Source organism: Anolis sagrei, chromosome 5 (assembly GCF_037176765.1).
Source record: "Anolis sagrei isolate rAnoSag1 chromosome 5, rAnoSag1.mat, whole genome shotgun sequence".
NCBI classification, from domain to species: Eukaryota; Metazoa; Chordata; class Lepidosauria; order Squamata; family Dactyloidae; genus Anolis; species Anolis sagrei.
Genome location: NC_090025.1, coordinates 31238515 through 31382693, shown reverse-complemented (window position 1 = coordinate 31382693; position 144179 = coordinate 31238515). Strand labels below are relative to the sequence as shown.

The window sequence follows — 144179 nt, the reverse complement described above, 5'->3', positions numbered from 1 at the left end:
AGTTTCCAGATCCACATGGAAAATGAGATAATAAAATGAAAGCCAACCTGGAGAATTTAGGATTGGGACAATCTATAATCTTCCTCACTATTATTTCCATCATGGGAGTTGTAGTTTGGTGAAACTGAAAAGTCCCTCTCGTCCTGTGTTGGAGCCAATTGCCATCCCATAATGTTTTAATAATGTCCACAGAAAGCCCTCATAGGGTGGCCAGGTCGAAAAGAGGACAAGGGTTTTATAACAGAATTGTTGTTCAGAACATGAAATTTCAATGTAGTTTCAGGATAATTCAGTAAGAAAAGTGAATTACTTGTTGTATACGTAACATCAGCTGGAATTCCCTCTTTGACACAATTGCTGGAAATGCAGAATACCAGTGCTTTTTTCCTCACACCACCCTAATGCGTGATCATACAGTACTAGTTAGCCAAATAATGATAATTCCTGGCATTTGTAATAACAATTGGGTGAGTTTCCAAAGACATATACAAAGTGGGGATTGTGTGCTCCAGAAGTTACACTTGCCATATTGTTGTCACACATACAATCTTCTCTTGAGGGCACGCTAAAAGGAGAGCAAGTTTTGCAACAGAGCTTTTTCTTTATGGCACCATTTGAACGTATCTTATATTGCTTCACCACTGTGTGCTCAAAACATAATAAGGTTACCTTTTGGGACTATAATTCCCAAAATCTTCCAGCTAGTTACAGGGTAGATGGTTGAACCTGCATCCCTTAAATTGGAGTCTAGCCCAATTTTTTTTTCTAAATGAAGGAGGAATAAGGCCAAGAAAAAAGAACAGAAACTTCATGCCTTTCTGCTTGGAATTCAATAGAATTGCAGTCAGATTTTTCCCATGGGCAATTTCCTTGGGCCAGTAGACAAAATTATATCCCCAAGCAGGAAGATGGGTTTTAGCAATCCAGGTAGGTTCTTGGTTAATCTTTATTTACAGAAGGAGCCCTGTTAATCTCTTGCAGCATAAAATAGGAAGGGTGTGAGGAAAAAATGTAGTAACACTATTAAAACTAACTGCTTTTTATTTTTGATTGCACTTTTGTGGATATAAAGCTACTTTTTCAAATGCAATACAGAACAGACTTAAAGCCTGTATATTTATACAGTTGTTGGAGTGGGAGATAATTTAATAGGCTACAGAGGGAAGGATGCAAATCATGTCCCTTGCCCTAATTTGTTAACTGGCTGGGCAAGGTGATACTGGTCTTTCAGGTCTTTACAGTGGTAAGTTAGTGTTGGTGTATGAAGATGATATATACAACTGCTTATCAAAAGTCAGTCTCCCTGGGTCAAAACACAGAGAAGATTCCTTTTGTTATATGAGCAGTAGGAAAGTCTCTTATATATGTAGTATGGCATTGATTTTGTTCTTACTTCTAATGGACTAGACTTGGTAAATGTAATTCTATTCAGCTGTTGCTCTGGGCCCTTCCACACAGCTCTGTATCCCAGAATATCAAGGCAGAAAATCCCATAATATCTGCTTTGAACCAGGTTATCTGAGGGCCCTTCCACACAGCCCTATATCCCAGAATATCAAAGCAGGAAATCCCACACTATTGAGTGTGGACTCAGGACCTGTCCAGACAGTACCTTTATTATGAGAACTCCTGCAATAAAGGAGAGGCTGTCCAGACAAAGTTCTGTAGAGTCCCGAATTAATTAGTTGCAAACCAGGAAAATCCTGGTTTGTTGCAAATTAATTTGATAATGGATTTATTCCATGCTTTCTTGGAAGGCATGGGATAAATCCACTATTTCCGGATCTGGGCTGCAGAATACTGTAGTCCAGACAGTATTCCCACAATTTACTGGGCTAAAATAAGTAATTAAAAACTCAATTAGAAGCCTCGGCGGGCTCTCCTGGCACATAGAAAATAACTCCCCCCCCCCCTTGCTCTCCTGGCGCATCATTTCTACATACCGGGAGAGCTGGCTGAGGCTTCTAATGGAGGCCACCTAAGTTTTTATTGCTTTTCTAAGGGGTCTGAGCCTTCACATGCTCTCTTGGGCTAGTCCCAAGATAATGTCTGGACACCCACCCCAGAAAGCACACGCTTTCTGGGCTGGGTGTGGACAGGCCCCCAGAAACATCAGCTTTGTTTTAACGTGGATGTTTCTGAGATAAAGGCCTGTCTGGATCTGGCCTCAGATAACCCAGTTCAAAGCAGATATTGTGGGATTTTATGCCTTGATATTCTGGGATATAGGGCTGTGTGGAAGGGCCCTGAGTCCACACTCAGATAATGTGGGATTTTCTGCCTTGATATTCTGGGATATAGGGCTGTGAAGGCTCTTCCATCTGTTTATGACCTGGGCCTCTTCTTTGCTCCCTTCAAACCCAAGGAACTGGCAGTTGGGATTAAGAGGTGTCCTTTCATCTCCTTCTGGACCTAGATGAGATAGAGATATTTCCATATCAGTTACAGTGGGATCCATAGATGCAGAATCCGTGATATGGAGGGCCAGGAATACCACCAAGATCAGCAATCCCCTCCCCCAGTAAACCACTTTGAATCCTGGTTCTGAGAAAAAGAAATAATATAACATCTTTCTCCTGGGCAAGGATCTCTTAATTGATCACCTATTGATACAAAAATTTCTAATTTCCCAAAATTAGTGTTATCTTAATGTTTTCATGCCATTTCCATGGCAACTATCCCACAATGGAAATTGTGGCACAAAACAAGAAATCCTAAATTGCGTTCAATTAAGTTTTGAATCCCTTTAAATTAAATGGCATAATATCAATTGTATGGCGTGTTTAACTGTCTAATGACATTTACAACTGTGGGAGATTTCCTTTCTTTATCCCTACTTTGTTTTTAAGTTTGCTAACAAGATTCCCATTTTTGAGGGAAAGGTGAAACAAAACAAATGTCAAGGATCATTTTTTTAAAAAACAAAAACACAGTCAAAGTGGTTTATTGCAAGTTTGCTTCCTGGAAATCCTGTGGAATTTTAGTTGAAACAGGCATTTACAATGCACATTTTCCCCCTTGCCTGGTCATTAGTGTATCCAAGGTAGTAAAACTGACAGAGCAACAACTTGAAAAGTCTGCTCTTCTCCATGAGACTTGTTCAACAGGAATGGTGAGATCCACACCCGGTTAAGCCACACTGAATAAATGGGCTGAAAGCAAAGTGATCCAGTTTTTGGGGACAGCAACTGTAAGCCGGTGGAAGCTGCACACTTATAAATAAGAAAGTAAAATTGCCTCTTACTACTAAATATATAAGAGAAGAGCAATGTTAGTTGTAAACAAAGGGTACATCTATACAGTAGAATTAAAGCGGTTTGGCACCATTATAACTGCCTTGCTCAATGCTAGGGAATTGTAGGAGTTGTAATTTAGCATGATCTTTAGCGTTCTTTGCCAAAGAATGCTGGTAGCTCACCAAACTACCAATCCCAGAATTCCATAAAGCCATGACAGTTAAAGTGGCATCAAACTGCATTATTTCTATATTGAAAATGCAGTCTCTGCCAGAAACCATTACTGCCTGCTAACTGCAGCAGATCAATGTCATCTTGGAAAGAGACTGGTCCAGAACTCGGAGAAGTTACTTTTTGGGAAGACTACAGTTGCTATCATCATTACCCAGCATTGTAACAACTGCCAAAACAGTGTTTTTCCTCTCTCCCTGAAAAGACCTTTGGCAACCATATAAAAATGACTGTGGAAAGAACTTTCAGAGCTATTTGGCCAGCTGCACAGGAGGAATATTTGACTACAACACTAGTCGAGTTTATCTAGTAATTCATTTAGCAGGAATAAATGGGATTTGGCAGTGACTCCACGTGAAAGGCAGAGTGCAAGAAGAAGTTCAGTTGCACAGATGAGTGGCACATGGACATTATTACAACATGCAAAGGGATTTTGTAATACCTTTGAGACTAATTCATGGACAATGCAAGAAGTATAACATACTTTACGTCGTGTATGTGATGCAGCAGTAAATGGGTGCGTCAACACTGTCAGATTAATGCAATTTGACACCATTTCAACTGCCATGCCTCAATGCTATGGAATCACTGTGTTGCATGATTTCAGTAACCACTCAAACTGTGTTTGGAGCCCGGTGTGCCACACTGTACCAAAGGTAAAATCAGGATACAAACCAGGTAGAAGACACAAAGAACATAGGTTTATTCTTCCAGGCCTGAAAGTATGTCAGAATAAAGTCTGCACCCCAAAAGATCTAACATGCCTCACTGGGAAGTACAGAGCATATTTATTGATTTTGACAGCCATTTGGAATGCCTGTGCCACCCTCTGATTGGCTGAGAAATGGCACAGCTAGGATCTGGGCTTCCATTGGCTGAGGATTCCCTCTGACATCATTGCTGGTTGGTGTTCCCCCTTGAAGGGAAAAATAAACAGATGTAATTCATCAGTTTGAAGTCTTAGTCCATTCATTGTCCCACCGCCGAGAGGGGCACAAACCCCAGGAATGTGGTGAGGTAACATGTAAATGAATTCTTGATTGATTTAACAATTCAGCTTGGGGACATATAAAAGAATGAGTCTGGTAAAGATGATGAGAAATTATGAGTGATAAACAGCGGGTATCAATGAAAGCTGGAAAAACTTCTCAATGACAGCAGGAAATATATCAATGAAATTGGAATTTATCGATGGGAAAAGCTTCAGTCAAATAGCATTAGTAAAGATTTCATCTACAGGAGCACTTTTGAGTGTGCCAGGAGTGCTTCTTCCTCTCGCCCCTTGTCCCATTGTGATTGCACATATATACACATCCAGGTGCAGCTAGATTGACATCCCAGGCTACAACTCTCGAAAGGGCAACCCACTGGCATTGCAAGATTGCAAGATTGCAAAAGTATTAAATATAAATGTGAATTCCTAGAATTTATGAATAAAGTGTATTTTTGGAGGTTCATGAATGGAAAAAAAATCTTATGAATGAACTTGGCTTGCCCCAATTGTATCAGGGAGATTGGGATCCTTGGCCATTTCTTTGTTAGCTGAATTTTCCTGAAGCAGTATGTTTAGTAAAAAAAGATTATGCAAATTCCTTCCAGTGTATAGCCAGTCTGCTTCCCCACTGGACATCGCAAGGCTTTGGCCTTGCCAGTTCATGAAGTTTCATATAACTTTGTATAATTCTTTTCTTTTGGGGGTGGGGGGGGGTACAATTTTTCAAAAACTAATTTAATTGTAGTTGTAGTTGTAAAAGGTCTTTAGCCTTCACTGCACTAAGACTGCTGGTACGTCACCAAACCACAACTCCTGTGTTTCTATAGCATGGAGCCATAGCAGTTAAAGTGGTGTCAAACCACATTAATTTGATCTGAGAGCTTCTGGCTCTCACTCAGGCTGGATCTACACTGCCATACAATCCAGTTTCAGAGTGTAGATTTACTGCTTTGGACTGGATTATATGAGTCTAGATTGCCATATAATCCAATTCAGCAAAGTTAATCTGCATTCAGAAACTGGATTATATGGCAGTGTAGATGGGGCCCTAGTCTCATAAGTGCTACAAGATCCCTTTGCAGAGGAATATTCCAGACCAATGGGTGCATATACAGCAGTGGTTCCCAACCGGTGGGCCGCGACACCTAAAATAAGGTCCATAGCAGGGGTGCATGTCATCATTGGAGAAGAATGAGAGAGAGAAGAAGGAGAGAAGGAAAGAGGGCCATTGCCATCACCCTTTCACGGCTTCCTTGGCACTGTTGGAGGAGAGTGGGAGAGAGGAGAGCGAGAGAAGGAAGGAAGGAGGCCAGCGCAATTCTCACAGCTTCCCTGGCGCCATTGGAGGAGAGCACAAGAGTCCCCCGAAGTTATTATTTTTACCTCCCATTGCCACACAGTTGGAATGGGAAAGCAGCCCTTTTGTAAGACCCTGTTTAGTCCCCCAAAGTAATAATTATAATTATAATTATTAAAGTCATTTGGGACAGTTTCTTGGGTCTCGTGCTCCGCTTTTCTTTTTTTTCAACCTCAGCCACCTTCCTTGCTTTGTTTTTAACATGAGCATTAATAAAGACCATGGATAGTAACACAGCTCTTGGTGTCTTCATTTTTAGGTCTGTTCCTGGGGTTACTTGGGATACTGATTCAGGAAATGGCATTATATAGATCACATCAGCTCTAGATTATTAAATATGGTCTTCTGTGAATGAGCAGATGTTGACTAATGGATGGCATATGTTCTGTATCAGAAACTAGAGCTGATGTGGTCTATCCATTGTGATTTTCTGAATCAGCACTGCAAATAACCAAATTGAATCTAAAGTTGACCATAAGCTGATTCGTAACCCTTTTGGTATTAATGTTGGAGAGTGTTCCCTGATCAAAGTGGTCCCTGGTTAAAAAAAAAAGTTGAGAACCCCTGATATAGGCTGTGGAATTAACTCAGCATGATACCACTTTCATAGAATCACAGAATCAAAGAGTTGGAAGAGATCTCATGGGCCATCCAGTCCAACCCCCTGCCAAGAAGCAGGAATAGTGCATTCAAAGCACCCCTGACAGATGGCCATCCAGCCTCTGTTTAAAAGCTTCCAAAGAAGGAGCCTCCACCACACTCTTGGGCAGAGAGTTCCACTGCTGAACAGCTCTCACAGTCAGGAAGTTCTTCCTCATGTTCAAATGGAATCTCCTTTCTTGTAGTTTGAAGCCACTGTTCCGTGTCCTAGTCTCCAGGGAAGCAGAAAACAACTGCTAAGGCTCAATGAGGGCTCTTCCACACAGCTCTATATATCAAGGCAGAAAAATCCCACAGTTTCTGCTTTGAACTGAGACTCAGATAATATGCAATATCCTGCCCTGATATTCTGAGATACAGGGCTGTGTGGAAGGGCCCAAGGTCTTTCCCCTTCTCTGACAAAGAGTGCTGGTGCCTCACCAGATTAAACATTCAATGATTTCATAGTTTTGAGCCATGGCAATTAAAAGTGTGGGCCAAACAGTGTAGTTCAGCATTTCTCAATCTGGGGGTCAGCACTCCTGGGGGGTTGCGAGGGGGGTTTCAGAGGGTTCATCAAAGACCATCAGAAAACACATATTTCTGATAATCTTAGGAACCCTTCTGGCAGAGAAGGCTGAAGATCTCGCCATTTGTCCTACTCTTCCTTTTCAGTGTTGGTGAACTACAACTCCCAGAATTCAAAAACTATAAATCCCAACAACTACAGCTTCCAAACTCCACAAGTGTTCACATCTGGGTATACTGAGTATGTGTGCCAAGTTAGCTCCTGATCCATGATTGTTTGAGTCCACAGTGCTCTCTGGATGTAGGTGAACTACGAATCCAAAACTCAAAGTCGATGTCTACCAAATTGTTCCAGTATTTTCTGTTGGTCATGGGAGTTCTGTGTGCCAAGTTTGGTTCAATTCCATCGTTGGTGGAGTTCAGAATTCTCTTTAATTGAAGGTGAACTATAAATCCCAGCAACTACAACTCCCAAATGACAAAATCAACCCCATCACAACACCATCAATATTCAAATTTATTTATTTATTTATCTGCCATATTTATATACCGCCCCTCTCAACCTGGAGGTGACTTGAGGTGGTTTACAGTTGGCAGTCAATGCCCCAAACAACATAAATACAATGTATTGTCGAAGGCTTTCATGGCCGGAATCCATGGGTTGTTGTAGGTTTTTCCGGGCTATATGGCCATGTTCTGGAGGCAATTTTTCTCCTGACGTTTCGCCTGCATCTATGGCAAGCATCCTCAGAGGTAATGAGGTCTGTTAGAACTGGGAAAAATGGGTTTTAAAAACATTACATAAAACATTACACTGCGTCTGCAAATGCCTGCTCAAACAGCCAGGTTTTGACTCTCTTTCTAAATGTTAGGAGGGATGGGGCCAATCTTATATCCCTAGGAAGGGCGTTCCATAGCAGAGGGGCCACCGCTGAGAAGGCCCTGTCAAATTTGGGCATATTGGGTATTTGTGCCAAATTTGGTCCAGTGAATGAAAAGACATCCTGCATATTAGATATTTACATCACGATTCATAACAGTAGCAAAATTACAGTTGTGAAGTAGCAACCAAAATAATGTTATGGTTGGGGGTATTAAGGGATCGCGGTATGATGAAGGTTGAGAAACACTGGTGTAGTTGCACCTATGGGCCCTTCCACACAGCCCTATATCCCAGAATATCAAGGGAGAAAATCACACATTATCTGAGCACTGAGTGTGGACTCAGATAACCCAGTTCAAAGCAAATATTGTGGGATTTTCTGTCTTGATATTCTGGGATGTAGGGCTGTGTGGATGGGGGCCTCAGTCTTTGGATTCTACAGCCATTGTTGCAGATCGGGTGATTCTCAAAGGTGATTCACCAACCAGGATGAAGAGCTAAGCTCCCCTCCTTCCAGCAAGCCATTTCCACGCACAGGCTCCATGCTCTGCCCCCCTCCCCTCCTTCCTCCCCCCCCCCTCCGGCGTGTGACGTCACTTCATTCATACCTCCGTTTTGCAGAACACTCTAGACATTGATTGGCATCCTTGCAAGCCAGACCACAACAGGGAGGGAGCTGCCTCTCTTGACTGTCACAATCTGTTTACCAGAACTGATCTCTAAGAATGCCCTTTGCTCCAGTAGTATCGCATCTTATTTTTGAGAAATAAACATGAATCAAGTTGCAAACGTTTGAATCCAGCAATTTCCACAACGTTTAGGTAGTTCCCATTTAAAAGCCACTTTCCCCTCTTCCAAGCTCTCCCCTTTCCAGACCTCAGTGGTACAGCCCACTGGGGGCATTCAGCTGGGAAACCTGTCGGCTTCACTGACTGCAGACCACGAGGGCATGTTGGGGTCTGAAGGCTCGCCAGTTTCCAGCAAGACAGGTTTCTCTTCCTTCAGAAAGGAGGAAGAGGGGGAAACTCCCGCAGTTCTTGGGCAGCATAAATTCCACTGCGCTTTAAAAACAATAGTCAAAAGAAACACAAGCTTTGATCTTTGCTGAGATCCTGGGTGCGACCATACCAGGCATGGGCAAACTTGGGCCCTCCAGCTGTTACTGAGGGGGGAAAGAAAGGGCCTGAGGCTGCTAGGAATTGTGGGAGTTGAGTCCAAAATACCTGGAGGGCCCAAGTTTGCCCATGCCTGGTTTTTGTTTTTTCGGGTCAGGAGCGATTTGAGAAACAGCAAGTTGCTTCTGGTGTGAGAGAATTGGCTGTCTGTAAGGTCATTGCCCAGGGGGTGCCCAGATGAATTGATGTTTTTATCATCCTTGTGGGAGGCTTCTCTCATGTCCCCGCATGAGGAGCTGGAGCTGATAGAGGGAGCTCATCCGCCTCTTCCCGGATTCGAACCTGCGACCTGTCGGTCTTCAGTCCTGCCGGCACAGGGGTTTAACCCACGGCACCACCGGGGGCTCCTTCCTATGCCTGGCCTACACTGTAGAATCACTGCAGTTTGGTAACACTTGAGACGTCATGGCTCAGTGTTTTGGAATCATGGGATTTGTAGTTTGGTGAAGCTCAAGTACTCTGACAGACCTTGTAACTCCCATGATTCCATAGCATTGAGCCAAGGACATTAAAGTGGTGTCAAACTGCATTACTTTTATAGTATAGATCAGGCATAGGCAGGCCCGTAGCCAGGATTTTGATTTGGGGGGAGCTGAGTTTGATTCGGGGGGGGGGGGGGTGAGTCTGAGTGAAAGAGGGTCTACCCTAGCAAACCTTTTGTATCATTACCCCAATACCCCCATGCATATGGGATATATTGAGCATGGTGATCAGATTATGATATGAATAAGCATAACAGTTTAAATAATGTACCAGTAAGGCCTTCTCGTGGACCACTATGAGAATTTCGGGGGTGGGGGGCTGAAGCCCCTCAAGCTCCCCCCCCCCCCCCCCCGGCTACATGCCTGGGCTTGGGCAAACGTTAGCCCTCCAGATGTTTTGGACTAGATGCACCCCCTGTTAGCAGTGGCAGCATTTCTACAGAAATCTATAACTCTTATGAACATCCATTGATTTTAAGTTATTTCTGATCTATAGTGACTAAGGCCAACCTATCACAGGGTTTGCTTGGCATGTTTGCCATTACCTTCCTCTAAGGCAGAAGTCCTCAAACTAAGGCCCGAGGGCCGAATACCCGGCCCTCGCTCAGGGTCAACCTAAGTCTGAAATGACTTGAAAGCACACAACAACAACAACAACAACTCTAATTAGCCAAAAGCAGTCCTACACTTCCCATTGAAATACTAATAAGTTTATATTTATTAAAATTGTTCTTCATTTTAATTATTGTATTGTTTTAAAGTGTTATTTGCACTACAAATAAGATATGTGCAGTGTGCATAGGAATTCATTCATACTTTTTTCAAATTATAATCCGGCCCTCCAACAGTTTGAGGGACTGTGACCTGGCCCTCTGTTAAAAAAAAGTTTGAGGACCTCTGCTCTAAGGCCTAGACAGTGTGGCCTGCTCAAGGTCATCCAATGACTTCCATGGCTGAGTCAGGGATTCAAACCATGGTTTCCAGAGTGCATCCACACTGTTAAACTAATGCAGTTTGACACCACTTTAACTTGCGTGTTGCAGTGTTTTGGAATCCTGGGTGTTGTAGTTTTGAAAAATCTTTCGCCTCTTCTGAGAAGACTAAACTAAGCATCCCAGGATTTCATAGCATTGATCCCTGACAGTTAAAAAGCATCAAACTCTATCGTTTAACAGTGTAGTAGATGCATTCTTCAAATAAAAGCATGCTAGCCACCAACTATGTAGCAAAAATTCACTTATTAATCAACTTTACTACAACGAGTAATGTGGCCATATAAATCCCGATTCAGTACAAAACCAGTCCTGTTGTCTCAAATTTGTACTGCCATAAAATCGGTGCTTCTCCAAAACTGGTCTTTTAGCATTTTCCTGAGGTTGCCTGAGGGCCCTTCCGCACAGCCATATAATCCAGAATATCAAGGCAGAAAATCCCACAATATCTACTTTGAACTGAGTTATCTGAGTCCACAGTGCCATATATTCCAGTTCAAAGCAGAAAATCTGCGATATTATTCAGCTGTGTGGAAGGGGCCACACAATCCTATATCCCAGAATATCAAGGCAGAAAACCCCACATTATCTGAGTGTGGACTCAGATAACCCAGTTCAAAGCAGATATTGTGGGATTTTCAGCCTTGATATTCTGGGATATATGGCTGTGTAGAAGGGCCCTGAGTCCACACTGCCATAGGGCTCTTCCGCACAGCCATATAATCCAGAATATCAAGGCAGAAAATCCCACAATATCTGCTTTGAACTGGGTTATCTGAGTCCACACTCAGTGCTTATATAATGTGGGATTTTCTGTCTTGATATTCTGGGATATAGGGCTGTGTGGAAGGGCCCATATATTCCAGTTCAAGGCAGATAATGTGGGATTTTATTCAGTGTGTGGAAGGAGCCTGAGAAACACTCATTGGAATCCTTTTTGTTAGTTTCATCTGAGTAAATCCATTGAATTAACTATTCAATGGTGATTCAACATATGGTATATCCAATCAATTCAGTGGCTGTCCTTTAACCAACATCAACAAGCATTAAGTGTTCAATATTTCTTACCTGCCTCTCCTCAAGGCATGAATCAGAATACAAGAGTGATTAAAATACAATATATAACAATGACACATACAACCATTCAAAACATACAGATTAAAAAATATAATCATTAGACGAAAATGGAAATAATTACACATGAATATAATCCATACACAAACTGTAATATTTCAACTTACATTCATAGTTTACCATTGACTGGGTAGGTCTGCCGGAAGAGACAGGTCTTTAATGCTTCTTAAAATTCAGACAACCTCTTTAGCTATCAAATTTCTTCTGGTAGGTCATTCTGGTAGGCAGAAACCAGATTTAAAGTGGATTCATTTTTTAAGGTAGAAATCCCCACCCAGCCACAGAACCCCATTGGATGACCTTGAGCAAGTCACTCTCTCAGCTTCAGAGGAAGGGAATGGCAAAGCCCTTTCTGAACAAATCTTGCCAAGAAACCCCAATGATAGGTTCATCAAAGGACTTCCAGGAAAGAAGGAATCAGCTTCCCAAAATCTTGAGATCTATGTCAACTTTAATATTTCCCAATCAAGACACAATTTGCCAAGGAAGGATGTTAGGGGAATGTCAGACAGGAGAAATAATTACCATGTATGACCATGTTCCAGAAGCATTATCTCCTAATGTTTCACCTGCATCGATGGTAGACATCCTCAAAAGTTGTGAGGTCATCTATAGCAGGCATCCTCAGAGGTTGCGACCTCAAAAACAAGGCAACCTCTGAGGATGCCTGCCATAGATACAGGCAAAACGTCAGGAGAGAATGCTTCTAGAATTCTGGTTGGATCAATTCACAAGCTTTGAGGATACTGCGGGAACTTTGTCATGGTTCTCTGTATGTGTGTGGAGTTTCTAGAGTGGAAATTGATTTATTTAATCCACTTTCTAATCTGGATTAGAAAGTGGATTTAATCACTTTCTAATATGACTATGTAGAAGCAGCCCAAGTTTTTGTAGGACATAGGCAAGGCAGTTAAACTGGGATCAAAATGTTATGCCAAGTATTTCACATATGACTCCTACGCCCATCTGCTTAGAGCTCAGTGAGATATCTTTCCAGGTATGTAGACATGTACACTTAAATTATATTTAGAGTCATTAGGAAATATTTAAGTATTTTTACTAAGTTTTGCACATTAAAATCATTGTTTCAAAACCCTCAGGCTAACCTAGGATTCAGATTAAGGCTAACCTTTTCTGGAGAGGTTGATTGTCATTTCTAATCCCAAATCTCTAAAACAAACAAAACTGAAGTTATTTGGGAAATGAGCCAAATGATACTTTGTGAATGATGTGGTTTTATTTCATCACAGTAGAATAATCTGGGCATAAATCCTCTTGAGCTTTGTGGGACTTACTTCTGAATATTCAATTGTAGGGTTGCAATGTTAATCAATTAACTGATTGGATTAACCTATCTTTTGATCAAATAAGAAGGTACATCCTGCTGGGGAGGCAACATATCTGTAATGGCACAAGAGTGCTCCTACCCATTCAGATTGGGGTATCACATTATATACTATTTCACTGAGGACCTTTCCACACAGCCATATTACCCAGAATATCAAGGCAGACAATCCACACTATCTGCTTTGAACTGGTTTATCTGAGTCCACCCTGCCATATAATCTAGTTCAATGTGGATTTTATACAGCTGTGTGGAAGGGGTATGAGGCCCCTTCTACTCTGCCATATAAAATCCAGATCATCTTCTTTGAATTGGGTTATATGGCAGTGTAGACTCATATAATCTAGTTCAAAGCAGATAGGGTGGAATATCTGACTTGATAATAAGTGTAGAAGAGGCCTGAGTCTCCTCATATTTGTTTCTTTTCATTGGTTTTCAGTTGGTACGGCCAAAAGAAAACTGGGTTGCTGTGAGTTGTCTGGGCTGCATGGCCATATTCCAGAAGCATTCTCTCCTGATGTTTTGCCCACATCTATGGCAGACACCCTCAAAGATTGTGAATTATGTAGCATACAACACTTTGTTGGAAACTAGGCAAGTGAGGTTTATATATCTGTTGCAGAGTCTCCTAATTAAATAATTTTCCCACCTTCTCCACATGTTGCTTGGCCATGCATGTCCCAGTTTTCATCTGTGAAATGTTGGAGAGTAAGGATCTAATATGGTATCGTGGTGTGATTCTGGAGATGAGGTCTTGATCAGGAAATTTACTTGGGTAACCTTGGACAAGTCAAAATTACTCCTCCGCAAAGGCAATGGGGAAACCATCTCAGAAAAAATCTTGCTAAGAAATTCCTGTGATCAGTTTGCCTTAGGGTGGCCACAGGATGGAAACAAAACACACACACCAACAGTATGGTAACCAAAGGACCTTATCATATAGTCATATACCACATTCCTTATGCCCTTTGGCTACTTGTGCCTATAGGTATTATCATATGACTCACGGCCCATTTTGTTGGTAACCCATAGGCATTTCTAGGTGAAGAATCTGCAAACCAGGTAGGAATCAACTTCACACATCTTTAATTCCCCTGCATGTGTTTGTTTGTGTGTGTGTAATATATTCTTGTATGCAGCTCTTCTGCAGGTCACCATCTGTTTCAGTGACTTGTCATTCGGCATATTTTGGGGCAGTCTTTTCCTCCTAATAGATTATCCTTTGCTGGCAGTCAAAAGAAGACAATTAAGTAAAAGCACTTGATGAACCAACCTGGACACAGCATAGTATTTGAAAACACAGAAATATTGGATCACTCTAACAACTACTCTGTCAGACTACACAGAGAAGCCTTTGAGATCCACAGGCATGTGGACAATTTCAACAGAAAGGAGGAAACCATGAAAACGAACAAAATCTGGCTACCAGTATTTTAAAAAAATCTAAAATCAGGACAGTAAATAAATAGCAACACTCAAAAAGCAGGGGAATTCCAGACAAGAATCAATCAAGGCTAGTTAACACCTCCCAACAAAGGATTTCCCGAGGCAGCAAAAAGCCAGACTTTGAAGCTACAAGGCCATTCAATGCTAATCAAGGTGGCCAATTGCAACATTCAAGCAGACAAGAGTTCTTTCTCCCACCCTGGACATTCTACAGATATATAAGCCTAACTTGCCTAGTTTCCAAAATATTATTTAACCTCTGAAGATGCCTGTCATAGATGTGGGTGAAATGTCAGGAGAGAATGCTTCTAGAACATGGCCATACAGCCTGGAAAACTCATAGCAACCCAAACAAAATCCTTTTGGCATGAGACTGCATTCTTTATATTCAGTTTTGTCATATAGCTTGACAAATGAGATACACCAGTATTTTAAATAAATTATACTTGTATTAGAACAGTGTCAAAGATTGATAGGGAAAGAAAGAATTAGAGGGTTGACATAAATGGGCCGCATTTAACCCTCACTCACATAAAATTTACTTTGAATGACTTCTCTGCCTATTGTCATTCCACTGTATTTTATGGGCTAAAATGATCCATGTCTACAGAGTGTAGATTGAATTCTCAATCCACAAACACTAAGAGCCAGAAAATGCATATGTATGAGGTATAAAGTATATTTTGAGTAGTTTATAAGACACCCTATGTAATCCGCATAGACATATTCTCTATTTTAAAAATGTAGCCATCCACAGATGCGAGCACCATAAACAGGTAGTAATCGTACCTAGCTATAAACATGTCATTACATTCAGTACTTTAAAAGTCATTTTCAAAAACTCTTTGAAGAAAAGAAAAATATTATCTCCATACCAGCACATTATCCCTAAGTTGACCATTTCCCACTCTATAAAGGTAGCCTGGAGCCCCTGGTGGCGCAGTGGTTAAAGAGCTGAGGTGCTGACTCGCTGACTGAAAGGTCGTCGGTTCAAATGCGGGAAGTGGGGTGAGCTCCTGCTGTTAGCCCCAGCTTCTGCCAACCTAGCAGTTCGAGAACATGCAAATGTGAATAGATCAATAGGTACTGCTCCTGCGGGAAGGTTATGGCACTCCATGCAGTCATGCCGGCCACATGAACTTGGAGGTGTTTATGGACAACGCCACCTCTTTGGTTTAGAAATGGAGATGAGCAACAACCCCCAGAGTTGGACATGACTAGACTTAAAGTCAGGGGAAAACCTTTATTTTTTAAAGGTAGCCTTGAAAATGTGGTAGAGACCACACTTTTCCCCTAGCAAGAATTTTATATGATCATGCAGAAATGAACTGAACCAACATTCTCCAGCTCAGTCATGAAACTTTAGGGAAATGTACTGTAACATTATTGCAATTTTTAAAATGTATTTGCTAAAACATTTCCTCCCCACCCTTTGCCACAGAAGATCTCAGGACAGTGTGCAAGTACATCAACATCAAGAGGTTTAAGCAATTTGAAACCACATGAAAAGTATTTTGAAGTAAATCAATCCCAAAGGTTTTTAACAAACAACCTTGTTTCGTTTTTGTTTTTGTTTTTTTGGTTTTGGTGACTAGGTGAAACCAGAATTGACACCAACTAACCCTACAGGAGGCAAGCATCCACAATAGAGGTGCCATTAAGGAGAAGACCCTCTCTCATTTGCCCAGTGTATTGACCTCACCGGCGGGACACAGATGACTATGACTAAGAGGACAGGAGTTTGCACTCTGCCTACTGTTGACTTTACTTTCACCTCCATTGGCAACTCTTTCTTTCCACCAGTCCTGATGACATTAGCCATTACCTACCTTATCACCCCATCTTTAAAAAGACAGCGATTCTGTAGTATTTTTGAATTCTCTTTGCTGTCATGTGACTTGAAGTCAATTTTTAATTAGGTCTTCTTGGCAAGATTTATTCAGAGGAGGTTTGCCATTACCTTCCTATCTGAAGTCTTTTGTTACTTTTGACGAACAAGACAATAAATGGTTACAGTATGAACCGCATATCCATGGAGCTAGTAGCCACAGTTTCATTGATCCACATCTTGCCCAAGGTCACCTATAAGATTTTCATGCTGGAACAAGGATTTGAACCCTGGTCTGCTGGAATCCTAGTTCTGATATTTCTTGTGTCCGATCTAACCGGGGCTGACCCTGCTTAACTTCCAAGATCAGACAGGATGTGATACCTTTATCACGTTTTGGACTTTGGCATCCTGACTTCACCTCTAGGTCCCCTGGTGGCACAGCAGATTAAACCACTGAGCTGCTGAAGTTGCTGACCGAAAGATTGGCAGTTCGAATCCAGGGAGCAGAGTGAGCTCCCGCTGTTAGGCCCAGCTTCTGCCAATCTAGCAGTTTGAAAATATGCAATAGTGAGTATATCAATAGTCACTGCTTCTGTGGGAAGGTAATGTTGCTCCACGCAGTCATACTGGCCACATGACCTTGGAGGTGTCTATGGACAACACCAGCTCTTCAGCTTAGAGATGGAGATGTCCTCCAGAGTCGGACACAGCCAAACGTAATGTCAGGGGAAACCTTTACCTTACTTTACTTCACCTCTATCAACCTCTAGCTGTTAGCATCCTCTCCTTAATGCTTGTCAGTAAGCATGGTTTATAGCACAATTTATGGTACAGACTTCAAAAAGACTTACTTCTTACACAGATTCAAGTTACTTTTCAATGGAAGCCCCTTCCACACAGCTAAATAAAATCACACATTGAACTGGAAATATATGGCAGTGTGGACTCAGATAACCCAGTTCAAAGCAGATATTGTGGGATTTTCTGCCTCTGGGTTATATGGCTGTATAGAAGGGCCCTGAGGCCATGGTCTTGTAAAATGCTGATGGAATAATAGCACATGATGAAGGTCTTGCTTATGCTGCATTTTGTGTGTTTTAAAGTGATGGCGAGGGTGAGTTGTATGCAAGCCAACATTCACAACACTAATATATATACTTTTGAGAAGCAGTATAAATAATAACAGCAACCACAACAATAATAACAACAACACTTTATTTATATTCCGCCCTTCTCACCCCGAAGGGGACTCAGGCCAGATCACAGTACATATACATGACAAACATTCAGTGCCACTTTGTATAGACAATACACAGACAGACAGAAAAACACGCCCTGGCAGAATATGTCAAGGAAAGCCAAGAACCTGCTTTAATTGAAGTCAATAATCGGAAACTTCTTTAATTGAAGAACTAAATTAAATTGTTTTAAATTAAATTAAATTAAATTAAATTGAAGAATTAAATTACTGACTTCAATTAAATTGCTTTAACTGAAGTCAATAATCAGAAACTTCTCAAAGCACAGCAGACAAAGAACCAATACAAGAAAACTGCACTCCAAACCAGAGCTGACAGCTGACACAACAAAGCATTGCATGTGCAGTTCCGTGACAAAATTGAAGGAAAAGTTGATAAGGAGAAGACCTGGTTACGACTCATGAATGGAACCCTGAAGAAGAAGGCCCGATTCTTGCAGCCCAGGAGCAAGCCATCAGAACAAATGCAATTAAGGCCAGGATTGAAAAATCAGCTGATGACCCAAAACGTATCATTCAAAAATACATCACACAGTCCTAGACAATTGGGAAGTGTTCGACTTGTGATTTTATGATAAGAAATCCAGCATATAGATCTCGTTTGCTGTGACATACTGTGTATTTGTGTCAGTAAAATAATAATAATAATAATAATAATAATAATAACAACACTTTATTTATATTCCACCCTCCTCACCCCGAAAGGGACTCAGGGCGGATCACAGTACATATACACGACAAACATTCAATGCTGCTTTGTATAGACAATACACAGACAGACAGAACAGAAGGAGGTGGCTTGTTTCAGCTGTTTTTGGTGCTATGAAAGGTTGGCCTCTAGTCCAGGGGGTGCTGTTGCTCTATCCTCTATAATGAAGAGCCATCAGGACTTCTTCCTGTTGGTTGCCCAGCATTTTCTGATCTTCTTTCTTTATGGCATCATAAAAAACCTCCCCTGCTTTTAGCAGTACCTAATTTTTCTAATCACAGCTGATGTTGTTTTCGAATTGCTTAGGTAAACAATGAGCTTGGCTGACAATTGGCAGCTCATGCCAATCCGGGGCTTTGAACTTGCAAGCTTTTGGTTGATAGATCTTATAATTGCTGATGATTTACCAGCTGTCCTAAATCTCCAGCCCTCTGTATGACCTCTGTATCTACAGGGCTGGTAGTTGTGGTTTTGTTTATCCACATCCAACAAAACATACACTTTCTAGATCAGTGATGGGCAACCTTTTGAGCTTGGTGCGTCAAAATTTGCCAAAAACCTGACCATAACTTGGGTGGGGTGTCAACTTCAAGAAAAAATAAACGTAATTTTGCAATATTTATAGTTTAAATAAGAAAAATATATATTCCATGCTGAGTTATGGAGTGAACAATGCTCAAACATGCAGATGTTAAATTTGTAGAGCCTTTTACAAATTTAAGGATGGAATTAGATTGGCTCTTATAAGGTATACTTCTCTGTATGCGGCCGCATGTGGCTGCGTGTCATCAAAAATAGACGTGTGTCAGTGCTGACATGCATGTCATAGGTTCACCATCACGGTTCTAGATCCTCCAGCATGACCCTGTGCCCTTCCACACAGCCCTATGTCACAGAATATCAAGGTAGAAAATCCCACAATATCTGCTTTGAACTGGGTTATCTGAGTCCACACTCAGATACTGTGGGATTTTCTGCCTTAATATTCTGGGATATAGGGCTGCGTCGAAGGGCCCACTATGGTGTTATTGGGTCCAAAGTCTTTATTTGAATATTATTTACTATTATATACAGTTTTATATATTTACGCAAAGTCTTTGAAAGTATTTCCTCATGGATACAAGAGTTATACTGTACTTTAAACATATTAAGTTATAGTGGTAAATAATTACACGTTGTTTTGAAACTGTAAAAGTAACTGGTTTTTTAAATAACCAACGTCCAATACTATTGGTTGGTCTTATTTTGTTTATTTCATAAGCTATCAAAGACATAAGCAATTCTATTCACTCATCTTATGCATTTTAACATTTCTACAGCACTCATTCGGACTGAAGCAGAGAGGGCTCCTAGGATTCCGTAGCACTGAGCCATGTCAGTTCAAGTGGTGGCAAATTACATTAATTCTACAGTATAGATGCCCCCTAATTCCTGGGGCACTTGTCAGCATCGCTTTCAAGCCAGTGAGCTGAGAAGCCTTGTATGAGAGAGGGTTGATTTCCCGTGGAATGCTGAAAGTTCCAACTGTATGGATTCTATAGGGTGTACCAAAAGTGCCTATACAAATGAAAAATCAGCAAACCCGTTTATTATATTTTATTTATTTGCACAATCTACATCTGAAAGAAGGCTTTAAAGGGACACATTTCTTATTTTTGAACCATCAGTGCCGAGGGGTACATCTATACTTGTCTAACAGCGAGTGGAGAGGGGAGGCCTGGTCTCTGAGAGGTCCCCTCTATCTTGTGGGGTTCTTCAGGGGGCCATTCTCTCCCCTCTGTTGTTTAATATTTATATGCGACCACTTGCTCAGCTGGTTCGAGATTTTGGGCTTGAGTGTTACCAGTACGCTGATGACACTCAGCTGGTCATGAAGATGGAAGGCCGACCGGACTCTGTATCTGATTATTTCCATCAGTGCCTTGAGGCCATTATTGGATGGCTGTGGGCCAGCAGGTTGAGAGTGAATCCAGCAAAGACAGAGATCCTATGGCTGGGTCATCCAGCTGCCTACCCTGGATGGCGAGGCACTACGCCCGTCATCATTGGTAAAGAGTCTGGGAATCCTTTTAGACCCTCTGCTGACGATGGAGGCCCAGGTCGCCGCCGTCAACCGAACTACCTTTTTTCATCTGTGGCAGGCTAGACCCCCTACCTGTCCAGGGACAACCTAGCTACGGTGATCCAGGCTACGGTCATCTCAAGACTGGACTACTATAACGCCCTCTACATTGGCCTTCCTCTGTCGGTGATCCGGAAGCTCAAGTTGGTACAAAATGCAGCTGCTCTGCTTCTTGCGGGAATTTGCCACATAACACCAATCTTATGGCAGCTGCATTGGTTATGAATTGACCACCGGATCACTTTCAAAGTGATGGTACTTACCTTTAAGGCCTTGCATGGTCTGGGGCCGATGTACCTGAGGGACCACGTCACTCCCTACCTATCCCAGAGATCCCTCCGTTCTGAGGACCAAGATTTGTTGGAAATTCCCAATGTCAAGACCTTGTGTCTAACACCAACCAGACACAGAGCCTTCACAGCAGTGGCGCCATCACTCTGGAATACTCTGCCACCTGAAGTCTGTGCCTTGCGGGACCTATCAGCTTTCTGCAGGGCATGTAAGACATATCTGTTTTGACAGGCCTTTGACTCTTAATATTGCTGTTTTTAAATTGTTTTAAATGTTTTTAAATTGTGTTAGATTTTAGCCTGTTCTTGTAAGCCGCTCGGAGCCCCAGGGGAGTGGCAGCATATAAATTTGAATTATAAATAAATAAATATTGGAACATGTCCACCATGAGTGAGGGAGAAGAATATCAGAATATCAAGGCAGTAAATCTCACATCTGAGTGTGCACTCATATAACACAGTTCAAAGCAGATAATATCGGATTGTCTGCCTTGATATTCTGGGATATAGGGTTGTGTGGAAGGGCCCTCAGATAACCCAGTTCAAAGGAAATATTTTGGGATTTTCCGCCTTGATATTCTGGAATATAGGGTTGTGTGGAAGGGCCCTCAGATAACCCAGTTCAAAGCAGGTAATGTGGGATTTTCTGCCTTGTTATTCTGGGATATAGGGTTGTGTGGAAGGGCCCTCAGATAACTCAGTTCAAAGCAGATATTGTGGGATTTTCTGCCTTAATATTCTGGGATATAAGGTTGTATGGAAGGGCCCTCAGATAACCCAGTTCAAAGGAAATATTTTGGGATTTTCCGCCTTGATATTCTGGAATATAGGGTTGTGTGGAAGGGCCCTCAAATAACCTAGTTCAAAGCAAATATTATGGGATTTCCTGCTTTGATATTCTGGGATATAGGACTGTGTGGAAGGGCCCTCAGATGACCCAGTTCAAAGCAGATATTATGGGATTTTCTGCCTTGATATTCCGAGATATAGGGTTGTGTGGGAGGGCTCTCGGATAACCCAGTTCAAAGCAGATATTGGGGGAATTTCTGCCTTGAGAGCTGGCTGAGGCTTCTAATGGAGGCCACTTAAGTTATAATTACTTTTCTAGGGGGTCTGGGCCTCCACATGTTCTCTTGGGCTAGTCCCGAGAGAATGTCTGGACACTCACCCCAGAAAGTGCACGCTTTTTGGAGTGGGTGTGGACAGGCCCCCAGAAACATCAGCTTTTGTACAGTGGGTGCTTCTAAGATAAAGGCCTGTCTGGATCTGGCCTTGGATAACCCAGTTCAAAGCAGATATTATGGGAGTTCCTGTCTAGATATTCTGGGATATGGGGCTGTGTGGAAGGACCCTCAGATAACCCAGTTCAAAACAGATATTGTGGGATTTCCTGCCTTGATATTCCGGGATATAGTGTTGTTTAGGAGGGCCCTCGGATAACCCAGTTCAAAGCATATATTGTGGGATTTCCTGCCTTGATATTCTGGGATATAGGGCTGTGTGGGAGAACCCTCAGATAACCCAGTTCAAAGCAGGTAATGTGGGATTTTCTGCCTTGTTATTCTGGGATATAGGGTTGTGTGGAAGGGCCCTCAGATAACTCAGTTCAAAGCAGATATTGTGGGATTTTCTGCCTTAATATTCTGGGATATAAGGTTGTATGGAAGGGCCCTCAGATAACCCAGTTCAAAGGAAATATTTTGGGATTTTCCGCCTTGATATTCTGGAATATAGGGTTGTGTGGAAGGGCCCTCAGATAACCCAGTTCAAAGCAGGTAATGTGGGATTTTCTGCCTTGTTATTCTGGGATATAGGGTTGTGTGGAAGGGCCCTCAAATAACCTAGTTCAAAGCAAATATTATGGGATTTCCTGCTTTGATATTCTGGGATATAGTCTTGTGTAGAAGGGCCCTCGGATAACCCAAGTCAAAGCAGATATTGTGGGATTTTCTGTCTTGATATTCTGGGATATGGACCTGTGTGGAAGGTCCGTCAGATAACCCAGTTCAAAGCATATATAGTGGGATTTCCTGCCTTGATATTCCGGGATATAGGGTTGTGTGGGAGGGCTCTCGGATAACCCAGTTCAAAGCAGATATTGGGGGAATTTCTGCCTTGAGAGCTGGCTGAGGCTTCTAATGGAGGCCACTTAAGTTATAATTACTTTTCTAGGGGGTCTGGGCCTCCACATGTTCTCTTGGGCTAGTCCCGAGAGAATGTCTGGACACTCACCCCAGAAAGTGCACGCTTTTTGGAGTGGGTGTGGACAGGCCCCCAGAAACATCAGCTTTTGTACAGTGGGTGCTTCTAAGATAAAGGCCTGTCTGGATCTGGCCTTGGATAACCCAGTTCAAAGCAGATATTATGGGAGTTCCTGTCTAGATATTCTGGGATATGGGGCTGTGTGGAAGGACCCTCAGATAACCCAGTTCAAAACAGATATTGTGGGATTTCCTGCCTTGATATTCCGGGATATAGTGTTGTTTAGGAGGGCCCTCGGATAACCCAGTTCAAAGCATATATTGTGGGATTTCCTGCCTTGATATTCTGGGATATAGGGCTGTGTGGGAGAACCCTCAGATAACCCAGTTCAAAGCAGGTAATGTGGGATTTTCTGCCTTGTTATTCTGGGATATAGGGTTGTGTGGAAGGGCCCTCAGATAACTCAGTTCAAAGCAGATATTGTGGGATTTTCTGCCTTAATATTCTGGGATATAAGGTTGTATGGAAGGGCCCTCAGATAACCCAGTTCAAAGGAAATATTTTGGGATTTTCCGCCTTGATATTCTGGAATATAGGGTTGTGTGGAAGGGCCCTCAGATAACCCAGTTCAAAGCAGGTAATGTGGGATTTTCTGCCTTGTTATTCTGGGATATAGGGTTGTGTGGAAGGGCCCTCAAATAACCTAGTTCAAAGCAAATATTATGGGATTTCCTGCTTTGATATTCTGGGATATAGTCTTGTGTAGAAGGGCCCTCGGATAACCCAAGTCAAAGCAGATATTGTGGGATTTTCTGTCTTGATATTCTGGGATATGGACCTGTGTGGAAGGTCCGTCAGATAACCCAGTTCAAAGCATATATAGTGGGATTTCCTGCCTTGATATTCCGGGATATAGGGTTGTGTGGGAGGGCTCTCGGATAACCCAGTTCAAAGCAGATATTGGGGGAATTTCTGCCTTGAGAGCTGGCTGAGGCTTCTAATGGAGGCCACTTAAGTTATAATTACTTTTCTAGGGGGTCTGGGCCTCCACATGTTCTCTTGGGCTAGTCCCGAGAGAATGTCTGGACACTCACCCCAGAAAGTGCACGCTTTTTGGAGTGGGTGTGGACAGGCCCCCAGAAACATCAGCTTTTGTACAGTGGGTGCTTCTAAGATAAAGGCCTGTCTGGATCTGGCCTTGGATAACCCAGTTCAAAGCAGATATTATGGGAGTTCCTGTCTAGATATTCTGGGATATGGGGCTGTGTGGAAGGACCCTCAGATAACCCAGTTCAAAACAGATATTGTGGGATTTCCTGCCTTGATATTCCGGGATATAGTGTTGTTTAGGAGGGCCCTCGGATAACCCAGTTCAAAGCATATATTGTGGGATTTCCTGCCTTGATATTCTGGGATATAGGGCTGTGTGGGAGAACCCTCAGATAACCCAGTTCAAAGCAAATATTGTGGGATTTTCTGCCCTAATATTTAGGGATATAGGGCTGTGCGGAAGGGCCTTCAGATAACTCAGTTCAAAGCAGATATTGGGGGATTTTCTGCCTTGATATTCTGGGATATAGGCTTGTGTGGAAGGGCCCTCGGATAACCCAATTCAAAGCAGATATTGTGGGATTTCCTGCCTTGATATTCTGGGATATAGTCTTGTGTAGAAGGGCCCTCGGATAACCCAAGTCAAAGCAGATATTGTGGGATTTTCTGTCTTGATATTCTGGGATATGGACCTGTGTGGAAGGTCCGTCAGATAACCCAGTTCAAAGCATATATAGTGGGATTTCCTGCCTTGATATTCCGGGATATAGGGTTGTGTGGGAGGGCCCTCAGATAACCCAGTTCAAAGCAGATATTGTGGGATTTCCTGCCTTGATATTCTGGGATATAGGACTGTGTGGTAGGGCCCTCTGATAACCCAGTTCTGGGATATAGGACTATGTGGCTGGGCCCTGGGGCTTGTGAAGCTCAATATCCTTTGGAAGCCTAGTGGTGTAGGTGCACTCTAGGAGAGGCCAAGGTGATAGGAGGGGCACTAGGACCGCAGCGCCTCCCTTTCCCGCCCAGGGTGGATTGCAGAAGCCGAGAGGAGGAGAGATCTCCAGACACGAGAGGAGGTTATAGGAAGAGGAGAGGAAAAAGCAATGCCACAACGAGGAGAGAGCTGAGAGAGAGAGAGAAAGAGAGAGAGAGCGCGGGAGAGCGAAGCAGAGGAGGGGGGAAATCCACAGTGCAAGAAGCCGCTCTCCCCCAGAGCCTGATCTGTTCCACCCAGGCGCAGGCGAAGCATTCCCCTCCAAGATCGGTCCAATGAACATGTCAGTGTTGACTTTGCAAGAATACGAATTCGAGAAGCAGTTCAACGAGAATGAAGCCATTCAGTGGATGCAAGAGAACTGGTAAGATGGGGATGGGGCAGGTGGTGGTGGAGATGGTGATGATGATGATGGAGAAGGCTCGGTCCGGACTCCTTGGGCGTGTGCGCATGGGTGCCTTCTCCCTGTCTTTCCAGGGCATGGCTTCCGAAGATGGGGAGGGAGGGAGAAAGGGGAGGATGGAGAGGAGCAGCCCAGAGGATGCGAGGGGGAAAGAATACAATGATCTATAAGGTGTCGAAGGAGGAGGAGAGACGGGATCTTCTCCTTTCGCGCCCCAATGGTTGCGTATGTGCGCAGGTTTGCAGATCACGGGTAGGTAGGTGGTGTTCCCCCTCCTCCTTGATGTGAATGAGCCTAGTGTTAGAAGGCCGAACAAGCCCGCCACTGTTCGGGGGAGGAGAAGAGCAGGAGGAGGCACATCCAGGCGCCCGTTGTTTATTTCGGTCCAAAATTATATAAGAACCCGAGGAAAGCATACCCCAATTCAGGAGCCCTGGGATGCCTCCTGCTCTCCAGCCTTCTCGGCATCTTTGGGGGCATCTGTACTGTAGAATGGATGCGGTTTGGCACAGCTTAAACCGCCATACTATACGAGCATGGGAGTTGTAGCTTTGAAAGGTCTTTGGGTGTAGAATGAATGAATGGGTTTTGACACCTCTTGAACTGCCAAGGCTCAGTGTTGGGGGATCTACTACAATGACACCGCCAAAGCCACCATACTATGCGAGCATGGGAGTTGTAGTTTTGAAAGGTCTTTGGCCTTCTCTTTGGGTGAAGAATGAATGGGTTTTGACACCTCTTGAACTGCCAAGGCTCAGTGTTGTGGGATCCTGGCTGTTGTGGTTTGGTAAGACAGGGAAGGAGAAAGACTGTGTGAAACTACAACTCCCAGGGCTCCATAGCATTGAGACAGGGCAGTTTACAGTGTTGTCAAACTGCATTCCACCTATAGTGTAGATGTACCCTTTGAGGTCTTCTTGGGGGTATCTTTGAGCCCTCCTGGTTCACTAAAGTGGTGTCAAACTACATCCCTTCTACAGTATAGATGCACCTTTTGAGGTCTTCTTGGGAGTATCTTTAAGTCCTCCTGGGGCACTAAAGTGTTGTCAAACTGAATCCCTTTTACTGTGCAGATGTACCCTTTGAGGTCTTCTTGAGGGTATCTTTGAGTCCTCCTGGGGCACTAAAGTGTTGTCAAACTGAATCCCTTTTACAGTGTAGATGCACCTTTTGAGGTCTTCTTGGGAGCATATTTGAGCCCTCCTGGGGCACTAAGCATTGTTAAACTGCATTCCTTCTATAGTCTTCTTGGGGGTATCTTTGAGTCCTCCTGGGGCACTAAAGTGGTGTCAAACTGCATCCCTTCTACATTGTAGATGTGCCCTTTGAGGTCTTCTTGGGAGTATATTTGAGCCCTCCTGGGGCACTCCACGTAAGGTTCACTGTTAGGAGAGTAAGCATTTCTTTTTTTCATTTAAAAAAAATAATTCCAAAATTTTCATCTTGTTAGTTCTGCATACATTTCATAATAATAATAATAATAATAATAATAATAATCCAGAAAGTCATTGTAATATTTCATTACATTTGTAAGAGATGCAAAAATAATATTCCAGAAATATAAGATATTGGAATACTTCATCATATTCAGGGTGTGTGTGTGTATATATGGATATAGATAGATAGATAGACAGACAGACAGACAGACGGACGTCTAACAGGATGAAAGATCCCAATATCTTATAATTGTGGATTATGTTTATATCTGAAGTAGATCCCTGTCTATATATAGAGAGTGAGACAGGTGGGGATGCCCAGTATATCTATATATATCTATGGAGAGGGGAGATCCCTCTATCTATCTATCTATCTATCTATCTATCTATCTATCTATATTTATATCTATGGAGAAGGGGACTCCTGTATGTGTGTGCATATGATGTATTTGTGTGTGTGTGTATGTATATCTATATATATATATATAGAGAGAGAGAGAGAGCTGTGTGTATGAATATATATATCTAATCTATCTATAGTTATATCTATGGAGAGGAGGACTCCTGTATATGTGTGTGTTTGTGTTTATATATATTTTTATATATTTATATTCTATCTATCTACCTATCTATCTTTATATCTATGGGGAGGGGGACTCCTGTATATATGTGTGTGTGTATGTATATATATGTGTGTGTGTGTGTGTGTTTGTGTTATATTCTATCTATCTGTCTATCTATATATCTATGGAGGAACTCCTGTATGTCTGTGTCTGTGTCTCCATGTATATAGATATACAAGGTGTATGTGTGTGTGTATATATATATATCTCTGTGTGTTTATTCTATCTATCTATATCTACATCTAGTATCTATCTATCTATCTATCTATATTTATATCTATGGAGAGGGGGACTTCTGTATGTGTGTGTGTGTGTCCATGTATATAGATATACAGGGTGTATGTGTGTGTATATATATATCTCTGTGTGTTTATTCTATCTATCTATCTATCTATCTATCTATCTATCTATGTCTATCTATCTATATTTATATCTATGGAGAGGGGGACTTCTGTATGTGTGTGTGTGTCCATGTATATAGATATACAGGGTGTATGTGTGTGTATATATATCTCTCTGTGTGTTTATTCTATCTATCTATCTATGTCTATCTATCTATATTTATATCTATGGAGAGGGGGACTTCTGTTTGTATGTGTGTGTCTCCATGTATATAGATATACAGGGTATATGTGTGTGTATATGTGTGTATGTGTGTATTCTATCTATCTATCTATCTATCTATCTATCTATCTATCTATCTTTATATCTATGGAGACGGGACTCCAGTATGTGTGTGTGTGTATCTCCATATATAGATATACAGGGTGTGTGTGTGTGTGTGTCTATATAAATACACACATATACATGCCTATACATGTATACACACACCTGCATAAACATATAGACACAGGGCTCTCCTTCTCCACCCTGTATTTCTTTTCGCTTGCTAGCAACGGATGGCACAAGGTTGTTTGGCTCCGCCTTATATAGTCTAGAATCGTCAGGTGCCCTTCAACGTATGGCGGCTTCCTCCCTCCCCCCCCCCTTCCCTCCTTCCTTCCCCAGCCATTTCCTCCCCAGTTTGAATCATGGCATGGCCTTTGCTTTGCAATGCCACCCTCTTTGGTATCTATTGGGGTCAGTGGAGTTTAGCATCAGGTGAGCAGGACCACCGCCGGTGGCTTTTCCCACTTGATGGCGTGATCCAGAAAGAGGGGAGGGGAGGGGAGGGGAGGGGCGGGGGAGCGAGGCGGGGGCCTCTCTCTCTCTCTCTCTCTCTCTCTCTCCCCGCCATGAATGGAGCCGGGCGGCGAGACTTTTGTCTTCCCAGCCAGGGCCACCCCACGCCCTCCTGGGCGAATCAATGGCAGGCGGGGAGAGGCAACATGAGGTGACGCGCCGGCAGCTGCGTGTTGCAGGGCTTAAGGCGAGGAGGGGCGGGGGCTCGGCCCCGGAACCCAGGTTTGAATGGCCATGAAGAACAGCATGGCCATGAAGAACTCAAGAGCGGCCCATGCCTCTGCGCATGAGCAGAGAGCATCGCTGCCTCCCCTCTCGTCATCGCCTAGGATCCAGTATCCCAGGCACTGAACCCGGATTTTAAAAGGGGGATTAGTGGGAGGGGAGCTCTCCAAGGCACCCCCTCTCAAACCATCTTCTTGGCGGGTGCATCTACATCAGGCATGGGCAAACTCCAGCCCTCCAAGTGTTTTGGACTTCAACTCCCACCATTTCTAACAGCCAGTGGGCTGTCCAAGGCTTTCTGGGTTTCTGTGAGTTTTCCCGAACTGTTTTTCTATGTTCCAGAAGCATTCTCTCCTGACGTTTCACCCACATCTATGGCAGGCATCCTTAGAGGTTGAGGGGTCTGTTGGAAACTAGGCAAGTGAGGTTTATATATCTGTGGAATGTCCAAGGTAGTTTGAGGCAAGTGTGAATGTTGCAGTTGGCCACCTTGGTTAGCACTGAATGGCCCATCGGCATCAAAGCCTGGCTGGTTGCTGCCTTGGGGAATCCTTTGTTGAGAGGTGTTAGCTGGCCCTGATTGATTCTTGTCTGGAATTCCCATGCCTTGTGAATGTTACTCTTCATTTACTCTCCTGATTTTAGAGTTTTTAAATACATAGGGACCACCAAATGCAGCGATGCCCAAACACAAATCAAAGAACATAAAAGGCATTGCAGCCTACTTCAGTCAGAGAAGTTCTCTTCTCTCCCTCGTCCGAGAAGGATAGTCTTCCAGGATCAGTGCACTGGTGGTGGGTCTGTATGTGACTGTGGAGCCCTATTCTTGATCTGCATCTTCTCCTGCAGTGAGGGCATTGCTTTCCAGATGGAAGGCAGTCCTGGTCGGGGTTGGCTTGACGCGCCTTCCTCTTGGCACGTTTCTCTCTTTCACCCTCCATTTGTGCCTCTTCAAATTCTACAGCACTGCTGATCACAGCGGACCTCCAGCTGGAGTGCTCAAGGGCCAGGGCTTCCTAGTTCTCAGTGTCTGTGCCAGAGTTTTTAAGGTTGGCTTTAAGACCATCTTTAAATCTCTTTTCCTGCCCACCAACATTCAGAGAAGTTAGCCATAGCTGAACACCGCTTTGAGTCCCCCTCGGGGTGAGAAAAGCGGTATACAAATACTGTAAATGAACCAACCTGGACACAGCATATTATCTGAGAACACAGAAATTCTGGACCACTATGTCAGATTACATAGAGAAGGCACTGGAATCCACAAACATGTGGAAAATTTCATCAGAAAGGAGGAAACCATGAAAATGAACAAAATATGCCTACCAGTATTTTTTAAAAAAACCCTCCAAAATCAAGACAATAAAGAAAGAGCAAGACTCAAAAAGCAGGGGAACTCCAGGCAAGAATCAATCAGGCCCCTAACACCTTCCAACAAAGGATTCTCCCAGGCAGCAACCAACCAGGCTTTGAAGCTGCAAAGCCATTAAATGCTCGTCAAGGTGGCCAATTGCAAAATTCACACTTGCCTCAAATAGACAAGAGTTCTTTCTCCCACCTTGGACAATCTGCAGATATATAAACCTTCTTTGCCTAGTTTCCAACAGACCCCTCAACGTTTGAGGATGCCTGCCATAGATGTGGGCAAAATGTCAGAAGAGAATGCTTCTGGAACATGGACATAGAGCCCAGAAAACTTGTAGCAACCCAGCCAGAAAGCTGTTAGGAATTGTCGGAGTTGAAGTCTAACACTCACAGGGACGAAGTGTGCCCATGCCTGATCTAGATTATAGATATAAGGTAGGGAAGCTGTGTCAATGTTCTCTGCCGCCTTTCATTCCCAGCCTACGTCCAGCCAGTCAGGGTTCAATCTGCCACCTTGCCTTTCTCTAGTAGATTAGGTCTGCCCAGTGTGGCAACCTTGAGGTTGTCTGACTTCCCCTCCTGGGCCCACTTCATTTTCTGGTCCAAACTTTCAGGCCAGGGTGGTGGATATGTGTCTGTATGGATGGATCTGGGCCCTCCATCTGAGGATGGGGCCATGGGATATGGTCCCCCTGCTCTGAATGGGGCAGCTGCTTCTATGGGTGCTAGGCAGGTGGCCTGGTGGTCAGTGCTTGACCCCTTTAGACACTTGGCCTCATGGACTGAGACTGGCTGGCAGGCAGCCACTCTCTTAGAGCAGGTTGCCAACTGGGTAAAGAAGGAGGTGTGTAAGGCACAGCCTGCTTGGCTTCTCTCTCTCTCTCTCTTTCTCTCTCTCTCTCTCTCTCTCCCCTCCCCTTTTTTTCTCTCCCCACTCAGACACCTGACATGATCTCCAGTTCAGGTCAAATGGTTACCAAAGGACAAAAACACACACTTTTTAAAAATAGCTATTTCAGTCTGGGAGATTAAAAATTATCTTCTGCATGTCCTTGTGTCTTCCACTGGAGAAACTTTTATTTGCTCATTGCGGTGGCTTTTCTTTCAGGCAAGTAATGCACAGCAAATGTATTTTTTTGAAATCACTGCTATTACATTCTAAGTTTTGACAGAATTGTTACAGCCCTACAGTGTTTATTGTCCTGTACTGGGGAGGGGGGTGGGTGGGATCCCTACCAACCTTACTGCTCACAATTCCCATTCAGCCTAACCTGAAAACATAGGATAATGTTTCATGCCTCTGGTGAAACTCTGGGCTCTGTAAAACCTTGTGCCATGATTATCTTGTTAATGGGTTGCTGTGAGTTTTCTGAGCTATCTGGCCATGATCCAGAAGCATTCTCTCCTGACATTTCACCCACATCTATGGCAGGCATCCTGAAAGGCCATGAGATATATTGGAAACTAAACAAGAGAGGTTTATATATATGTTGAAGTTCCAGGGTGGGAGAAAGATCTCTTGTCTGTTGGAGGCAAGTGTGAATATTGCAATTAATCACCTTGATTAGCATTGCAAAACCTTGCAGCTTCCATCCCTGGCTGCCTGCTGCCTGGGGGAATCCTTTGTTGGGAGGTGTTAGCTTGCCCTGATTGTTTCATGTCTGGAATTCCCCTGTTTTCAGAGTGTTGTTCTTTATTTACTGTCCTGATTTTAGAGCCAGGCCTTGAAGCTGCAAGGCTTTGCAATGCTTATCAAAGTGATTAATTTGCATCCAACAGACAAGAGTTTTTTCTCCCACCCTGGACCTTCAACAGATATATAGGCCCCCTCCACACAACTGAATAAAAACCCACATTATCTGCTTTGAACTGGGATATATGACAGTGTGGCTCAGATAACTCAGTTCAAAGCAGATATTGTGGGTTATTCTGCCTTGATATTCTGGGTTATATGGCTGTGTGGAAGGGCCCATAAACCTCCGTTGTCCAGTTTTCTATATAACTCACAACCTTTGAGGATGCCTGCCATAGATGTGGGAGAAAAATCAGGAGAGAATGCTTCTTGAACATGGCCATACAGCCTGGAAACTCACAGCAACCCAGTAATTCCAGCCATGAATGCTTTCAACACCACATATCTTGTTGATCTTTAAGGTGCCAGAAAATGTTTTTTGTGTGCATTGAATATCATTGCACATAAAGATGTGATGTAGTATGACTTTTCCTCCCACAAAAACCCACACAGCCATATAACCCAGAATATAAAAGCAGAAAATCCCACGATATCTGCTTTGAGCGGGGTTATCTTAGTCCACAGTGCCATATATTCCAGTTCAAAGCAGAAAATGTGGGATTTTATGCAGCTGTGTGGAAGGGGCCCTAGTCTCAGCTACTTTTGCTCCCACTGTTCTTCCCTATGCAGATTTGACCCTACTATTGGATTGGGCAACAGATGGCCTTCCATCTCCCATCAGCCTAACCTAGTCCCAGCGAAAACTGGGAACCGTAGTTCACCAACATCTGAAGAATGACATTTCTCCTCCTCACTAACCAAGATAAACTGAGTCAGAAGAAGGAACCAAACCTCTCCTTTGCCTATGTAGTTCTGCAGGTGGGCCGTGTGTTGGCATGTATTTGTTTAAAAAGGAACACCCTTTTTACACAGTTAACTTTGAAAAGTTCCCTGGTTGAGATGGTGCTCCTGTTGATAAAAAATATACCCCTTCCAAAAAAAAAAAAAAAAGCAAACTCCAGTCACAAGAAATCTACCAAACTAGCAATACCAGATCTGCCTTATCTTTTACAAAAATAGGTCAAAAATCCAGAAGAATATACTAATTAACCTTTGTTGCAAGTAACACAGCAGTAAAGTGTAGCCTGCAATTGCTTGCAGGGCCCTTCCAGACAGTCACTATATCCCAGGATCTGACCCCCCCCCCCCCCAGGTTTTCTGTTTATCCCAGATTATCTGGCAATGCTGACTCATATAATCCAGTTTAAAGCAGAAAACCTGGGATAAAGGGCCTGTCTGGAAGAGTCCGTAGTATATTTCACTAAATACTTTTGATTCATGGTTTCTGGCCCAATTCATTAATAAATTGAAATTATATTTACTTAAAATATTTATATACCATCCCTATGTAGCTTCACTGTTGTTGCATGTTTCACGTGCAAGACTTCAAAGTGGGTATCCTTATTTCCCAATCATAACACTTGAGACATTGTATTTGTAACATTGTCAAAGCAACTTTGTACCCAGAAGAGCAAGATAAATAGTAGGCATGGGAGTTACATTCTGGAATGTCTGAATGGTATGAGGTTGCCTATTTTTAGTTTCTAACACATTCATATAACATGATTGTTATATTCACCCACCCTTCAGTAAGGTTTTCCTTAGGTTCCTAGGTTTTTCCTTATATGTAATAGTAAAAGTCTATGGGCTCAGAGGAAAAGCCTTCATCTGCATTCTTGATGCGAATCATAGAATCATAGAGTTGGAAGAGACCTCGTGGGCCATCCAGTCCAACTCTCTGCCAAGAAGCAGGAAAATAGCATTCAAAGCAACCCCAACTGATGGCCATCCAGCCTCTGCTTAAAAGCCTCCAAAGAAGTAGCCTCCACCACAGTTCAGGGCAGAGAGTTCCACTGCTGAACAGCTCTCACAGTTAGGAAGTTCTTCCTAATGTTCAGGTGGAATCTCCTTTCTTGTAGTTTGAAGTCATTGTTCATCATCCTAGTCTCCAGTGTAGCAGAAAACAAGCCTGCTCCCTCTTTCCTGTGACTTCCCCTCATGTGTTTATATATGGCCACCATGTCTCCTCTTAGCTTTCTCTTCTGCAGGCTAAACATGCCCAGCTCTTTAAGCCACTCCTCATACAGCTTGTTCGCCAGACTGTTTTCAACATTTTAACACACCTGTCTTGATAGTTCTATTACTCTACAGTAGTATGTAATTTTAAATTATGGAATTACTTTATTGAAAAGCAAGTTATTAAATATAATGAGAGCAAAAGTTGTGTTTCAGTGAGTGAATATAAGTATTGGACTTGACTTGCAATGCTCCATTGACTATAATATGTCAGTAGAGCAGTATTTTTCAATATAAAGGTCGAGCGGCAAGTAAACTCAATCAGCTTAAAATAATACTTTATCATTTGTATAAGGATGTCATTTATTTATGTTATGCATATTTATTGCATCACCTCACTATGGATGCCTCTGTTTCTCTGTCTATAATATAAAAATAAGGGCTCATCTACATGAGCAATAAAACCCATACTTATCCTAATTAGACTCCTGGCTATTGTCATGACCTTTTTCCACTTCTGGTGAGTTTCACACATTAAACACCGTTAAATCACCTTTGTCCTGTTTTAGTAAAAGTTGGGAAATACTTCAGTGTTTGAAACCCTATAGTACATGCGGCTTTGGGGTGGTGTGGCCATCTGTATTGTGTGTGATTCAAACTAGTCTGCTGACTACCTTTTCCCTGTACTCATCAAACAAGTGAAAAGGTAAAGATGGTACCAGTGCCACTACAGTTGCTGCTCCATTGTGACCATTGCTGGCATCAGCAGAGATATCTACATAACCATGAAGAAGGCAAGCAGATCAGCTCCTTCTTCTAGTCATGAAGGCACCTATGTTGATGTCAGCACAGCATGTACACAGTGCTTAATAGCTAACAGAGGGCTTCTTGGTCAGCTGAGTGCAACAGTAGTGACCTAAGATGAGGTTACACTCCATTGCAAAGCTAAAGTAGTCTCCGTTCAGTTGGACCATGTAGACTCCAAGTTGCCATTCCAGTGGGTTCAGGAGGGCATGTGTGGAGTCTGGAGCATTTCTGCTTCAGACTGGCTCCAGAATTGCCAGCAACAGCAGACATAGCCTAAGGATTAATTTTTAAAACCTGTGTGAAGATGTAAGATATAAGAATTAGTAGTGGGAAACCCTAATGTTCATTACAAAACCTCTTGTGTGCTTTCATTTGTTGCAGATATTTACCTGCTGGGAGCCCAGAAATGTTAAGCTCTTGCTGTTTAGGTTCATGGGAGAAATTAATGCTTTTGCATTGTTTACTTCTGGCTTCATATATTAGACCAGCATCACGATTTTATCAATTTAGAATTATGTGTTTTGATTAAGCAGCTCCTCAATTTTAATGTTATAGAACAGAACATAATGGAACCAAAGCCCTAAAAATGTTCACTGAATTTCCCTGAAAGTACTGGAAAGATCTAGGAAAGAATTTGGGTAACTTCAGTTTCAGTCTACTTGTTCATTGACTCCAGTAGTGTCTGTGCTAAAGATAAAAAGCCACTGGCCATACATTTATTTTAGACTATAGTTCCCACTATCCTTTGGCATTGGCCAGGTTGGCTAGGGTTTCTGGGAGATGAGGATCAAAAAGAGCTTGATGATGATGATGGTGATTATGATGATGATGATAATGATAATAATAATAATAATAATTTATTTATATTCCACCTTGTCTCCCCAGAGGGACTCAGGGCAAATTCCAACCATAAACGGCAAACATTCAGTGCACAAATACAACAATACATCCATAATAACTAAATTTAGCAACCCAACATATAAACACAAATTATGACTTAACAACTAAAATTATTTTTTTAAAAAAAAAAAAAACACAGCCTGTTATATCAGAAATACGACAAAACATCAAACAGAAGCATCAGTTTCCCAGTTCTTTGGGGGCAAATAGATTGGTCATTGTTCAAGATATCTGTTGAGCTGGTGGGGCAAAAAGGGCACGGATACAGATAGTAGCTATTAGCTAGAGGTATAATGGTAGTATTGCCAACTCCAACTCCTCCTCCTCCTCCTCCTCCTCCTCCTCCAGAATTTAAACAGCTCTCCAAAATTACATGAAGCAATAGAGTCCATTCTCTTGCTTCATGTAATTAATATGAACTCATTAACAACATCTATAGAGCCCTTTATGCCATCCGCCTGCAATAGGTCTTGGGTGATTTGAGAAACTGTGACTGCCTATGGTAGATGATACAAGGGCAAGGAGGAAGGTATTCTCCCTTTCCCTTGTATCATCTACTGTAGGCGACCACTCGTGGCCAAGAATGATTGTCTTCCAAACATAGAGTCTTGACAGTGGGTCTGCAAGTGACTGTAGAGACACATTCTGGATCCACATGATCTGTCATAATGAAGACATAGGTTTCCAGGTGAAAGGCAGTCACAACAAGAGTTCGTTTGATGCTCCTTCCTCTTTACACATGTCTCCCTTTCACCTCTATTTGTGCTTCCTCTGTGTTCCCAAGAGAGATGCTGGATTTTTGAAGGCAATGCTGATGGAATTTTTCCAGAAGTTAAAAGTTAAATTTGTAGATTGTCCATGTTTCACAGGCATACAACAGAGCTCGGATGATGTTATATTTTGATGTTATATTTTGACATCAATTTATACAGCTCTCCAAAATTACATGAAGCAAGAGAGTCCGCTCTCTTGCTTTATGTAATTAATATCAACTCATTAGCAACATCTATAGAACCCTTTATGCCACCCACCTGCAATAGGTCTTGGGTGACTTGAGAAACTGTGACTGCCTATGGTAAATGATACAAGGGCAAGGAGGAAGGTATTCTCCCTTTCCCTTGTATCATCTACTGTAGGTGACCACTTGTGGTCAATAATGATTGTCTTCCAATCATAGAGTCTTGACATTAGGTCTGTAAGTGACTGTAGAGACACATTCTGGATCCACATGATCTGTCATAATGAAGACATAGGTTTCCAGGTGAAAGGCAGTCGCAACAAGGGTTTGTTTGATGCTCCTTCCTCTTTACACATGTCTCCCTTTCACCTCTGTTTGTGCTTCCTCTGTGTTCCCAAGGAATTTGCTGGATTTTTGAAGGCAATGCTGATGGAATTTTTCCAGAAGTTAAAAGTTAAGTTTGTAGATGGTCCATGTTTCACAGGCATACAACAGAGCTCGGATGGTGTTATATTTTGACATCAATGTCATTTTTTTGTGGAGAGGTGACTGCCTAGGTAGTGGAAATGGTCAACATTTTTTAGTATTACACCATTATGCTGTACTACTGGCATTGTAGAGGGCTTGGTTGGTGCAATTTGGTAGAGCCCTTTTGTTTTCTCAATGTAACATGAGAGACCAAGCTTTTCATATGCATCTGCAAAAGTGTTTAAGGTGAACTTGTAGGTCTTCCTCTGAATGAGCCATTATCATCAGTATATTGGAGTTTTATCACAGAGATTGTCATCACCATTAAGGCAGTTAAGGTGAACTTGTATGAAAGAAGTGTCTGTTGTTTTCAAGCTTACTCCTGAATTAAGATGAAACGCCAAAGCTGTCCCTGCTGTGGCTTCAGAGGAATTGAAGCAGCTTTGCTCACAGCATGGCCAAGCCGTCCTTGTGGGATGAATGAGACACAGATATTGTCTCTATCCAAGTTGGCCTTGATTAAACACATAACACCTGGGAGATTGGAGTCAGCAGAATGTGGAGAAGTTACCTTTTTGGACTCCAGGAGTACCTGAGCCAGCATAACCATGGCAAATGCTGTGAGTAGTGGTCCAAAGAAGTAACTTTTAAACATAGATATGTCTCAGCTCTAGGCAATATGTGATGAATTTGAGGTCTAGCCCCATGAAGAGATGCCAGACTAGCACATTCTTTGAATATTCTAGCTTTGAACTGCATCTTGAACTGACTGTAGTCACAAAAATGGCAAATAACTATTTGTACATTCAAATATTTAGGAGTGACCTTAGAAGGGGGAGGAAGAGTCATTGAAAGATTAGTAGTTTGTGTGCTATCCAGCCTCCACAAAATGCCAAGGAACTTAGAATTCTTTTAGGAGCATTTGGATTTGCCAGAATATGCTGAATTAACTAGACCAATGTATGCTTTAATTCATTTGTTTATCTTGGATCGTAGAGATGGAAGGGACCACAAGAGCCATCAGTCTAACCTCCAGCCATGTAGGAACACACAATCAGGCCACTCCCGACAGATCCAGCTGCTGTTTATAAACCTCCAACGAAGATGATAGTTTCATGATTTCATCCTATGAAATCCCAGAATTAGCAATTTAGAGAGGGATGTTTGGAATTCTCAGCATGAGAGCTCTAGTACCTCACCAAACTACAAAACCACATGGAAATTAAAGTTGAATCATAGTGCTTTAACTGTGTAATGTGAAAAGACTCCAGTTAAAAGACAATATCTAACTCCAAATTCAAAATGCATATAAATTAATTCCAAAGGGCTGCAATTGGCAAAATGCTTCAGCTTGCATATCCAATGTCCAGACTGGTAGTGGATTCTGTGAACTGTTGTCCAACCCCTGTGCCCACTTTTTCAAGATCTGCCCAAATAATCCAGCGAGCTTCATAGATAGAAGAAATTTGCATTTGGCAGCATTCTGTGGGTCTGAAAGAAATGTGTGGAGTCAGCATTTCCTTAGGTTGGCAGTGGGATGGAACATGTCATACACAAACAAAACCTGAAATTGGGGGGGGGGGGGGGAGTTGTGAAAAATGTACATTACCTAAAATGCACACATTTAAAATGCTCACAAAGAAACTTTAGTCTGTAAAGCATGTACACAACATGCCTATCTTACAGGAATGTTTACCAAATGCATACGTTGTGTGAGTGTTTGGGGGTGGGGAAAACCACACTGAAAAATCCACTCAATTTTTGTGTGTGGGTGGGAGTGGAGGTTGCAGAACTAGGATTAGAGAAGGATGTTGATAATACTCTGAAACATGGTATAAAACAGACAAGTTTTCACATTTGTAACTTGCTAACTAAAGATATGGCTCTTTCTGACCAAACAGTTTGAATGAATGAATGAATGAATGAATACACAAACAAACATATACACACATACATACGTAATACATACATCAGGTTTTTTAATGGAATGTTCTCTTTACATAAATAAATGCTTTTAGCTGTCACACTTCCATTTAGAAATGTGATTTATATTGTCAAAGTCAGCTACTGATATTAAATGGTATTATTGATGTTAGTGTGTTTTAAAAATGTGGGCGCTCTCTGGAAAAAGTAATGGGTGCTGCTGGATTCATAAATATGTTTTGCAATCACTACAATTACTATCTGATAAAGTCTGTGAAACTTTCCCAACATGTCTGAGAAGCACTCCAGTATGAGCACGCAAGCAGGCAGCTTTTGCGCTCAACAGCGCTTGGCATACTAAAAAGTGTTTGATACATTTTTCAAAAGTTTTGTTATAACATGCCTTATTGGAGTGAATACAGGTTTTTCTGGATGAGAGTACAGTAGGCCTGCCTATTAAGACATGCCATTCCAGCATTATTTATGTAATACAGTTTTCACATAAACTGGAACCTTTTTTTTTTTTTACCTTGAATGGTGTCTTGGTCTTCCATCCAAAACATACTATAGAATTGCACAGTAGGACCTAATTATGCTTACAGAAGTTGTTTTTATTACACCATTTTATATAATGGGTCTCAAGCATCTATGAATTTTGGTATCTACAGGAATCGTGGTACCAAACTCCAACATATACTGAGGACCCAGTGTAATATCATTAATAACAAAACTACTCTATCTTTCTGACACTGTTTTCTAAGGAGTTAATCTACAAATTATTTTTAAAATGCAAGCATTTCATAGAATCATAGAGTTGGAAGAGACCTCATGGACCATCCAGTTCAATACCCTACCAAGAAGCAGGAAAATCACATTCAAAGCACCCTCGACATATGGCCATCCAGTCTCTGTTCAAATGCCTCCAAAAGGAGCCTCTGCCACACTTTGGGGTAGAGAGTTCCACTGTTGAACAGCTCTCACAGTCAGAAAGTTAATCCTTATGTTCAGGTGGAATCTCCTTTCCTTTTCCTTTTTTCAGTGCAAGCACTGTTGTTTAATAAAGATCTGATCCAATTGGTACTGACATGTGTGTTCATAGGAATTTTCTAGGAGGGGGGGCACACAAGAAAGTGTGGGTGTCACATATTGTGTACACCACAACATACATGTACATTTTCCTTCATATCTAGTTTGTTGCTTAGAACCAATTTTACCCCACTCTTGAGTCTTCACAGCAGAAAATCCTGGGAATTTGACATGAAGAAGAGAGTTGAAAGTCAGACTTCTCAAGGGAGGCATGGTGAAGTCTGACAAAACTTTATATGGGATGAGAGATGTTAACCCAAAAGCATCAGCCACGGCATTTTATCTCTGGAGCCAACTTTTGTTACGCATTCTAAACAAAACAAGACAGACAAGGTAAACATGTAATGGCATTTTCCCCAGAAAAGTTGTAAACAGTTTCCCCAGGTTTTAACAACCTCCTACAGGCAGTTTTGTTTTAACAAATGAAAAACACCCAAGACCACATACATGCATTTATGTATGTTCTCCAAATAAATCTATTGCTTTTAGTCCTTTTTGGCCACTGTAATATATTGGCATTCCTTTAGAAGTCCCTTGTTTGTTCTTCCTGAACTGTGATGCAGTGAAAAAGAAGTTACATCCTCTGCTGATCCATAGGTTGGAGAGGGAAGGAAATATAACACTGGGAATCCCATTGGGGTCAAGAAATACATGAAATATACATTTCTCCATTGATCTAGCCATACAAAATGTATATTGATGAAATGTATGTTTCAGACTCATGACTTACTGAGTGATTAAAAAAACACTCTGATGCATTCATGGTTATTAAGAAAACTATACAGGTGACAAGCGAATGGACTAACAGTACAGCAGACAAACAGAGCATTTGCTGGCATTGCTTTTCTGGAATTTTTGTTGATTATGGAATATTGACAACTTCCCATAACTTGACAGGAAACAAATCCACCTAAATCAGAGGTGATTATGTGACCCAGTAGATGTTTTTGACTTGCAATTATCATTCTTCTATCATTCACTATGACTACTGGGGCTTGTAGTCCAATAGTATTTGGAGGCTACAGGATTCTAACCATATTCATTTTGGAAACTTTGATGAACAGCAGTGAAGTCTGCATGAATTCTTTTCAGTGTAGGAACAGAAATTGACTTATAAACTGGGATTTAGGAAGTGTAGCCCTTTCACAAGGTGATGCAGCAGGTTGAACAGCTAAGCTGCAGAACTTGCTGACCAGAAGGTTGGTGGTTCGAATCCACGGGATGGGGTGAGCTTCCATTGTTAGCTGAGGTTTCTGCCAACTTAGTAGTTAGAAAACATGCAAATATGAGTAGATCAATAAGTACTGCTTCAGCTGGAAAGTAACGGTGCTCCATGAAGTCATGCTGGTCACATGATCTAGGAGGCATCTATGGACAATGCCAGCTCATCGGCTTAGAAATGGAGATGAGTACCTCCCCCCTCCCCTCCAAGTCAGACTCGAGTAGACTTAATGTCAAGGGGAAACCTTTAGCCTCCGCTTTTGATAATGTTATTCATCAAAGTTGTTCATTAACATTGTTTATTAAAACCACATTTTACATTCGCTAATATTATACACTGTCTGCAAGCCTGCATGGGGAAGTGGGTGAAAAAGTTCCACCAAGGTAGAACTTTGCTCTAGCTCTCTTCTGAAATGTCTCTTACTGCCCACTGGACACAGCTGTCCCTAGAGTTAGATGCATAATGATGATGTCATTCTCATGGACTTGCAGAGGACCTAGAGCAATATTTCCCCAAACACTGGACTTCCGGGTGTTTTGGACTTTAGCTTCTAGAATGCCTGATCATAGGCCAAGGAAGTCGAGGCGTTCCAATTTAGGACACCTGGATGCCCAGAGTTTGGGAATCACTGTCCTAGAGGATGTCTTTGTCATTCATCTAGCTACAATATTGGTTCACAACCTTTGGTCCTCCAGTTGTTTTGTACTTTGACTTCCAGAAATCCCAGGCAGCTTACCAGCTGTTAGGAATTGGGGATCTGAAATCCAAAACACTTGGAAGACCAAAGGTTGGGAACCACTGAGCAACAAGGGACAGGCAGATTATTCTCAGCTCGCTCTTGCTCTCTACCAGCTGGAAGAGGCCATTAGGAAACAGGTGAATTTTGAAGGGGTGATATCTGTATGTGAGAGAGACAATGAATTTCTCCCTTCACAAAATGAAAAAATGCATAAGTTAATGTTGATAGTGCCATATTATTAACAGCTTTACTTGGATTTTCAAATGGAGAAATGCACTTCCCCTGCCACCAGTGAACATTGTGTCTAGTTGCACATGCTTTAAAAAATGCCAGAGTCTGTTGCCTTATCTGTTCTGGTAGATCTGGCAGCAAGATGTTCTGGGCAAAAATGATCATAATAGAGCTGGCCTCTGATAACCTTGTGTGCCAGTTCTTGTGGTTGCATACCTTCTGAATAGTTGTGACACTTATTGTTGCAACTATGGTTAGTATTAGTACTAATATTTGTATCCTGCCTTTCTCCCAAAGTGCTTAACAATTTGGAAAGAACAATACCAAAACAGGCTTGTGATAAATTATTTGTCTGTCAAAGGAGTTTATGCATTAGTCAGAGAGGTCAGTTTTGGAGAAAGACTATAGGGCACTGGTTCTCAACCTGTGGATCCCTAGGTGTTTTGGCCTACAACTCCCAGAAATCCCAACCAGTTTACCAGCTGTTAGGATTTCTGGGAGTTGAAGGCCAAAACATCTGGGGACCCACAGGTTGAGAACCACTGCTATAGGGCATGTGGGGAGCTGACTGTATTTTTGTTCAAGCCAGTTAGGCTTTCCTTTAGAATACTCCCCCCACCCATGTTTTTATTCACCTTTCCTGCCCCACTTCAACAATTGGTTGCCAGTCTCAGGGCCTGTCCAGACAGTACCTTTATCCCAGGAGCTCCCACTTCTAAATGGATGGTGGTCAAATGATGTCCCCTAAAAATGCAGGAATAATCACTACAAAGGCCAAAAAACCCACAAGATTTTCAGGTGCGGGAATATCCCGGTTCTGGCCGGAAAATGCGAATATTCGAATTTTTATGTCCCTACATTCAGAAAATATGGGATTGTTTATGTTGGTTCCTGGGTTATACATGTTAGGTTGTACCCTAAAAACATGGTAACTAGAGGGTGAAAACTTTATCCTGGCAAGAGAAACTTTGTCCTCCACATGTTTAATGAAGTTTGTGACACACAAACAAAGGTTTTGCCATGCAATCAACTTTTCCTATGTTGTTATGATAAAACCAATGAGGAACAGACATGTATAACTCAGGAACATCACCCTGTTGTTCCATGCCACAAGTATACCATAAAACCTGTCCGCACAGATGGTCAGGCAGCCTCTATAACCCAGGAACAGAACTTATACAATGATGCACTTATTCACATCTTAAGTTTGAATGATGGAGGCAGAAATCCTGGGACCAAAAGGTCTGTATGTGGCCCTCTTCTCAGGTCCCAGGTTTTTTTGCCCCTGACTAAAATCAATGATTTGGTGCTGCCTGAAAGTACCCTGAGACAACTGAGCACATTAGCTCCATATTGACTGTTTACTTGGGGGGGGGGGGGGGGGAGGATGTAGTACTTCCTTTCCCCGTAACTACTTTTTGCACTCCTGCAAATCTTAAAATGACTGATGCATTTTGGCTGTACAGTTTTTCACAGCTCAGCAACTGCTTTTGAGATTAAGGAAACTCATTCTTTTGAGTACTGCTCTTAAGTAGCCAAAACAGCACCATCCACACACAAGAAGGAAACTTGAGCAAGATTGTAGGCGCTTCATCACTTGGCACACAGAAGTAGACTAGAGGTTGAATATTGAGAAACAAGTGAGTAGGTGTTTATAGAGGCAATCTTACATTGCATACTGTGCTATTGTTCCTCCTCTGTGTTTTCAGCTCTTTGTAGTTGGCCTGTAATCAGATTACTTTTACTCCATTTTGGGATCATCATTGCAAGAATACAAAACACCTCACCTTTTAAAACCAAATGCTTTACAAAGCATCCTTCCACTGACTGCATAGTTTAACATTGCATCACTTAGACATGCATCTGACCTGACGCTTCCATCTGTCAAAAGTTAGCTGCACATGGTTTGCATACAGGAAATCATTATCGGATGTGACTTTAAAATAAGGTCTTGTTTTGCTGTTCCGACTGGCAACTGCAGATGTTTTTAAAACTGCAAAGTTTGTTTGCTTTTTAAATTTTCAAACCACTGAAGCAAAAGGCAAAAATCCTGCTTTCTCTTTTCCTTTCATTCGTACAGACTGTTGAGTCTGTGCCATCGGCAGTAAATGACAGTTACTTTACTTGCAAGGGTCCAGCCAATAATACTTATCTTCTGATGTCTGCTGATATGGGGCACACCAATAGGAAACCAGGAGGGCTGTGCTGACTGTTAGAGAATGTGAGGTTATGTCATCAAAAGGGTCTGTGTGGTTTGTGTGTGCGTGTGTGTGTGTGTGAGTGGTGTGCATGCACGCCTGAAATGCCATCGAAACTTGACTCGCCTGTTCATGGAGCCACCATTCAGCATTTAGAATACCCTAAAACTAGTTTCTCTTTGGCTTAGTATATTTTTTCCTGTGCTGAAACTGTCCCCAAATAGCTTGTGGGCTTCCTCAACCCTCCCCCCTCTTTCTCTCCCTTTTGCTCATATTTAATATAAGAACAGAGAGGCAGCATGGAGGAAAAAACAGTGTATACATAGGAGATTAAAACACGCTTTACATGCAATTATTCAAGATACTGTGTTACTATGTATTGCTTTAAATCAAATGATTCACAATACATTATGCTTTCTAAGAGACAATATTTATTTCAAAACATTTGTTTCAAAATTTATTCTAGTTTATAAACAAAACTGCAGATTTAATGTTCTTTGGGGAAAACACACATATGTACACACAGTTGCATGCTGCTTTTGCAATATTTTATTCTAAACTAGTGATTCTCAGCCTTCCTAATGCTGTGATCCCTTAATACAATTCCTCAGGTTGTGGTGACCCCAACCATAAAATTATTTTTGTTGCTACCTCTTAACTGTCATTTTGCTACTGTTATGAATCATAATATAAATCTTTGATATGCAGGATGTATTTTCATTCACTGGACAAAATTTGGCACAAATACCTGATATGCCCAAATGTGAATACTGGTGGGGTTTTGGGGAGGGGATTGATTTTTGTCATTTGGGAGTTGTAGTTGTTGGGATTTATAGTTCACCTACAATCAAAGAGCATTCTGAACTCCACCAACAATGGAATTGAACCAAACTTGGGATACAGAACTCCCATGAGCAATTGAAAATACTGAAATGACCTTGAATTTTGGAGTTGTAGTTCACCTGTATCCAGAGAGCACTGTAGACTCAAACAATGATGGATCTGAACCAAACTTGGCACAAATTCTCAACATGCCCAAATGTAAGCACTAGTCGAGTTTGGGGAAAATAGACCTTGATATTTTGGAGTAGTAGTTTCTGGGATTTATAGTGCACCTACAACCAAAGAGCCCCTCGAAACCCACCAACGATAGAATTGGGCCAAACTTCCCACACAGAACCCCCACGACCAAAAAAAAATACTGCATTTTCTGATGATCTTTGGTGACCCCTCTGACATCCCCTTGTGACCTATCCAGGGATCCCCACTCCAGGTTGAGAAACACTGTTCTAAACAATGTGACCATTCATTTCATTTTGAAAGAAAGTGACCATTATGAACTATTACCACTTTGAAAAAAATAGTACACAACGAATATGCTGTGTCAGAGCATGGTGGATTCTCCTTCTCTGGAGGTTTTTAAGCAAAGGCTTGATAGCCATCCATCAGGAGTGCTTTGATTCTGTGTTCCTGCATGGGAGGGAGTTGGGCTGGATGGCCCCCAGGGTTTCTTTAAACTCCATTGTTCTACAATTCTAGAAGGTATAAATGCCTAAAAGCAGCATTGTTTGAATAAAAAGGTTATAAAACAAGAGATAATTCAGTATTAAGTACTTCTTTGCACCCTTTCCCCCATATTTTATTATAATTTAGATTGTGTATTTTATGTATTTCCTCAATTTTGATCCAATTTTAGGCTATGTGGAGTTAAGGACATCAATGTGGCTAATAAAGACTCATGGCAGCAAATAGCAAATGTGAAATCAACAAAATTAATTTTGTTGTGTGTCTTCAAGCCAATTCAGATTTACAAAGACCCTAAGGCAAGGTTTTCCTGTCAAGGTTCATTCAAGGGAATTCTCATTGCCTCCCTCTAAGGCTGAGAGAGTGTGACTTACCCAATGCCATCCAGTCAGTGAGGGCACTTCTAGACAGAATCAAAATGTAGGATTAATATGCAGGATAAATAAACCTGGGGGGCTCAGAACAGATCCCCACACAGACTTGCTTTTCCCAGGCTTTCTTCCCCCGCCATCCTCACAGCCCTTCTATGTCTCAGGGTAAAATGAAGGGAGGACGGGGGAAATCCACTGGAAGTTTTTTTAAATGCTTCTGGATTTCCTTTCCCCAATTGTTTATTCACGATCTATTTAATATTATAAAGTTTAAAATAAACACTTTCAGAGACCTCTAGTGGCTCTCTGCTTCTCCTCTCTTGAAACCAGGTGGAAATCAGCTGTGTCTCCATGGGAGCCCCAACAGATGATCAGCTGTTTCAGGCTTTTGAAAGCGGGCAGGGGCAGGAAAGAGGGAAATCCCAAATTTTACATGACTGCAGGGCCACACAGTCAGGGTGAAATCCACTTTTTTCACCCAGAACCGGGATAAAAGAGGACCTTTTTGAAATGGGTTTCCCCTCTATTGCTGTGATTGAGCACGCATTTAGCACAAACATCATCTGGCTACCCCCCTTTTAACCCATTCCCTTCCAAATTATAGGTACTGTGCAGATATGCCCTGATGTCTATGGCTGAGTGGAGATTCAAGCCCTATTTTCACAGAGTATTCGTCTATTTCTCAAACTACTACACCATCATGGCTATCTTATAATCTGTATACCACTTCCTATACTGATACCAGCAATTTTAAAAAGTTTTTAAAAGCCCAAAAGGGAATGGGAAAAATAATTTCTACAGTAAAGTAATACATCAACAAATTTATTTGTTGTAATACTTTAGAAAAGCTGGGCATGAGACGAATATCAGCAGATTTAAACCATTTTTACATAGTTGATGGTGACAGCCAGCTCCAACACTGGCATCGCAAAAGGGTTTGAGTTCAGGTTACTGTTGCTGCTCTTCTGCTCTGCTACTTTGACAATATACAGCATCTAGCTGGGATGCTTTGTGTAGTTCTTCACTACACAAAGGCTGCAACTATTATGCGAGTGCCTCTGAACTTGGCACTTTTATCGCACCCATGGTAATGTTTTTTATGTTTTATTGTGATATGTTTCTGTTTTGTTTTGTTTTATTGCTTTATGTTTTAACTCTGTGTTCTCTGGGTTGTCCCTTTGTAAGCTGCCCTGAGTCCCTTCAGGGAGATGGAGGCGGGGTATAAAAATAAAGTTATTATATTATAGTTCAACTTATTATAGAGTTTGGAACAGTTATGTTTGAACAGAGGAAGAACGCTACTGGTTCATGCCAAAGGCCCTTTCAGTCCCAATGTTCTGTGAACAGCCAGCTCACTAGAGATAACTAACTAGCTAGTTAAAACTGGTAGCCACTAGCAACAGTCAAGTAAAAAATTCAAATGATTATCTCTCTCTAAATTAGGGATGGGAGTTGCGTGGCTCTCCATATGTTGGGCTACAACCCTTCATGGCCCTAGATAGCATAACTAATGGCAAGGATTGCTGGGAAATGTAGTCAAAAGCATTGGAAGTCAAAGAACTTTCACCAATGTTTCAGAATTGTTGTTTATGACGTCAATTATACCCTTCCTTATCCATCCCAAAGTAAAGTACAAATTAAAACAAGTATTATAAAGTTAAAAGACACAAAAAAGGCATTGAAATGAGATCAAACTATTAACAACAGTAAATGCAGTTTTAAAAATACTATTATGATATCAAAAAGCAGGTTAAAAGAATGCAATTAAAACAGTAGGACACACATTTAAAATCACCCTTTAAAAATAACCTTCTATATTAAATCTATTACAGCTATTTAGACTCTCTTTTTATTCATTCTTAGGACGAGGGACTTTTCTGAAATATCTTTCTCATAAGTGGAATTTTATAAGGGCTATTTATTTCATGTCCTTCCACTTTTATACTTTTCCTTGAATTTCCACTACTTTTTCTATGTTTTTTAAAATAATTATTTATTAAACAGAAAAATCTGTGAAGGAGGAAAAGTCTGAATTCCATATTTTATCATGTTTCACTTATCACTTCTACTAAAAATGAAAAAATAGCCCACATACTAACTTCCCTTTCAGCTACAGTGCTTCATTCCCCTGAATCCAAAAGGATCGGGTTGAAGAGAGTGGCACCTCTTCAACCTAGTGCTTTTACGTGAAAACACTGGGTTGTGCAGGTGAGTGAAGTGCCATAGTTGAAAGAGAGTGGACAGATGTTGTTTGTGTAATACAGCTAGACACGTGGAGATGGAAGAAGTTTAAATCTGTCTTTCTCTGCTGGCTACACCATATACTGGTCATCTGCTAGTGGTACATTTAACTGATGAATCAAGGCTGCAATTATTATGTGAGAAAAACAAAAATACTGATTTTGGGTACCCCTAAAAGGAGGTGTGACTATTACAGTATGTGTTAATCAGTATTGCTAGGAGTGGTTTGGTTGGAAGCATCCTAAACTGGCATAAGTCTTCACTTTCAAGAAGCATGGTACAAAAAGTCAATTGTGTAAGAAAGTACAAGATACTTTTTCTAGTGTATACTTGCACAAAGCCACACCCAATATATATCAACTCTGAACATTGACGTGATTTGGGGGAAGGGGTTTCTCAGAAAACACAGAGCCAACTTTAAACCCTTGGCTACATGGCGGGCAAAGCTGCATTTTCAGACTAACATCTACCAATACTGCCAGCAGAACATAAATCTCCATGCGCATGTTTCCTTTGCATCTGGCTACATGATGTAGCTTGAGAGCACTGGTATGCATCTTCTCTGGCTGGAGGGGTTAAGCTCTAGGCACCATCCAACTGCAGTAGTTCATTTGGGGTAAAGGAGCAGCTAGGAGAATAGTGCCTAGATTGAGGGAAATAATGGTGACACTCTATTCAGCTTTGATCAGACTTTACCTGGAATACTGTGTCCAGTTCTGGGCAACACAATTCAAGAAGGGTATTTATTTATTTATCATATCAGGAGCAAACCAAGGGTATATTTGTATTGTATTTTTTAAAAACAACCCCTCCCCACTAAGTTTGAAAACTTGGCATTATATTAAATGTCCTTTGACCAGTAGCTGGTCACTTGGTGCCTCTGGTGTCACTGTGAGAAGGTCCTCCATTATGCATGTGCTGGGGCTCACACCACATTGTAATAAGTGGTCTGTGGTTTGCTCTTCTTCACACTCACATCTCATGGACTCCACTTTGTGGGTATTGTAGGGTATTGGCAAGCTGGAATGTGTCCAGAGAAGGGTGACCAAAATGATCAAAGGTCTGGAATTCAAGCCCTATTAAACGTGGCATAGAGGTTAGGTATGTTTCAATAAGTAAATTTTTCCCTTGACATTAAGTCTAGTTGTGTCCAACTCTGGGGAGTGATGCTCATCTCCATTTCTAAGCAGAAGACTCAGTGTTGTCCATAGACACCTCCAAGGCCATATGGCTGGCATGACTGCATGGAGCACCGTTACCTTCCCCACCAAAGTGGTACTTATCGATCTACTCACATTTGCATATTTTCAAACTGCTAGGTTGGCAGAAGCTGGGGATAACAATGGGAGCTCACCCCGCTCCCAGGATTTGAACCACTGATCTTTTGGTCAGCAAGTTCAGCAGCTCAGCGGTTCAACCTGCTGTGCCACCGGGGGTTCCATATGTTTCAATAGCATTTGCTATCATCTGCTGTTTTGCATATCCAATCCAAACAGGCTGTGACTGATACTAACTCTGAATCAGAAGGCTTTATTTAAGCCTTCATAGGTAATAACTGCCAATAGACATACAGTCCAAGGATTTGCAAAGCTTTGAAAAGTTCCTTTTGGATTTCCCACATTACCTTCTTGGAGCTTTTATGCAACCCCCCCCCCCCCCCTTTTTATGCTTGTTAATTTGTATTATTTTAAAAAGCCACTGAAGTTGGTGGCTGTCACATTTTCTTGAGTTGCCAATGAATTCCATAAATTAATTTTGTTGTTTGTGAAGAAATGTCCTTTTCTTTTTCTGTGTCCTAGATCTTTTGTCAGTCAGCCTTTGAATTCTTGTAAGTGTCAGATATGCTTTTGTTACAGAGATCATGCTTAGAGGTGACAGTCCTGATCTCTTTGCATTGGGATTCCCATCCTGTCACAGCTTGTTAAGTCTCTTCCTTCTAGACATTACTGGAATGACCAGGTAGATTCTGTTTCTTCAAGACATAGGACTATTTCCTTTTCATGAAGACTATAATAGGCCTGGGATTGCCATGCGCTTATGATCCTGGCACTTTAATGTTGACATTTTAACTTGCTTATTTTAACTAGTAACTATTGTTGTGGTTTATTTTACTTTTATTGAATTGTGTTGGCTTTTGTTAATTTCTGTAAGTGTTGTTTTATGTTAATTAGCATTGTTCCAATGTTTATAAATGCTGGTGTATTTTATGTGGTTATGTGGTACTATTATGTGCTGCTCTGTTAGCTGCACTGAGTCCCTTTTGGGAGATGGTGGCAGGATATAAACAAAGTTGTTGTTGCTGTTGTTGTTATTTTTATTATTATTATGCAACACCTCCAACATCTTACTTGCTAATTGTACTCTGTCACAGCAAACCCTGGTCAAAATTCAAATGCTTGTCTCTACTCAGACATGCTTGATTAATTGCTGAATGACAGGTGAACACAGATTGAGTACAGGTTCCTGAATGGTAAATTCCACATCTTCCACAAGTCTTCAGCAATTCAACAATTTGGGGTTGACTTATGCACAAGATATGTTGTCATTATATTTATTCATGGCCTGCTTTTTCCCCAGGATTGGAACAAACTTAAAAACTGAAAACAACATTCACCTGTTAAAGTTGGCGTACAATTGATAAAGGCACTGGTGCCCTCCTTTGAAATGATTATGACTTTCCCAATACAGGTACAGCAGTTTGTGCCTGCATAATATCCCCATTTAATTGTAGCACGACATGCTATTAAGCATTTTCAACATAATATTGCTCAAGCATTCTTAGAAAAGTTTTACAAATGTGCATCTATTAATGGAGCAACTAATTAGTACTTATATTGCTCAGATACTTGAGGATGGCATGATGTTACTAGAACTTATCTCCCAGTGTTACCAGAGTTTTAGATATAGGATTAATTTTTTAAGATGAAGGGACTCCTTCCTTTTCAGGTAGTAAAAAAACACAGATGCCTATCTGGTTGATGATTTTTGATTGCTTGCCCTTTGGAGAATGATACAGGTTGCCTACATAACCCTGTTTGCACTTCTGAGTCTATAGGGAGAGAACTTGTACATGAACTGTTTCATTCTATGAAACTTATACTTTTGAGAGATGGCTGTAGCTCAGTGACACTCATGCAAGGAATAGGTCTTCAATGAATCCCTCCAGAAGAATTACGCAACTGTTTCACCATCATTTAACTTCACTGGAAGCTACCGTGGTCCCACTTCAAAAGAAAAATAGCATATAAATGCAATAAATAAATAGATAAATATTCTGAGTTCAAGACAATCATGGCATAGCATGGAAACCAAATTATTGTGCCTCATAAAGACCCTCACTGTTTACCCCTAGTTAAGCCCTGTTTAGTTAGAAGGATTAATATTTTATGTACAGTTCCTGGGGGGTCAGTCTAGACAGCCTCTGTACATTTGAAGTTTCCATTGCCCTGCCCCTTTAAGAATCCCTCTTGGGGGCAGAGCGTATTTTTTTTGGAAAGAGTCAAGACTTTTCATGAGGGATAGGTGAAGAAAGGGGAAGGCCAGAAAGTTTACAAAATAACACATATAGTTGGAGCTGTATGAGCTGTATTCAAGTCCATTTGGAGCTAAATGTTGAGACCATCTTAGAGACAGTTGAACACCATACAGTATAAGAAAGAGACAATAAGAAGAAATAAGATTTAAGAGCCTCAGTTCGGCCAGAATTGTGTCTATCTGTCATAGACTTTACCTCTCCTCATAAAGACTTTGTAGTGAGACTCAGGAGGAGAGAAAGTCTAAAATTCTTGTCAGTTAATAAATTATTGTTTGATTCAACTATATAGTCTCTGATCTGTTCCCCGCACAGCCAGTTCACCTTCCAAGTAGTTCAGATGGCATGGGGGCAGAACATAAATAGAACATGTGGAATATCTCCTATCTCAGTTTTATTAGATACTAGAAAAGGCTCCTAGAATGTACACAGTCTCTTATTTGTTCTTTTAAAAAGATTCAGGTAGATGAGAGTTGCATTGTGTTGAATAAAGAGTTCATCAATTTACTCCAGTGCATAGTTCCCCTGCTCCTGAAAGCTTCAAGGGACATTTAGTAAATACAAATCTGGTTTCTGGTATAAACCAGAAACACAAGTCTCCAAAACTTATTGTAGTGGAGAAGACTAAACAGGATCACCCAAAACTGGAATGAGAGCGCTCTTCCAAAGCTGGCTGATAACAAACCTTTTATCTGTACTATGCACCATAAGCATTCAGCTGTGTCTACAGTATCTGTCAACGTTGTCTTGATTTTTGACCATTAGCTTTAAGAGACTACAAAGAAAACTGCCATCCAGCCATAGAGAAAAAAATATGGAAACTAATAGATCATCCTGAAGAAAAGGAAATGAGAGGCTGATGTATTTCCAATTCAGCAGCATGAAATGGAGATCTGATTGCACATATTGATTTTAATAGTCAGAAACACTTGTCAATCTAACATTGCCTTAATCAGCTGAGTCACCATTTCCCCCCCCCCCACACACACACACACTCCAGTTTGATTTTTATCTCTACTTCGATTGTGGTGTTCAGAATCTAACTACTGCTTCTGTGATTATTTCACAGTATAATTGGCTCTGACAGTGCACTAGGCACAAAATCCTAAGATGCTCCCATTTGGCCTGCATGCTGGTCAGAGTTGTCAAGATGTGTATTTAGCTTTCTCTGCAAGCTGCTCAGAGCCAGGCACAAGGAGCCTTCTCCGTGTGTGTCCTAAACACTTCCATAACAGCAAATGTTTTTTGGAAAGACTTGACCCAGTTATCGCTATCAATGTCTTGGACCAATCTTTTTATTCATTTCCCCTGGTGTTATTAATTGCAGATAACATGTTTTATATAAATGAATGCACTAAAGTTCCTTGTTCAAACAATTCTTACTCTAAACTGCAAGTAGCCAACATGCAGTTCTATCTGACTTGCAAAAAGAAGATCAAATTATTAAGAATTGTGAATTTTCTCTGCTTGAAAACCTGCAGAAGGAACCATTCTCTTTCAAAACAAGGAGCAGTCTCCCTGTCCCCACATACACAACCCTGCTATTCCTCCTTTGTCTCCAAACAGCATTGCTATGAAACCTAAAGTAGAATTCCAAACATTTCTAGATTTAGAATTAGGAGTGATGTGACCTGTGGTGAGTTTAGGATTGGACAATTAGCCCAGGTTTAGCCTACTTGCCCTGAACTAATGAAGAAAGGTTGGTTTGAAGGGCAGTTAATGTGAATCATACAAAATGACTTTTACTAGCTCAAACCATTTAGGTCAGTGGTTTCCAACCTTTTTTTGACCAGAGACCACTTTGACCAGGGACCACTTGGATCAGGGATGACTCTCCAACATTAGTACCAAAAGGGTTACAAATCAGTTTTTGGTCAATTTTAGATTTGGTTTGTTTATTTGGGATGTTGATTCAGAAAATTGAATTGGATAGGCCACATCAGCTCTAGTTTCTGATACAGAACATATGCCATCCAGTAGTCACCATCTGCTCACCCAGAGGAAACCATATTTAATAATCTTGAGGTGGTCTATCCAAGGAGTCGGGGCTAGTCAGTGACAGAGAAGGAGTGGCAGACATCATGAAAGGAGCAGATATAAAATAAAATAAAATAAATAAAGAGGAAGGAGGCTCACGCACCAGATTTTCATCCTTGTGGCCCACTGGTGGCCCGCAGCCCACAGGTTAAGAACCACTGATTTAGGTGTATGTTCTCTGTACCAACCCTCACTATATCTGTGGGTTTCAGGCAGGAGTGTCCTCCAACCCTACCTGGAAATGCAGGGATGAACGAGCTCTGCCACTGAACTATCTCTATCTTCTTACATTGAGGGAGAATTTGAGTTTATATCTTCAACCCCAAACTGCTTCTGTGTGACAGACTTCCACTGCACAACCTGTGTTCCACCAAATATCACATACAAGTTGCTCAGTAGTACTCTAACTTTGGGCACTTAGCTGTTCAAAATCATGAGTATGCTGGGAAGATAAAAGTAGATGCATGATTTTATTTTCTTATACTCCTGTGATTTTCTCTGTCTAATATGGTCTAATATGTAAACTAGAAATTCTTGCAGTTGTGGGGGAGATTTGAAAATTTCTGCACTTCTCGAATCTATTTTGTATTGCTTCAGTGAAGATGAAAGAATTTTTGTCAGCTTAAAAAATACTAAGAAATGAAATAAGGTGTAAACCTTGGACTGAAATCCAATGCCACCTGACCAAATGGACTCAAGTTCCAGAAAGCTTCTGTCATGATACATTTCATAGGCCTAACTCTAGATTGGATCTTGGTCTCAGCAAATTAAGTTGTCACCACAAGACTTTTTGTTGTTTCATTCTTTCAGCTAGCTCATGTGTGAGGGCCCATTGATACGCCTGAAGTGAGAAATGAAATCACTAAAGAAAAGCAAAGAAAGACTTGCTTCCAGCACAGGCTGAGTGAGTTCCATTGCCTCAGGAGGTAGATTATCAAAGCGAAGTCATGCTTAGGACGCGCACACAAGGGAGGAACTGCATCCTTCACGGGATGAGCAAGATCCATTTTCCTCAGCTACACTCTCTTGCTTTAGAGGAACTCAAAGGGACTGTACCCAAAGGACAAAGTTAATGAAGTTCAGTGATGAAATTAAGAAATTCTATCTTAATAACCTTGGCACCACATGAGCATCACATCATTTTGTTCCGTGCTAACAGAATACGTGTTGTTTAAGTAATCCTTTGTAGGCGGCTTTGAGAGCATCTTTGAGCTATAAAGTTGTGATGTGAGCATTTCGAGTAAATTAATACCCAACATGTCAAAGTTCTTCGGAGGTACATTTCTGTGGTGGTGTTAGGAAGGATACAGGATGTTACAAGGTGTGATGTTTTTCTTGCTTATCCTTCACTATGATAATGTTCTGAATAAATATCAAGGCTCTGGGGTGGGTAAAACCTGTCAACATTGACTGAAATAGTAGGCTTGAGGGCATATTGGGGTGGGGAGTACTTCTGTTGTTTGCCTGTTTTGATCTAGATACAATAGTTAAGTGGTTTGTTTGGTTGTTAAGGATCAAGTGTTGGTGTCATTTCTGAGGATCCCAAGACAGACAGGCACATTGACCTATTTGGAAGAGAAAAACAATACAAGTTATATAGGTTCTTTCTTGAGCTGTTTCAGTAAAACATTTGCAGATTGCAGCAACTGAACTTACTGTGAGTTACAGTATAATGATGTATTTTCGGTTTGTAGATAACTTAATCTTTCCTCCTCATTGCTATTCTGCAGACAATCATTTTGAACTACATTGGCAAGATTGTGGGTGGCCTTTCTGCAGAAAAATCTATTCTGCAGAAATAGACAGAGTTGTCACTGAAAGAACCAATTTCTCATTTTTAATAGTCTTTTCCTCCTTACCTTTCTGGGCTCTAAGATGAAGATAATAACACACAGCTTTTCTTCCATTCTTCATTCTGTTAGGTGAAGTTGAATTCACAGCTAAGGAAGAGACTACTAACTGGCACAGAATAGTGTTTTTCAGTTCCCAGTCAATGTAAATTGATAGGGCACAGGATCCGAGATCTAAATCAGAGACCTGCTACTTATTCCAGGCTTTGCCAAGAAATAATAGAGCTACAGGTTTTCATGGGATAGGAACACTTGATACCTATGCTTTGGCGATTATTATGTATATGTTTAGAATCAGAATACAGTCGAGACAGATTCCATCTGCATTCAGTAAATGATCATATATAATGTATATGTCAACTTAATGTATAAATCAAGGACAGATTTTGTGGTCAAAGTTATGAATTTTGATATGACCCTTGGATAAGTTGAGTGTCATTCCATAGTGAGAGAGAGAAGCACCAATCTCAATTCAGGGGGTCAGATGACCCTAACTCCCACTGCCATTTCCCACCAAGGTATTTGAAAAGTCTGAAAGACAAACCCCATTCCCTCCCCAAAACTTACCTGAGGGGCATGCCAGCAGAGCTGTCCTCTCTGGTGAGCTCTCCTGATGTGCAAAAATGATGCATCAGGAGATTTCTTTTGGGAGGAGGGGAGGGATTTCCCAGGAGGTTGACCCAGGAGGCCACCTAGCCACCCCCTGAAGGAAACTGTGGGGTTATGGTAGGGTGTTGGGACTAAATCCTTGGAGGAACTGGATATTACATCCCAGTTCCTCCTGGGATTTAGTTAAGTGCAGAAGGGCCCAGAATGTTGCAAGGTTTAGCCTTGGTCCAAAATCCATTCATCCTGAAACTCCATCCTGGATAGCTGGTTGGAGATGATGAAGGCTGTAGTCTAGCACAGCTGGAGAGTGTCCGGTTGAGGAATGCTGAAGTAGGCATTTTTACTCAAATTACAGCACAACAGGGTTCCTCTGAATGTTAATTCTCAGACCTGCTACACAGGATAGTGAGTTGGGAGTAATAGTTGACCAGCAGGTTCCCCACCCTTTGCAATAATACATCATTCATTCCATTGTGTTCCAGGTTTCCTGGGCTGTATGAAGTTCACAGCAGTTTTTGCAGTGTTAAATTTCATTGGAGGAAAGTTCACTGGAGGTTTATGGTTTCTTTGAAGTAATCCCTTTATTTGTCTATAGGCAGTGGGAACAAGCGTCTGCTGGGTGCAGAAGGAAGCACAGGTGCGGAGCTGGCAAAATTAGAACATCTCCAAATCCAATAATCTCGGAATTTATCAGATCCAACCAATTTTAATTTTCTCATTGTATTTTCAGTATAAAGCAGTAGGGCTTACAATAGTATTCTTTTGAAAATGTGTTCTGTATTTTAATAGTTTTGTGCAGAAGAATTAAAACAGTCTCGCTTAAAAAGAGATAATACTAAAATGAGTATTTAGACCCTATGGATTTCTGTTAGACAATGTTTCTAAAGGTTATCTCATGTAAGTGCTATTGAAAATTAATCCTATAGCAAAATTGCTGTATTGTTCAGTAAGCATCTTGGAATAAGTGCTACAGTAATGGCTCAGACTCATAAATGGTGGAAGGAAGCAACCCCATTGGTTATTCCAAGAATTGCCCAACTCATTTTTATTCTTTTCTTTATTTGTTGAATCGATGTCCTGCATTCTTCCCAAGATGACATCCAAGGCAGCTATCAACACTTTAAATCAATTTTGTTGTTTATTTGTTCAGTCACTACCGACTCTTCATGACCTCATGGACCAGCCCAAGCCAGAGCTCCCTATCGGCCGTGGTCACCCCCAGCCCCTTCAAGGTCAAACCAGTCACTTCAAGGACACCATCTATCCATCTTGTCCTTGGTCGGCCCCTCTTTCTTTTTCCTTCCATTTTCCCCAGGATCATTCTCTTCTCCAAGCTTTCCTGTTCTCTATAAAACAATATAACATTAAAAATTCTTTTCTTCACTTTTAAGGTGAAAAAGAATTAACTACCAGTATTATTTACACCAAAATTAAACAATTCAATATATTTAAAATATAAATTATTGGTGGTTTAAAAATACAGTGTTTATTTATGTATGTATCATATCAGAAGCAAACCTAGGGTACAGTTGTAATGTATTTTTAAAAAAACACAAAGTTTAAAAGCCTGGCATTATACTAAATATCCTTTGATCAGTAGCTGGCTACTTTGAGTGACTCTGGTGTTGCTATAAGAAGGTCCTCCATTGTGCATGTGGTAGGCTCAGACTGCATTATAATAGATGGTCTGTGGTTTGCTCTTCTCCACACTCACATGTCGTGGACTCCATTTTGTGGCCCCATTTTGTAAGGTTGGCCCTGCATCTCGTGGTGCCATAGTGCAGTCTGTTCAGCACCTTCCAAGTTACCTAGTCTTCTGTGTGCCCAGGGGGAAGTCTCTCATTTGGTATCAACCATGGCTTGTGATTCTGGGTTTTAGCCTGCCACTTTTGGACTCTCGCTTGCTGAGGTGTTCCTGCGGGTATCTTAAAAACTGTTTTTTTTAGTTAAGGCATTGACATACTGGCTGATATCTGAACAGGGAATGGGCCAGAGATGTCACAGCCTTGGTCCTTTCATTATTAGCTGCTACTTCCCAGTGGATATCGGGTGGTGCAATACCAGCTAAACCGTATAATTTCTCCAGTGGTGTAGGGCATAGATAACCTATGAGAATGTGGCATGTCTCATTAAGAGCCACATCCACTGTTTTAGTGTGGTGAGATGTGTTCCACACTGAGCATGCATACTCATCAGCAGAGTAGCAAAGCACAAGGGCAGATGTCTTCACTGTATCTGGTTGTGATCCCCAGGTTGTGCCAGTCAGCTTTTGTATGATATTGTTTCTAGCACCCACTTTTTGCTTGATTATTCATCTTGTGGGTCAGAGCATGGTCCAGGATAACTCCCAGGTATTTGGGTGTTCTGCAATGCTCTAGTGAGAATCCTTCTGTACAGTAAATAACACAATCCACATCTCAAAGGCCTTCACTAAATAGGTCTTCATCTGCCGACAGAAAGAGAACATGTGTTCCTTGGGTGAAGGAGATTGGTTAAAAGGAACCAACTGCCTTGTATGAAGTTGTTTTATACTTGGTCAGAGCCAATTTTGCCAATTGTGACTGAAAGCTACATTCCAAAGAGGTTTTTCTTGTCGCCAGCTTTGATTTTTAAGGGAAGATGCCATGGGTTGAGCCAGGGACCTTCTGCTGGCAAAGCATTTGCTCTCTTATTGAGTTCTGATCTCTCTCAATATAAAAGGATTGATACAGGAAAAATGATACAGATAGAAAAATGAAATTATGAACTAGACTGTTCTGGTCTAGGATAATTCAGGGAGTTGTAATACAAACAGTTTTGAAGCATCTTTTCAATAATATCTTTGGGCTGGGAGATTGTTGCAGCAGAACTCCAAAATTTAAATTTAAAATTTAAAATTCTAGATATAGGGCTTTATCTGAACAGTGCCCAGTTTACCAGAGGACCTGTCATCAGCACATTACTCATGCTTGTCTCTACTGTGTCCCACCTCCTACTCCTTGCTAGTTCCCATTTGCCTCAGATGCAAAACATGGCATGATTCCCCATTAAAAATGCAAAGATGGATTCTTGCTGTGTTATAAATGTTGCCCTAGCCTCCCTCTTGTATTTGCATTTTCCTATGACAAATACAAATCGAGTGCCACTTCTTTGAAAGGAGTGGAGTAAGTAGTAAATATTGATTTTTTTTCCAAACCCATAATAATTCAGAAATTAAAAGTATCACAGAACTAGAATTAAGCATTTTTAAAACAGGTCTGGGAAACTTGGAAATTGGAGAAATGTTTTATTTTCGTCATTCAGTTTAAAAACATGGTGGAAATATCCTTGTTCCTGATATTTAGCTATCACCATCTAATGAGGAAGACAAGGTTTTGAGCATCCCATTTCCCCTTATATTCTGTGCCATCTGTTTGTGTGTCTGTCTGTGCATCTCCTTTGCTGGTGCTGTATAATGACTTGTTGTTTGGCTCAGTGCAGAGCTTAAAAGTCTCATCAGCATTTAAACTGCAAATACATACATATGTATCTGCAGTTCACTTTGTATACTTTGAGGCTTCTTCTACACTGCCAAATAAAATCCAGATTATCTGATTTGAACTGGATGATATGGCAGTGTAGACTCATATAATCGAGTTCAAACCAGATAATGTGGATTATCCGATCTGATAATCTGGATTATATGGCAGTGCAGAATGGGCCTAAAAGAGAAAGAGAAGGCAGCCTTTCTCCAGTTATGGCTGCTTCTGCCTCATGAGATGTACTTGTTTGGAACAATGTTTTTTCATTGTATTGTCGAAGGCTTTCATGGCCGGAATCACTGGGTTGTTGTAGGTTTTCTGGACTATATGGCCATGTTCTAGAGGCATTTTCTCCTGATGTTTCGCCTGCATCTATGGCAAGCATCCTCAGAGGTAGTGAAGTCTGTTGGAAGTAGGAAAATGGGTTTATATATCTGTGGAAAGGCCAGGGTGGGACAAAGGACTCTTGTCTGCTGAAACATTCACACCTAGCTCCAGGAGACAAAAGGCCTTTGTCCCACCCTGGTCTTTTCACAGATATATAAACCCATTTTCCTACTTCCAACAGACCTCACTACCTCTGAGGATATTTTGGGATACAGGGCTGTGTGGAAGGGCCCCAAGAGGTGATGGCTCAGTGGAATTATTATCTTATGGACAGTTGTAAAGGAATTGATCTGTGACTGCTAGCCATGAGAGCCATTCAGACTGTCTGCATTCAACAGCAGTATTGTAGAATAGTAGAATTAGATATTCATTCTAGAGAGTTTTGCCTTTTCACTGACAGTTTCAGTTCTCCCTACCTCCCACAAATAACATCCAAGGAGATACTGTTTGATAGTGCACTCTAGGAGGAGGGAAAGGCTGTATCTCTCTTTCTTGCATCTGTGTGTGGCGTGTATGTGTATGAAAAGCTCAAATACAGTCAACCTCCTTTTCCACCAATTCTATGCCCACAGATTTCACCATCCATGGCTTGAAAATAATCAAAACAAAAATCCCAAAAGCAAACCATATTCTTGCCATTTTATATCGTCTCCATTTAATCACACCATTCCATATAACAGGACTTGAGCATCCATGGGTTTTAATATCCACAATTCCTCCAAGCAGATACTGCCATAGATGCACCTTCTCCAAGCAGATACTGGGGATTTACTGTAAACAACCTTTACTGAAGCTCTAGTGCTCTCTCTTCTGATCCACACTGAAGGTTGTTTGGAAGAAGAGCAGGGCCAGGGAGAGTCATAGGCCTTATGATGCATTTGAAGGACTGAAACATAACCTTCTGTCTCATGAGTTAATGCCTTCTAGTGGCCACAGAATTATCCAGGGACCTTTGAGTATGTCACAACATTATGGCTTGAAAAGTCTTTCCAAGCTTCCCCTCCAGGTGACAACAAGAATACATCTCAGGAGGTCCTGTCTGGTTTCTTTTGCTTCTCAGTAGGGAACATCAAAGGGGTACATTCGTGCCCTGTGGCAGGACAGAGTCACATGATGACTGCCTATGTAACTTCCCGCTGGTGTTGGGATGAGGGCGGATTGAATGTAAAAGGGACTGAAGACACAATCATTTGCAGAAGCAGCACTGATTCAAGTATTAGTGCTCCAGTCATGAAGCACCTTCAATCAGTATATGAATGTTGAGTAACTTCAGAGGTTTATTGAGCTGATTTTTTGAGAAGGGGGAGATGGAATATTCCATAAGGCATTTTTTTGCTCACTGAAACAGAAGATGGGCAAGGGAAAAAAAAATCTGTATTTGTTTTCAGTATTCATTCCACTTCCAAAAGGAAAGGAAAAGTTCATCACAGACATAGCTGAGAGCCAGGCTAGAAGGAGGCAAGTGCTCTTGTTGCCAAGTGAGTTGTAATGATAAGAAATAGTGTGTAAAAAGCTACTATGTGAATCTCTAGTATAAGTTGATTGTGAGAGGAGGCTCTGTGAGAACGAAGCTGTTTATCTGCATGAGGAAGAAGCCCACCATGGAAGCAAAGAAGGAAGTATGAAGGACTTCATTTGTGTTGTGGAAACCTTGTTATTGTAAATAGTGCAACTATAATATTTTACTACAAAGAAAAGCCTCCTAAGGAAGATATAACATTGATCTGTGTGTTTCATACTTTTTATCACTTTGGGTAACTGGTGCTGGATCATGCTGCTGCTAATAAGTTACTCTGCTGTGCATTTACGAGGAGGGTCTTTTGTTAATAAGCCCAGGCTGGATGCAGACAGGCCTTTATTCCAGAAGCATCTGCGTTAAAAAAAACGTGGATGTTTCTGGAGACCTGTCCGCACCCACCCCAGAAAGCACACGCTTTCTGGAGAAGGTGTCCAGATGTTCTCTCGGGGAACGTATGGAGCCCCCCCCCCAAGACCCCTTAGAAAAGTGATAAAAACTTACCCATCATCCATTAGAAGCTTCGGCCGGCTCTTCCAGTGTGTAGAAAGGATGTGCCATGAGGGGGGGGGGGAGTGATTTTCCTCCCTCCTTCCCCCCCCCCCCCCCCATTTCTATGAGCCTGGAGAGCCAACCGAGGCTTCTAATGGAGGACAGGTAAGTTTTATCACTTTTCTAAGGGGTCTAGGGGCTTGTGGGAAGTGGGGGGGGGGTGGATATTCCCACAGTTTACCGAACTTATTTAGCCTGGTAAGCTGTGGGAATACTGTCTGGACTGCAGCCCTGGTCCAATGCTCAAACCACTAAACTAAAGGGAGGCTGACCAAGCAAGGTTATCATATGCAATCAGCTATATAGTCTGGTTCCACTAATGAAGGCAAGATCAAATATTATAATCCTATTTATTTATTTATTTTCCTCCACTTCTCCATTTTCCCAAACCTAAGATTTGGGGCAGCTTACATAAATCAAAAGAGTTACATTCAGAAATATATATCATTGAAAAAAAAGGTTTTTTTACAATTGAATTATCAAAATTATAGGCATGCTCATTAAGAAAGAAAGACAACAAATGTATACAATGTGGTCCATTATTAAATCCTATTTCCCATGAGCAATCAATTCTCAAAGGCCTACCAAATGAAAGAAAATGCAACCCTAGCTCCCCTAGGAAGGGAGTTCCAGAGCCTGAGAATAACCATCAAAATGGCCCTCCTTTACATACATGTATTTTCACCACATGTCACAGCAGTACAAGATGTATTTTTACCCAAAGAATCTGTAGGAGGCAAATTCCAAGTAGGCTGGAAGGTTAGTCAATTGTTTGTTTGTTTGTTTGTTCATCAGATTATTATTCTAGGGTACATACAATAATTATTAACTAAAAGGAGGGGGGAAATGAGGTACCCGGAAAGTAGGCACGTATTGGAAAAGTTTGGAAGGATATAATTAACATTAGGAATGGCTTTGCTCACAGGCACGGATTAAAGGAGGAAGTCAGTTCATTGGTGATGGATATTGTTGATTATTAGATTGTTAATATGAGATATGTTTAATTGCTTTCAAAGATGTGGGCAAAGTCATCAGCTCCGATTCTATGGGTGGTACTTATATTAGGAATGTGTCTCCTTCACTTGCAAAGAAAGGAACAGGAGGCCAGCAGGCTGGTAGCTGGCTTGTCTGGTTTTTACTTTGGTTTCTGCCATTATATAATTATATTCTTGTCCCAAAGTGGCTGTCAAAATTCAATGCCCAGGAGCAGGGATAGCAATAGTTCTCCCCTTTGCTCACAGGCAGAGAGGGGAAGAAAGAGGCTGGCTGGGATAACAGATTGGTTAATTTGTGTTTGCTTGTTTATTAAATTGTTAATGTAAGTGTAATTATTCTGTTCCTAAAGTGGAATTCAAACCTGTCTGGAAACCACACCAGCAGCTAGTTGACTCAGCAATGGGAAACTTAATGTAGAATAAATATAATTTATATTTACAATACATAAATTATAGAAGAAGTCTTAGAATGGAATCATAAAACCATAATTATAGTCCATAGTGTGGGATCATAGAATCAAAGAGTTGGAAGAGACCTCATGGGCCATCCAGTCCAACCCCCTGCTAAGAAACAGGAATATTGCATTCAAATCACCCTTGACAGATGGCCATCCAGCCTCTGTTTAAAAGCTTCCAAAGAAGGAGCCTCCACCACACTCCGGGGCAGAGAGTTCCACTGCTGAACAGCTCTCACAGTCAGGAATCTCCTTTCTTGTAGTTTGAAGCCATTGTTCCGTGTCCTAGTCTCCAGGGAAGCAGAAAACAAGCTTGCTCCCTCCTCCCTGTGGCTTCCTCTCACATATTTATACATGGCTATCATATCTCCTCTCAGCCTTCTCTTCTTCAGGCTAAACATGCCCAGCTCCTTAAGCCGCTCCTCATAGGGCTTGTTCTCCAGACCCTTGATCATTTTAGTTGCCCTCCTCTGGACACATTCCACCTTGTCAATATCTCTCTTGAATTGTGGTGCCCAGAATTGGACACAATATTCCAGGTGTGGTCTAACCAAAGCAGAATAGAGGGGTAGCATTACTTCCCTAGATCTAGACACTATGCTCCTATTGATGCAGGCCAAAATCACATTGGCTTTTTTTGCCACCACATCACATTGTTGGCTCATGTTTAACTTGTTGTCCACAAGGACTCCAAGATCTTTTTCACACGTACTACTCTTGAGGGATAGATACAATCCCTCAGTGTTTGTGAGGTTTAGGGGTACAAACCCCCTTGAAAGTGGAAAAGCTAACTCTAACCCTAACCCCTTCCAAAAATGCATTCTTTTCCTGCCAACAGTACAAGCCATGGCTCTCTTTCTTGCCTTTACACTTCATGATGCTGGTGCCAGATTTGCAAAGCCCCTCTTTTTCCCTCCAAATCAAACCAATGTTAACAGAACATGTTAACATGTTAAGCGGAGTGGGCAGATCAAAAGACCACCTGGCAAAAATGGCACTACCTAGAAGAATCCTCCACCTTGTGCGACTGTGGAGCAGAACAAACAACTCTGCATCTACTGTATATGCTTGTCCACAATGCCCTGCCTCATGCACAGAGGAAGCACTGTTTAAAGCCACAGATAATGTGGTAGCTGTTGCCCGTTTTTGGTAAAAATAAATAAATATTTAGCCGCTTGTGCTCCTTCTACTTTTATCAGTTATATACTTATTTATGTGATGCTTTTGACACAAAATAAATAAACAGAACATGTGCACAAGGACCCTTTTTGGACAGTGTTTTGTGATCACACCACCTACATAGAACAGAGCTCTTGGCTTACATGAAAGCACTGTCCAAAAATAAGTTTTTGCGCATGGAATGTAGTAACCTTGCTCCTCAGTAGCAGAGAGATCATGGAGCACTGTCCAAAATGAGGGTTGTGCATGTAGAAACTTCTGCTAACATCAACTTCAATGTGAAGGGAAGCAGAGGAACTTAATGATTCTTCCTTCATTTCTAGAAAGTGAAAGATATTTCCTCAATAGGCTTAAGCTCCTTTTTGAACAATGTTTCCATGGAAATCAATAGCTCTGTTCCCCAGAACTGAGGGAATCACGAAGCATTGCCTACAAAGAGAAATGTCCATGTGGAAGGCTTCTCCTGCTGACATCATCTTCAGTGTAGAACAGGGTGGAAAGACTGTGCAAAATCTGGCAGGGGTGTTGTGTTGCCGAGGTGAGAAAGAGACTTGTGGGTGGTGCTGTTGGCAGGACAGAAGGAGGGCTAGCTGAACAACAGCTACAAACTTGCAAACAATCAAAATCGTGAATGTGAAACTCGTGAAAGTCGAGGGTCAACTGTATTCTGATCCCAAAGTCAGAGGCAAAGGAGAAGAACAGTTCCAGAAGTAACAATATGCTAAGAGGAAGGGTTTGTTTGGGAAGTACCCTCAGAAATAGGTTATTTCACATGAGTGACCTATGTTTTGATTGCTCCTAGCAGTAGTATAACATACCGTGCTGACATTTTCAGCATACCAAGTACCAGGAAGGGACGTTAATAGCATTGTTCACAAGTAAGTAGGTGTAAGAACTGGAATGTGGAAAATTGCTGACTACCCACAGGAACTCTACCCTTACAGATATCCTAGGGTTTATAGGCTAGATTAAGAAGGCTGGGTTTTACCACATTTGTTTCTTAGGGTTAGGGAACCCACACATAGATGCAGTCAATGCAATCAGGTGGTGAGATGTGGAAAGGATTTCCCATGGAAGACTTGATCATGTTCACTGATTATGGTTGGAAGGTGGCATGTTGTTGAGGTTGTGCATAGGTGGCCAGCAGGATTGTGCATAGGTGGCCTGCAGGAAGAGAGGCAAGATTAGGCAGAGTGGGAAAAAAGACAGGAAGGCACAGTAATTCACTGGGTACTGCTGGCATGGCAAGCACTCCTATACATTACATGTTGATTCAGGCCCGCTAATATGGCTGTCACCATAGCAGATTAATCTCTGGACTCCACAGTGGTCCCATCCTGAATGAACACTTGCTAATTCTCCTCATTGAACTCTATGAATCTCATTGGATGGACGTATAAATATGTTATGATATATTATCATCTGAACATGATGATGATGACCATTGTTGGAATCCTAGATCAGCTACTTAATTTTGTAAGCATGTAAATAGCCTCATTCAACCCAATTCTTTCACTGTCCACCTTAATAGCCAGCCAATGCATTGAGCAAAAGAGGTCTACTATTCAGCTTCCAATCAGGGGCAAGGAGGATGACATTTCCTCACCTCTCCCACCAGCAAGTAAGGCTTCAACAAGGACTTCTGATCGGGAACATGCTAATCAATGTAGCTTCTCTTTCTGGTGGATATGGGATAGAAACATTGTCCTTCTTGTACCCTGACTATTTTATTTGAATATTTATTAGGACATAAGTACATTCTTTACAGATATTTAACAAAAATATATCTTCGGAAAGAACACTACTTTTCAGGCAATTCCTGACTTACAAACATCCAACTTACAAATGACTCATAGTTAAGAACGGGGGTAAGACAACAGGAATTGAGAGAAATCAGACCCCAAGGAAGGGAAATTTACTCCTGAAAAGGTTATTATCATGGGAAAAAGGTGTCAACTGAAATTTTCTCACTAATCCTTGTTTCCACAACAAGCCAGTTTTTTTTTTTTTTTCAAAATCCAATGATCACAGGGACAGAAGTGAAATCTTCTGAGCAGGGATACAGACAGTGAAACAAACACCACATGGATCTTAATCTTTCTGTGATGATTGCAGAACCTTGATAACAATTAAATCCATTCACAAGGAAATCTCAGGAAGTTCTGTAATGCTAGGTTACTACTATACAGCAAAGTTACAAATGAAGAAAAGGTGGCAAGCTTCAGTTTAATACTCCCAAAAGCTCCACCCCTTCAACTCTCAAATGTTTCTCAGTACAGCCTCCAGGTCTTCCCATCAAATGTGTCTACTTACCAGACTCTTTCCCACGCTGGGCCCCGGATGTTGTTTTCATTCCTCAACCTTGGCTGTGAACTCATGGCATGGAAGTGTTCTATTGTCTTAAACACATCAGATATGAGTCCATGACACCTTCCCTATGCTATCCAAAAACTACAAAAATATAATTTTTGGCTGGAGTTACATTTAAAAATTCACCTGTTCTGACTTACATATAAATTCAACTTAAGAACAAACCTACAGAACCTATCTTGTTCATAGAAGCCCCCGGTGCCACAGTGCATTAAAGCCTTGTGCCAGCAGGACTGCTGACAGACAAGTCAGTGCTTTGAATCCAAGTTGATCTCCCTCTGTCAGCTCTAGCACCCCATGCGGGGACATGAGAGAAGCCTTCCACAAGGATGGTAAAACATCAAACATTTGGGCATCCCCTGGGCAACGTCTTTGCAGACGGCCAATTATCTCACATCAGAAGTGACTTGCAGTTTCTCAAGTCACTCCTGACATGAAAAAAAACTTATTCATAACTTAGAGATTGTTCATAACTTGAAAGAGAGATGTACATGGTCTATATAACAAAGGAAGAAGAAATATGGTCCTCTAACTTTTAAGGCTAGTCTTCATATCTTCTTGTATTGTCTTATGTTCTTCTTGTCTTCTCTTCCAAATCTTCACAATTAATAGTTTAGCTTTATTATTTTTAGCATTGTTTGTTTTAGATCTTTTATCTAATTTTAGTTATTACCTAACAGTTTAATTTGATCTGTTAGTAAGTTGGTGTGGTGTAGGTAAACATTTGCTATATTTCACTTTTTAAACATTACACAAAGTTTATATATTTCTATATGGACAATCCATATCTAATTGGGAAGTATTAACATCAATTATCTAAAGTCTCTTAAATATAGGGTAAGCAAGTAGTACAATCTCTCTCTCTCGCACACACACACACACATATGAGATAACAGTAAATGTTTTTAGATGACAAATCCTGTTTTGATCATCATCTTCTGATTCTTTATAAATTCCATAAAGGGTTTACATTTTTCTTGAAATTTTTGTGTATTTGTTTGTTGCAAAGCTAATTTTAATTTATCCATTTCAGCCATTTAAAAAAACTTTTGTAGTCCAATTTTCTGATGTTGGTGTATTTTGTCGTGTCCATAATTTTGTATATTCAATTCTTGCTGCTGTTCATCATATAAAGGAAGAATCTTTCTTGTTGTTTCAATATTTGTTTGTCTAATAATCCCAATGGAAAGAATTCTGATTTGAGTGGCCTTTGCTTGCCTTTGGACAAGTCCACCATAAATGGTAGAAAGTTCCACTTGTTTTGGTTACATAAGTCGGATCTTGGTTACATTTCCAACATAAGTCGGATCTTGGTTACAATTCCAACATAAGTTGGATCATTTATATTTCTGAGATATGTCTTTTTCTGAGATAGAATTGTAGTACCTTCAGTTTCACGCTCTCTCATTTTCTGATTCCCTACACTACTTATCAGTTCCATTTAAAGTTGACAAAAATGAACTTTTATTTCACTAAAAGAAATATGTAGTTACTCGGTATAGGAAATTGATGATAATGAGTTACTGTTATTTCTTCCTCTGACTAATTGAAAAGCAGATTTTGTGAAACACAGGAGAGCTTAGCAGCACACTGATTGGTTAGTGTAATTTTTCAAACACTATACTTTGCCAATGCTTCTCTCCTTGGAATGGCTAAAATTCATCCTCTATTTAGCCATCTATCATGATGTAGTACAGTGGTTCTCAACCTGTGCGTCTCCAGCTGTTTTGTCCTACAACTCCCAGAAATCCCAGCCAGTTTACCAGCTGTTAGGATTTCTGGGAGTTGAAGGCCAAAACATCTGGGGACCCACTGGTTGAGAACCACTGATGTAGTACAACAGGCCACATGACTGTGGATGGAAATGTATGTGTTCATGAGTGCGCATTTGTTGGAAATTCCATTGAAATTATATGTGATCAGAACATATTCAATGATGTAGTCTTCCACTGGTTCTGCCCTAATTACTATGCCTCAAGGGGAAATTATACAAACCCTATTTGTATGGGACTTTGATGGAAATGTTTTTTTAATATAAAAAATTACAAGCTCTTTAAATAACCTGACTGTGTAATGTGTTGCTTTTAAATATATATTTAAAACAAGAAAATAAAAAGAAACAAAATTAAATTAATTTTTTAAAAAATATTCAATTGAATATTTGAATAATTGAAAATGCATAAGTACAAAACTATTTATTCACAGATGTCTAAAAAGTGTACAAAGCTTTGTCCATATGAAAATCATGTGTATGTGTGATATACTGAAATGTCGAATGTGTCTGGGGTTCACCATGCAGTGATTAATAGAAGGTGGACTTTCATCTTTCTTGCGCTGAAGCATGTAGTATTTCTGTGGCTTTATAGAAAATCTTAGGTAAGATCTTTCCCTCTCTAGAATTAACATAATTTGATGGAACTACTGCGAGACAGCCATATGACAATATGGAAATTTTTATATTCTCCAAATTGCCCTGGCACCATGCCTTACATATTTGTCTTTGTTTATACATTGAGCAGAGCAGAGGCTAAAAGGAGTCTTATGAGGAATGCAGTCTGTTGCCATGTGCAGAAAGAAGTATCATATCCATGCCTAAGTGAATCTTATACAGCAGTTCATCTTATAATTGCCTGGTTTACATATTTCTAAATCAATGATAATGTGTATATAATTTGGTGTAACATTAGAAAATGCTCAGGTGACACATACCTTGACGGATTGACGTAATCCACATAGGGACACCTACTATTATCCAATGTTGAAATCTTGTTGTCTGGCTTGGCAACTAGCCAGATTAAACCATGAATTAATTTGGCCCAATCTGTTTTATGTGTATCCCAGTATACCTGCCAAGATAAAAATATAAAACTTTGCAAAGGAAAATGTCTGAGGTTTTCAAAACTCTTTGCTGCTGTAGGGCTCTTCAAGTAGGCAACAATTTTTCCAACAATACTTTTCATATTCAGCAATGTATTTTTGAAATATTTATGCCTTTGTTTATTTGGAAGACTATGCCTCTCTGGTTCAAAAAAAAAGTCTGCTCAGAAGGGAAGCTTGAAAATCATTAAAAGTTGGCAGTGGCATGGGGAAATGTCCCATTCTTGGGAAGCCAACTTGGAACAAGTCAGTGCCATTTGCAGATCACTACTACTGTAGTGGGACTCTTGCCAGTACCACTCCACTGTAGTTCCAACCTTGTATAATTATTTCTCAGGAACACCCAGGGGTTTGGCCAGCTCCCTAGGATGGAGAGAGACTGTTGATACAAATCCACAGATGGTATCTATGTACTTAGTATATATGGCAAAGAAAAAGATATCAGGGTAGGAAGTGAGTAGTACTGTATATCAGACTTTGACCAGAAAGGCCTAACTTCATATCACCACTCTGTAGCAAGTACAGCCTTCTAGTTATTTCATTAGTTATTTCATATGAAACTGCATTGTATCAAGTTATACTTGTTACCTTCACTCCTTTCTAGGAGTAATGGTTTATAGAATGAAGGACAAATGTGACCATATGGTTTTCATTTTCTCCAGAATCTTCACTTGCAAAAACTGCTTTCTATCGTTGTCTCTTCTGCTTTCTCCCTTTCCTTCTAAAATACTTTGTAATCACACAGGCACTTACTGGGGTGAAGAGTTACTAGAGGTGACAGCAAGAGGATTCCTAGCGGTGGAGACAAATACAATTAGTTGTTTATCCAACCTCCCCCTTTGCAGTCCCAGTTCAAAAAGCTCTCACATTTAGTTCTCTTCTGGGGAAGACCTACTCAGTTATGTATCCCACTTCTTAAAGAATTTGACCTGAATGAAGGTCATTCTCAAAAGTGTTGTGAGCAACAAAAACAACAATTGTGTTTGGAACAGAGTACTTGGATCTGTCCTGGCACAATAGGTTGGTTACCTCTATCATTTGTACAACTGCAACAATTTTCCAGCCAAGCACCTCCTTCCATCATCGCACCCTCCTGCCCTGGCTCTTCCATCCTCCACTTCTCTTCCTCACTCCCTGTACCTGCTCCGGAGATCTACTTGCTTACCCTCCTCCTGATTCCTGTATTGTTTCCTTCTGCCTCCTCCTCATGTGAGTGAAAGGGTGGGAGGTGGAAGGAGATGACATAGGGAGCAGGAGGAAGGCAGGCAGGTGGTATATGGGTCTCCATTCCTTTTGCTCCTCCATCCTTTCATCCTCCCACCTGAGTCAGTGCCCTCCCTTCTCCCCCTCTAATCCCCTTCTCCACCATATGTGAATGAACAAATCTATACCAAGTTTCATCCTCAAATGTAGACGGCTATAATTACATACAGTCCTCTCTGGGATGAAGAAAGGTGGGGTAGAAATGTTGTAAATAAAATAATAAATAAATAAATATAAATACATATTTATATGCATATATATCTATAATTGATTAAAGAAATAAACAGCATTTATATATGTATATATATAATTATAGGGGGCTCCCTCTATCCACTACATTTGGTTCTAGGACAACCCCCCACCTCCCATGAATATCCAAATCTATTGGGTGATTGAATTTGATTATGTAAGTGTATTAAAATGGTGTATATAATGTAGGTATATATACCTATATATATATATATATATATATATATATATATATATATGTTGTTATATATAAAATGGCAAAATCAAAGTTTGCTTTTTGGAATTAAAAAAATGTTTTCAAAACACGGTTTACTGGATCTCTAGATGCAGAACCCATGGATATAGTGGGCCTATTATATACACATTTATCTGGAAATAGGCCCCAACTGAACTTCTGAGTATTTGTTGTCTCTTGTAATCAAGTTAATTATAATGTATAGTAACTCTATGAATGAGAGACCTCTGACAGCTCTGTTCATCAATAGTCCAACTCAGGTCTTGCATACTCAGGTTCCTATCTTCCTTTATTGAACAATCCATTTGTAATGTAATATAATACTTCTACATATATAGACTTTCACTGCAAAGCAATCTTTTGTATCAAAATTAAACCGAGTTGTGCAGGGCAGCTACTGAAAAGTAGTTTGAAGAAGAGGCTGTTTACTCAGCTGCTTTTGGGCTGTGAATCTACTTTGAGTACTGCAGGAGTTTTATATACATGGTCTGTGGGAACTATCCAGGGTGCTGAAATGGGTTTCCAAAACAGGTCATACATAGAAGAAATACAGCACATGAATATGCACTATGATAAAAAAAAAATCTGGAAATAAGCTGAATTTTCCCCAAATAGCTTCACCATGAGCATGTCATTAAAGATTGCTCTTTAGATAAAGGTCAGTGTTTTTCACTTCTCTGGAACACTGACAAGCCAGCATATAAAAGAGAAGATGAAGAAGAATCATCCAGTTAAATGGGGCTTTGCATTGGAGGAAGCAAAGTTCAAGGAGTGCCTGCAGCTCTGTTCATATCAACAGTGCTTATTTTAGTTATCTTAGAAATCCTATGGGCATTGAATTACCATTGTGGGGAGAGGGAGGAAGGGCGCCCCGCTGGTCAGTAACTATGCAAAATCATTTTGAATTCAGCCAGTGGGCTCCAGGTTATGTTCATAGGGTTTTTGGTGGGGAGATACTACACTGTACTATAGCAAAGAGCAGCCTCCTTACTGCATGTAGATGTGATTCAAGGGCCTCCAGAGTGAATTGGGACTCAGCCTCTATTTGTCAGTCCCTATCCTCCCACACTTTGTGCTTAGTTCTGCTTTTTAAAATAAATTGTAATTAAGTGTATAATGTGTACCTCCCAATTAAGTTACAAAGCAAAATATCCCTTACAGGTCAATAAGATAAACGTTTTGCATTTAGAGAACAATCTGATATATATTTTAGTAAATCTTGTGGAAGAAAGCAGTGAGCTCCAATTTTCATTTTTTTTAAATTTCTGCTAATAGTCCCAAAGACTCTACATATACATAGCATAGCAATTCCATTTGATATATTGTGTTCCTACATAGTTCAGTGGAGAGGGAAGAAACACTTCCGTTCTTGTGTGCTTGTTTCCAACTTATGGCAACCCTATTGTAAACACCTCATAGGATTTTCTTGGCAGCATTTGTTTGGGGGAACTTGCATTGTTTTGCTGAGAGACTCAGAAAATGTGACTTAGCCAAGATCACCCAGTGGATTCTTATTGCTAAGCAGGAATTTGAACCCTGGCCTTTACAGTCATAGTCTAATACTCAAGCCATTACACCACACTGGCTTTTAACTCTATATTTAAAAAAGCTGATCATTAAAAATGCTTCTAGTTATCCAGACCTCTCATTATCTGTATGTTTTGGATCTTTCCCAAGCTGTTCAAATGAATTTGATTGTTATATGTTAGTAATAAGGGTGTGGAGTTCAAGAGAGTTGTTTACATTATCAATGTTCGATCTTTTTCACAGACTCAAGAATTGCTACTACTGTTCTAGTCTCCTCTCAGCCAATATCTGCCACTACATTCTTATAACAAATGCCAGCATGACCCCTTTTTAACAAAATTTCTCAAACTGGCCCGTCAGAGTGGATTTGCAATGCTGTGTTATCTTTCTGGCCTTGTAGAACCATATGTACTGCACACATGTATATGCACAGTAGTGCTAAGAATACTTTGATTTGAGAAATTGGTATTTTTTGGATTATAAATCCCACAATCCCTAGCTATCATAAGATAGGGGGTCAGGTAGCCTAAAAAGTATTTTTCTCACCACCTGTATGATCCATAAGTATGCCCATACACACTTACATATCCACAAGGGCACAAAAATACTCTTCATAGCACTTGAAATATAATAATATAGAATCATAGAGTTGGAAGAGACCTCATGGGACATCCAGTCCAAGCCCCTGCCAAGAAGCAGGAAAATTGCATTCAAAGCACCCCTGACAGATGGCCATCCAGCCTCTGTTTAAAAGCTTCCAAAGAAGGAGCCTCCACTACACTCTGGGGCAGAGAGTTCCACTGCTGAACAGCTTTCACAGTTAGGAAGTTCTTCCTAATGTTCAGATGGAATCTCCTTTCTTGTAGTTTGAAGCCATTGTTCCGTGTCCTAGTCACCAGGACAGCAGAAAACAAGTTCACTCCCTCCTCCCTATGACTTCCTCTCACCTATTTATACATGACTAATATGTCTCCTTGCAGCCTTCTCTTCTTCAGGCTAAACATGCCCAGCTCTTTAAGCTGCTCCTCATAGGGCTTGTTCTCCAGACCGTTGATCATTTTAGTTGCCCTCCTCTGTATTTTTGTAGGTAATTGTAAGTAATATCTCTTGTTGACAGGGCGAACTCAAGACATTTTGCTTCTTGAGCAGAAAGAGCAGAAAGTTTGGGTTAAAAAAGATGGTTCCCTGTGATGAATTTCCCATATGTACAGAATGAACTGAATCATAGTGCACTGGTGACAGGTGAATGCATCCTAAGATAGATTGTGGGGAGCAAGACATATAATGCACACACATATGTGGAGTAACCAGGAGGGGTTCGGGACAAATGGCTGTGGAGTTGCTGCTACTATCCCCAAGATCTGCCAATTGAAGCAGTTGCCTGACTCTGCCTAATGCTAGGACTGGCCCTGCCTGTGGATAAATCTAATCCAAAAAATGTCATCTGGCGAGCACGAGCTCACTAAACTCACATTTCCCTTCTGAACAGTGCACAGGATGTCAAAATGTTGCTCTGTTTTGATTTCAAGTACACCCACAGTGGGATTGCTCTGTTCAGCCGATGACCTTGTGCTCTCCATGCAGGCTGTGTTCTTCTGTTACAGGTTGATCCTATGAAAACACAGCAGTGCTGATTGCCTCATTCTGATGCACTGCCAGCCGCCCGGAAATTGGATGCTGTGTCTGCGCCTGATGGTTTTTCATCAAAAGGCATGCAAAATACAAAACAGTTGTAAGCAGAATGCCAGTACCCAACCGGCCAACATGCCTTGCAGCTTTGTTGGAATGCTGCTTTGCTTTTATGTATGGAAGGGAGGCACACCCGTAATAAATAAAGGTGCGGCTAAATATGACATGAGGTGGCAGGGCATATACGTACCTTTCCTCCCCCAGAGAAAATCTGTGTGGAACTATATTGTCCTGGGAAAAATAGTTCGGGGAAGCTTGTCATAGAAGGAAAGTATGCAGTTAGGTAAGCAGAGATGAGCTAAGCCTCGTAAAGCTGCTTACCTTGTATTAAGAGAAGCTATAAAGTAAAGAGAAGAGTCATTATTCCCTCTCCACAGTTATTTCAGGAATGTCATTGGAAGGTACTCTGTGAGCATTGCCTCCTTATTGTGTTTCATGCGAAACATTCAGAAGAAAATTGTAGGTATTTAAAATCTAGTGCATCTCCAGGTGAACATTGCTGCCCTTTTGACAATGAATGAAATAGATTGAAATGCCCAGGGGCAAAGTGCGAAATCTAAAAAGGTTACAATTAGCAGTGATCTCAGCCCCTCCTCCATATTTTTCATTTTTTCCCCATCCCTATTGAGTAAGGTTCCAAGATGGTTGAGAAATAATAAGTAGATTTATAGTCCAATTATTCCAAAAAAAAAAAAAAAAGGCTCTTCCTGTTTAAGTTACACAATGGCAGTTTCAGTGTTGAAAGGGTTGTCATTGTGCTTTAAATTACAATGGTTACAGTTGATGCAAGTTGCTATACATTTTATATATTTCTATTGTCACTTAAGAGTTTGTTTGCACACACAGGTTTTTTTCATGCTTTACTTAGAACCAGGGCGGTATTGTCTGCTTCAGTTTGAACAGGTGCATAAAAATGACAACTAAAGTTTCACCAGATACAACATTTTCCAAGTTTGAATGTTGGTAAACACAGTCTCCTTGCAACCGAAAGCCTGCTTGGGCACAATGCATATAAACTATGAACAATAACAGTCACCCTCAGATGTATATTTATTGCTCTGTAAAGTCAGTTGGAAAGGTCACATGTACATATGCTGTTTTGTGATTGACTGCAGATAAAAATCATAGGAAATGTTCTAGCATTCATACTTACAAGCCTCTAAGAAATATGGATTATCAAATTTTATCATGGCCAGAATCACTAGGTTGTTGTGAGTTTTCCGGGCTATATGGCTGTGTTCCAGAAGCATTCTCTCCTGACATTTTGCCTGGATCTATGGCAGGCATCCTTAAAGGTTGTGAGGTTTGTTGGAAACTAGGAAAATGGGGTTTATATATCTGTGGAATGTCCAGGGTGTGAAAAAGAACTCTTGTCTGTTTGAGGTAGATGTGAATGTAGCATTTAGCCACCTTGCTAGTTTCCAGCAGATCGCACAACCTCTGAGGATGTCTGCCATAGTTACAGGTGAAACATCAGGAGAGAATGTTTCTGGAACATGCACATACAGCCCAGAAAACACACAACAACTCTAAGAAATAAGTTCATTTTTGCAATTTTTTTTTATTCTACCTAACTCTAGTCTTTCCCATTGGTCTCTCAAAATTCGAGGTTCCCAAACTTATTTGGCCTGCTGCCCCTTTTCAGAAAAAAAAAATCAGTGTTCCCCTGGAAATCAACTTTCTTTAAGTAAAAAAACATAAAAATCCAGTGATAAATTTGCATTCTTTTATGTATCTGTATTTCTACCTATATTGCCTATTTATAGTATCACATTGTTGAACAGTCATTACAATGACATATTCCTGGCAATGCATGCACAACACACTCACCTGGCAACACTTGCTGGTTACGACCTGTCTGTGAGCTTGACTACTGACTGGTTATAATTTATCCTTTGTGTGTTCATTTGGAAAATAAAGTAATCACTATGACTTTGACTCTATGCTGTACATAAAATGAAACATGTATGAATGGTTTTTCAAAATTTTGTCCTCTTCTTTCCTTATGTTTCTACTGCCCCATTGTTTTTATTCTATGGCCCCCAACTGTACTGCAGGCTATTTTTTGCCTTGATATTCTGGGATATAGGGCCGTGTGGAAGGGCCCTTAGAGACCTTATACTGAGCTGAGGAGTGAGGCAGGGGCTTGTGTAAAACAGTTGCAAAGACAGGGCTGTTAGAAAAGTGCAGGAGCCAGTTCATAAGTATGGGCTAGATGGGCCAAGTCAATTTGTGCAGTACAACTATAGGGCAGGGACAATGGTAAAGTGCAGGAGCCAGATATTAAATTATGGTTGGAGGGGCCAAAATTATCTAGTGAAATAATTAATCAAAAGCACATTGAAACATCCAAGTTTTTAGCTCTTTGCTGAAAGTGGACAGGGTGGGAGCTAATGTAATCTCCCTGGGGAGAGACTTCCAGGGGTCCACCACTGAGAAAAGGCAATAATGATGATGATTATGGTATTTATTATGGAATGAGGTGATGGAACAGCAGCAAACACAACACATAAGATTGGATAAGAAAGCATAATATAACCAATAAAATTTAAAAACTACAAGTGTCTACTTTAAGAACCATTACTTCAAAATAATCTGTCCCACAAGAGATGGGTCATTTTGTTGATTTAAATACAGACCGCATATCAAGCTGATGGATCTCTTTGGACAGGACATTCCATAGTCTTAAGGCAACTGATGAAAATGTCCTCTGGTTAGCAGTCAGCCTAATTTGAAGGCTGAAGTAGATATCTTCCAAAGGATCTGAATATGTAGGGCGTAACTGAATGCAAACCATGCAGGGCTTTAATGCTCAATACCAACAGTTTGTACTTTGACTGGAAACTAATTGGTTTGGAATGATTTTAATAGTAGATAGACAACCATAGTTAGTGGTATAGTTTAAATATCTTTCAGTATCCTTCAGGCAAAAGGGATCCGTGATCATTCTAGACAGCAAACAGATTTGAACTAATGAACCAGCGGTAAATGTATCTAGATCCCATTACGAAGCCATCATTCGGTCTCTCTCATTAACATTTGAGTGGTAGAAGCTCAAATGGTTTATTTCATTAATAGTCATGAAACTAATTACAGTTAATAGCAAAGGCAGCTGACTTTTTGTCTTGCAAAATAAACACAGTCTTTTGTTGGGCATATGTTACTCTTAGCAAAGAGGATATAGGTAAGTGTCCATTATCAGATGTAACAATGTTTTAGACACAATGAGTTGCAATGAATGAACAGGGGCACAAGACTCCATTTCTCTCAAATAGACTGGGGTGTCCTTCCTCTAGAAATTGCTAATAGTTAAACAAACATTGGGCTGATGATGCATTCTAAATACAGTAACCCAGTGCTTTGTGTAAGGGATCCATTCCAGGATCCTTCACATAATACAATTTTCATATAATACGAAATCTTATTTTTCTTATTTGAAATGAACAGTGCCTTGGGTTTCTGGCTGAAATATAATATAGAATCACTCTGGAGGACCTAGAAAATATTTAGAGAACTGTTTTCTCTGTGCCTCCAGCGGAGGTGGACCATAGAATCACACTGAAGGTCTAAAGAGAGCACTTTGTTAAATATTTTCTAGGTCCTCCAAAGTGATTCTTTGATATTCAAAGCTCCTTGCATATAAATGAAACTTCAGTCAGTGAGCTCACATGACAAGGTGGTGTGCTGTATAGATTGCTTTGAATGCAATCGTTTAGTGAAATAGGAAGTGTCAGATTAACAAAGTTGATTAACAATACTTTGCATTATATTCTCATATCATTTTGGCTTAGAGATTGGAGATGTTACTGTTTAAATACAGTTTCCAGAATCCCCCAACCAACATGACCAGTTGTAATGCAAAATAGCATTCCCAAGTTTTATTTCTATTAGCATATTCACAGCCTGTTACGAAGCCCTAATGTCATTATCTTTCAGCAGCTCTGGAACAAAGATAGATAGTACATAGATAAAGGGCAAGGAAAAGTACAGGTGGTTTTTTAATTCATGCTGGTTGTGCAATGTTTGAAGAGGTGCTGAAAATGTTTATTTATACATGTCTTTATTTCATCATCCATAAGCCACCTTTTGTGATTTCACCTTCTAGGCATCTTACAACATGTTTGTGGTTATGGCAACCCCATTGCAAACCTATCATGTAGTTTTCTTGACTAGAATTATTCAGAGGGAGTTTACTTTTGCCTTTCTCTGAGGCTGAGAAAATGTGACTTGCTCAAGGTCACCCAATAGATTTCTATGGCTAAGCAGGGATTTGCACCAGAGCCAGAGTGCAGTGTTCAAACCACTACATCACATTGGCAAAATGCTGAAGCACATAACTTTAAAACCATATTATAAAACTAACACACTGAAATACCCTGTCTTATACACTTTGGACTTCAGGCATCTATCAAGATGACAGTTGTACTAGCCTAAAGTTCAATTAGGCAGTATTTGAAGATGTCATGCATTAATCCATACCAGTAATCATAAATTAAGCTATGATGGGGAAAAAAAACATATGCAGGATCAAATAAGCAAACCATAACTTCTGGGTGAATCACTTTTGTCTAACGTGTCATATGTAAATCAGTTCTGATGCAGGTTATCTAGCCTGAAAACAAAATCATTAAACCTTCACAATTGAAATGTCAATATAAAACATTTTTACATCCTCTCAGTTTTAAAAGATGTTTGTGTGTGGGAAGGAGAAGCAAGAGGGGAGGAATACATAAAAACAAAGGAAATCCCTTCCTGGTGTTGTCTTCAAGAGGCCAATGTGGAAGGGAACTCAACAATATCTGGTTTAGAGCTAGACATTGACACATTCTTGGCAGGTGGCCTACAGGTCATAGGAGCCAGATTCGTTTGATTTTTCAAGGAACACAGTGAACATCTGTCTCCTTAGAGAGGAAACTGAATACTTTGGAGATATCCCTTTCCAGTACTTAGACAGCAGCAACATACTTGTTGCACATTTTAGGCAGAACTGCACCAGAGATCTACGGCTTGCTATTTTGGCGACTAGAAGATTCTGAGTCATCAAACTTGCCATGCTTGTAATGCAATATCCTAGGAGACGTAGATCTCAGAGTGCTGCAGGCAGTGTATGAAATATATGCACAAAACAGATAGGGAGTCAAGCAGTTTTCCAGCCCACTTGAACTTTCCAAATAGATGACTACTTGTGACTGCAAATCTTGATACTGATAAATGTATTCAGACTAGGACTATTACTTGATTAAAGAAATGTTGTTTGAGCAATCTCTTTACTTTTAGTTTAAATTCATTACATTTTGAATTTGTACCATTCCAAGACTGGAGTTTTTATGCTGTCTATCTTGCATTTGTGGGTGGCTCTCAACTTGACTTTTCAGTACAGTGGTTGGGATTTTTCAACCTCTGACTTTGACAGTGACTTAGTTTATGTACTGCTTTTCCAAAATGCCGCCTGAGGATCTTAAAATAAACACTATCATGCTAAAATAATTCACATTTGAAGATGGTGGCATTGCATTTGCAAGCAATAAATTCAAATAAAATGTGTCCAAATTTGATTTTTTTGTTGCTTTCCCATCTATTTTTTCACTACTTTCTATTTGGACAAGGAAGGTGGGGCAAGAGATCACAGGTCCTTTCCTACTACACAGTTTCAGTGCTGTGATATCACATTAACTACCATGACTATGTCCTGTGGAATTCTCTGATTTGCAGTTTAGGGATGGATTAGAATTCCCAGCTAAAGAATTCTGGTGTCTACATATCCCAATATTGCATAGGGTTAAACTGCATTGCACTTTATTCTCAACCTCCTCATTTCTCCATCCTGGCTCCACCTAGTACAGACTTCTTCTCCCTTTCTGACATAGACAGTAATCTGTTATGTGATTTCAGCTTATGCAAGAACCGTGGGTTCGGGGCCCAGCGTGCCATGCTTCCACCTGGGACACAGACAGGTTGAAGGCAAAATCAGAGGCTTTATTCTTGGTGGTCAAATACGATGTCAGTGGAGACAGCACTCCAGAGAACTGACATACTGCAATTGCAAACATACAGATTTATTTATACTACTTTGACAACTATTCAAGACTACTGTGCTGGCTTATGATTGGTCCAAAAAGTGGTTGATTAGTATCTGCTTCCTGGTTGGTCTGGGGCTCCATCTGACATCATCACTGGTTGGTTCTTGCCATGGCAGGAAACTTTAATAATTTGTCATTGGATTATTTTAAAAATTTGTAACCATTTATTGATCTGTCTAGGAATTGGGTACAATCAGAAAAGAATGCGGTGGGGCAAGCGATAATGGGCTGAAATGGGTTTTGATATTCCACCACTGATGAACACAATGGGTGCCAGTCAGGTAAACAAAAAAGGTGCTCAGAATGTTGACAACTTCAATGGAAGCCCCAGGAAAGATGTCCGACTTGGTGGCAGAGATGAGGAAACGTGAATTCAGAAGCTTTTATGTAATCCCATTGTATGTCGCATATATCTTAACAGGGATTATGTTAACTAAAGTGTTGCCATCCACTGAGGTCTGAGATGTGCACGGTGTCTGTGCAGCATTCCAGGGGAGTTAAATGAAAATAAATCTAAACTGGGGAATTACATCCACACTGCGAACTATGTGAGTCATCATTTTAGGGTCTGGTTTTTGACAACAGTTCTATTCACTGTCTTCCTTCCATTCTGTTCTGGTAGCTCAGACTGGTTGAGGGCATCTCATTCCAAAGCAGGGCATATTGAATATCAAGTGTGCAAAGAAGGTAGAATGGAAACTCAAATGTTTAGCACCAAGTGGTTCCCTGAAAGGGACGGCTGCAGAGCTAGCAAGTTGAACCTTGGTTTACAAGTAGCACTTCATCCTTTGGGACTGCTATGCATAAAAAGACATGGTAGTTTGTGGTGGTAAGAGCTGGGAGGAAGAAAAGTGGCTGGTTAATTGAGGCTCTAATTTTAACTGAGTCACAGATGTGTGACTTTTCTGTTGAAGCTGCAGCCTTAGTCTTGGTGCCTTGTCTTTGACCTTGAAAGCCCATGGGCCATGATTGAACTAAAAAGTCCAGTACTGGCAGCACCATATAAAACCCCAAGCTGTGCACAAGCTTTACATGTACCCTTCAAGTCCAGATGGCCCATGTTTCACCCTTTCTTTGAGTGGAAGGCTTTAAATAAACAAATATTCATCTGGCCTGGTAGTTAACCCTCTTCCTTATCGCAGAGGGAGTACCAGTAGTTCATGTGGTGAAAATAGCCGAGACTGTAAACTTCATGCTGTCTTTTAAAACAATTCCTTCAGTTTCCAGAGTGACCTGGACATCCCATAAAACAGCTGGGCAAGAAACAAAATCGTAGGATTGTCATCCTTACTTAATGCAAGGCATGCTCCTCCAACAATGTTTTAGCTTCACAAACTTTTATCAAGAAACTGGAAATGTCCTTGCAATTGTTTCTGGTTTTATTTTATTCCCAAATAAATGTTATTAAACATTGACTATGAGAGTGGGGGTGGGGGGCATGGGAAGGACAAGGAAAAATTTGGGGATAATTGATTACTTATTAGTTGGTTGCATCTTTACTAATGTCTAATATGTCACAAGGAGAAAACAAAGAGATTGGGAGTTGTTGAGGTATGGGGAGTTCTTTTACAAAATGATCATTGTTACAACTAAGTCTTTGTCACTATTTCTTTAACACATATTTCATAAAATATTGAGGATTCTAACAATTTTAATTTTAAGTCAATTGTTTGTATCTTCTTATGTCTTCTCACTTTGTCTCTTGGCCTTCATATATTCTTTTCCAGCTCTTCTTAAATGGAAATTCATCTTAATTTTTCATAAAAATTATTTAACATTAAATATTTTCTTAATTTTTTAATTATTAATACAATTAAGAAAGTTCTACAGTTTTCATTTAGATTGTTAGTAGGTTAATATTTATATTACTTTATCATTATCATGCTGTCTCTCTTTTGTGTTACATCAAATATATTTTCCATCTATATTTCTTGAGTTAAAAAAACTCTTTTGATTTAATCATAATAATTCAGTATGATAATATTCTTAGAGTTCATTTTAATCACTTTCCCTGAAAGCTCCTGAAGGCCAGATCTTTCAAACGTCTCTTTTTCAAGGTTTTGTTCCCAACTATCCCATTCCACATTTGCCTCTAGTATCTTACTCAGTTGTTTCTCCACCTTTGGTTCTTGTTTTTCATGTTCTGCAATCTCAATCCACATCTTTCTCAGATTTTGGATTTTCTCAGATTTTCTGGTGTAATTATAATTAATTCTGTGGACACAATCCAGATGTTTCTCAATTTCCTGGGACTATGTGGTAAGCAACTCTGCAAATGCTTCTACTACTGCTGAAAACCATAATTGTGCACCACAATGGTCCAGGGTGAGGACATGGGGGGTCAATATCTATCCCATCTCTTTTCTCTTGCTTGTCTGTAGGACTGAGATGGGAGATAGGGATTTTGATGTGGAAAAGAGAATGGACCTAAGGATATGGATTTCAGTGGGTCCATGGACTAAGACTCCAATTTCCAATGATCAGGCTCAAATTCAGTCATACTATCAGAGTCTGGACTGGTTTCCAGTATCTAACCTTCCTGGACTGCTATCCTCTCATTACAATTGTGTCATATATCATAACCCAGCCATGCATCATCTATATCATTCCTGTTCACTAGCAAACACTTCATCTTACATTCTAGGATATGAGTCATAAATAACTTTAAAGATCAAAAGTTTTATATTGTTTGTTGGAGTTTAACCACCAACTCACTGTTTTGTAGCACGGGCCTTACCTTTCTTCACCTGATTCAGGTGCATGTTAAATCCTTCCAGCTGTGAGAACAGGAAAACCGTGCATCCTTCCCAAGAACTGGATGATGAAATTGGAGCCTTGCCCTAAGGAATCAACCACACCTAGAAATTAGAAAATTAATCTTCAGATGATACCCCTTTTAAGAGCAACATTGAGTGCCTAATAAACAAATTGTGCTCTCTTTCAGTCATAATGAGTGCTTAATGAAGTCTTACAAAGTAGAATTTTAAGACACAGCTTTGTTAGTCTGGGATATCAGTATGCAAAGAGATAATGTGGCATCTTAGAGACTAACTGAAAGAATAAATTAGGTAGCATAAACATTTTTAGACACAGTGTACATTTACCCTGTAGAATCAATGCAGTTTGGCACCACTTTAACCGCCATGGTTCAGTATTAATGCGAGCTGTAGTTTTACAAGGTCATTAGACATCTCTACTAAATTTTACTGGTGCCACACAAAGCTACAAATCCTATCATTCTATAGCTCTGGCAATTAAAGTAGTGTTAACCTGCATTAATTCTACAGTGTAGATGCAGCCCATGCCTGCTTTCAAGGAGACTTCTTTCTCTTAAAAAGCAGCTCTTGTATTATCTCAGTGGTTTCAGTCAACAGAAGTGAAATGCCAATATGAATGGAGGGAACTTTCTTTTTTTAATCATCCTCAATTGAAACCCACCCAACTTTTCAAACCCATACTAATAGTGAGCTGGTTTCTATGCTGCTTCACTGGTGACTGAGGACCCTTCCACACAGCCATATAACTCAGAATATCAAAGTAGAATAACTCACAAGAGCTTTCCTGTGCTTCAACAGTCCCATTGCACATGTGCACCTGTTGTCCCTGTGCATGTTCAACTATCTGTGCATATTACAAACAACCCTCTCCTTCCTTTCCTCCTTTCCCTTGTGGCAAACGTCACTTTTAGCTTGATGTATTTCCAAAGGTTTTTCAAGATTGACACACGTTAATTAAAATATGTTGCATCCACAGTGGAAGAACTAGAACATGGTCATATAGCCCGAAAAAACCCACAAGAACTTAGTGATTCCAGCCATGAAAGCCTTCGACAATCACTTTTAGTTTGTTTTTAAAGAAGCTTTGCCCCTTCACAGAACTAGCAATAGAGATGTCCAATCTAAAATCATGTTTCCCTTCCACTTTTCCCCTCCTCCCAAGTTGTGCCAGAGCCCAAGGCTCATGCCCACACATTTCCCCACCTCTGTAGCATGTCTGGGCTAGTGCTTTTGATGTTTGTCTGTTTTATTTGCATCCAAAAGTGTCTGACTTATCAAAGACAGCTGAGATAACTGTAGCCTCATTGCACCATAACTAGGTGGGCGTCTGTTGTCTCCAAAGTGTGATGTCTTTAAGGTGGCTGGGAGAGCGGTGTTTTCCAGGCTGGATGTGCCCTAGATTTCGATTGTGATTTGAGGAGCAGGAGGAGGGGGGAGAAAAAAGAGTTGACATCAAGAAGGTATCTTGAAAAGAATGTATCTTTTCTGCTGCTAAGTAGATTTCTCTCTCCTGCTTAAAGTCATTCATCTTGGTTTCACTTTTCAGAGCAATGGGGCAAAAATATGCATTTCCAAAGGGATGCTTTAGAATGGCTGTGTTACTTGCTCCGCTCATTACTTTGTACTCAGGATTATGTAGTCCACTCTACCTTATGCCACGAGGGAGGGTATGGAAGCATCTGCCCATGTTGATCCAGTGCAACATGGGAAGAGGCATGCGCTGGTTCCTAACCTGTGGGCTGCGAACCACCAGTGGGCCACGAGGACGAAAATCTGGTCCACAAGCCTCTTTCTTCTTTGTTTATTTTATTTTATTTCCTATCCTTTTGTGCCACCTGCCCCTCCTTCCCTGTTGCTGACCATGGTATATGTTCTGTATCACAAACTAGAGCTGATGTGGTCTATCTAATGCAATTTTCTGAATCAGCACCCCAAACTGAATCTAAAGTTGACCAAAAACTGATTCATAACCCTTTTGGTACTAATGTTGGAGAGTGGTCCCTGGTCAAATTGGTTGCTGGTCAAGTAGTCCCTAGTCAAGTGGTCCCTGGTCAAATGGTCCCCGGTCAAAAAGGTTTAGGAACTATTACTCTATAGTTTTATGACAGAGCCCCACAGGTAGTAGTTCTACGTAGTGGGTTAGGAGCTGGCAGGCTCTATCGTAAAATTTTAGGGCAGTGGTTCTCAACCTGTGGGTCCCCAGATGTTTTGGCTTTCAACTCCCGGAAATCCTAACAGCTGGTATACTGGCTGGGATTTCTGCGAGTTGTAGGCCAAAACACCTGGGGACCCACAGGTTGAGAATCACTAATGTCATCTTTCATCCTTTCTCTGATGTAGGTTGCTGACTGGTCTACCCATAGTGGCTTCTTGTTGCCACTTCTGGTGATCTTGTCCTACATGGCACCAGTAATGGATACAAGTCACCATTGTACTCCAGGGATATTATCTGAAGATTCCTTGTAATATTATAAAAAAAATTAATAGATTGAATTTAAAATTTTTGAGCACAAATGCAGGGGACATCGATTTTCTTATTCCCCCTTCCCCCACAGCCCCAACAAACCTCAAATATGTTATGTAGAGACAAGGAACCATCCAAAATATTGTGGGTGACTATGGGAGAACAAGGAAATTATATGAATTGCCTTCCTACTTTACCATGAGGGTGAGCATTTTGGGTAGAACTAAGAGAAAGGCAAACACTATCCAAGTCCTTTCAGAAGAAGGACTAACATTTCTATTACCTTTGCTTTATCACATCTCATTTTCACATGATCATCTTTTTTTAAAAAAACAAACTCCTATTTTACTTTTGTCTGCCTATGCCTAATGTTGGTCCCCATCTGTATTTAGCAGAGCCCTTTATCAAGTTGATCCTGTAATTAATTGACAACTTCAGGAAAGATAGCTGCAGTAGTTCCCAGACTGTTCTTTGAACTTTTTGTTCCTTTTTTAAAGTTTAGCATGATTAATTGATAAACCAAGAGTGGAACATAAGTATATCCAAGTTCAGGAAAGAGGTGAATGTATTTGCAGAATTCTTTTTCTTGGAGGAAGCGAACGTATTTGACAAGCTGCTTTTATTCACTAGAGTTCATAAAGTAGAAGCCAGAGACATTGGATGCATCTCATTTTATATGCCCCAAAGTACTGGATACGACCAGAAGAACATACAATGTTCACCACTTTTACAAGGTAGTTAGTTCACTTGTACAAGGCTTTGTGTGGCTCTCCAGATGCTGTTAGTCTGCAGCTTTCAAGCATTTCTTACCATCATCTGTGCTGGTCATAGCTTTTGGAGGGCCATATTTTTCCACCATGACCTAGATGCATACTATGCTGAGCTTTTGTGTGGACAGTGGATGTGATGGAAGATTTTTATCAGTTCTTTGAGTCTGTTCAATGTTTCCTTTATAAAGCTATACTTGAACATTTTCCAGGTGAATATCTGAACACCCACCCCAGAAAGTATGTGCTTTCTGAGGTGTGTGTGGATGGGGCCCCAGGAACATTTGCATTTTCAAAATGGCTCGGGTCCAGACTATTTGACAAATCGCATCTGCCTCTATAGACCAACTCGAACACTGCGGTCATCAGAGGAGGCCCTCTTCTCAGTTCAACCCCTGTCCCAAGCACGGCTGGCAGGAACAAGAGAAAGGTCCTTCTCCGTGGCTGCTCCCCACCTCTGTAACTTCCTTCCTAAGGTGTTAAAGATGGCTCCCTCCCTTCCCACTTTCAAGAAACAGCTGAAGATGTACCTTTGCTTGCTGGCTTACGAGGAGGAGGAGTTGGTAATACTACCATTATACCTCTGATTAATAGTTACCATCTGTATCCATGCCCTGCTCACTCCACCAGCTGAATAATTATTTTGAGCAATGATTAATCTATTTGCCCCAAGGAACTGGGAAATTATTGTTCCTATTCAATGTTTGATGTTTTGTCTTATGTCTGTTATAACAGGCTGTGTTTTTTATTTCATTTTAATTGTTAAGTCATAATTTGTGTTTATATGTTGGATTGTTTAAATTGTGTTAGTATAGATGTATTGTTGTATTCGGGCATTGAATGTTTACCTGTTATTGGGTTGTTGTAGGTTTTTTCGGGGTATATGGCTATGGTCTAGAGGCATTCTCTCCTGACATTTCGCCTGCATCTATGGCAAGCATCCTCAGAGGCAGTGAGGTCTGTTGGAACTAGGCAAAAGGGTTATATATAAACCCTTTTGCCTAGTTCCAACAGACCTCACTACCTCTGAGGATGCTTGCCATAGATGCAGGCAAAACCTCAGGAGAGAATGCCTCTAGACCACGGCCATGAAACCCTTCGACAATACTTTGCCTTTTATGTCTGAAATCTATATGCTGGATTTCATATCACAAAATCACAAGTCGAACACTTCCCTATTATTATTATTATTATTATTATTATTATTATTATTATTGGGCTATCTGGAAATGCACTCAGTGGATGTGTTCTAATTGGGACTTAGAAACTAAATTTAGGCCAAAGAAGATGATGATTTTGTGTTACTGTCTGAATTGTGTTTAGTGTATTACAAAATAATGATTCACCTAAGTTCCCACACTCCCAGTCTACATTTTAAAAACAATTAGTGTCTCTAAGGCTGGCTTTATTCACTTCTGTTCTTCTGAATGTGAAGTACTGCATTCTATAGAGTTCAGCAATGATCAGTCTGAAGTTTGACATTGATAGGAACCTATGGACCATGCTTCCATGCACCATTACAACACTGTTCATCTAATTATCTGCCAAAATATTTGTTTGGGCTTTTAGACAATTTGACAGAACCTTGTCAGCTTCAATAGCCAATTAAAAATCTTCAAGACTGGCAATTAAAAAAAGCAATCTGAAAGTGAAAGGCAGTTCACATTTTGCCACTTGATTTGCATCTAAGTGAATTACTTGAGTCATGTAAAAGGTGTTGCAATTATATGCCAGATTAATGTGTGCACCTGAATTTTCTTACCTAATATGTTGCACGTGTAAATATCTTTACTTCACCAAGATACAAGTTACATTGATATATGTTTCTGCTTCTGTATAGATTGGCGCCCAAATCACTTCTAAAATGTAACTCTAGGTTGCAAAACATCATTCTAAATTGCCATATAATGCAATTTGAATTTGGTCATCGTAGATCCACATAATGCAGTTTGACTGCATTGAACTACATTATATGCAGTTCATATTATATAATGCAGATTCAGACTGCATTATATGGCAGCATAGATTCATCTTAAGTGCAGATTGAAGCAATACTAAAAATGACAAAAAAATGAAATAAAACCAAAGAAGACAAAATAGAATAATACAATGAAGGGCCCTCGGAAAATATTATTCCTTATTTCCATTGCTAGAGCTAATCCAGTTTTATTATGATTGTTTTTGTAGTGCAGGTCAAATATTTCACCCTTTGTAGAAATGTTGCCACGTTTTCCTAAAAGCAATTCATTTTGGTGAGTCTATCCTATGATCCCCCGGTGGCGCAGTGGGTTAAAGCATTGAGCTGCTGAGCTTGTTGATCGAAAGGTCACAGGTTCGATTCCGGGGAGCGGCGTGAGCTTCCGCTGTCAGCTATAGCTTCTGCCAACCTAGCAGTTCGAAAACATGCAAATGTGGTACCGCTCCGGCGGGAAGGTAACGGCGCTCCATGCTGTCATGCCGGCCACATGACCTTGGAGATGTCTACGGACAACGCTGGCTCTTCGGCTTAGAAATGGAGATGAGCACCACACCCCAGAGTCAGACATGACTGGACTTAATGTCAGGGGACTACCTTTACCTTTACCTTTTTATCCTATGATCACTAATGCATTAGTTTTGCCTTTCTCTCTTCCAGTTAACAATTTTAGGTCATGTTACCTTCTCTCTCCCTCCCTCTCTCTCTCATTTAAAATGTTCTTTATCACAGCTTCTTTGAAAGTTACAGTTTAAGCATATACCTCTAAGGTTTTCTTTCAGGTCTGATAACATTACTGGCATAATTCCATGAGTTGAGGTCTAGACTTTTACAACTTTGGTGAGCCACCAAACATGGCCCATCAAAATGCCCCTTGGCCTAATGAGTTTTGAAAAGTTTGCCCAAGAATTTGTACAGAATTTTGTTCCCCAATAAGGCAACAAAAGTTCATGTTTATCAAGTTTTTGCTGGGTGCTATATCCAATTTGGTGAGTCACGAGCCATGTAGGCTTGTTCAAGAGCTTGAAAAAGTTACAGCTCCCTAAAGCCCCAAGTAATCATGGCCAGATGACATTAGCTAAAGTGGTGTTTCTCAACCTGGAGGTTGGAACCCCTTGGGGGGGGGGTTCACGAGGGGAGGGGGTTAAAGAGGGGTCGCCAAAGACCATTGGAAAACACATATTTCTGAATGTCTCAGGAACCCCTTTGGCAGAGAAGGCTGAAGATCTCTCCGACTGTCCCTCTCTTCCTTAGTGTTGGTGAACTACAATTCTCAGAATTCAAAAACAGCACCCCAACCCCACCAGAATTCAATGTTGGCTATATAGGTAGTGTGCCAAGTTTGGTGCAGATCCATTGTGGGCCGAGTGCTCTTTGATTGTAGGTGAACTATCAATCCCAGCAACTACAACTCCCAAATGTCAAGATCTATTTTCCCCATATTCCACCAGTGTTCACATTTGAGCATATTGAGTATTAGTGCCAAGTTAGGTCCAGATCCATCATTGTTTCAGTCCACAGTGCTCTCTGGATGTAGGTGAACTAAACTCCAAAACTCAAGGTCAATGTCCACCAATCCCTTTTCTCTTAGTCATGGGAGTGTCAATTTGGTTCAATTCCATCATTGGGAGTTCAGAATGCTCTTTTATTGTAGGTGAACTATAAATCCCAGCAACTACAACTCCCAAATGGCAAAATCAATCTCCCCACTGTCCCACCATACCAGTATTCAAATCTGGGTGCCAAATTTGGTTCAGTGAATGAAAATACATCCTGCATATCAGATATGTACATGACAATTCATAACGGTAGCAAAATTACAGTAGCAACAAAAATAATGTTCTGATTGGGGTCACCACAACATGAGGAACTGTATTAAGGGGTCGCAGCATTGGGAAGGTTGAGGAAAACTAAGCTAAAGTGTTATGTGGAACTCCTATTTTTACCCTGCTTTATTATTTAATATCAGAAAGTAACTTCTAAACAGCCAGTGCCTGAGAATCATTGCCTGTTCAGTATTTTCTCCTAGAATATCAGCCCTTCTGTCCAAGACAAATGAATGGTTTCAAGAAAATTATGTTGAGAAGTTTGGACTGGATAGTAATTATGCTCTCTTCCAAGTCTATTATTCTTATGAATGCTTAATTTTACCACGCTAATCCAGAAGTAAAATCTTTATGACCCTCCGGTTGTTGCTGAATGTTGTTGTATCTCCCAACATCCCTCACCATTATCTATGCTGAGTATGGCTGCTGGGAGTTGCAGTGCAGCAACAAACAACTTTCCACCCCTGCCCTAATCCATAATAATATTCATAATTTATTTATTTGCAGTATTTGTATACCACCCTTCTCAACCCCAAAGGGGACTCAGGACGATTTACAGTATTGGCAACAATTTAGTGCCATCAATTAAAAAAGTATAAAACATCAAAATTGACCCTCCCGTAATAAAACATTAAAAATTATTAAACACATAACATAAAATAACACCACATATCACACAAAGACATAGCTGTGATACCTCCTGAGCAATATGCAAAAGCTGAAAATCCTTGCAGATATAATTCACTTTATCTCGGAAAGCATTGTTGTTGTTGTTCATTCGTTCAGTTGTTTCCAACTCTCTGTGACCTCACGGACCAGTTCCCACCAGAGCTCCCTGTCAGCTGTCACTACCCCCACCTCCTTCAAGGTCAATCCAGTCACTTCAAGGATGCCATCCATCCATCTTGCCCTTGGTCGGCCCCTCTTCCTTTTTCCTTCCATTTTCCGAAGCATCATTGTCTTCTCTAAGTTTCCTTTCATCTCATGATGTGGCCAAAGTACTTCATCTTGACCTCTACTATCCTTCCCTCCAATGAGCAGTCGGGATTTATTTCCTGAAGTATGGACTGGTTGGATCTTCTGGTGGTCCAAGGCACTCTCAGAATTTTCCTCCAACACCACAGTTCAAAAGCAACTATCTTCCTTCGCTAAGCAATGGATAAAGTACACTTTGCAGATCTTTATATTCAGCTAATACTTTCCAGATAGATGGAAAGTATTAGCTGAATATAAAGATCTGCAAAGTGTACTTTATTCATTGCTTAGCTAATTCCTAGCTAGCAGTGAGTTAATGGAATTCTCTGTTGCATTGAAAACCCTTGCATTTATAGACGTGCAGTTATTGTCATGTTCATAGAGTCAACGTTAACTCTGGCAGCTTAGCTTGCATTTGTTGAACCGGCAGTGATACAACCCTCAGCATAGCTTGCATTTGCTGAAAGGATGTCAGTGATACATGAAGCAGAAATGTATTATTTCTGACACAGGGATTGAAAGACAAAAAGGATTCAGGTGTTTATTTGTTGCCAGGAAGATTAATGTATCTGGCAACAACTTCTACTTTCCCATTATTAGCATACATTCCACTCACTGGTTCTTTTCTTGGAATTTATCTTGTTTCTCAATTTCTGAATCATATGTATTTAGGTAGTCATTAGTGGATGATAGCGGTTGCAGAGTGAACCAGAAAGCAGGGAAGATTATCCCAAGAACATTAATTCCATTCCATCCACAGACAGAGAACTGGAATCCTAACCACTATCTTTTAATTGCATTTAGGATTTTAAAAATATCCCTGCATGATTCATACTGCGGTCATGACCAATGAGCCTGGGGCCAGTTCTTTGATAGCTAGAATTTAATCCTAAGCAACATCTCTAAACTTACCCATATCCCATTCTTTCTGTCCACACTTAATGTCGTATCCATGTTTTCTCAGAGCAAAATAGTTAATAGTAATATTTTGGTGAGTTGTCTGTGCTATTAAAACATACACTTTCTTCTAGCATGTTGAGAAACGTACTAATGGGAACACTTACCAGTGTGCGTGCGCACATCGCTCAAGCTCTAAATATAAATGTCAAAAGGATGTTCATTTATAGAAGGAAACCAGCTTGCTTCTGTTCACACATATTAAATCAATGTTTCCCATGTCCTCTTTTCTTTCATCTCTTACTATTCTTAAATTAGTTGTCAAACAGATGCTTCTAATATGCTGTGTCATTGTTGGCTTATATATTTCTAGAGCTGTCTAAACCACAGACATGAAATCTCCTTTGAGGGATTTTGCTGTGTTACTTTGGAGAAGAAGGAAAAAAAGAATTTACTTTGACAATGGCGTGGACTGAATGATACTGCACCCCCCTTCCCCCAGTTTGCAAATCTTGCTCATCATGTGGATGGGAGCTTGAGCATTTCTGTTTACTTGCTGCTTTGCTTCACTATGCGTAGGAGGAGATCTTCCAAAGATCTCTGTAGGAGAAATGGAGGAACCTCTCTCAATCCCATCCAACAATCTTGATCTCTGTTATAAGAGCAGATAATAGCTAATACTCCAGATGACAAGATCAGAATTCAAAATGACCTTAACAAATTAGGGAGCTGGGCCAAAACTGTGGGAAATAGCAGCCTTTCAAGCATCCACTAACTGTAAATGTGTATAATTGTTAGCCTAGATTGTATGTACATTTTGGTTTGGGAGGGGCTTCAGACACAGGACTCCACTTTTGTTATATAGTATGCTTTTAGATAAAATAGTGAAGAGTAGAGACATCAGACTGGCAACAAAGATCCGCCTAGTCAAAGCCATGGTATTCCCTGTAGTCACCTACGGATGTGAGAGCTGGACCTTAGGGAAGGCTGAGCGAAGGAAGATCGATGCTTTTGAGCTGTGGTGTTGGAGGAAAGTGCTGAGAGTGCCTTGGACTGCAAGAAGATCCAACCAGTCCATCCTCCAGGAAATAAAGCCGGACTGCTCACTGGAGGGAAAGATACTAGAGACATAGCTGAAGTACTTTGGCCACATCATGAGGAGACAGGAAAGCCTAGAGAAGACAATTATGCTGGGGAAAGTGGAAGGCAAAAGGAAGAGGGGCCGACCAAGGGCAAGATGGATGGAGGGCATCCTTGAAGTGACTGGACTGACCTTGAGGGAGCTGGGGGTGGTAACGGCCGACAGGGAGCTCTGGCGTAGGCTGGTCCATGAGGTCACGAAGAGTCGGAGACGACTGAACGAATGAACAACAACAAATGCTTTTAGACCTCAGTGGAAGTAGATTGCAGCGTGTATCCTTTCAGACTTCAGTGAGTACAATTTGGACTATATATGTTTAAAGACATTGGACTATGGATTAGTATGCTGAATTAATACAAATTGTTTATGAGTAAACCTGAGATGTTATTTTTAAAGAAGGCTACTTTGTTTTGTCTCTTGAGTGCATATTTTAAACAAAAGGTTCTAAGGGAGTGTATATCTTTTGGGAAATTGCAAATTTCATCTGCAAAGAAAGAACCATCTTCTGCTAACCAAATATATCTTTGTAGTGACATGTCTTTATTCTTTGCAATTTAAATACATGTTTTTTCAGTTTAACAGCTGAGTTACTTGTGTGCCATTACATGAATGCTTATGAAGGTCACTTGTTCAAAGAGTTGACTTCTAACAAGGTCATGCTTTTTTTGATTAGTGGTTTTCAAAAGGTGGTCTCTATGTAAACTATGTTCATGGAGATTCACATTTACCAAAGGGATGTGACATCATTTTTACATTTTTGATAAGGTCATGGTGCCCTTATTTCCAATAGGTTATGACATTCCCAATAAAAACTAACAAAAAGAATTTCAAGGACAAATGTAAGCTACTACACTTAAGCAGAAAAAAATGAAATGCAAAGATACGGAATGGGTGATGCCTGGCTTGACAACAGTCAAGATCATGTGAGAAAGATCTTCAAGTCTTCATGAACCAACAGTGTGATGCAGCAGCTTAAAAAGCCAATGGGATTTGGGGCTGCATCAAAAGGAGTATAGTGTCTCGATCAAGGGAAGCCATGGTGACTTTCTATTCTGCTTGAGTTAGACCTTAACTGGAATATAGTGCCCAATTCTGGGCACCAGAGTTTAAAAGAGATATTGACCAGCTGGAAGGTGTCCAGAGGAGGGCAACTAAAATGATCAAAGGTCTGGAGACTATGCACTATGAGGGCTGTCTTAAAGAGCTGGGTATGTTTAACCTGCAGAAAAGAAGAATGTCATAAGGAAGAGGGAGTGGGCCAGTTTTCTGCTGGTCTGTAAACTAGGACTTAGAGCAATGGGTTCAAATTACAGGAAAGGAAATTCCACTTGAACATTAGAAAGAACTTTCTGACTGTAAGAGCTGTTCAGCAGTGGAACTCTCTGCCTCGGAGTGTGGTAAAAGCTTCTTCCTTGGAGGCTTTTAAACAGAGGCTGGATGGTCATCTGTACTTTCCTGCATGGCAGGGGGTTCTCTTTCTCTTTTATTTCTCCAGTGTTTACTTTAGGAATGTAAATGCCCTGGAGCATGATCTATCTCCTTTATAGTCTGTAAAGCGCAATTCAACTGATATTACTATATATACAAAAAAGCTTCTTCTTTCATTCTGGCCAGGCTGCGAGTTGAAGTTCAGTAACAACCTCATCAAATGGGTCAGTGGAATTGCCACACATTGTGGCAAATCTGGCAGTGACCGATGGAGGGGAACCCATCGTCCCATGCCCCTCATTGCCCAACTTCCGCTCTACCTCATTCTGTGAGGGGAAGAGAGACATCTGTCCTCTGTTGATCTAGTGCAATGGTTCTCAACCTTCCTAATGCCATGACCCCTTAAAATAGTTCGTCATGTTGTGGTGACCCCTAACCATAACATTATTTTTGTTGCTACTTCATAACTGTCATTTTGCTACTGTTATGAATCGTCAAGTAAATATCTGATATGCAGGATGTATTTTCATTAACTGGACAAAATTTGGCACAAATACCTGATATGCCCAAATTTGAATACTGGTGAGGTTGGGGGGAGGAATTGATTTTGTCATTTGGGGATTGTAGTTGCTGGGATTTATAGTTCACCTACAATCAAAGAGCATTCTGAACTCCATCAACGATGGAATTGAACCAAACTTAGCACACAGAACTCCCATGACCAACAGAAAATACTGGAAGGGTTTGGTGGGCATTGACCTTGAGTTTGGGAGTTGTAGTTCAAATACATCCAGAGAGCACTGTGGATTCAAACAGTGATGGATCTGGACCAAATTTGCCACAAATACTCAATATACCCAAATGTGAACACTGGTGGAGTTTTTTTTTGGGGGGGGGGGGGGATAGACCTTGACATTTGGGCGTTGTAGTTGCTGGGATTTATAGTTCATCTACAATCAAAACCTCCACGCAGAACCTCCATGACCAACAGAAAATACTGTGTTTTCTGATTATCTTTGGTGACCCCTCTAACTCCCTCTCACGCCCTCCCCAGGGGTCCCGACCCCCAGGTTGAGAAACACTGATCTAGTTCAACATGGGAAGACGCATGCACCGATTATAGTTTATGACTGAGCCCCATAGGAAGTAGCTCTGCATAGTGGGATGGGAGGTGGTGGGCTCTGTGTAAAACTCTAGAGGAACCAGTGCAAACCACCCAAAAGTACCCCTTCTAATGACATTGTAAGAAACTTTCCAAGCTCTGCCTTTATCCATACCTATATAGTACTGCTTATACAAAATGCTTAGGGCTAGAGGTGTTTTGGATTTCTGATATTTTCAGGTTATATGTACTTCCATATACCTACATCATGAGACATCTTGGAGAAAGAATCCAAGTCTAAATGCAAAAAATATAGACAACTTGTACCCAGATTACTTGTTCGAACGTATCTCCTGCTATAAACCATCACAAAGCTTAATATCATCCGGAGAGGCCCTGCTCTCGATCCCACCACTCTCGCAAACAAGGTTGGTGGGGACGGGAGACAGGGCCTTTTCAGCAGTGGCCCCCATCTATGGAACTCCCTCCTTAAGGACATCAGGTTAGCCACCTCCCTCCTATCCTTTAGAAGACAACTGAAGACCTGACTCTGTGGCCAGGCGTTTGATTAGATGAAAGTGACAATAGGAAAGGAATTTGGGTTTGTGACATTGGATTTCCTGGCTCGATTCTTGATTTTTGGTTTTACTGGCATTTAATATCATTGGTAAATGAATTTATTGACTGATGTGTATGAAGTTTTAAGATGTTTTTACTGTTTTACTATTTTATTGTATTCGTATGATGTATATGTTGTAAGCATCGTTGATGCCTTTGTGAGGTCGCCCTGAGTCCCCCATGTGGGGAGAAGGGCAGGATAGAAGTGTATGAAATAAATAAATAAATACCTGTGCAGGAATTCTCACTTCACATCCAAGACATCTTAGACCCCTTCCACACAGCTGTATAAAATCCACATTGAACTGGATATATGGCAGTGTGAAGTCAGATAATTCAATTCAAAGCAGATATCAGTGAGGTCCAACAGACCTCACTACCTCTGAGGAAGCTTGCCATAGATGCAGGCGAAACGTCAGGAGAAATGCCTCTAGAACATGGCTCTATAGCCCGGAAAAAACCCACAAGAACCTAAATAAATACCTTATTATATCCTTTATACACAATACTTTTAATACTTTTGTGAATGAAGCAAAGGTTGCATACAGTGAACCATCTAAAAGCAAAAATTTCACTATCTTAGGCCGATTCCACACAGCCACATAAACCAGAATATCAAGGCAGATAATCCATATTATCTGCTTTGAATTGAATTATCTGACTTCACACTGCCATATATCCAGTTCAATGTGGATTTTATACAGCTGTGTGGAAGGGGTCTAAGATGTCTTGGATGTGAAGTGAGAATTCCTGCACAGATGATGTCAGGCCAATATGGTAGTAACATGATATTTTTTCCCTAGTTTTGGGAAACTGTAACATTTTATGCAGATAATATAGATAATTTGTGACCTTTTAAAGTCAGAAATAAGGAGCTAATTAAAAAGCTGTGAAGTGACCTAATCTATATATAAATATAGTTTCTGACCTACTTAAAGTAGCTTGAATATAAAAGTCATATTAGGAATAACATGGATGCATTTTTCTGAAATAAATATATTTTGGCTATGATGAATCAGAGGAAGGGATCTTGGATTTATTCCTTCTGCTATCTGAAACTGTTGCTTATCCAGCAGTTTTGTTTGGGGTTTTAAATTTTTTGATAATCTCTTGAATTTGATATACAGGGATGAATACCCAGATAGTTATATAGGCATTTTAAATATTTGTTTTTGCTGTGTTCCTCCAAGTCATTTCCAAATTACAGGGCTCATCTGCATTGATTAAAAACTGAAAGTCCCAGATTTTGTTCATATTCCTTCTGATTTAAATTTGGAGATCTATATATGTTTTCTTTATCTCAAGATATTTTCTATCAGTTCCTGGTACAACCAGAGACTTTTATACCAGTTCCTGGGGTTGGTTTATTTCAACTGAGAGTCTTTCCACACAACCCTATATCCCAGAATATCAAGACAGAAAATTCCACAATATCTGCTTTGAACTGGATTATCTGAGTCCACACTCAGATAATGTGGGATTTTTTCCTTGATATTCTGGGGTATAGGGCTGTGTGGAAGGGCCCCAGTATAAAATAAAAAAAAACACATGTAAAATCTGAAATGTATTAAACAGTATTAATATAGGTTTCTTTTTGGCTATTTGGAGCCAATAATTCTACATGGATGTTGGTAAAATGAATGGTTGCCCTCTTGTTACATAGAGAATAGACTACTGCAACATGCTGTATGTGAGGCTGCCTTTGAAGACTATTCAGATGGTTCAAGTAATCCAATGGGTCACAGCCAGATTTCTCACTGGAGTGGAGTACAGGGAGCACACAACTCTTCTGTTACGTCAGCTCCACTGGCTGCCAGCCTGCTACTGAGCGCAATTCAAACTGCTGGCTTTAGCCTATAAAGCCCTAAATGGTTCTGGCCCAGTTTACCTGTCCAAACATATATCTCTCTATGAGCCAGCTAGGAGGTTAAGATCTCCTGGGGAGGCCCTGCTCTCAGTTCCATCTCCTTCGCAGGTGCGGTTGGTGGGGACAAGAGACAGGGCCTTCTCAGTGGTGACCCCTTAGCTGTGGAACTCCCTTCCAAATGAAATCAGATCAGCCCCCTCCCTCATAACCTTCAGGAAAAGGCTAACAACATGAATGTGGGATCAAGTGTTCAGTTAGTAAATTTTGGAATAGTGCAATGGCAATTCGGAACGGCCATGGATTACAATTTTGGATAACATGATTTTAATAACTGTTTTAAGGTTTGATATGTTTTTATTGATTGCTTTAATATATGTTTATTTTATTATATATGTATGTTTACATGGCATCAAATTGTTGCCTCTATATGTAAGCTGCCTTGAGTCCCCTATGGGGTTGAGAAAGACGGGGTATAAATAGGGTAAATAAATAAAATAAATATATTCATAGCTTCAGAGGTAGGCAAAGACAATCCCTGAACAAATATTGCCAAGAAATCCCCATGATAGGTTCGCCATAAGTTGGAAATGACTTGAAAGCACACAACAGAAATAATCTAAACTTTTTAGATATTAGTGTGGATATATTTTGTCTCTGTGAGGTTGGGTTAAGCACACTGTAATACAGTAGAATGCTGTGGGCTTATTTTGAATACATTTATTGCTTTTCTCTTGTTCATACAACAATCAGCATAGTTAAGAATTTTTGCATATAGAACAATAATGTGGGTTTCAGAATTTAAGCACTATGGTATGGCCTAATTTCTGAAGTTATGCTCAATCTTTTGAAAGCTATCTATCCATATAGTGTGCATAAAATACATGCTTAATGTGGCAGGGGAAGAACGAGATTGAAAATGTAGCTTCAGAACTCATCAAGCCACTATTGGATCCATTTGACATTTTGACTAACTGGATTATATTGTTCAGGCCTATTTTCCTGTATCTCAATTTCTGGGCTTGGCCTTTATCCTGAATCTGCATTAAATGTGTCTTTTTGGAAACATGTAATTTGAATTTTGTGCTGTTAACTATAAGCTGCATTTCTGTGTGATTCTAGTTAAGATCTCATTTGAAAGCAGAGTGACCTAGAAATATTTTTATTCTTGTATCTAAATCACAGTGACATTCTCTTTAAGTTACTCCATATTCTTGCAGATTAATTTTTACAGTTTTGTCTTCTATGCAAAAATCTATGAAGTTTTGCTGTCCAGAGCCAGAAGTCCAGTGTCAGAAGAAAAAACTATATAATATTTCAGCTGTATCTGGATAGAATTGTAATGTCCCATTTAGATTAGGCCAAAATCCTAATTATTGCTGACTGAATAATTTGCCCGAAAGATATTGGAGTGTATAAAAAGAAATCATAGCTTGACAGGGTATGGCCTCTTTTCTAATTCAGTTAGACAAGTCAGTGTCAAAATGGATAAAGACAAAATGAGTTTATCTTACTACATTTGAGTTCATTTGTAATTACATCAACTATTTATAACTGATTACTTCACACACATTTTTATATTGCGTTGTTGTTATTATTCTATCGGAGTATTTGGATTGCTGTCTTCTTAACCAGTATAACAATACAGATGTGGGCTGTAGTAGTAACAGCAGGAGTAACCAGGGTTAAAATGGTTGCAGGCACCATGGTGATGGAGGGGATGATGGAAATACTATAGGAAGGCTTCTGTGTGCAGTGAAAATATGCTGCATGGTGCTTCGGTGATGGCCTCCATGGCCAAAGATCAGAAGGCTTTACATGAAGCATTAAGCGTCAGAATGTTGCATTTTATTGGAGCAGGTCTATGAGCTATTTAAAGTTTGAATCCCCCTTCACATGCTCCTTCACATGCCTTAATTGTACAGTGTGAGCCTCTCTCAGTACAGTGTGAATATATCTGGCCACTTCAGGGTAAGGTATTTTCTCCCCTTTACCTGGGTTTTCCACCTAAACCATACTGTATCTGAGGTCCCATCTATACTACCATATATAATGAACTTGAAACAGCATTATATGGTCAGTGTAGACTTATATAATGTAGTTTAACTACATTGAACTGGATTATATGAGTCTACAGTGACCATATAATGCCGTTTCAAATGGCATTATATGGCAGTGTAGGTGGGACCTGAGGGACTTGGATTATTTGTTTGGGATGGTGTCTGTAAACAGGATTCCATTTGGCAGGTAACAGGAGGAAGATTTAAGACTTGGATGCTCACCTTGGCACCCTTTTGGTGCATAATGCAATTCTGAAATGGTCTTCATAGGTCCTGGGATTGAGATCTATTCTTGAGGCAGACCTGGGTATATATCTCTCACTTATATCATCTGATGACAGTTGGGAGTGTCTTAGGTTTACCCAGGAAGCCACTTCAATATTGGACTGCTCTTGGGGCTCAGGTGTTTGACTAAGAGAAGTCTGAGGAAGTGGTCTAGGATAGACACCTGCCTCAACTAGACCTGCATCAGGTTGATTCCCTCCCATCCACCCACTAACCCTTGCTCTTTTTGACTCCAAATAACTTAAATAAAGTTTTTTTCAGGCTATATGGCCATGTTCTAGAGGTATTCTCTCCTGACGTTTCACTTGCATCTATGGCAAGCATCCTCAGAGGCAGGCGAAACATCAGGAGATAATGCCTCTAGAACATCGCCATATAACCTGAAAAAAACTTACAACAATCCAGTGATTCCGGCCATGAAAGCCTTCGACAAAACTTAAATAAAGCATAGCTTAAACATAGTGGCCCTTATTCAGGCCTGTCCACCATAACTCAGTGTAGTTGCTCCAAACTTATATAAGCAGGTTTGTGCACTTAACAAGCATATGCCCACAAAAAGAGATGAGGGAAATTTATTCAACATAAAGGATGCCTGGATATCATTTGTTTGTTTTGCTTTTCTTTTACAGGAAAAAATCTTTTCTGTTTTCTGCTTTATATGCTGCCTTTATATTTGGTGGTCGGCATCTAATGAACAAACGAGCAAAATTTGAACTAAGGAAACCACTAGTTCTTTGGTCTCTGAGCCTTGCTGTCTTCAGGTAAGCTGTTTGTTTTTTTCAATGACATTATTGCTGTATGCTTTTTTTAAAAAAAAATGATTAGCAGAATGCCCCTTCTCTTATATCATTCCTTAAGAACTTCAAATTTCTCATCCAAATTGTATCATTCCTATTGGTTTTTTCCACTTTACAGTTAGAATCATGACAGGACATAAAGCAGCAATCTTAAGGGCTAAGTAGAATAAGAAGTAAAAAAATCCAAAATTCTTGAGACCAGAAAGGTTTGGGGTTTTTTAAATTTTATTTTGGAGTTGCTATTACTATTACTGTTGTTGATGTTATTTCATATCCAAGGTTCAAAACAACAGCAACAGAAGCCTTGCCTCTTTATGTACTTTTTTTTTGTCAATTGTATAATGGCATTGGATTTTTCCCATACATGTACCTATAATCCGCTTTGAGTCCCCTCGGGGAGACAGAGTGGAATATAAATAGGATATATTATTATTATATTAAAATTGTTGTGTCCGACTCTGAGGGTTTGTGCTTATCTCCATTTCTAAGCCGAAGGGCCAGCATTGTCTGTAGACACCTCCTAGGTCATGTGGCTGGCATTACTGCACAGAGCGCCATTACCCTCCCACCAGAGAGGTACCTATTGATCTACTCACATTTGCATGTTTTTGAACTGCTAGGTTGGCAGAAGTTGGGGAAAACAGCTGGAGCTCACGCCACTCCCTAAATTCGAACCTGCGACCTTTTGGTCAGCAAATTCAGCAGCTCAGTGCTTTAACCCACTGTGCCACCAGGAACTATATGTACAAAATTTTCAAATCATAGTTGTATTATGAGGTGTCCTGGAGGATCCAAGTACAGTAGAAACACAAAATTCATGTATGTTTTGTATACATCTTATACATGTTGTCTGAAGTTCATTTTGTATGCAATATTTTTACTACTTTTATGAATGAAGCGAAGGTGTGCACATTGCACCATCAGAAAGAAAAGGTGTCACTATCACAGATATCCATGTGGACAATTTTGGGTTTGAGAGTATTTAAGATGTGGGAATTCTGAATAAGGCATGTTCATCCTGTGCACTGCAAACTATAGTGGGAAGATTACACAGGGAACATGTCCTTCAAAAGCTCCTTTTAAATGGGTAAGAAAGTGCAAACCTGTCTCCTACATATGGGAAAGTACCTGAAAAACATTCCAAATGGTCAGATCCCCCCAAAACTTGTAGTGTTGGCTCTCTTTTTTTTTTGCACCAAATCTAATGACTATTTCAGTGAAACTGAATGAGTAATTGAATTTTTAGTTGCCATCATGACTACCATCATATTGTAGCAACCTTGATTCTTAAGGTTGGAGCCCATCAGGGTACATAGCTTTTTCCAAAGTCTCCTGCACAATAGTAAACCATACTTGTTACACAAAACCTCCCAATGTTTGCTTTGTTGTCATAAGAGTAACAGCACTGCCAGTTCTTACTCAAAAAATAACCAGTAATGTCATTACTTTTATCAAGCTATTTCTTGAGTTAAAGGTGAGTCAAATTATTTCGGCATCTTGGGAATAAAATCTTCCACAAACATCTTTTTTGAAAGAAAAACTTGATACTTTTAAAAAGTGAGAACGTTAATTAATTAAATATGTGGTTAAGATCATTAATCAAAAATCTTCCATAAAACCCAAACTGGCACATTATTCTAAATTTTTCTATTTCACTGGAATAGGTTTGTTTACAGATCAATTGGGTGTCAGGTCAGTTCTTCATATTTTCTCTCATGCTAAACTATCACTCACCCTCATTTTGCTCTTTTTACTGTTTGTTTTAGAGGGAATGTCTTTGATGTTTTGATACCTCTTTGGTAATTCATAATACATTCATTGGCCTGAATCTAACTGCCAGTACCAAGTACAGTGGACCAATTGAGGTCTGTTTTAGTTTGGATTATTTAGTCCATTGTAATTGTGTTGTGAACTTTCTTAAGAGTTCATCTCAAGGCCATTGCGTATACAGTCATTTATGTCAGTTTGAATATTTTAAAATAATTACATGAATAAAATAAATGAGTTACTGGGAAATGTAACAGTGAAAAAGAACATTCACATGCATATTAGCTGCATTATCTTTAATTGGTGGGAATCATGGTTTGCGGAGTGGGGGTGGGAGAGAATCTCCAACTCATAGCAGTTTAGATCAGAGCCCTTCCACACCACAGAATTATAATGATATTACAGTCATCTCTCCACATTTGCAGTTTAGATTTCTTCAAATTTGATTATTCATGGATTTGGTTTACATTGTTCTCTCTAAGAATCCCTAGATCCACTGTGTCATGAATAACTTTTCAATAACTTCAAAGCATAGGTCCTTTTTATTTTTCCATTTGTATGATTTCCCTACATCAATGTAAACCTTTCAAATGTAAAACCTTTATTTAACTGTAGAAATTCTTTCAACTTTAGATTAACCGTATGTGTGTTCTTTTTTGAACCACTGTTTCAACTTTGTCCTGCAGTGAAAAGCAATGTTTGCACTTCCTTTCCCCCCATAACATCAATTCTCTTGAAATTAGTAAATTTTGTGACTCAACATCCCCAAATCTCCAAATTGCTTTGTTGTTCCAGAAGTCTGAGACTGACATCTGGCCTCTGAAATAACTTATAGCAGATCTTAACCCTATTAATACCTTTAGCTTAATGTTTCTTTTCTGATTCCCTTTAAACTCTTTACAACTTATAAATCACAACAATGTGCACTGTTCAAAATTAATTTTGTCAAATTCATGGCAATTCCTTCATCAGGTCTTCTTTTGAGTTGGTAGCTACATCTCAACTGTGGCAGAACACAGGAGTCTGTTCCAACTGTCCTTCCCACGGACCAAATCATAGTGAGTGGAACAGACTCCTCATTCTGTCACACTTGAGAATTATTAGATTGAGTCTTTTATAGGAATATTCTGCTGATGTAATAAATAGTTGTCCTGTCCTGAGTCTTCACCTCCTGGCAGAGATTGATTCTTCTTGATTGGTGTTAGCCTTGTGTTGACTTCCTTCTTAACATTGTAAACATTTCTGTTATCATTGCCACAGTTCTTATCATGGTTTATTTTTTCGGCTGTCATTAGCAACTTTTAATTACAGTCCAGCAAGCAGGTTTAATCATTAGTCTTTTAGAAGTGGTGTCTCCAACATTATTAACTCCACTCATTCATTCTTCCATTCAACTCCATTCATTCCCACGTATCAAATCCACATTTATCAAATCTGCATATTCAGTTTTTGTGACAACTGTGTTTCTATGGTCATCTTCATCTAGTAATGCTAGAGAACCTAGAGTTTTCTAGAGAAAATACCCCTATAGGAATCTCTAGGTCCACCAATGAGATTTGGGGTCAACATCCAGTGGTCCTATTCCTCTAACCTAAGTGAATGTGGATGACTGACTGTATGCTTATGTAAGTGGGTTGGTTCTGTCCCATGGAATCCCAAAGCTTCCAGTTTAGGGAGAACTACTTAGTATTTTCTACCAGATAGCAATAATTCCTCACCAAATTACGAACTCAATGATTCCATAGAACAGAACAATACCAGCAGTTAAATTGGACGCTGAATTAGATTGTATATGGCTACATGGTTGCCAACAATGTTTTTAAATTGATTTTAACTTCATGATTTTATTTAATGTGTAATGTTGTGATATATTGTGTATGTATTCTGTATGTGTTGACATTGAATTGCTGCCGATGTAAGTCGCCCTGAGTCCCCCTTCGGGGGTTGAGAAGGACGGGGTACAATTGTTGGAAATAAAATAATAGATAATAATAGCACTATCGTTCTGCAGTGTAAATGGGCATCAAATGATGCTAAGGGCTGTTTCTAAATCCCACTATCATCAGGTCCTTGTTCTATGTATTCAGAGATAGAAGGGGCAGATTGCTTCTCTGTAGAGGAGTAATGCTTGTGGTAGAAGGAGGGATGGGGCAATTGGCAGTTCTATGAACAAGAGAACCTCTTTCTCCTCCTCCAGCTGGCTATATCTATGTATTCTGCATCCATGAATTCCACCATCCATGGCGTGAAAATATTTCAGCCCCCCCCCCCCCAATCCAAAGAAATTAAGCCCTGTTTTTGCCATTTTGGAGAAGAGACACAATTTTACTACACTGTTGTATATAATGGCCCTTGATCATCTATAGATTTGGGTATCTGTGGAGAGTCCTAGAACCCAGTCCCAGCAGATACCAAGGACCCACTGTAATACATATTAATAGTTATCTTAGAACCTTTAAGCCTTCCTCTGGGTTTTTTTTTTGTCACTTATAATCTGCTAAACTATTTTCTGAGTTAAAAAAAATTAGGCTTACTGGGCTAATTGATTTGCCTTACTGCTTTCTTTTCACGTGATTTGCCTAGGATAATTTCCATATCTGAATAGATATATACCTTTCAGTACTAAGTCTTCTAGTTGCTATAACAACTGGATACCTTTGATCTTGTAAGAACCTTAAGAGTATCCTTGAGAAACAAGCATTCTGCCTGTTTGGATTACTCTTCAAATCCCCAGATTACTTCAGTTAGTCTGGCAATACTAACCCCCCATTATATCACAGGACTATGTCCCCAGATAATTCATTAAAGACTATTTAAATGTTACACTATGCTTATTAATTCCTCTAGGGCCAAGTTAAAGATCCATGAGTGCTCCCTTATGTCCCAGGGGATTTATTGCCAAATATAGAATGTAAACTGAAAATTGAATATTCCCTTTATGCATAAAATCTGGACGCTGTCCAGTCTTCTGAACAGGACATAGTGGAAGTAAGACATCTGTTAATTAAATCAGCTGTTTCTCATTCCCAAGTTGCACCATGGCTGTATACAGATTTTGGCATAAGTAGAATCTTTGATATATTTATTTGTAAGTGTTGGATATATGCATCCAAGTGTAACAGACCAGATAAGCAATTTCAAAAGATAGGAATGATGCAAAGTAAGTATGCTCTGTCTTATATAACAAGACAAAGTGAAGCTCAGTATCTATTAATTCTTAGGAATTGTAGACTAAAGACTATGGTGCTGCATTTTTATTCTAGAGTTCTGTTATTCAGAGTCCTCTGAGGGCCCTTCCACACAGCCATATAACCCAGAATATCAAGGCAGAAAATTATGCAATATCTGCTTTGAACTGGGTTATCCGAGTCCACACTATCATATATTCCAGTTCAAAGCAGATAATGTGGGATTTTATTCAGCTGTGTGGAAGTGCCCTAAAATACATGTGTCAAACTCAAAGCCCATGGGCCAAATCCAGCCCGCCATGTCATTTTATGTGGCCCTCCAGATGCTAGACTACCACTCCTGTATTCCTTATTAGACCTCATAATTAGAGTGGATGGGAGTTGTGATAAAGTAACACCTGGAAGGCTGCAGTTTGTTCAATTTAATCAAGATAGTGGGATTTGAATTAAGGTACAAGGCTTATGGATATGTATGACTGAAAGGCCCTTTAATCTTTCCAGAACCTCAGAGCCACAAGTGCTGTTGGGTTGCAATTCCCGTTACACCCAGTCCATATGGCAGATAATCAAAAGTGATGGGAGTTGTCATTCAGTAACATCTGGGGACCCAAATTGGGTAAAGACTGAAAAGCACTGACCACTATGTGAAACAATTATAGTTGGCCTTCTGTATTCATGAATTCTCCATCCATGCATTCAATGGCCCTTTGAAGATAACCCTAAGGCTGATGTGGCCCCTGATGAAAATGAGTTTGACACTCTTGCTCTCAGACAGTGTTTCTCAAACTCCGTTCCTTCAGGTGTTTGGGACTTCAACACCCAGAAATCCCATTCAGCTTACCAGCTGTTAGGAATTGTGGGAGTTGAAGTCCAAAACATCTGGAGGAGCACAGCTTGAGAAACTCTGCTTTAAGATAAAGGTTCTCACTTCTATATAACCCAGTATCGGACTGTTGTTCTTGTTGTGTGCCATTTCTGACATATGACAACCCTAGCATAAACATATCACAGGATATTCTTGATTGTTTGATTATTGCATTTTTTTATCCTGATTTTCTCCCAGAATGGTATTTAAGGCAGTTAATAATAGTGAACTCTTTGGAAATGAATGACTTCTGCTGATGTTGACCATATAACCCTGCTAGAGGACCTCGAGATACCAGTTATCTAGTTTTTGGTGCAGTGAAATTCTATGGTCAGCTTCCAGTGGAAGCATAACATTGAATCATGTTGGAGGACCTGGGAAATGCCTAGAGTGAACATATTGTTTAATGTCAGTAGATAGAATCACTCTTGCTGCCACAAATACAAGGATCACACAGTACTACTAGATGATGTGAGAAACAACTAGGTAGCAAATGCATAGAGCTTCCATATATTGTAGTGGGAAGAGGAAATATGGGCACACTCAAGGTGGCATGCACACCATATTCTTGTTATAGACACTGGTATAGCATTTAAATGTTTCTTCAACACCGATGATGAGACGATAACCTCTGCTATGTATGAGGGCTGCAGGCATGCTTAGAAGGTACAAAACTGCTCACAGCACTCTTTCCTCCAAGAAAAGAGAATGGCTGCTTCTTCTGCCTTCTTTGATTACCACCTAAGGTCAGGCTGACCCTGGATCCATTTCTTGGGCCCCTTCCACATAGCTGGGGAAAAAAAAAAACATTTTCTGCTTTGAACTGGAATATAGGGCAGTGTGGGCTCAGATAACTCAGTTCAAAGCAGATATTGTGGGATTTTCTGCCTTGATATTCTGGGTTATATGGCTGTGTGGAAGGGCCCTTGATCAATCAGATGAATCATGTGTTTTGATCTAAGTAGAAGATAGAGAGGAAACTCCTAATCAAGGTTTTTTGTAGGTGCACTGGAGCACATATGGAAGTCTCAACTTAGGCTGGATCCAGACAGGTCTTTATCCCGGGAGAATCCACATTTTAAAAATGTGGATTTTCCTGGGGGCCTGTCCAGACCTTCTCTCGGGACTAGCCTGAGAGAACGTCTGTAGACCCTTCCCCCAAGTCCCCAGACCCCTTAGAAAAGTAATAAAAACTTAGCAGAAATGATGTGCCAGGAAAGAGCACTTCTATGCACCAGGAGAGCCAGCCGAGGCTTGTAATTGAGGCCTGCTAAGTTTTTATTACTTTTCTAAGGGGTCTGGGGCTTCAGGGGAGGTGGTGGGTATTCCCACAGTTTACCAGGCTTATTTAGCCTAGTAAACTGTGGGAATACTGTCTGGACTGCAGTATTCTATAGTGGATTTCTCCTATGCCTTCCAAGAAGCTGCGGAATAAATTCACTATCAAATTAATTTGCTACAAACCATGGTTTTCCTGGTTTGTAGCAAATTAATTCAGGACTGTACAGAACATTGTCTGGACAGCCCTTTCTTTATTGCAGGAGTTATCGCAATAAAGGTCCTGTCTGGACAGGCCCTCAGAGTAACATCTCCAGCAGCTAAAGATCCTTCCCAATTTCCCATTTGTTTGGTTTGATACTAAAGGCATTACAAATCTTTTTGTGTCCAAAAGTGAATTGAGATGAGTTGTATGACTACCATCAGATACAACCAGAAAGCTGGTCCTATCGCAGAAGAATGTTTTTGGATTCTGGAATGAGGAAATACGCAAACATTGAATACATGTCTTCATTCTGTTTTTAATCTGGTCCTTAAAGTAGTTAAGGGCACTACAGTGGTTTGTTTGTGAATAAACTAGCTAATAAGAACAGCTTAATTCTATTGGCATTCCTTAGAAAACATAAACCATGATAACTCCTGTGGTACTATAATAATAAGTACCTACACTGTATTTAGAGTGTAATTCTGTAATTGTATGTCTGCTTTGAAAGCAGCAGTTCAGATTAAAACCTTGTACAAAGCTTCTTTCTATGAAATAAGTAGAATAAATATTAGTAGATAGAATTCAGGATAACCAGCACCAATCCCATAAAACGAATTAATCAGAATATCTGATCTTTTCATGTTGCCAAGGACTGATATGGAAACCTGCGCTCCTCACAAGAAACTGTTGTCAAAATTTGGAATGCAAGTCTTCACTTATTTCAACCTTGCATGCAAGAAAAGGGAATTGGAAAGGCTTTTCTGTCAGGCAAGATTACAAGAGTTTTTGTGCATTTGCTGATCATTTTTCTTGGGTTTTTTTTTTTGTACTTTCTGTGAAGCTTTCCATTTCTGCGAAACCCAGTGCTTTTTAATAAGTGGAGATTTATATTATGCTAATGAGTGAAACCACCTTCACTCTGCTGCCCAAGCCTACATAGGTGGTCCAGTAAAAAATAATGAACAGTAGTAGAAAAACCTCCGGGGAGAAGAAGAGTGATGTTCCCCATCTTTCTCACAACAGAAGTAATCCATCAGGGAAACAAAGCTATCTCACTGCGAAACCAGACAATAGGGTTTGATTGAAATGAGTTAAGATTTCATTTCATTTAAAATTGATTGGAATTCAATTGCCAGTTCTGTGACCCAAAGGAGATACTTATGACAGGATAACACTTGTTATCAACCATTGAAGGTTACCTAAGGTGACCTCTTATAAAGAGATTTCAAGAGATAATACCTGCATATATACGAAAGCCAGAAATTACATTTCTTTACATGCAAGTTCTATGTAATGTGTAAGTAATTCTGCTATTTTTTGCATCCTTGTTCCTAGTTCTAATGTTCTTCAGTAATTCAAAATGCTTTAATTTATCAGGCAAAATATTTCTGGGCCCTTCCAGATAGACCCTTCATCTCAGGATCTGATTCCAAGTTTTCTGCTTTAAACAGGATTATATGAGTCCACACTGCCAGATAATCTGGGATAAACAGAAAACCTGGGATCAGGTCCTGGGATATAGGGCCTGTCTGAAAACATCTTATGCACATAATGAATAAAAATTGAGTCCCTAAATTTCTCCCTATTTTACACCTGAATTAGTTGTTCATGAGGAATGACAATGACTCTCAATGCACTATGCATAATAATCCGATCGTATTAGCTTTTCACCTTTCCTAGAAACAATAGATGCATGGAAGAATGAGTCCTTTAAATGGATGACATTAATTAACTAGCAACAGAAATGTCTTATTCTGCATTAGGTGACATTTGGCATTATCAGGCAGCTGTAAAGAAAAAACTGTTTTGCATTTTCCCTCTTATTTCAATTTGCTTTTTAAAAATAATTTTTGCTTTAAAGCAATAAGATTCACCTCACTGGTTTTCTTCTTAGCAAGAAATTGCTTCATTCTCCATATTCCTTTTTTAAAAAGGAAAACATATGTTCAATAGTTTGGTATTGCCAAAGCATTGTGATATCCTTTTGTCTTGAATTGAATCAATGAGAAGACAACAGTATCATTGTATCGATAACTCCAAATACATGACTGAGCCACTTACGTGGCCTTTCTCCTGGGCATACAGGACTTTTATCATCTAAGGCTAAGATCTTGGACATGGTTATCCATGCCATGGTAAGATTAAAACTAGATTACTGATAGTGAGGTCACCTGGATGGAAAAGGTATGCAGAGGTAGCTTGTTGCACCTTTGAGATTAACTGTGAGAAAGACGTTGGTAGCATAAGCTTTCATAGACCTAAGTCTACTTCATCAGATCCATGGAGTAAAGTGCCTAGGACCAGACCTTTGTAGTTATGTGTGAGTAGCAACAGAAATGCAAAACTTGTGGGTATAGTGATGAGATGACAAGTTCAGTTTTAACTATGGTGGTTGGGAGACAAAGATTTAAAGCCAAGGTGAGTAGATATACATATGAATTTGAGGCCAGAGTGATTTGAATGTAGTGTGATGCTGCCTGGGAACCAGTAAGATGATGGTGATGATGATGATGATGATGATGATTACACTATATAACAAAATTTGATTTTTTTTCTTCCTGATTTGAAAGTATTATTTCCTGTTTAATTATGTGGTAATTACTGGGGGCCCTGGTGTGGCAGTGGGTTAAACTGCTGAGCTGCTGAACTTGCTGACCAAAAGGTTGGTAGTTTGAATCCAGGTAGTAGGGTGAGCTCCCACTGTTAGGCCTAGCTTATGCCAAATTAGCAGTTCAAAAACCTGCAAATGTGAGTAGATCACAGGAAGGTAAGGGCGCTCCATGCAGTCATGCTGACCACATGACCTAGGAGGTGTCTATGGACAATGCCAACTCTTTGGCTTGGACATGGAGATAAGCACCACCTCCCAGAGTCAGACATGACTAGACTTAATATCAAGGGGAAACCTTTAGTTTACTTAACTTTAATGGTAGTTCGTTGTTACACTCCAGAAACTTGGTTTTTGTGACTGTCACAAACTATGTTGAATTGGTTAAGATTCTATTATATATTCCTCGAAAGATTATAGCAAAAATGTGTTGCAGGATATCCTGCAAAAAGAAAGTTTTTGCAGTGTAATACACTTTTTCTATGTTTTTGTGATAGAAACAATTAGGAAATGACAGTTATAACCCAGGAACAAAAAAAGGTGTTACATATTGTTATTACCCACCTCTCCTCAAGGCTAGAGACTGGGTATACAACAGAGTTAAACACATAGGTGAAAACATTACAACACATAGATTAAAAGACATAGACATAAAGTTGAAACATGTTAAAATCAGTCATATCAGTAAAATGCCAGTTTAAAGTCATAGTTTAAATTTGACTGGATAGACCTGTCAAGAGAGCCCTCATAAGGTTTTGGTGTTAATATGTGTAGTGTCTTTGGTTAACACACTGTCAAAGGACTGATGTTTGTGGATATACCTATATAATTCTTCAGTTTTTCTTTCCAATCTTTCCTTCTAGCATTTTAGTTGTTTGAGGACTTCTATTCACAAGTCCGAGATGGAATGCCCAGAAAGGTTTAGGTGTTCTGCATTTGGTTCTTGTGTATTTCCATTCCTAATGTCTGATTTATGTACATTTGTGCTCTGGTGCAAAGACTGGCCTGTTTTCCAATGTAGTGTGGCGAAGGGCACTGTTGACAGAGGACATTAGAACAGGCATGGGCAAACTGGGGCCCTCCAGGTGTTTTGGACTTCAACTCCCACAAGGATGGTAAAACATCAAAACACTCAGGCGTCCCCTGGGCAATGTCCTTGCAGATGGCCAATTCTCTCACACCAGAAGCAACTTGCAGTTTCTCAAGTCATGCCTGGCTCAAAAAAAAAAGTCTCACCTAGCAAAAGGAAGTCATTAAGAACTTCTGAGTCATTGGTTTATCTTGGTAGGGTTTGTATTTGCTATGAACCTGATAATAGTATAACTTCCTAGAAGGAAACTTCAAAATTGTAACTCTGTAAAGCAGTTAGATCTTGAACAAACAACTGTAGTGACCAGCACTGAGGTGTGGCAAAACAACTAAGGCAAAGTTTATCTGGAGTTTCAGTGAGATGGATAGGATTGGCTGTATAGTACAGTACTAACTTTTGCTTGCTTGTACTATTGAAAGGGTCAGCGTCCTCTGGTCATGCTGAAGGACCTAGAGATTTCTACAGAGAACACCTCCCTGGAAATCTCTAGATCTTCCAGTACAATTCTATCAGCTTCTAGCAAAAACCAATCATAGAACCGTGCTGAAAGACCTAGACCAGGGGTCCACAAACTTTTAAAACTGAGGGCCAGGTCACAGTCCCTCAAACTGTTGGAGGTCCGGACTATAATTTGAAAAAAAACATGAATGCATTGCTATTCACACTGCACATATCTTATGTGTAGTGCAAAAAACACTTAAATGCAATACAATAATTAAAATGAAGAACAATTTTAACAAATATAAACTTATTAGTATTTCAATGGGAAGTGTGGGCCTGCTTTTGGCTGGGATTGTTGTTGTTGTGTGCTTTCAAGTTGTTTCAGATTTAGGTTGACCCTGAGCAAGGGCCAGGTAAATGACCTTGGAGGGCCGTATCCGGCCCTTGGGCCTTAGTTTGAGGACCCCTGACCTAAACATTCTTAAAGAGGTATTTTCTCAATTTTAAAAGTAGCAGTTTCTTTATTCATGTTCAGAAGATTTCACCTCACTTTCTGTCCCTGTGATAATTGGATTTGGAAAAAAAAATTGGATTGCTGTGGAAACAAGGATTGTTGAGAAAGCTTCAGTGAAGACACTTTTTCCCCATAATGAATTTTTCAGGAGTGAAAAAATTATAATTTCTTTATTCATGCTTCCCCCCCCCCCCCGCCTTCATGTGAGTCCTTTAAGCCAGCAAATGTGAAAAGTACACACTTTTGCCTATTTGTCCTTCTTTCTTTCCTATGCTAGTAACATGCTAGACTAGCATATCTCAACCTGGTGGTTGGAACACCTGGGGGGGGGGGGCATGAGGGGGTGTCAGAGGGGTTGCCAAAGACCATAGGAAAACACAGTATTGTTGGTCATGGGGGTTCTGTGTGGGAAGTTTGGCCCAATTCTATCACTGATGGGGTTCAGAATGTTCTTTGACTGTTGGTGAACTATAAATCACTGCACCTACAACTTCCAAATGTCAAGTCTATTTTTCCCAAACTCCATCAGTGTTCACATTTGGGTATATTGAGTATTTGTGCCAAGTTTAGTCCAGATCCATCATTGTTGAGTCCATCACTCACTGGATGTAGGTGAACTATAACTCCAAAACTCAATATGAATTCCCACCAAATCCTTTCTGTATTTTCTGTCAGTCATGGGAGTTCTGTGTGCCAACTTTGGTTCACTTACATCATTAGTAGAGTTCAGAATGCTCTTTGTAGGTGAACTATAAATCCCAGCAACTGCAATTCCCAAATGACAAAATCAACCCCACCAGTATTCACATTTGGGCCTATCGGGTATTTGTGCCAAATGTGGTCCCGGGAATGAAAATACATCTTGCATATCAGGTATTTAGATTATGATTCATAACAGTAGTAACATTACAGTTTTGAAGTTGCAACAAAAATGATTTTATGACTGGGGATCACCACAACATGAGGAACTTTATTAAGGTGTCACCACATTAGGAAGGTTGAGAACCACTGTGCTAGATAATTTACAGAATATATAGATAACAATTAGTGTTATTTTTCCCCTTCATTTATATATGTAAAGTTTAAAGTAAACTAGAACGGGGGAAACATCCTGACCACCTGTGTAAATAGCCATATCCATAGTCTCAGTGGATGTTATCTTTCTCCTTTTTAATGACAACTCTCTGTTTTCTCTTTCTCTCTCTCTTCATGAAGTATATTTGGTGCTGTTCGAACGGGTGCTTATATGGTGTACATTTTGATGACCAAAGGACTAAAGCAGTCAGTTTGCGACCAGAGTTTTTACAATGGACCTGTCAGCAAATTCTGGGCTTATGCATTTGTGCTAAGCAAAGCACCAGAACTAGGTGAGTACCTTCTATCCCTTTTTTTTTCATTCCATGGGGTACATTTGGAGCAAAAGAGCAAGGTCGGGAAAAGCTTTCTGCTTAGCAATTGAAAAATGCTTTCTAAATGTTACACTCAGTCAGTTCATTAATCATCCAACCATTCCTCTCATATTTGCAATCCCAGTGGATTTTTCTCAGCTGAACAAAGCTGTAAAACATCAAAAAGCACAATGACAACCCAAATCCTTTGGGAAATATTTATCCTTAACCAATGCTGTTTTGTTTATTCAGATATTCATCAACAACACAGGAATATATTCACCAGTCCAGTCAATGTTCAATCCAGGCAGAAATTTTGATTCAGTGGTGCTCCACTCTTGATCTACTACCGCTACTGTTATTTATTCTGGAGTAGTTCCATGAAAATTGCATAGATGATGATCAAACACAGCCTCCCCAGTAAAATCTTACTGTAGGAAAAAAAATAAAAAAAACTATTCAGGATATAAACTATATCAAGTTCCTTGCACATAGTTCAGTTGGAACGCCAGCTTTTTATCATAGTGTAAGCGAATGTTTTAAACATCTTGACTTCTAAAAATACATGTAGGCATTCAGAACAGACACTCAAATGTCTGGCAGTTTTATTGTGGAATTAACTGGCTACTGAATATCAGGTACAAGAACCTGAGGAATTCTGGGATTTGCAGTTTTATGGAGGAGGTTTTTTAGAATTCTCAACCTCAGATCTCTCATGCCCCACTAGGCCTCAGGGTTTCATAAGGCATTGCCACAGTATAGATAGTGTTTAGATGTGTGTTACAATTCTCACTGCTGAATCTAGGCCATTCCAAAATCACATGTGTTGCTAGTAGTGATGTGCACACTGTGCTACATTACTGGTGAATGGACAAAAAGTTAAACATGAGCCAACAATGTTATGCGTTGGCAAAAAAAAGAAAAGCCAATGGGCTTTTGGCCTGTATAAATAGGAGTACAGTGTCTAGATCATGCTACTTGTCTATTCTGCCTTGTTCAGATCACACCTGGAATCACACTGTGTCCAATTTTGGGCACTGTAATTGAAGGGAGATGTTGACAAGCTGGAATATGTCCAGAGGAGAGTGACTAAAATGATCAAGGGTCTGGAGAACAAGCCCTATGAGGAGTGGCTTAAAGAGCTTGGCATGTTTAGCCTGCAGAAGAGAAGGCTGAGAGAAGACATGATGAGGGCTGTGCATAAATATGTATGGGGAAGTCATAGGGAGGAAAGAACAAGCTTGTTTTCTGCTGCCCTGGAAACTAGGATGCAGAACAATGGCTTCAAACTACAGGAAAGGAGATTCCATCTGAACATGAGGAAGAACATCCTAACTGTGAGTGCTGTTCAGCAGTGGAACTCTCTGCCCCAGAGTGTTGTGGAGACTCCTTCTTTGGAGGCTTTTAGACAGAGGCTAGATGACCATCTGTCAGGGGTATTTTGAATGTGATTTTCCTGCTTCTTGGCAGGGGTTGGACTGGATGGCCCATGAGATCTCTTCCAACTCTATGATTCTATGAATGGCCATCTGCATTCACCTATAGAGGCCAAACACAATGAGTTGGGAGAAGTCACTGAAAAACATGCTACAGTGCTTCTTTTCTACAAGTCTATGCAAATTGAATTGGAATTCTTGAGGTCACTAGGGACCTCATCACATTGATGTGGGGCAGCAGGGAGATTCACCACGTAGTGTGGTAAATCTGTAGGGCAGTGGGGGCAAACCATTGTCCCATGCCCCTCATTGCCCGCTGAACCCTTATCATCCCACAATGGGAAGCATTGCCATCTGTTCTTCTTTATGGAACATGGGAAGCCTCCTTCCATTCTGCCAGGATACTTCCTTTATGGAGCCCCACTGGAAGTTAGCTTATGCCATGTAATGGCGTCCAGCAGTTTTCAAGGAGGAAACATCCTGGTAGCATGCTAGGACACTCTGTGATGAGGTCATAGGAAAGCTTCCTGTCATCTGTAGCACTCATTCTTTCCTTTAAATGTTAGATAAATCTTCATTTACTGTATATATTCGTAAGTTGAGGGCAGGTTTGGGGGCCAAAATTATGGATTTTAACCTGGCCTATAGATAAATCAAAGGTTATGCTGTGCAGAATGGAAAGCTCTAGCACTGGCTCAGGTGGGCAGCTCCCCCTGGCGGTCACAACTTTTATACTTAGGGTTTCAAAAAGGTAAACAGTGGCACCATCGCAGAGATCAAAGAGAGGATTGCAGCATCTTTTAGATTCTCCCAGCACAGACTAGGCTCTCGACTTTTGCAACTCTACTCAGGGCTTCCCTGGGAACCCAGAATATCAAGGCAGATAATCCACAGTATCTGCTTTGAACTGAATTATCTGAGTCCACACTGACATATAATTCAGTTCAATGTAGATTTTTTACTGCTGTGTGGAAGGGGCCTTTGAGAAAGTGATAGTTCAGGGTTTTTTATAAAAGTTAAAATACTATACTCACATTGACCTGTGGATAAATCAACCCATGTTATTTGAGTCAATTTTGTGATTGAAATTTCTGCACTTGTACATGAGTATATACAGTAAATGAGTGACCACTTATGAACCTGCAGCAGGGGAAAATCTACTCTATATTTCCAAGGGCCCTTCCACACAGCCCCTGTATCCCACAATATCTGCTGTGATCTGGATTATCTGCAGGGGCGGCTCAACCCATTATGCAAAGTAAACATTTGCAGTATGGTTGGTTTTGCCCAGGGGTGCTCTTGAGGCGCTCTTGGGGGAAAATAGACCTTGACATATGCGAGTTGTAGTTACTGGGATGTATAGTTCACCTACAATCAAAGAGCATTCTGAACTCAACCAATGATGGAACTGAACCAAATATGGCACACAGAACTCCCACGATGAACAGAAAATATATATCAGTGATTGGTTGGGGGGTCATCTGAGTCCACACTCAGAAAAATAACATGTCTCTAGCCTGTATGTGTCAAGAATCTCTGACCTATTACTACTTAAAATATGGTATCACCTACTATTTTAGCTGTTCTTTGCAATTCATAGAATCATAGAATCACAGATTTGAAAGAGACTTCGTAGGTCATCCAGTTCAACCCCCATCAAGAAGTTGTAAAATCACTTTCAAAGCACCCCCAACAGATGGGCATCCAGCCTCTGTTTAAAAGCCTCCAAAGAAGGAGCCTCTTCCATACTCCAGAGAGTTACACTGCTGAACAGCTCTCATAGTCAGGAAGTTCTTCCTAATGTTCAAATGTAATCTCCTTTTCTGTAGTTTGAAGCCATTGTTCCGCATCCTAGTCTCCAGGGCAGCAGAAAACAAGCTTGCTCCCTCCTTCCTATGACTTCCTCTCATGTATTTATACATGGCTATCATGTCTCCTCTCAGCCTTCTCTTCTTCAGGCTAAACATGCCCAGCTCTTTAAGCTGCTCCTCATAGAGCTTGTTATCCAGACCCTTGATCGTTTTAGTCGCCCGCCTCTGAACATGACTTCCCTCCACATCTTAATACAAGTGTATATGGAAAAGTGACTTAGCATTTGTGCTGCTAACGAAGAAGCAGGAGGCCTTGGTGCCTACAAAGCGAAGCGCTTAGTAGTTAGTTGGAAATGCACCAGACAGGTTACACATAAAAATGCAATTGAAATTGGGGTATGATGGTTTGCATCATTTCCCATGTTTTTAAGTATGTTTTTTCAGAGAAACATCATGTTAAATCCACAGTATTTGAATGTACATTAAGAACTGATTTATCAGGTAATCACATTAGTGAAAATATAAACACATCACAGGAGTGAGGACCCATCTACACTGACTATTTAATGCAGTTTCAAACTGGTATTGAAGAAAGTAGTTACATAGGAAATCCTGGAAATAGTTTGAGATCTGCATGGGGATTACACAAACCACAGAGCACAAATATACATTAAGACCTTTGTTTTGTAGACTTTCATGTGAGTTTGTTGTTAAGCAGCCGTGGCTTAAAGTTAGTTTAGAACTGCATTAGATGGTCAGTGTGGATGGAGCCTGAATTCATGCTTTTATCTGTCTTGGGTAGTATAGCCCATCATTAGATCTTACTGCTTCAGTTCAAATATATTAATGGATACAATTTGAAAAATCCATCCTGTTAAAATTGGAGTTTGCATTACCACTTAGGATTTTAGAAAGAATAGCAGGATGACAGAGTTAGGATAGGTTAGTTAATTTTCAGTCTTTCTGTACAATTTGGCATGTTTAAATCTTAACATAGTTTTCACATACCAGACAATTTCAGAGGAGCATCTCACAACTGAGATGTTTCACGTCCATGACCCATCTTTGTGATTAGTCTAGTTTCCCATGTTCAGATGAAATCAGGAAAACTAACCACTCAGAACTTAGATGTTCAACAAGAAGTTTCCCACTTACAAAGGGGCAATTTGTTTACACATTGGTGTCAAAGATTGGCTACCTTTTACACATGTATTTGTACATCTATAGGTTACAAGTTCCCATTTGGGAAGGAAAAGTTTGATGGTGGTGGTAGTGATGATCATGCAGAATAATACCGAATAATAATAATAATAATAATAATAATAATAAATATGTGTGGTATCCTGGTACGCACAACATTGTTAATATCTCCTGCAACTATATTAATATCTCCTGTTCACAGTTATGATTGTAATACCATTGCCATAATCTAAATACCCCTGAAGCCCACCTTGAGAGCCAGTCACTTATCCCAAGCAATAGAGTTTTGCAGTGCAGACAAGTGGGCAAACACAGGATGATGTGACCAGTTTTCTCCCATACAAACAAAGTTATTTGTCACATTGTCAGGAGGAGGCTAGCCATGATATTCAATGCCCCGTTTATCAGCACCACAGAACACAATTTCTCTGAATAGCTTTAAAGGTGGGTTTCAGGGGTTGGAAAAGTTCATATCATAGCTATATTTTTGATACAGGATCTCCACCATATGTTGTATCTATAAGGGTCATCTATGATGGAATATATTGGCAAAATTAATTTTAATGAGCTCAGAGAGCTTTGGATCAATATGTATTGTCTTCATCTATATTTAACTACCATTACACTTGTGCTAACATTGCATGAATAACTATTATCTATGTTTAGATATATAACAGGTTATTAGAAAATGTCATCAATTGATATGTTGTTTCCATCGGACAGTAAGGTACTTTCCATATAATTTCATTCCACATGGAATCAAAAGGCAGTTAGAAGGCATGGCACTAGAATGGATCCAGAATTGATGCAAAATTGTCAATACATTAAGCAAAAATGACCCAACAATTCCGACATTGTGACACACTGTGATCCAAAGAACACTGCTAATGGGTCTTAAAATTGTTGCCTAAATCTTGATATTAAACCCAACTAGAACCATGGGATCATTTGAATTTACCCATTTGTTAACTACCATTCAACTATTGATCAAATATGTCTATTCTAGTTGAAACTGTTCAACAGGAAGCCACCCCGTATATTATATTATTGTTTAAACCACACATTTGCTTTGCCTCTAACACTGTTCTTCTCATTTTTTTATCTTTGCCAGGAGATACAATATTTATTATTCTTAGGAAACAGAAGCTCATCTTTCTCCATTGGTACCACCACATTACTGTACTGCTGTATTCCTGGTACTCTTATAAGGACATGGTGGCTGGTGGTGGCTGGTTTATGACCATGAACTATGGTGTGCATGCGGTCATGTACACATACTACGCCCTGCGGGCTGCTGGCTTCAGAGTGTCACGCAAGTTTGCCATGTTTATTACTTTGTCGCAGATTACCCAGATGTTCGTGGGATGCATTATCAACTACCTAGTTTTTGCCTGGATGCAACAAGGCCAATGCCACTCTCATGTTTCAAACATTGTCTGGTGTTCCCTAATGTACCTCAGCTACTTTGTGCTCTTCTGCCATTTCTTTTTTGAGGCATACATTGGCAAAGCAAGAAAAGCAAGGAAGGCCGAGTAAAGCTAGAAAACAAGACAGAAGCTGCCGCTCAGGTCATCCACAAAACCAACGAACACAAAGGAAAAAAAAGGCACAAGGAAACATTTTATGTATGGTGCAACTAAAACCCAGCAGCCAAGGAACAGCTAGGCTTGTTCAAACCAGTAAGTTTATGATCCTGTCATGGTGAGGGCTCACTGAGTGATCTCAAAAGGCTGCTGTAAGATATTTTCCTTCTTGCATCTGTCTGCTCTTAAAACACACACATTTTTTTTAAAAAAAGAAAGCAAAAGCAAATGAAGATAAGGATTTTGCAAAATAAAAGATTAAAACATCTTGTTTCCCTGAGCATAGATGACTTTTATTAAAAAGAAGTAATTATTTATATATCCTTTCTAACTTTGTTTTTTAAAATTTAGAACATGAACCAAATTTAAGCAGAAGGAACATGACAATTTGGAGCTGCCTTGTATCCATGTCAGAGGATCTGGCCTTTTACTTTCTACTCTGACTAGCAGCAATTCTCCAAAATCTCAGACAGTTGCCCTGCAACTTGAGGTCTCATGGTTACAGAACGGAGTAGTCCAGAGGCGAAACCTGAAATCTTCTGCATACTCCTTTGGGTGAGCTTTTCCCCCTTCAATTACCACCAGTGTTTTTTGCAGTCCTAAAGAGCAACAAGCAAAACCCTTTCTCCTGAAAAGAGTTGTACACTAAAAAGCCCCAGTGGGAAACTGAAAGGTTAATCTTAGGTGTCTGTTTTAGATAGCCATTATTCCACTGAAAGAATAAATGGAGAAGAATTAGTGGAGATCTTGTGTGCACATTCTGTATACTATCCTGGAGAAGGTCTGGTGTGCCAACTAAAGATGTGATATGAGATACTGATCTAGGATTAGCTATTGTTGAGATGCATATCAGACAATTTTTTCAAGTGCATTTTCTTGTTTAAAAGCAAGTCACAGAAGAGTTTAAGATGCAAACAACACATCTTGCTTGGGGTTAAAAAAAATAAATGAGAGCAAGATGGAGAAATGAAGGGGCTAAATTATAGACGGTATATCAGAGCAAACTGCCTCTCAAAGTGCTCTACAATTCTTCCCAAAGGGCACCATTGTTCCCAAGACCAGTTTTAGCATATTGTTTCAGGGGCAAAAAATATGGTTGCTGTGGGCCTGCTGTGTTGTAATACATTGTCAACAACACCAATCTAAAGTCAGTTGCATGAGCTAGGTCGGTGTGGTTCATGCACTGGCATGCTGGACAAATTCTGAGTGTATATCCACAGCACTCAGACCAAAGCCATCTCTTGAAATGCAAATATTACAGTGGGGTTGGTTTTTGAAACTAACACAAGTGCACAAGAGCTCTGTGCTTGGGGTGGCTTCCCTTTTTCTTCTGGCTCTTGACCCCTGCCATAATTCCCAATTCAAGATCAAGAAATTATTGTCACTAAGAGAACCTGTGGTGTGTCTGTGTGGACATGTGTGCCTGCAAGTCTACCATATAACCCAAACCATCTACAAGGAAAGGTGTACGGAAAACATCACTTTCTGTTCCTAACAAATGAATGCAAGCAAGACTCCAATAGCCATGAGTCAAAGAGCCATCACAGACAGAAGAAAGCACTAGCTGCCCTAAGCACAACACAGCCCTGACGTTACAGCATTAAGTGCAATTTGAGTGAAAGGTGCAAAGATTTAATGGAAAATCTAAATATCTTTAGAGAGGTTTTAGTGTTGGGTAGAAACTTCAGGGAAGACAACCCTGTGGAGTGGAAGATGTTTTATATTTTTATGAACTTAAAAGAATAGATATTTGCAACCTTAATAGCATTCTGCAGGACTTTATGTGACTTTAGGTAACACTGTGCTTCTGCGTTTGCCTCACAAGCAATGCAAAGATGTTTAAAGTGCCCTCCTCTGGTCACTTGGAGATATTACAAAGGAAGACATAACTTGGCATCATCCTGCTCAATGTTTTAAATGGGGGGAAGCTTGACTGGAGTAATTGTGTTGCAACGAATTAACTCTAATGTCCAGAGAGAACTATTCCTATTTTAGAAACTGAACCTGTAGAAAGAAAAATACACTGTAGCATTCTTGATCGCTCAAAGAGACACCTGGTTCTTTGGTCAGCTGCAGATATAAGGACAAAATATTTCACTCTTAACCTCAGAGAATTAGCTGAAAAGAGCCATATTTTCTACAAGGAAAAAGTAGATTGTATTATCTGTAAGATTTCAGTCCTTACAAAGCCAAATAAAATGTGTAAACGTTCCTAGTACTTCAAAGAAACAAGTATGTAAACTTGATGTTATAACTGTGTTAACATAGTACTCTCAATTGTATCAGTTTGGTAGTTTAAACAGTTAGAAGAGGAACCAATTAAGAACCGCTGTTTTACATAGAAAGTCATACATGCCTATAAGCTACACCCCATTAACCACCTGTTATGTGAATTGTCCAAAATTGAAGCTGAGGGGCAGAATCACTCTTCTTTGTTCCGGGTATTGCAAAATGTCAGCTTTCTTGCTTTAATCCGAGACTGTACAATACAATGTATTTCCCCCCCTAACTTTAGATTCATCTCTGTTGTCCGTCATTCATAGCACAGAGCTGATGTAATATCCTGTTAGACATAACAAGGGCTTAAATGTCTCATGGTGTGCAGTAAGACTGCTACATTCTGTATTATGTGAGTGGTGTTTTTAAGGGAAGGAGGACCAATGAAAAAGCTCTCTGAGGCTTAAATCATGACTGGGAAAAAAAGTCAAAGAGTTTATCTTGGTCTTGTTTAAGTTGTAGATGTTCTGCCAGTGTTATACAGCACCAGAAGAACAGCAAGCTGTTACATTCAGTAGAACATATGACATGACCTTAATTTATAGAACTCCTGTATGAATGGAAATGTTAATTAAAATGTAAACTATGTCATTTTTACAGTTTGGGGAGTAGATTATACTCTACGATAAGCCTTTAACAAAAAAAATCTCCCTCCTTCCTCCAACCTGCAGTATTTGAAGCAAGCCAAAATCAGTTATTATAGAAATGCAAAATTATTTGGGAGCAATAGTAAGCAATTCTCTGTTGTGCCATTTATTTTGTGTCTCTCATTTCTCTTTGTTTTTGTGCAAGCTGATCTCCCGGATCTTTCTCGGATCAGTTTTCTCTCTTTCCCATCTCTCTGTTTGGAAATAAACGGAAAAGGCATTATAGAAGGGAACTGAAGAACTGTGTTATATTTTTTCTCTCTGAAACCTAATGTGGTTGACTGTGTTGGCTGTACATTGGTGTTGCAGCCCTTTCAATACTTTAGACAGTGAGCCCTCCACATAAGCTGAGATTAGGAGCACAGGACCCACAGAAAAGTTGAAGTGATACTTTAAAGCAGAACTCAAACCTTTTAAACAGAGGGCTGGTTCACGGTCCCCCAGACTGTTGTGAGGGCAGACTATAGTTGTAAAAAAGCATGAACAGATTCCTATGTGCACTGCAAGTATCTTATTTGTGGTGCAAAGAAAACATGAAAGAACAATGCAATGTTTAAAATGAAGAACAATTTTAACCAACATAAAATTACCAGTATTTCAATGGCTGATGAGATAGTCAAGTTAATTAGGATTGTTGTTGTTATTGTGTGCATTCAAGTCATTTCAGACTTAGGGCAATCCTCAGTCTGAAGTTTAGGGCAGGGGCCAGGGAAATGACCTTGAAAATCCGCATCCCTAGTTTGGGGACCTCTACTTTAGAGATTCAAACAGAGCCATTAATGTTAACCTGTGAAAATGCTCTTATCCAAGTCCTCTTCGAAGCAAAGCCCTGGTGAGTTCAATGGTTTTGAATCTATTCCCAGCAAAGTGCTATAGGAATACAGCCACATTTTTTTTTTCCTGGAGATGATTTTTGGGAAAATGCAGCATTACAAAATTAGTAGAAATATCCACCCAGAGGGATAGATTTTCGTAATTTAAGCAAGAAAGTGTTAACACTAGATGGAACTGCACTGAAATCATAGTACAATACAGTCTTGCTTATCTGACATAAATGGGCCGTCAGAACGTCAGATAAATGAAAACATCAGATAATACAGAGTCTCCTACTGTTACCCATCCGACACAGCACTAGACGCCTAGAATACTAACAACAGGTACTCAAAGGGTTAAAACAAGACAACATCCCAGGGATAGAGTGGCCCAGCAGGAAGTGGCCCGAAGTGGAAAAGGAGTGTAGAAATCACAGAGGGAAGGTGAGAGGATGCTTCCATTTCTGGTTTCCTCTTTTCCCCTTTCCTCCTCCCCCCTCCTCCTCCTTGTCTTGCCTTTTTCACTTATTGGGAATACAGATAGAGTTGGGGAGTGGTCCTTAAATTGAAGGGAAAATTCTGGAGGAACAGGGAGGCATCGGATAAAAACGTCAGATGAAACGGAATGTCAGGTAAGCGAAGGTCGGATAAGCGAGACTCTACTATATCTCAAAATACTTGATTCCATTTAGAGTGTATCCATTTTTTCCTATGTATGTAATGTCTTTGGGTAAAAGGGCATTTTACACCACTTTCCCTTCTGAAATATGTGAAACAACACTTGTTCTTTCCATGCTTGTTAGCAAATATACAGTGGAGCCACTCATTGCTAAGTGAATTTGTGTTGTGACAGTACAAAACATTCCAAACATGAGCTTACAAAAAAAAACATTGTCATTGTACTGCCTAAATAAAATGGGTGCATGATGGATTTTGTTCACCCTGTAGTTTTCAACACCACCCATGAACTTATTTGCAAAAGTGGGAGGAGTTCCATTCCTGTGGAGTAGAAATGAAGAGAAAAGATCGCAAGAGACGGGTTCTTCTCCAGGTTCTACTAAATGGAACAGTCCCACCAGCCCCTTGGAAACTAGTGATCTATCACTGAAATAAGCCCCATGAAGATTAAGGGTCTTTCCTATGAAGCATACTTATAAACATATACAGGTTGAGCATCCCTTATCTGAAATATGGAATACTCCAAAATTGTCCAGAGGTGTTTTCTGATAGTTCAGTGTACACAAGCTTGGATTCATGCACAAAATTGTTAAAATTATTGTATAAAATTCAGGTTACATGTACAGTATATATAAATGTCAGGTTTAGACTTGGTTATCATCTCCAAAATAGCTCATTATAGATATATATGTAGATGCAGCTACATATCTGAAGTCCGAAATCCAAAACCTTTCTACTCCCAAGCACAATTTTAGAGCTATCCAATTCACTGCATAATTGTTGCACTCTGGTTTTTTATTCCCCAAATTGGTTTTTAGCATTTTATTGCATAATTGTTACATGGGCAATTCTGTTTGCCCCAGTGCCTTGATGTGATGTTTTGCTTGAATGGAAGGGGGAAGGAGAGGAGAGGAGAAAGCCTGGGAGGTAGGCTGAAGGCAAGAGCTAAAGTTGGCAGCCTTCTTTTTATTTTCTGGTTGTTTTTTTTTAAAAAAAAAAAAGCTTCACAAAAAGTCTGTGATGATTATACAGTGGAATATGTATAATGATATTCAATATAAATTTCTCTAATGCAAGGCAGGAAGCACACAACCCTCCAAATCATGGGCTACAGCTCCCAACATTCATCACCACTGACTATACTGATTGGGACTGATGTAAGTTGCAGCTGAGCAACATCTTGAGGACCATGCAGTTGCCACCCTTCATTATGTATTTGTTGCATTTATATAGCACCTTTGTCCTACTGTGACAATAAAATAAAATCAGCTAAAATATTGTAATAAAATTAAAACGCTATTACCACATTGTCACTCTTTTAAAATCATGCATTAAACAATATAATCATTAAATGAGAGTGCCCTGCCCTCGTAAGAAGGCTCCTTACAAACAATGGATCACTGAAAGCTGACATAAACAAAAACACATTTGCTTGTTGCCAAAAGAAAAGCAAGATGCCCTACTATAGAAGAGAATTCCTAAAGGTGACACAGCCACTGAGAAGGCTCTGTCCCTGGTCCTGACTAGACAACTGTGATGGAGTTGGAACCAAGGCTGGCTTTATACTGCAGATTTCATGCAGTTGGGCACCACTTAAACCACCATGGTGTAATGTTATGGAATCCTAGTATTAGTAGTTTGTTGAGGCACCTGTATGCTGTGGTAGGGAAGGCTAAAGACCCTATTAGCCTTCAAACTGCATTGATTTTACACTGTGGATGCACTCCATTGCAAAGCCTTTCTTCAAGGATTTATGCTTCTGAGTGGTTCATATAGGGAGACACGGTTATTCAAGTAGTCTGGACCTAAGCCATCCAGACTACTTCATAAGATATGACCAAAACTTTGAGCCAGTAACCAGTAAAGTTGTTTTAATGAGGGAGTTACATCTGGTCAGCCTTCTGATTACAGCACTTTGGACCTTGTGAAGTTTTGAACATTTTCAAAAGCAACCTCAAGTGCAGCACATTGCAATAGCTAAAACAATGTAATGTTATGTTTTCCCATACCCAGGTCTGACTTTTCAAGGAATGGATGCAACCATTGAGCCTCACCCTAACACTTCTGACATCAAGACATTGATGTTAAGTGACGTGTGTTCATCTCTTCATTGAGAGATACTGGAAATATGAATGAGACATCATACCTAGAAACCACTTTCCAAAGATTGTTTTTCTGTAAACACAAGAGAGCCAGCCAATGCTATCACATTTCAAAGAGCACATAGTAACAATATATGCCCTTATGTAATCATATAATATATTCATATGTGTGAGGGTTTTTTTTTTAATTTAGTGCATCACACTAAGTAATGCAGGAAGTGGTGATGAGTTTTGCTCCTGGCAGAAAATGTCATTTTGTACAAGCAGTGCATCTCAGCCTGAGCAGTAACAGCTTGGGGGTGGGGGCGGGCAAAAAATCGCAACAGAGATATATATGTGTGTGTTTGTTTTGATTTCTGTGAGTTTAGGTAAGCTGAAATTTAAGTCATCATTTTTTACAAAAAGGTTATTTTCTAGGGCAGAATTGGGCAAAGTCCAGCCTGTGGATGACATACACGTGTCTAGGGATATTTTTGTAGGCCAATTTCATGACATTTATTTGATCCAAAATTCTCACTGGGGAGTTTAGGGGGCATTGCCACCACATTTGAAGTGGGCTCCCTAGGGATCAAAAATACATTTTGCATTTTTTCCCCCAAAAAGGAATTACCCCCAAATGCCTTCTAGAGGCTAAATAGTGCAAGCCAGTAAGAAAAAATAGATCCATCTCAATGTTTTACATAGGCTCTGCTTTTGTGAGTTTGGTGTGTGTTTATGTGTAAAAGTGAAGGGAGAGAGAAATTCTAGTAGAGGCAACATGAATATATATACTCACATATATTGTCAAAACAGGACTATATATCCCATAGGTACAATATCCTGGCTGGTCTTGGAGACTAAGTAGGGTCAGCACTGGTTAGTACTTGGATGAGAAACCACCAGTGACCACCAGATACTGTAGACTCTATTTCAGAAGAGAGAATTGTCATGAGATAGGTTTGTGAAGTTTTCCAATCATGACCTCCCTGGAACCGCTGCACTCTGGACAAGCAAGTGCCACAGAGGCAAGCAAGACCAAGCAGAGCCTATTCACAGCAAAAACATTTGGTCAGTTAACCAGCTTGTCAGCCGAGTACGACTGCAATGTCTGACCTTCTCCGCACACTGTTTAATAAACTCACAGATTCAGTTTTTCATCCAACAATATCAGGAGGCTTTAATCTTCACCGTTGCTCTATTTATAGCTGTACAATTAGGATACATAGATCAATCAGATTTGTACTTTCAAATGATTCTGAGACAGAGATATTGATGATGAGATTCACACAGGAAGAGAGAGATGGAGCATTTCATCTCCTTTCTATAACCACCTGCTGACTTGTCATCAGTAAGGGACAAATGAGTGGTGCAACTCCTTTTCATAAACCTCACATAATTATGACTCAGCCATTTCTACATCCCACTTTGATAGTTCATCATGACCTTCTCAGTCATTTCCCAGGTGTTATCACATGTCCACCAGAACTGTATTTTCACATAGATTCGATGTGGAGGTATTTCTATCTAACAAGAACTAGCAAGACCACCTCAAGATACTCTTTGCCTAAAAAACCCCCATGATATACATAGTTTTGCCATTAGTCAAAAGTGATTTGAAGGTACATACAATATAAAGATTGTCAAAACATGAGTATGGTGTGTATTTTCTGTAGTTAATACCTCTTAAAGGTTTTCTGTTTCTTACAGAACAACATAAAAACATGTCAATCTTTTGGATTGCTTTTAGCAACTGAAGCACAAAAATATTTGTACCAAAGCAACAACAAGATGTATTTACGTGGCTAATTTGGACAGAAGAAAGTCATAGTTTTCTCCAGTTGCCATTCATCTCCCCTTTGGTATCTTCCAATATTGCTCAACTCAAGCTTGTGGTTATGTCTGTTAAACTGTGTATCTGCTGTCTTAGGAAAATTTAGGGGGGGGGGGGGGGAATTCTACTGCATTTCTCAGAATTCTGTATTCAGGACCATGATGGCTGAGGGGATGCTGTGCATAGTATTTTAAAAGCAGAATCAAATAATCCTGGTTGGAAATTCCACACATTGTGCTCTTATTCTATTCCTCCCTCCAATAAGTCAATACATTCTGAAGTATCTATTTTCTTCTAGAGTCTATACTTAAGTTTTAAAGATGGAACCATTGTCATCATTTCACTCTTGCAATGCCCTACTTCTTAGAAGTATTGAAGAGCAACACACAGACCTTCTTGTCCTTAGTTATCTCCTTTCTCCAGAGTCATTTGGTGCTTTAGGCTCTTCAGAGTCTTCAAGGTCAAGCAAGATATTAATTCAGACTGAAGTAGTTCTGTAAAATATCTATGAGGAAATGTCTGGAACTATTTTAATTTTACCAGTTTGGAATATGGTTATGTCACTACTCAAAAAAGAATATGTGTGTGTGTGTATATATATATATATATATATATATATATATATATATATATAGTATATAGATATTCTAAATAAAATGTCATTTATTGGTTTTAAAATAACATGTCATTCTGTGTCTTCTTCATCCTAGAGTGGAACCACTCTTTTTATTAGTGTTGTCCATGAAATTAATGTATGCACATATGTGGTTGTGATAAGCCCTGGGCCTTTTTGATTCATTGATTAATTGATTGAATTTCTATCCTGACTTTCTTCTGGAATGGGATTCAAAATAGCCTTTCACATGACACAATTATAGCTCTATGTTTCTAACTGTCATGGCTCCATCCTATGGAATCCTATGATTTGCAGTTTAGGTAGGGATATTTAGAATCTCTTCCAATGCCCCACCAAACTAATACCCTAGGATTCCACAGAATGAAGCCATGAGAGCTAAAGTGGAATCATACTATAAATATGTATTCTGAAAGGGCTTCCAGAGCAGGAAATGTGTACCACTCCAAATATTCTTGGGTTTCATCTTCTATGAGAGAAGCCTCCCACAAGGATGGTAAAACATCAAAACATTGAGGCATCCCCTGGGCAACGTCCTTGCAGACAGCCAATCTTCTCACATCAAAAGTGACTTGCAGTTTCTCAAGAAAAAAAGTCTTCTATGATAAGGATGGGTAGAGAACATTTCCCTCTTGTTTGTGGTCTTGTCTACAGAAAACAAGCTTGTTCCATATTCTACACAACATCCCTTCAACTTTAAGAGTGTGTCCACTGTTCTTTTTCTTACTGTTATGTGCCCTAAAGTCAATACCAACGTATGACAACCTTAGCGGTTTTCTTGGTAAGATTCATTCAGAGGTTTGCCATTGGCTCATGGCAACCTTTGGTTTGGTGTCACCCAGTGTGGTAACTCATGGTCCCTCTACCAGAGACCTCCTCCTGTACCAAACCATGCTACAATGTTATAGCTAAAATAGCAGAACATTTAACAAATTCAGTGGCTATTCAAGAAACAGCAGCAACAAAAACAACAAGGCATATTTGTAGCCGATGCAAATGAAACCCTGATTCAAAGTATCATTGGACAATAATGACCAGAAAGCATGCATAGTAGAAGATGCAAAAAGTAAATTAACATAGAGTTTTAATCTTGTAGGTATATTGATACAGTACATGTAAGCCACACTTTTGAAAAAGTATTTGTGGTTATATATAATTGCATGGATTTTTAAAAATACAAAATAATACATTTCTGCTGAATGGCCACTATTTTTATAGAGAATCATTTTGATATCCCCCCTCCCCAATGGTGTAACCTAGTGCGATTCACTCACCCCACACTTTCTTAGTGATGCCTCTGTCATTGCCTTCATCTAAGGAATGTGACTTCCTCAAGGCTATCCAGTGGATCTTCATAGCTGAATAGAGATTTAAACCTTGATCTGCCGAGTCCTAGTACAATCATTTCACCATGACAACTCTCTATGGAATCCACAGCATTCCCAATTCTGTTTCCAACCTTTGGAATGAAATGAAATGTGTGCCATTTCTGTCAAGCTGCAAATGTCTTTACAGGTTTTCTCTGGAATGGAGACCGTGTGACCTGGAAGATCCACAAAAGCATTTGAGGGCTAAAGAACAGTTTGGACTGAATTTTCAAGGACTCTTTTAATGACATTTTATGTGTGCAACATTTGCCACACATTTGTGTTTTATAGAATGGTGATAAATGGTGTTGCTGGGATCAAAATATGAAGGACAAAATATGGTAAACAGTTTTATGAACAAAAAATAAGGGTGACACTGAAATTCCTTCATTGTGTGGTACTCCCTCAGTAGTTTCCACCCATCACCTTTTTCATGAACTGGGATCACCAGTAAAATAATGTACTTGCCTCCATTAATTGAGGAAACTGAACTACACGCTAGAGCTGAGCTCCTTTATTTGGTAAAGAAATACAGATTAGCTGCACTGGTGCCCTCTGTTGAAAGATTTTCTTTTTGGAAGTTCAGAGAATACTGAGCATTACCTCCCTTCATTGTTTAAACCAGAAACCTAAATGTATTCATTGCAAAACCAAAAGGCATACAGCACACAGCTCGGTCATTTGATGATTCACTGCTGCCATAACTGATTGCACATGTAGTATACACATTAACCAAAACAAAATAAACTTTACTATAGCATTCAAAGTGAATGAAAGATTTCTGTGTCATCCCATTTGCTATGCTTGTATATGTGTACACAAACACACAGAAAACACATGAATGTATGCACACTGAATGGAAAGAGGTTTGTGTAAGTCACAGAGACTTGAGTTGAACTCATATTGATCCTACACCTGTCTCCTCAACAACAAGAAAAGGAACCAGAGTGGCAGTGGTCAATTGCTGAAGTATGGATGTCCATGATGACATGCAACAAGTCCTCCAATTGTCCTGATCTGGCAAGGACTGTCTTGACTAACCTTCTATTATCCCACTTGTTTGGCAACTTTCAAAATGTCCCAGCTTTCTCTCTCCTTCTCCAAATTTTCCCTTTGGCCTTGGCTTATTTCAATTGTTGCATCCAAAGTGTAAAATCTATTTGTATTAATATAACTCAGCAAGACAGAAAGAAGAGGAGGAGACAGAAGAGAGAATTGTCATGGGATAAAGTGTCACTCTTTCTGAAAAGGACTTATGAAATGTGTTTTTTTGCTACTGCCCTTCATGTCAAAGGTGCATAAAGGAAAACTGGTTTCTGTAGGATCAAAAGACCACTTTGGGTAATTGAACACTCACTTGCTTTTCCAGCCATTGTAATGCCAGTGTTGGTTCAAAGAAATCCCTCCCAGGTTGCTAAGGTACTGCAGGTGTCAAGAATGAAGTAGCCTTCAAACCACCAGGGAGGTATTTCCCCCAAAGGGAGGGAGTTGAAATGCCCTTTGTTTCAAGACCTAAGGAATCTGCATGTAATCCTGCGATTTCCAAGAGGATTCTTTCTACTCTTCATTTAACTTGTTGATATTATTTCATTTCATTTTACTATATCCCTTTACAGAGCCAAGAAACACAACCTTTTTGGACTACATCTCCCAGCATTCCCCAGCAGCACGTCTATGCAAATGCCCAAACTTGGCCTCAACATGCAATGTTTCCATTCTGAGGTTAGTTGTTGCTTAACCCTTTTTCCTGCCATCCGTATCATGTCAGACAGTTGGGTCTTTATTTCCTTTTATATCAGACTGGATGGTTCTTATGGTCTCTAGAAACAATATCATACGAAAGCTTACTGGCACAACCTGGGAATCACAACCAGACACAGTGAAGACATCCGCCCTTGCGCTATGCTACTCTGCTGCTGAGTATGCATGCCCAGTGTGGAACATATCTCACCACACTAAAACAGTGGATGTGACTCTTCATGAGACATGCTGCATTATCACGGGGTGTCTGCGCCCTACACCACTGGAGAAATTACACTGCTTAGCCGGTATTGCACCACCTGACATCCGCCAGGAAGTTGCAGCCAATAGTGAAAGGACCAAGGCAGAGACATCTCCAGCTCATCCCTTGTTTGGGTATCAGCCAGCATGTTAACGACTTAAATCAAGAAATAGTTTTCTAAGATCTACAGAGACACTTGCTGGAACACCTCAGCAAGTGAGAGTCCAAAAGTGGCAGGCTCAAACCCAGAGCTTCAATCAATGGCTGATACCCAATGAAAGACTCCCCGCTGGGCACACAGAAAACTGGGTGACTTGGAAGGCACTGAACAGACTGCGCTCTGGCACCACTAGATGCAGAGCCAACCTTCAGAAATGGGGCTACAAAGTGGAATCCACAACATGCGAGTGTGGAGAAGAGCAAACTACAGACCTCCTGCTGCAATGCACCCTGAGCCCTGCTACATGCACAATGGAGGACCTCCTTGCAGCAACACCAGAGGCACTCCAAGTGGTCAGATACTGGTCAAAGGACATTTAATCAACTACCAAGCTTGCAAACTCTGTGTCTTTTGTACGTTTGTTTGTTTGTTCTGTCAAAAATGTAATACAACTGTTCGGTTGCCTGACATGATAAATAAATAATGGTCTCTTTCAGTTACTTTATTCTAAAAATACAAAGTTATAAGACTTGAGGGCCATTAAGGACAACAAACTCCTGTTGAACTCAACCTCCTTTTAGTAAATGCATAGGATTACCATATTAACCTTTAAGGTGTTTTGGCTTCGGTTTCTCATTCCCTACAGAGGATCAATTTAGCTAATTGATGGAAAATGTGTTGCTGCTGTCAGCTGCCATCAAGTCAGCTTTTTGGGGAATGCTACAGGCCTTCTTAGAAATTTGCATTCTTGGAGATGAGGATGAAGGAAAGAGCTGCTAAAAACCTTCTGACCTTAAGATCTTTTGACATTTTATTACAGTAGAAGGAGCAACAAAGGAACCATGGGGCACCTTAATAACAAGTACCATACTAAATCTTTTAGTCTTTAAGTTAACAAAATGCTTATTTTGCTGATTTTGGTCATTGATCAAGACAACCTGCAATCATGTGCTACAGCTATCTTCTAAAAGGAAAGCATGTGCTCCCTCTGGTGGTATAGTTTAGATAGGCAGAAAAAGAGCACTCTTTCTCCCTCACTCACCCATTTGCCCTCCTTTCCTTTCCTTCTTTTTCAGTGAAATTTTGTTACAACCCTGAATTATTTTTAAAGGCAAAGAATTTGGCACTGACTTCAAATATGGCTGAGAGAGTGTGACTTGGCCAGTGTCACCCAGTGGGTTTCCATAGCTGAACAAGGATTAGAGTCAGGTTCTCAAGAGCCAGTAGAGTCTAGTGGTCTGAGCACTGAATAAAAGTTCTAGAGCAGGCATGGGCAAACCTTCTAACTTGGGAACCTCATGCTAGCACTCCCTGCTAGGAGGACTGGCTGGCCGATGATGGAAGGAAGGAAAGGAAGGAGGAAGGAAAGAGAGAAGAAAGGATGAAATGAAATAAGGGAAGGATGGAATTAAAAAGAGGGAGAGAGGAAAGGAGGGAGGAAAGAGGGAAGGGAGGGAAGGCAAAAGGGAAGGAAGGATGAAAGGGAAGGAAGAAGGAAAAAGAGAAGGAAGAATGGGAGAGAAGGATGGAAGGAAGGAAGGGAAGGATCAAGGAAAGAGAAAAGGAAGGAAAGACAAAAGGGAAGGGAGGGTGAAAGGAAAGGATGGAAAGAGAAAGAAAGAGGTAAGGAGAGACGAAAGAGGCAAGGAACGAAAGACAAAAGGGAAGGAAGAAAGGATGAATGGGAAGGAGGAAGGAAAAGAGAAGGATGGGAAGGAGGAAGAGCAGCATGGAAGAAAGGAAGGGAAGGATCAAGGAAAGGGAAGGAAAGACAAAAGGGAAGGAAAGAGAAAGAGGGAAAGAGGGAAGGAAGGACAAAAGAGTGGGAGGGAAGTAGAAAGAGGGAGGGAAGGAGGAAGGAAAGAGAAGGAAGGCAGGAAGGATAGGATGGTGTGAGAGAGGAGGGTCTGAGAAAAGACCTTGTTCTAGAGCTAGGCAGAGCAAAGCTAGGCAAATAATCAATATCCATTTTTGGAAGTAAACTCTGGATTAAATCAATGTGAACATTATTGGAGCCCCCATTAGCACAGTTGGTTAAACTGCTGAGCTGCTGAACTTGCTAACTGAAAGGTCACAGGTTCGAATCCAGGGAACAGAGTGAGCTCCCACTGTTAGCCCCAGCTTCTGCCAACCTAGCAGTTCAAAAACATGCAAATGTGAGTAGATCAATTGGTACTGCTTCAGCAGGAAGGTAATGGCACTCCATGTAGTCATGCCAGCCACATAACCTTGGAGGTTTTTAGGAACAACGTCAGCTCTTCAGCTTAGAAATGGAGATAAGCACCAACCCCCCAGAGTTGGACACTACTAGACTTAATGTCAGGGAAAAACCTTTACCTTTACCTTAACAATTCTTGTTGGGCATTGTCTGTATGCGTATATTTGGATATTGGATCCAAAAAGTTTATACAGTTTTCCTGCATTTTTTATGTCTTTTGTGGTCTTTTTTCTTTTAGAATAAAACAACACAGGAGTTTCATGTCTTTTTTTTGTAACCAAAGAGAAATACTGTAATAACATTTGTAACATACTCTGCCCATTTTAAAGTTTTAAAAGAAACTGCCTTATAAATTAAACAGATTCCTCCCAGTAAGAGTGGCTTGGGAATGGGACTCAAAGGAAAGTTATGCTTCTTACTGAATCATCAAAATGATCTGGAAAGATCATATGGCGAGGACTTTCCTGTGAAAGGGTAAGAAACAGTGAGCCTTTCCCACTTTGAACTGTTTCTCGGTCAGTTCTTAGCAACATAAAGTGGAAAAGCCTAATGGATTCGAGTTTATCCATGCCCTGAGAGGAAAAGAGTAATGCATAATGCAGTGGTTCAAATGCTAACGGACTCTTGCAAGAATGTTTACATTTATTTTTTATGACCTTGAGAAATTGATCTGTAGAGCAGTCCTGCCCAGGGTTGCATCTGGACCCCAAACAGCATCCTAAAAAAGAGGGTTTGCATTCTTTCCATCACATCTGGTACGTATTTACACATTTCAGAGAGAATAGGGATTCACACTTCAGCTGGCTTCTTACAGGCAAAACAACAACAAAAAATCCCTTCTGATAGTTCAACCTTCAGATCACAGGCAGTAAAACAGCTTTTCAAAGTGTTCTTTACACCTCTGTGAAACAAAACATAAATGTACAAATAAAAAATCCCATGCACTATCATTACCCAAGCATTTTATTTTCAGGTAAATTTTGCAAAAGACTTAATTGTCTTCTGGTTTTCAGTTCAGTGCCCTCTAAGCAGAAACATGGAAGAGGAAATATGTTTATAATCACTCCCCAATACCTTACAACGTAGAACCACATTTTAGTATGTGTCTCCATTTTTTCCCCATTAATGTAGTTGGGAACCCACTTGAGTTAGATAACTGAGCTTTCATCTGATAATACCCCATTCACAGATCAATCGTAGTGGGGCAGGTGAGTTTAAACTGGTTTTGTTCAGTCAACTTTACCAAGATTTTCCTGACACTTAGCCAATGAGATCCACTTTGGTGGATCTCATTGCCTTTTCTCTCAACATAAAATCATGAAATCCTACAGTTGAAAGAGACCACAAGGGCCACCCAGTCCAATCCCCTGCCATGCAGGAAAAGCACAAAGCACTCTTGACATAGCCAACTAAAAAGCTGTCTGCTACTAACAAATATGTATTCAAATGCTATAGCTGTGACCCAATAGCTCTTACCTGACTTGGAATGACAAATCCTTGTGGAGTTCTTTAGGAGTTATCTCCATGTTTCAATCCCCCCTCCCCTCCCCATGGCTAAAAATGGGCCTATATTTAGGCATATTTTGGATTCTACAAAGCTTACTGTTACCTCCAGCTCTTGCGAATATCTGCAATCTTAGCTATGTGAGGATCAGAATGGGTTTCTTATAGTACGTGCCTTATTCTTTTGTTATATTCACAGCATTGTTTTTCATTGTTGCCAATAATAATAAAAAAAGATTGTAACCAATGAGCAGTAAACACTGTGACTTAAACCCAATTATTAATCCTGACTAGAATAGACCTGTTAATCGGTGACAACTTCGTAATCAATATGTATATAAATTCTATTGATTTGGTAAGTTCAGCCAAGTGAAATTAAGTCTGTTTATCCTACTGTACCTTCCAATGCAAAGATCATGCTTGTTCCAATGACATTAAAGGGAGTATATACTGGAAACCCAATTTCAGAACTGTAGTGAATGGTTTTGCTTTACAGAAATCCTACTGATTTAAGCTGACCGCCTGTTGAAGAATAAGTGATATCATAGTAAGTAGCAAAATCAACATTAAGAGGTGTGGGTGCAGAGCCTTTTAACTGAGAATGTTGAAACTTGAAGCATATCCATTTTCTGCACGTACATGTGGAAAGAGTAAAGTTGCAGATTGTTAATCTGCCCCTTGTTGCTTTACATTTCAAGAAGTGATCTTCTGACTGTAACCTTTTCTGCTGGAAAGTTACTCCACTGTTATATACATTTTTGGAAAGCAATATTTTGTTAGAAGTAAGTGTTTAAAGAGCTTATCCAAATGCAAGATCTTTCTTACACCTTTCTTTCAGCTAGCTGGGTGGCACATAATAACCCACTCTAATACAGATTTTGACATAGCAGGTTGCAGATGGCTGGTGGGGGATGAGGAAGGAATGTCTTTATCAATGTCACTCAAACACTTCTATTGAAAATTCTTATTTCTGTTCAGAGGGGGAAGAGAGAGACTAAGTAGTGTGTTAAGAGTATTTTCAAAATTCATTCCTCCCAATTCATTCTACATAATCTAATGACAAATAGATGACTGTCACTGCATGAAGACCTGCACCCAATTTTAATAGGTAGTTCTCTTATTTGTCTCAATATCAAGATATTTCTCCTAACTGGCATTGGATTTCTCTTGATTTAGGACATACTACAACCTCCCTATCTGTGGAATCAAATACCTACACTCCAAAAATATGTTTTTGTGCCTCTCTAGATCTTCCAGTGCTATTTTGTGGTATGCTTCTGGCTCAAGTATGGTCAAAGTATAAGGTTATCCACAGTTTTAGATATTCACAGACTATCTTGGAATGTATATGGCAACCAGACTGACTGATAACTGGAAAATAGAAGGAGAAAGCATGGAGGCCGTGACAGACTTTGTATTTCTAGGCACAAAGATTATTGCAGACACAGACTGCAGCCAGGAAATCAGAAGACAGAAGGGAAAATAGAAAATGCAGCGTATAAATAAAGTGAGGGTGTAACTAGAAGAAATATTAATGGTATAGGTCTAGAGAAGAAGATAAGAAAAATATGGGACAATATAAGAAGAAAAAAATCAACAAGAAAGACAAATGGAATCAAAAAAGGAAAGAAAAAACAATTCTGTTTCTCCTAAGCAAATCACAATGTGAATGGAACTGGTTTAATAAATATAATATGTATAACAATACCCCCCCCCCCCCCCTTCCTCATTCTTGGATGTACATAAGACTTGTGGATAGACCCAACTTACAAAGAAACATAATCAACGTATTATACTTTCTGTGGCCTTTCTCCCCACTCTTATAGTATATAAGTGTGAAAATGAAATAAAACTCTTTGAAATATAGTTAGATAGATAGACCACAATATAGTGATGTGTAAAAACAAATCCTCCTGCAAGCATCATCACACGTTGTAAAGATTTACATGACTGTACATTTTTAAAATGTTTGCTCACATTTAGGGACACTTTGGTTCAAATTTCATATGCAGAGAAAACACTGGCTGAGATCCTTCTGATTGCTGATGTTCAGCCAGCAGAACTAAATGGAATGGCATAGCAAGTGGCATCCAAATGGTATCTTTCTATAGTACCACCCAGATCAAACCGGAACTGAACAAAATGCCAAAAAATCTACGTATTTTGATGTGTGCCCTCATAAAAGCAGAAATGTGTACGTCATACAAATTGCTCATGTAAGCAATATCTTAATTTTACAGAATATTACATGTCTAAATGAACTGAAATAAATATTTTCATTTGGTATTTCAGTAGAATCCAGGCTTCATAGCTGCTTCCTTATTGGCAATTGTGTGTGAAATGAACTTCAACAATCTCTTATTGCTATTTTGAAAATATGGCTGAACTGCACCTTATAAAGGCTCATTAATAGTCAAAGAAAAAAAGAAAAAGCAGCCAACGTGGCTGTGAATTCCACCAGCATAAATCCACACAATTCTGACCATTGCTTTTTATTCAGAAAACATTGTGAGTCAAATAGGTCTTTTGTACACACAAAATCCCTTCAAGAAGCAAAAAGAAAATGTTTAAATTTTACCCAAGAATAAATAGTCCCATGGTAGTTAGCAATTCAAAGTGTTGACTTAATGTGTCAAGACCTTTTTCTTTGAACTTAAGAAACAATTGCAGATATATTCCTTAGTGTGGCCATGCCCTTCTGGAATGGAGAACAACGAACAGGCAGTCCACAAGTTACGAGCAAGTTTGATTCTGTAGGTTTGTTCTTAAATTAAATTTGTTTGTAAGTCGGAACACGTACTTTTTTAAAGATTTCACCTCTTTCTGTCCTTGCGATTATTAGATTTTGGGGGAAAAATGGCCTGTTGTGGAAACAAGGATTGGTGGTAAAGCTTCAGCGGAGATACCTTTTCCCCATGATAGCTCTTCCAGGAGTGAATTTCCCTTTTGAAGGGTGGATTTCTCACGCTTTCTGTTGTCTCAAACCCCATTCTAAACTATGAGTCATTTGTAAGTTGGATGTTTGTAGCTTGGGGACTGCCTCTATATATGAAAAAAGTTAAAATTTTATGCTTGGTAATGAACATGAGTAGGGTCAGTCTCTTTGCATTATCTGAAAATAATTTTGAATGATGCATTGTGCATAGTAAAGTGCTAGGAACTTCTTTCAGAAATCTTAGCACACACAAGTGTATTAGTTTTGCTCCATTAATGTAGTATTTAAAGTGTTCAGTTGCATAAGTGTGGATGTGAATAAAAACAATGAAAAACCCAACTTGTTTTTAAGTGTTTCATCATAGCAAACACAACCTGGAAGGAAAAAATGCATGTTTTTAAAAAGTCCCCAGAGGATTTGGGAGGAGGGAGATTAAAATCATGATCATTTCTTTTAAAAAATAAAGCAGCTACCTGATTAATTAGAAGTGTTTCAATCCTGGTCAACTAATTGCTTAGATTAACTAATTAATATCTAACGTTGACAGGCTGAAAAAATAATTCCATCCCGATTGTTGAAGAAAGACAACAATACTTCCAAGACAAGCTTCCTATGATTGAAATCCTATATGCACTTTCTCATGAGTAAGCACCATTCAGCTCTTAGAGGCTTTCTCCTAAATAATCATATTTACAACTACCAGGTAAATATATTAGTTTTACTAATATGCTAAATTAGAATTTGGATTTTTAATATATATTTTTTTTACTTTAAAAATAATTCACTTTCATTTCTATATAGTCAGTATTATAGATTTTGTAAAATCAATACAGTAAAGGCAAGTGAATCCTATTTTTTTTTAAAAAAAATCTATTGAAAAATCTATTTTCAGTTAGTATTTAAAATAATCATTTCTCATAGGCATCACTGGAAACTCTATCTTAATCAAGAGTTCCCCGTGGACTGTTCTGCATTTGAATTCTGCCAGCAGTATGCATTATAAATGTACAAGATCACAATTACTACTGCTAACCTCAGCAAAGTAGTTCATATAGTTGCTAATAAAAATAACTCTCAACATCAATCCCAAACATTATTGATTGGGATGGCAAACTATAGCCTCATAATCAATACCTTGTGATCGGATATGTAGCATAGATAATAATGGAAGAAAGCAAGGGGGCAAAGTGTGCAAAGTGCTTTTGAAGACCTTTAGGTCATGTTTATGTAAAATGTTTCTTTCATCTTTAAAAAAACATTTCTTTCTAGAATAAAGTGCAAACAATGTCTGCAAAATGGTCTGTGCATGTGTGTCATGTTTTCACTGCATATTTAATTCTATTTCATTTTCAGTGTCCGTTGGTTTGATAGAAGGCCAACTCATTTCGGTTCATCAAATGTCCAACAAAAATTGTGATCATTGGTAAATACAGGCCTGTCAGATGTTATTTGTTGCTAAAGCTGCCAAATTGGAATCCGCTGGACAATGGCAAGGCTCCCGTACTGAACCATTTGCAAAACCACCAGCTGGGATGATTTACAGTACAAAACCTTGCCGTGAATACAGATATAATTATTGTTGAAGATTTGCTAGCCCTTGTTTCCTGATAAATCACTTGAGCATAGTTAAGAGCCTTTAGTAGGCACTCTTTTGCACAGGATTCCACAGGATTTTTCAGAGCTGTAACATGCAGTACATGAATCTGTCTTTTCTGCAAACATTTGCCTCGTTAATTATTTCTCTTTGTAAGGCTGCATTATCATTTTCATACCAAAGAAATTGCTACTCTGAACATTAGAAATACTGACAAATGCAATACAGAGAAATACTTTGTTTCTGAAAAAGTAACTGTGAACTTGCAGCGCTATTTGTTTGTGGGGTCAGGACACTAATGGAGTCTGGGCAGCCCATCTTTATGGCAAATTGGCAGATCCTTCCACCCAGGGCCAACGTGACCCTAGGCAGAAGCAAGAACACCAGCCAATGTTTTTAAATCACAGTTTGGCTGACCAAAGTGGCCTGGATGTGGTTTTTACCACAGTCCAGGAAGAAAATTTAATGGCCTCCTCTTATGCATGGTCAACAGACTTTGTTTCTATAGTGACATCTCAGTGGGGAGCTAAGTACGTGTTTCATGCTGGAGTCTGTTTTGGATTACTTGTCTTTTGTCACAACATTTGGGGACAGTTAGCATGGGTCTTGGATCCAGAACATTTATTGTTGGGTATTATTAAGGGCCCCCTGGTGGCACAGCGGGTTAAACTGCTGAGTTGCTGAACTTGCTGACCAAAAGGTTAGTGATGCAAATCCAGGGAGTGAGGTGAGCAGTTCGAAAACATGCAAGTGTGAATAGATCAATAGGTACCGCTTCTGCGGGAAGGTAATGTTGTTCCATGCAGTCATGCTAGTCACAACCTTGGAGGCATCTATGGACAATGCCAACTCATCAGCTTAGAAATGGAGATGAGCACCACCCCCCAGAGTCAGACACAATTACACTTAATGTCAGGGGAAACCTTTACCTTTACCTTATTATTAAGTATTGCTAATGGAAGTGGTCTCCTTGGGGTATTTGATATGTGTGGCAATATTTTGGTACTGTATGGTCCATTTGGGGCTAGTGCCTTTCTTGAACCCCCTCATGGCAAGGGAACATGCAGGGAGCACCCAGTTTGGTTGTTCCTTCCTGCCAGAGCATCCGGCTCATTGATTAACAGCTAGATTGATTGAGGTCTGCATCTTGACCCATACAGAGCTAACTATAACTAATAAAAGTTGTTTCCAGTCTCTTCCAATCTTATATTGAGCGTAGAGTATTATTAAGGCAAAGTGTTTCTCACCCCTGAAAATGGAACCTGGAGAAATTAATTGCAATACAGTAATTCTGACCATGATCCAAATGAGTCAAAAGCACCAATTACAACCCCAGTTCTCTTCCTGGTGTTCATTTACTTGTTACTTGGTGGATTGGATGGCCCTTGTGATCTTTCCCAACTCCATGATGGTATGGTTCTACAAGTCACTTTTGAAGCATATTATCAAAGATGTGTTAGCCTATGTTGACTGTAGAGTAGACAATCATATCCACTCCCCTTCTATGAAGACAGGCATTTGCAGTATGAATGAGCAGCACATCATTCATTTAGATGTTTTCAAAATCCTTTTTAAAAATTGTT

At 40.1% G+C, this 144179-nt stretch overlaps 1 protein-coding gene across 2 annotated transcripts; it reads left to right on the top strand.

Annotated features, from left to right (window-relative positions):
• The first annotated feature begins 24920 nt into the window (after positions 1-24920).
• Positions 24921-125014, top strand: ELOVL6 (ELOVL fatty acid elongase 6). Of its 2 annotated transcripts, none has more exons than XM_060779088.2 (4): positions 24921-25262; positions 102316-102447; positions 115655-115806; positions 121386-125014. In XM_060779088.2, exons 1-4 carry the CDS (start codon positions 25174-25176, stop codon positions 121808-121810), a joined length of 798 nt encoding a protein of 265 aa, XP_060635071.1. In that variant the 5' UTR covers positions 24921-25173; the 3' UTR covers positions 121811-125014. The 2 variants fall into 2 exon arrangements, with proteins under 2 accessions (XP_060635071.1, XP_060635072.1); XM_060779089.2 differs by lacking the exon at positions 24921-25262 and adding an exon at positions 25471-25553.
• The last annotated feature ends 19165 nt before the right edge of the window (positions 125015-144179 follow it).

Excerpts from the sequence above, each read along its gene's own strand:
- ELOVL6 (XM_060779088.2), top strand. The coding sequence starts at position 25,174 with ATGAACATGTCAGTGTTGACTTTGCAAGAATACGAATTCGAGAAGCAG. Across the intron at positions 25,263-102,315 it reads CAGTGGATGCAAGAGAACTG|GAAAAAATCTTTTCTGTTTT; the intron begins GTAAGATGGGGA and ends TTTCTTTTACAG. Across the intron at positions 102,448-115,654 it reads CTGAGCCTTGCTGTCTTCAG|TATATTTGGTGCTGTTCGAA; the intron begins GTAAGCTGTTTG and ends CTCTTCATGAAG.